General features: G+C 39.4%; 6 protein-coding genes across 7 annotated transcripts; 3 read left to right on the plus strand and 3 right to left on the minus strand.

Annotated features, from left to right (window-relative positions):
- The first annotated feature begins 465 nt into the window (after positions 1 to 465).
- selenop (selenoprotein P) lies at positions 466 to 4,063 on the plus strand. Its single transcript, XM_083913113.1, is given in 7 exon segments — positions 466 to 533; positions 1,161 to 1,394; positions 1,758 to 1,970; positions 2,071 to 2,188; positions 2,344 to 2,795; positions 2,797 to 2,809; positions 2,812 to 4,063. Coding segments are annotated over 6 exon segments (1,128 nt in total). The 5' UTR covers positions 466 to 533; positions 1,161 to 1,191; the 3' UTR covers positions 2,941 to 4,063.
- Positions 4,064 to 7,503: 3,440 nt separating this feature from the next.
- On the minus strand, positions 7,504 to 38,326 carry ghra (growth hormone receptor a). 2 transcript variants are annotated; one of them, XM_083912897.1, is made up of 10 exons: positions 37,997 to 38,326; positions 27,622 to 27,740; positions 17,800 to 17,929; positions 17,468 to 17,637; positions 16,550 to 16,728; positions 15,703 to 15,856; positions 15,416 to 15,506; positions 15,166 to 15,235; positions 13,911 to 14,128; positions 7,504 to 13,824 (listed from the first exon to the last, which is right to left on the minus strand). In XM_083912897.1, exons 2-10 carry the CDS (start codon positions 27,734 to 27,736, stop codon positions 13,056 to 13,058), a joined length of 1,896 nt encoding a protein of 631 aa, XP_083769023.1. In that variant the 5' UTR covers positions 27,737 to 27,740; positions 37,997 to 38,326; the 3' UTR covers positions 7,504 to 13,055. The 2 variants fall into 2 exon arrangements, with proteins under 2 accessions (XP_083769023.1, XP_083769024.1); XM_083912898.1 differs by having other exon boundaries at positions 37,993 to 38,326.
- A 7,864-nt stretch (positions 38,327 to 46,190) lies between these two features.
- Positions 46,191 to 49,938, minus strand: fbxo4 (F-box protein 4). Its single transcript, XM_083912993.1, has 7 exons — positions 49,696 to 49,938; positions 48,593 to 48,864; positions 48,268 to 48,500; positions 47,822 to 47,897; positions 47,551 to 47,726; positions 47,216 to 47,442; positions 46,191 to 47,114 (listed from the first exon to the last, which is right to left on the minus strand). The coding sequence occupies exons 1-7, from the start codon at positions 49,855 to 49,857 to the stop codon at positions 47,022 to 47,024; spliced, it is 1,239 nt and encodes a 412-aa protein (XP_083769119.1). The 5' UTR covers positions 49,858 to 49,938; the 3' UTR covers positions 46,191 to 47,021.
- Positions 49,939 to 50,076: 138 nt separating this feature from the next.
- On the minus strand, positions 50,077 to 54,698 carry rimoc1 (rab7a interacting mon1-ccz1 complex subunit 1). Its single transcript, XM_083912878.1, has 6 exons — positions 54,601 to 54,698; positions 53,456 to 53,565; positions 52,345 to 52,491; positions 51,621 to 51,752; positions 51,254 to 51,368; positions 50,077 to 51,113 (listed from the first exon to the last, which is right to left on the minus strand). Exons 1-6 carry the CDS (start codon positions 54,692 to 54,694, stop codon positions 50,878 to 50,880), a joined length of 834 nt encoding a protein of 277 aa, XP_083769004.1. The 5' UTR covers positions 54,695 to 54,698; the 3' UTR covers positions 50,077 to 50,877.
- A 1,346-nt stretch (positions 54,699 to 56,044) lies between these two features.
- On the plus strand, positions 56,045 to 99,438 carry oxct1a (3-oxoacid CoA transferase 1a). Its single transcript, XM_083911939.1, has 17 exons — positions 56,045 to 56,290; positions 58,326 to 58,434; positions 59,112 to 59,202; positions 64,431 to 64,566; positions 64,658 to 64,807; positions 65,527 to 65,633; positions 66,639 to 66,699; positions 78,886 to 78,993; positions 79,356 to 79,470; positions 80,246 to 80,340; positions 80,987 to 81,035; positions 81,371 to 81,443; positions 82,479 to 82,554; positions 89,955 to 90,044; positions 91,236 to 91,316; positions 98,122 to 98,223; positions 98,336 to 99,438. The coding sequence occupies exons 1-17, from the start codon at positions 56,186 to 56,188 to the stop codon at positions 98,369 to 98,371; spliced, it is 1,584 nt and encodes a 527-aa protein (XP_083768065.1). The 5' UTR covers positions 56,045 to 56,185; the 3' UTR covers positions 98,372 to 99,438.
- Positions 99,439 to 100,582: 1,144 nt separating this feature from the next.
- On the plus strand, positions 100,583 to 115,316 carry plcxd3 (phosphatidylinositol-specific phospholipase C, X domain containing 3; the record flags this gene model as incomplete). The annotated part of the gene is made up of 6 exons (XM_083913010.1): positions 100,583 to 100,702; positions 111,275 to 111,531; positions 111,740 to 111,913; positions 113,312 to 113,487; positions 114,005 to 114,106; positions 115,160 to 115,316. Exons 1-6 carry the CDS (start codon positions 100,600 to 100,602, stop codon positions 115,314 to 115,316), a joined length of 969 nt encoding a protein of 322 aa, XP_083769136.1. The 5' UTR covers positions 100,583 to 100,599.
- Positions 115,317 to 121,239: the final 5,923 nt, after the last annotated feature.

Below are 121,239 nucleotides of genomic sequence, written 5' to 3' on the forward strand. Positions count from 1 at the left end.
CAGAAACAAACTGGAAACTGACTAGAGTCCCACCCTCTGTCCTTTGTCACTTCCCCTCCCTGCGCTGAAAGTGAAAAACAGAATTGCACAACTTCCTTCCTTTTCCTCAGAGATTCATTATACACCTCTACAATCTGCTTAACACAATGTAAATGCAATCAATTCAATTTACAAGACAAATGCATGCACTATCTCCATTGCTGATAACCGTCCATAATTACTGTAAGAGGCAACTCTTTGTCCTCACACTATATTCTCCTAAAGGAATTTGTTAAACTGCCAGTTGCTACAAAAAATGTATACTTGTTTAAATCCTTTCATGAAAGGGATTTCATGCACTGTGACTTTTATATACTTTGAGAAAAATGTAGACATCAGCATACAGCTGGAGCTGAACTTTGTCCTACCTCCAGATAGAAAAACAACAGGCAGAGTATAAAAGGGGGGAGCAGTGGAGGAAAAGACTTGTTTTTGTTCAAGGAGCTGCAGCAGAGCAGAGCTGAGCAGAGAGAAGGACATTTTTTAACCAGACGGTAAGTGACAGAATTCATAACATTTCATCGAGTGGCTTAAAATGCAGCAAATAACCTTAAAGCAAAATGTATTTCTACAATAAAAACATTGATAAATACTAAGAGACAGGACCTAAGTGTATTGTGCAATACCTTTCATAAATGCAAATGTTTTCATTGTGTATGTAGTGTATCAATGCACTTCAACCAGCCACTGAACCATTTTCTATTTTATGTAACATTTCTGCCTGTCCTTTATGTGGAAATACATTGCAGAAATGAAAAAAGTATGCTTTCAACACTCGAGCATGCTTCCTTGTAAACTACATGCTGTTTCTTTGTGTATCCATCTCCAAAGCAATTTCAGTCAAAAGCAACTGGACTTGGTTATTTGTCTAGGAAGACGTTGTGTATCCACAATCTGAAATTTGTAAAGAAACAACATGGACACAGACTATGGAACCTCATGTAAACTGCTTTGCTCATATAACTAGTTGCACAATATCTAGTCAGTTTGGGAGGATCCCTATGAAGATAAAAAACAAAATCACTTTTGTTTGCTGTGTTTGACCAATCACTAAGGTTCTTCCCTCCCCCTTTCTCCTCTTTCACCCCTTCTCCAACTTCTCCCTCCCTTTATGCGTTCAGCAGATTTGGGCAGCGAGGAGGCACCACAGGGATGTGGGCGTGCCTCAGCCTACTCATCACTCTCTGCCTGATCCATGGGGGCGGTGCAGAGAGTGATGGGGGTGGGTCTCGTTGTCAGCTGCCTCCAGCCTGGAAAATAGGGGAGGTGGAGCCAATGAAGGGGGCAATGGGCAAGGTGACTGTGTTGGCTCTTTTCCAGGCCAGCTGATTGTTCTGCTTGGTGCAGGCTTCCAGGTATGTGCACAACAAGTGTTTGACAATGTCCACCTTTACCTCTTGCAATGCACGTCTGTCTTTCAAGAAAACATGTGACATGACATTGCATCACCACAAGAAGCCTAAATTTATGGCAAAAAAATACATTCACACTGCTTAGTTAGTCAGGAAGTGTTAAAGTAATGGTATAAGATTTTGTGTCAGTTAAATATTATGGCTCATTTCTGCAAGGCTGTTGGCATCCAGGTACAGAAGGACCAGACTGGTCCTTCTTATGCAACTATTACAAAGTTCACAGTCGAAATACTATTCATTCAGGTTTATTAACAACTTTTTATTTTGCAAATAGTTTCTTTTTTAAATACTCTGTTTTAAACGCAGAATGGATGGCCTGCGCCAGAAGCTGGAGAGTCAGGGTCTGAAGGATGTGGTCTACCTGGTCATTAACCAGCAGGGGGAGCAAGCACAGCGCCTTCACACCATGCTGGCGCAGAGACTGTCAGAGAACATCACACTCTACAAACAGGACGAGCATCAGCCTGATGTCTGGCAGGCACTAAGTGGGGAGAAAGATGACTTTCTCATTTATGATAGGTTTGTTACATGAAGTGTCATTCGCATTTTTCAAAGGAAACAAGAGCAATTTCTTTCTTTTTTTTTAATTTCCCTTGTTTTTCTATCACTTTGCCATCAGGTGTGGCCGACTCACCCACCACATTTCTCTTCCGTACTCCATCATCGGACAAGGCCATGTTGAGGGTGCGATCAAAGATACCTACTGCAAACGCATATGTGGGAACTGTACACATGAGGTATACCCCACACATAACTGCAAGAATATACATTAATTTAAACAAGCACAAGGCCTCAAGTTATATGTTGGTTACGCATTTAATCAAAGATAAGTTCATACACTGAAATAGCTTGTGACTCGGTTTTCATTTCTCTTCTCCTAATTTTTCCACAGAACATTGAGATACCAGAGGAGTGCACAGGGAAAGCAGATGCACAGCCTGATTCTAACACTGCCCCAGCTGTAGAAGAAGATACTGGCCATGGCCACGGTCATGATCACAGGCATGGTCATGGACATCACCATCACCATAGCCATGGCCAACATGGGGATAATCATGGCGTTCACACCCATGGCCATGATCATAACCACCGTGGAAACCATGATGGCGCTGGCCAGCAAGGTGTTAGACAACAGGGGCATGAGCAAGATGGTGGTGGTGTATCCCAAAGGCAGGATCATTTAGATTTAGGCCAGGTGCAGCAAGTAGTGCACATGCACCAGATACCACAGGAGGCCCATGGGGGCCATGTGAGGCCCTGAGTACAAGGAAAGGCAATGTGAAAGTCAAAGCACAGCTGACAATGGACAGCAGGCTCTGACAATGAAGCCTCTCCCAAGGCCAGCTGATGCTGACACTGACGCAGGCTGTTTGGCGATGCAGGTAGTGAGCAGCCAGTTGGTCTGTGACACTGTGATGAGGCGCTACCCGCCTCCTGACAGTGACACGGACTGATAGGTGATGCAGCCAATAACGTTAGGGAGACCTGACAGTGACGCTCGCCTCCTGCTGCCTGACAGCAGCCTCAGCCAGCCCAATGAGCCTGACCCCAAGGTACAAGCTGAGGATGAGAGCAGCTGTAAGCTGGCTCTGATATCAGTCTCACATTAATACCAGCCAGAAACACCGGGGCCTAGAGTTCTTTTTACCAACAAGTATTACCCTGGGAGAGTGCAGGGCAATCCCTGACAGCATGAATATGAGATAGATGAACATGAGTCCAAGATTTCACTGGTACAAGACCTTTGATTGTGCCCTAAAGAATATATGCCACATTTTACCTGTCCCCTAGTGTCTATCAGTGGGTTGTTCTCACCCTTTCCCAGGAGTGTATGTGGTTGTCATGTTCACAAATTACCTCTTCCATTTTGTTTTCTCCAGCCTTTATGAAACCAGGCGCAGAAACTATGCTCTAGTGGCGTCTGTATGAAGTCAGGCAGGGGAGAGAGGAGGGGGTAAATTAGGAACATGATAAACATTTCAAAGTTCAGTAACAAAGAATATTTGAGAGAACAGAAAAAAATGAAATAGAATCTGAAAATTCTGCAAAAGCACATTAAGGAAAAATGAGAGAAGATACAGTTTTAGTATCAGATTATGTGAATTAATTACCTGAAAGCACTGGCCCATTGCTGGGAAAAATTAAGTCCTAAAAACATTAAAAACAAAACAAGTTTATAGTACTGTGTGTTTGCCTGTAGCGCATGCTTTTGGACATTTTTCTTGAGCCGCTATAATGGCAGTAGCTACCATGAATGGCTTTCTTTTTGTTTTGAACTTAAAGTCTACTAGCTTAAACATGTATCAGGTGTTTCTCTTACACATTTCCAATGTTTTCTTTGCATTTTCTAGATGTGCTATGTAGGTTGCAAACTGCACACATTTATACAAAGCTTGCTTAAAAAATAAAACCAGACTCTATTGTTTTGAACAGGCCAGAGGAAAAATGAGAGTGAAGCAATAAATGACGGTTGGAATACACTCTATACTTAATGATGGTTTCTGTGGGAAGACAACAGTCACCCTGAAAACTTGATACTTGCATAGAGATCTGTATTTTGTTATGGTTGTCAAACATGGAAACAGAGAGTTGAATAAAGAAAGTAGAGTTACTGTGTTTGTGTGTGTGTGTCTGTGTGTGTGTGTGTGTGTGTTAAAGATAAAGCTAAGTTGACTGAGAATGTCTATATTTAAGGCCTACTGGCTTACAAATTTGCTTGGGTCTGAGGGGCAGTGACTCCTGGCAGTATTTGGCAACTGTCCTGCATAAGCCTGAGAAGTTGGAGGCATGTGACTTCAACAAAGCAGAGGTATTATATGTATATCCATTTTTACATTTTATAAGAGTCTCGAGCATGCCCAAAGTTCTAGGCAGATCTTGTCTTTATGTCTCTTTTTACTGTTAAGTACATGAACTGTATGCACTTAAATATTTTGGAGATTTATATAAAGGGTGCCGTTAAACTGTTCTGCCCAATAATTGTCAGCAGATGGCGATGAAGGTCTACACAATAAACCCCTGCACGCTCAACAGCTATCTGGTGATCTTACCAGTGGGGCTTGTCCTCCTTACTGGCCTCATATAGGCTTACAGCAATCTTTGACAACTCCACCTACTTTAAACCCAGTGCCACTTAACTTCCTCCACATAGGGGTATACAGAAAACCCACTCACACGGATCAATATCTACTTTTCGACTCTCACCACCCTTTGGAACACAAGCTTGGCGTTATCAGAACACTGCAGCACAGAGCTGATAACGTACCCACTAGCTCACAGGCTCAAGGGGAAGAACGCAAGCACCTGAGAGGCGCCCTCACAACTTGTGGCTACCCCAGCTGGACCTTTGTTAAAACGGCAGCTGCCTCCAGAAAGAAAACCAAAGTGGTTGAGAAAGAAAAAGATAACAGGAGAAACAACATAGTCATCCCATATGTGGCTGGGGTATCGGAGAAACTCAGGAGGATTTTCAACAAACACTGCATCCCTGTGTACTTCAAACCCGGTAACACACTCAGACAGAGACTAGTACATCCGAAGGACAGAACACCACACCACCACAAAAGCAACCTGGTTTATGCTGTTCAATGCAACGAGGAATGCAAAGATCTTTACATTGGAGAAACAAAACAACCACTGCATAAACGCATGGCCCAACACAGGAGAGCTAACTCCTCAGGCCTGGACTCGGCTGTCCACTTACACCTCAAGGAGAAAGCCCACTCCTTTGATGACAGCAATGTCCAAATCTTGGACAGAGAGGACAGATGGTTTGAAAGAGGAGTAAAAGAAGCCATCTATGTAAAAGTGGAGAAACCATCGCTAAACAGAGGAGGGGGTCTGAGACACCACTTATCTCCAATTTACAATGCCGCCCTTTCATCCCTTCCCAGGAGATTCAACAATCTAACCTCAAAGGACAACTGTTCACACATGGCCCGGGTGACCCCAACGACTGTCGTTCAGACTCAATAGAGCACTAACGACGTCGAAACCAACTGCCCACCACCGACTGTCACTCTAACGACGGGCGTGGGCACTTGGAGCACAAAGGGTTTCAGTGACATCATCGGCCTTGTGAGAGGTTAAATACCTGGATCTCCACACCAGTTAGTTGGACCAGTCCCAGCCTGGTCAGATGCGTACATGAACTGATGAAGCCTCTTGGATGAGAGGTGAAACGTCTTCCTAGACAAACAACCAGTCCAGTTGTTTTTGACTGAAATTGCTTTGAGGATAACGATGACCTGGACGAATGAGAACATTCACAGGCTTAACTTCAAATCGTTATCTAAACCTTTATTCTGATTAACACACTCTCATATTAGGTGTCTTTCTCTCTTTTCCTCTGTACACAAACAAAGGTAACTTCAATTCCAGTTCCAGTTCCAGTTGTTGTAACCATTCTGACTTTGCATGTGCATGAGCAATGTGTGTCACATGCCCAGTGCCAGTCTGAAATGTTTGCACAAGTTGTGGACTAGGGGATGAGAGAGAGCTCTCGTCATTTCAGAAAATTGCTTGAACCTAAGTGGAACTCATTTAAAATGAAAAGTAAAATTTAAAAATAAATGTGATTTTACATATTTTGGTTCCTCAGGTGGTTTGCGACATATATACATACAGATATTGTAGATAGTATGATTAAGATTGATGAAAGACTGTAGAACAATGGAACCCACAATAAGAAAATACCTATTTTCTAATAAAAATTGGTCGGTTGGTTGGTAAGGCCTTATTTGTTTGTGTTTGTTCTTGATGTATGTACTGTTAACAAATATGCTGTCAACAAGAGAAGCATCTTAAGCTATTTTTTCTATGCTAATACTTATGTAATATTGTTAACATACTGCTCAAAACCTATACAATTGTCTTAAAGACTTAAGGTGCAACACCCTCTGCTTAGTGTAATGCATCTGAAGTGCCTGTCTGACTGTGTGTCTGAAAAGGTCAACAAGCAACCGGAGGTAATAAATGAGGCAGAGGTGGACTGCCTGTGTGGGCGTAATTGGGCTGAAGATCCAATACAGGGGAACAGTGACTTATGGGTAATTACCTGCAATGTCCTGAGACGAAGAGCTGTGAGTGGCTGTCTCTCTGATTCAATCAGCACCACACAGAGCAGTGCAATACACAGCCTCTGTCTTAATTGTCCGATATGCTTTCCCCCTGACGCACAGCTGTTTCTGCAGCCATTTCCTCTCCTTTTACTCAAGCAGAGAGAGGGAGAGAGAATCACACTCATTCATACACACAAAGTGCCCTTGTGTCTCACAAAAACAAGTACGCATTCTCAACCCTAAAACCTTCACATGCACACATTTCCTATTTTCCTCTCTTTCAGACACACACACGTCTGTTTGAATATAAAATGATTTTGATAACTCAGTGAAATCTAATCTGTTTAAATGACGTTTGCTTTTCCAACACTAACATTAGATTATTGGTTTAAAGGGATAATTTGGCTTTTTTTAAGTGGGGTTGTATGAGGTGCTTATTGATGGTCAGTGTGTTGCCTATAGTAGATGAGCAGCAGGAGTACCAAAGCAGAAGCTGCTGAGGACGGGGCAGCAGCTGCAGCAAAACATAATCCAATCACCTTAAAAAACGGCCCACCTGAAAAAAATTAAACAAGTGCACATCATATTTAAAATATTTTTACTGCTGTACCCTGCCATCAGAGGGCCATTTCCTTTGGCACAATATTTTCTCAATGTATTCCTATAAGAGCAACTGTGTTCTCCACTGTATAATGTTGCATATTAGCTGTTTGGGTCAGATTGAGGTTGCATTTTAACTGAAATGGTTTTTCTAAGGTGTTTAAATCCATATAGCCTCTGCCCCCGTTCACAGTAGTATAGGCCTTCATTGCTAAGCTTCCATGTCTATGTCCATGACATCTACTTCAGGTAACACATTATTGATACCTAATACGACCCCAAAAGCCAAACTACTGCTTTAATTAATTGCTAAATCCAATTTACAGTGTTTAAAAAAACATGAAACCTTTTATTTATTTATTTATTTATGTTTTATTTTATTTTGAGGACAACATAGGAGAAAAAACATGCACAAAATGATTAAGATGGTGTATATACATTTATTGTGTAACTTGTTGAAAGCATCTTGATCACACACAGGACACCAGAAAGGCTCAACTTGTAAGAGGAAAATATCAAATCATCAAAGATCAACATAGTTCTTGGCCTTGAGTAAAACAGCAGCCAACAGACAACAACAGTGGCTCCAATGTCCAGGGGGGTCTGAATATATGGAGCAGAGTTATATCAATAAATGAAGCAGATGCAAGCTGATGAAATTATGGCTGCATTTTTCACACTTGCGACCGGAATGCAGCTGTTTTTCTTAATATGAAAAGTAGAATAATTCCAGTTTTACGAGCCTGGATGACACATGTCCCAGAATAACAGTGCACACAATACTCTGCCCCATCCATTGTGGTCAGATAAGGTTGTGAGGGCTCTAAGCAGACAAACAATAAATAACACATGGATCGAAATATAGAGTGAAGCCACTAGTCATAAAAAAAGCCGGTCGCTGTACTCAAGTAAAAAAAAATACCCAACAATCATAATATTTCCGGATGAACACTCTATGATGAAGTGTTACAACCAGCACAAGTTCTAGCACTCAAGGTTACTTCCAGGCTTGAAGCCTCTGAACTCCCACACAGTTTTTTCAGTTATTCTGACTGATGAGACTTCTGCTTGGGTTGGGTTGGCGGGGCTTTGATGAGAATTTGATGGGAATTTATGAGGTCTACCATTAAGAATGATAAAGGTGTACTTTGTCCCGCCTTAACAGGTGAAACAAAGCTAACAGGAGACTCAGGAAGATGTCAATCGATCACAGTAGACACACCCACAAAGTCCTGAGAAGAGGTCTAATCAACCGGATTAACTGAAAACTGTTCAGAGGTTTTAACAGGATGACAGAAGCCATCCTTAAACCGTCACAAGAATCTGGTGGACAAAATACGTCATTATAAAAACCTGTAATCCCTTTCAATGCAATTTTCAAAAATGAAATGCTGAAATTACATAGTAGGACAACTGTAAGAGCGTAGAGTTATAGTATAACTTTTTTACTCTGCCTATATTTTGATATGACTTTAAAAAAATACTAGATCTACCTGCTCTATGTTTCCATAAATCTTATAGCAAACATTATATACCCCATTACAGTACATCATTCTATCAATCTGGTAGTGTAAAATATGTCCCATTAACATAAACTCTGTAGGACAAAACTGAAGCTTATCAATATTGAAGGTTCCTCATTGTCTGATTATTGTGCTGAATAAAAAAAAAACCACAATGCTGTCTTATAATAACAACTAAGTAATTCAAATACTTGATTTAGTCCAAAATACAAAATCTGAATACTATCTAAAACATCAGATATATGTGTATAAAGTGTTGCTCTAAAGTGTCTTTAACATTTATAGGCTTGAAATAACAGTTGCAAACTTTTACACTGGGTTAAGAATGAGCTCATTGTGCACTGGCAAAAAAAATAAATGCAAACACAATGCAGTAAACACCTGTAAAGTAAGCTTGAAAACACAACAAAAAAAGCACCTCCCGATTTATCTTCCTTGCTGTAACCTTTTAAAAAAACATTTTCAGTGATTTAACCTTTTTTGTTTTTACAACTTGTCCTCGATTCTCGATTCCAGTTTGCACACTTTCACAATCACTACGGTACAACTGAAACAGAACCGTAGAAAAGACTTTATTTCCATTCCTTCATGTACACAGAGAGCCTTGTGGGGATCTTTCGATGGTTATGAACACTCTGAAAGTTCGATGAGCATGATTAGGTGATTACATCTGGAATTTGGGGTAAAACTTTCTGAAATAAATCTCTCATTTCTACCAGGCAAACGACCATTTTCAGCATCATCCAATTAGCCGGTTTTATCACTAGACACACAATACACAGATACTTGCACTCTCTTGTATGACCTCTTCACACCACAGTAAGGCTGAATGCAGGAAAAATACATGTACCGAGCAGCAATATGTTGTGATTAGTAACATTAATGACATAAAAATATATAAACTTATAATTTTACAGCACTAATATATTAAGACATTTCTGCAACAGCATTGGATTGCAGGTATCATCAGCACTAGGCAGCAACAACAGAACACTGAGCTCTGAGAGACAGACACAAGGACAAAAAGAGAGAAACAGCATATATTGTATCTATCATATTCACAGTTTTTTGTTTTTTTTTAAATGTCCTTTTATGGCTCTTGCTTTGTCCCTCTTCATTTTGGGATTGTCTGATACAAAAGTTCTATTATATCTACTTAGCCTGCTTATCTCAAGTATGACTCCAAAGCATCATAATTCAAGGGCAGGATGTGTTTCCTTTGCACAGTGAAGTATGTTTTGTTGTGATGTCCTCAGCTGGACGCCACTTTTATGTTATATCGTAACAATGCTTCTGATTCATTTATAGACTCGCTGTAATGAAAATGAAATGTGTTCAACCTCTATTATATAGCTTACTGTATACATTATGCTATGCTGCTGTATTTGTCATAGACATATTGTCCAAGTCTTTATGAAATAATGCATAGGTTTAAAACATATGAGAAGCCTAAAACCTTTACAAAAGGTTTCTTCTGCTTCCCTCTCACTCACACAGCCCATTATAAAAAGCTTATATTGTCAATGAGCAAGACACTACAATCTAATGTGACTAAATAATTTCTTGAGCAACATATTCTGCCTATTTAGTTTTGTCCTAAATGAGGCAATTATGAGAAAACTGTGGGGGAGCAAAGTAATGAGCAATCCATGCCGAATGTCTGACAGGCTTTCTGGCAAAAATAATCTGTTGAACTATCAAACCAGAACTTGGAACTCAAAGTCTTTCAGCCGTGCTCAACAATTTCTGGTTTGGAAATTGTGGTTAGTTTATACGAGCATGAACGGAAATGTGCAAATTACGGTTTAATGGCTTCAGACACTTTTCAGCTCATCATTTTTTATAACTGTCAGGGAGGCAGAATTGGCAAATGTTTTTGATGTAGTGTGTGTGAATGCATGCTACTGTGTTTTTGTATTTTAATCGTGAATATAGGCACTTGTGCTTTACACCAACTCACCTATACATAGCAGTAATTGCCTGTACATAGCAATGCATAAATGCACAAATCTTAACTAACATAAGCACGTCCTAGCACAGACATGACAAGCAAGTCATCAGCACAGGTTGTTTACACATGTACTTGACAGATATAAGCATCTCATGTAAGCCAATTACAGCTATTGCATACTTACACAGTCTTTCAACTTGTTCCAGCAGCTATCCCTACAATAACAATGCATCAGGAGAAGAATACTACTCCTAAGTAAAAAGCTTGCTCATTAAAGTTTCAGTTGACGTGATTATGAGCGAGTGTTGGTTGTAAAGGTGAGACATGGCTGCTGTCAAAACATGAAATACAATAACTGCTGTGTGTTTCTGACCCTTTCCATTCTACTCAATAACTACATCAATATGCCCTTGAACAAGACACTTGGTGGTACTCAGTGTGCTAAAACAGCTGTGATTGAATAAATCCTTCCTCTTACTACAAGAATGACTGTTCGGCACTATAAGTGACATGTTCTTAGTGTGCATTTCAGAATAAAACAGAATAAATAATACCATGCTGAGACTTGTATAATCAGCCTGTAATATTCAATGCATTCCAATAATTAGTTTATAATGAAATGTTGTGATTTCCCTTTTTATTCATCATCATTACTTCTAGTTCAGGTAGTGATTTGCTTCATTTTCCCTTTTAATATTGCTCAAGAAAGGAAAGAGATAATATATTTCTGTCGTATGACTCATGTTTATGTGTGCACATTTGTATTACATGTTGTTCTTTTCAGTAGTTGAAAATATTTCATATATTAAATTCTATAGAGCGCTGTAGGAATTAGTTCTAAAACCAGAAAAAAGTCAGTGGGATTTTTGAATGTTTTTTTTTGTTAGACATCTTAAATGAAAACTGTGGTTAACACAGGCTTAAAAGATTTTAGCCTTTTTTATTCTACGACATTAAATCCCCCAACCCCCAAGTGGCTAAATGAGACTACAAAACGCCATCACACTGTACAAGCGTAATCTGTTGAAAGCTAGTGGGTCATGTAGTTCATTTATAGCAGGAGTGTCCAACCCTGCTCCTGAAGAGCTACTGCCCTGCATGTTTTAGGTTTCTCCATGCTCCTACACACCTGATTCTAATGATCTGCTCGTTATCAAGCTAACTTCTGGGTCCGCCCATAAAAATATGTTATTCCTGCAGCACTCTATTGTGACTGTCACAACAAATATTGTGGCATCATATATATACGATTGGCTATGTATGAAAATATGAACAAACACCATTAAACAAAATGAAATCAGGAATGCAAGGTAAAACTGCATAGTAGTGTTTTCAACTGTATTTTAGGGTGGAGTACTAATAAGATGACATGAGGAGATAAAACATTTAACAATACAAAATAAGCCACTATTAAGTGGGAAAACATCTCTGCCAGCAGGAGGTATCAACTTAAGCTTTTTCTTGGTGTTGTGTGGAAAACATGACCAGGATGTGCTCACCTTCTCTCAATCAACCAAACAGTGACATCTCTCTGTAAGACTAAAAGTATAATATGTAGAAAGTATCGCCTACTGTTAGTAAATACAGCATTCAAAGTGGGCCCTTCCTCTCCAGAGAGAGAGAGAGAGAGAGAGAAAGAGAGAGAGAGAGATCGCAGCAATGGTCAGTGAGCTAGAGAGAGCGTGAAGAGAGCGAGCGCCGTCCAGTGAGGACAGAGCAGTAAATCAGAGCAATACAAACTAGTATTTTCTAATGTTTCACGGCAGTTATGTTCAAAGCACAAACACACTCACACACATCTGCTAAAGGTGCTGCACTGTCGGATAATGAGTGAATGCGTGTGTATTGGTAAAACGTAAAAGACACACAGCCTTGTTTGTCAGTTACGCTTAGGGTGAAGGGCAGTACACGAGCAGAGCACACAGTGAGCTCACATGGAGTAGGTGCCTCTTTGCTGACACCCATAAATGTCCCTCAGAAAAAAATAATAGAAAAAGAAAAAATACAGGAAGAGGGCATGGTCTCTGCAGAAACAGACACCACCACACATTTCTAGTGGGTCATAATTAATGATTGAGAGGAATTAGTTTTGGGTTAGTTTATGCATTGATTTTTAGGATGATACTACATATTGTACCCTTAAGACTTCATCAATGCGAATGTTCTTAGCCTAATATATGTGTGTGTCTTTGTGCATGGATGTCAACAAATAGAAGAGCAATTTTAACTTTTGGCTGCCTTTGCATCTAACAATTCATATAGCAGATGTAAAAGAGTCAAGGACACAGCTTGGTAGCTATTCATGTCTTCCTTTCAGCACCCTCTGAAAACAAGCGCCTATATACTCTCATCCACATTGTGTACTGCAAGTCTTTTGGGGTTTCCAGCAGGAATCAGATAGAAACAGGCTTTTGTGACTCCAGGGGACTTACTGGTCAATCAACCTTACACTAAAAATAGCATTGTCATTTCACGGTGAGAGGTTCCCCAGCAGGTCTGGGGTGATGTAACCCACGGGCATAGCAGGTAGAGCCTTGAGTGGGTGCTGTGGCAGGCAGGGAGGAGGAGACTGGTGGAGAGGTGGGTTTAGGAGCAAGCTGTGTTGACTGTCCACCTCTTGTACCACTGTGTAGTCTGCAACAGGGGCAAAGAACGGGGAGTGGGGTGAGTCGGGAAGAATGTAAGGTAACTGATTATCCTCTGCTGTGGCTGCAAGTTTGGTCTCCGCTGGCTGCAGGTGTATGGCTTGATAACCCTCGCTAGACATAGGGGAGGTTGGGGGAGTGGTGATCTGCCGGGCGTTGCTCTCTGTGGTGTAGCCGCTGCCTTCAGGGTCCACTACTAACAGCTGAAACTGCAGCTCCTTATGCTTATTTTCCTCAGCGTCCTTGCCGCCTTTGTGCTCTATTTTCTTCTTTTGTGTTTCCTCCTCTGTGGCTGAGGTGCTCTCCTGGATTCTGAGTTGCTGGCCAGGAGACAGCACCACGCCCCCAGAGGGCATCACATTACTCACTTGGGCATAGAAGTCTGTGTTGACCCAAGTCTGGGGCCCTCCAGTTTGGGTTTGGACGAGGAGCCCCTCACCTCTCTCTGGGGTTTGGGCTCTCTCTGCAACATCACAGGAGTCTTCACCATCCTCGGCTTGGCCTGGCAGCAGGCTGGCCATAAGCATTAGGGTGTCTTGGTCGGGCAGATCTGGGTCATAACAGCTGGCCCGGCCTGAGTCATCATCAGGGAAGCTGGGGGAGAGGGAAACACAGATTCATATTTGCAGAGCCATCTGGCAGCATGAAACCAAAGTCTTTAAAGTACGGCATTGGGGTACCTTGTGTTCACATGGTGGCTGAAGGTTTGGGACAGACCCAAGAGCCTCTGGGTGTCTGAGCCCTGGTTGTCCTCCTTCTCCCCAGTATCTGCATCCTCTGCATCAACCTCGATGAACTCCACCCACGGCTCGTCTTGGTAGAAATCTGGGGCATAAGTGGGTAGGCCAACCATACCCCCACCACTCAGGATAAAATTCAGCTCATCCAGCTTTCCCTTCTGCGAGTGCAGAAATTTGCATGTAAGTGTAAGTCATACCTTGTCCTATTCTCTACACAGCATTGTGACATGTGTTGGTGTTTACATTTTTGAAAGTGTGTGAGCTGCAAACCCCACACATTTAGTGTTTCACCTTTGTTTGAGCATGAATAGCAGCATTATTCCTCTACTTATTTCTATCAGGACTTTTTTCCTGAGGTCCAGGGGTGAGGTTGTTTTGTTAGGAGTAAACAGGCTGCCTGTTAAATGCATCCGACATCATCTGGCAATAATACACCCATAATAGAATGCTGAACCAAGACCCTCTTCATATCCTATTATCCCTGTTTTGCTCCTGTCCTTGTTTACTTAAACAAAACAGGAGTGCTTTGCTTTAAACTATTTTTGCTTTTATTTAATAGTTGACAAAGATGAAAAACATGTCATGATTGGGAGAGGGACAGTACGTGTTGGGATAATTACACAGCCTAACGTGCCTGAGTTTTTAATTAAAGTTATAATGGAAATGTAATAAAAATAACAGTGGTTACACAACCCTTTATATAATCACTTTATGGAATAAACAATGTGCAATTGCATGTGTTGGCTGCTGTGAATTATTGATGTTTGCAATATTTCACCCTGCTGCATTTGTATTTCACTCTTTGTGCATATACAACATACGCAGTATTGGATTAATAAGTTAGAAATGATCACAATATATGAGCTGATATCTGTTTTGTAAAATAAATACATTAGATAAAATTAATAAAAATGTCTATGTACAAATACAATATTTAACAGTTGAAATATAAACATGTCAGTGCTCTATGTTGGATTAACCAAATAATATTGACACTGTTTTGAAATACCACAAACATACAGAATCTTTAGTATATTTAGTACTGCAATTTCTTGTTATCAGCTGACATAGACGCCAATAACAACGCATCTGGGACAAGTTAAGACTGGTTATGCCAATGAATAGGTCAGGGTCTACTATGTGCGTTTCCAAAAATCACAGACACGGCAGAATAACAACATTTACATAAATGTACCTTTAACAGCTCTGAATCAATGCCTTTAATTTTGGGTGCAGGAACCGGTGGCAAAATAATCATCATCAATCTGTGACAACAAAGAGAGGAGGAGGACATGTTGATCTGTACACACTTGTCAGTATTTGTGTGTGTGTGTGTGTGTGTGTGTGTGTGTGTATCACACTTTAAACACCTGCCATGTGTAACTGACTATTATCGTAGAGGTTAATATGTTTTGGACACTATTGGTGAAAAGATTTGTTCCTACCTGTGCTGCTGAGAGACGACAATTAGCATGATGAGTATAAGGATGCCCACTATCCCGAAAACAAGAACTAGTATGAGCGGGAAAGTAGACTCTACAAGACAAAAAGACACAGAACCCATCATCATCATCATCATCATCATCATCATCATCATCATCATCATCATCATCATCATTATTGTCATCATCACAACTTTGATATTCCGGATGTTTCAAGTATGTGCACCCTGACCTGCAATGGGCCATATTTATGTATTGCGTTTAACCAAATGATTGGTTGCTGATCTTACCTTTGGTGGGAATCTCAGCCACTTTAATGATGATGAAGTCACTGAACTCTCCAAACTTAGTGAAGGCCTGCATCCTGCAGTGGATGCGCACTACATACTCTTTTTCTATGTGCAGACCAAAGATTGTCTGCTGGGTGTACGGCTGCATCTCCAGCTGAAATTCAGAAACGCATAGGAGGAGAAAGGAGAAAATTAAAAACAGAGTGAAGAAATTTAAAAAAAAGGAAGAAAAAGTGATTTTGCTGTGATTTTTTAATCAGAAAATAATTCAGCTTTTTGTTTATCCCGACAGAAAGAACTACGACTGAAGCTGACTAAAGCTAAATAGGAATCAAGACGTTTAAAAAAATTAACGGTGACCTCTCCAAAGGTACAATTGTCAAGATATTTCAAATACAGACAGAGGATATACTGTTAATGGAGGACTTTAAAAGTGTTCGAAGGCAGCCTTGTTCAGACTGAATGGCCTGGTGGTAATGAATATGAGCCTGTGCAAGGTCCCATGGCCTCTGACCTACAGATCCTTCCCTTTACTTCCTTCAGAGAGGCCGTGTTTTCCCAGGGGGCCTTGCTCTTGCTTCCACTGCCTTGCCCAACAAAGCTATACCACATTTTAGCAACAAGAGTCCAGGGGAGAGGGGGGGAGGAAACACAACACCGTGCCTGTATGACTTACCTACAATTAACTTTAAAGAGGGTGCATAAGTGTTTGCATTTGTGTCAGTTTGTGGATGTACACAGAGGCCTTTTTGTAAATTTTTTAAGGTTTGTGTATGCAACATTGTGTGCATACAAACAAAGGAGGAATACAAAGAATGTATGTACAAGTCAACTAGTGAAGACTTACTGCTAACCAGTTTGTGGTATTTCTCTCTCTGTACTGGATCTCATACTCAAGGCGCATCCAGCCTGCCCTGACGTCTGCAGAGGGTGGGGGCTCCCAGTTGACCATGACATCATAACTAAGCCCGGATGGACTTATATTCAGCAGGGTCCAGTTTAGAGACACTGGTGGGTCAGGACGTACTGCCAGGAAAAGGGAAAAAAAATGTGTTCAAACAGAATGAAAATATTCAAATTACACTTGATTCTTCTGATAAAAAAATAGTTTTCAGTGATTTAAAACTGATACTTGTGTTAGCCTTACCAGTTATCGGGCTAAAAATGGAAAGATTGTTTTGAGGTTGGAATAAGAGGTAAAGGTCACTAAAATTCTATTAGATTTCAAGATATTCTGTGCAAAGGTTTCACATTTTGGTGTTGCAAAAGAAAGGAAGAAGGAAAACTGCAAATTCAACTAGTAGTGGATGTATTTTGCTGTGGACACACGGTACTGTGTAAATGGACGTCAATAGCATTTTTACTCTGAACCCTGCTGTGGGTTCAGTGGAAGAAATGCCAATGATTAAAACATGCTGATAATCAATATGCACGAGAAGAGATAATAAATAGAGGTTTCTCAAGGGAAGAGAAATCAGCAAACATGACATTGACACGTGATAATACAGTAGCTATCAGCATCTTCTAAAAGTCTGGTTAGATAAAGTCATGACCATCAGATATCAAAACAATTTCTGTGTAAACACAGTACCTGACACATGTGACATTTGCTAGTTCAGTTGATATGCAGTAACAAGTATAGTTTCTTAGAATCTGTCCCTTTACGATTCTCTCTGTAAAAACCTCTGTACAGATACTTCTACATGTGAATTCACTGGACATATTGCCAATACTCTGTATGCATGCACAAATGTTTGTTACTAACCGATATTCTCCACAGTGAAACAGTCATCCTCATTGAAATAGGTGATGTTGTTTTGGCTGCGGAGCTGCATGCAGTAGGGGATCCAAACAGATGTGTGGTTTACATCAAAGAAGCACTCCCTATTTGAATGAACATACTCTGGACACTCTTTCCATTCACTGTTGGGCGAGCTGAAAATGGTAAAAACAATAATGGAAGAAAGAGCAGAGGAAGCAAAAGAAGAAATTAATGTAAAAATGTTAATATGACCACAAACGCAAATAACATAGGGCTTGGCATGAATAACAATGACTTGAACCTGGTAAAGAAGGTACTGGGGCCACTACACTCACTCTTTCTTAAGATAGAAGACTCTGAGTGCACCAGGGGAGGACAAGTTGTGGAAGATGCCTGGACTCCACCAACATCGGAATGTCTCCTGCTCTCTCGATACGCACTCTGTGATGTGGGGTTCAAGGGGAGCTGAACGCATCAGAGACAGAAAAAAAACAGAAGAACTCAGATATAGCAAATCAATCACCTTTATTGATGTCTGTCAACCTTGTGGGGTTTTAAAATTGATCAATCTTCAACACTCAATCAATACTTTTTATCCCTACTCCTTAAATGACATCAGTTGCCTTTTCACATGATAAGCTAGCTGCAATTTAATCTAAACCCCCAGAATCAGAGTGTGAAAACAAAATGCAAAAGAATAACTAAACCTTCACCATCCATGCTTGTAGGACTGACAGATTGTCTGATTATCAATAAAATGTTCAAGTTGAGTACTTCGGGCAAATTTGTCAGAATGCCTTATTTGTTTATTTTAACATATTGGGCATACACCTTACACTGCATTTGCATTGCATATTTTCAGTGATGGAGGTTATGACCTATAGCATTCAGCTGCCATGAGGAACAACACACAACCCTGATGAAAGCCATGTAATGAGCAGCAGGGATACATAATTTCTGCTGGTGGGGGATAAGGCTGACTTGCAGTCTGCATCTTTCAAATGTTATTCTAAAATGAATTCCTTCTCCTTGTAAATCTGTGAGTAGGAAAACAACTTGTTGAAAGTCTGAGTTCTGTTGCATCAAATTTTAATCACTGTGACTTTATAACCATTCCACGATCTATCCACACATATTTCATATCCATTTCTCCTCTGCCCCACCCTTAGGCCCTGACTCAGCCTTTTCCACCTTTCCCTCAGCCAGTTCTTCATCCAGCTGAGAGTCCCAGGGTTTGGTGCAACCATAAATAAGCAACTGAAGGTATCATTGATTTCTACTCTACCCACTCTCCTCCAGGTCTGGCTGCAGCATAAATCACCCACACAACCCAGAACAATGATTCACATAAACATGATTCACAACACAAGGCAAGAAATTAAAGGCAGATTGGAGCAATACCGTGGAAATTCAGCAGGACACTGTCATAGGATAGTTTTCCACTTCCGAAACATTAAACAATAATCACCTCAACGTAGGCTTGCTGAATGCTGCTAAATCTTCTTTTTTAAGAAAGATGGATAACTACAAGCATGTGCATGCACACAACAACCAGTCAGTATGTATCCCAGTTAACCACAAACACTGCAACAAAACACACTAACAAACAAGCCCAACCCCAAGCAGGCAAGACTTATCATTGCAGAATTCTCATTAATTATTCACACAGAATATGCACCATTACTTTCATTACTTTGCTTACTTTCTATTTGGTGCCAGTATAACCTCATAATTCATTGCATTCCTACACCGTTATGCCTGTAGCTCTAATCCCTCCTCCTTTCCCACCTTCTCACACTGTCGTGGTTCCCAGAGCTTTGCTTTTTCAACTGGGCCTCCCTCCCCCATCCAACAAATTCCAGCTGCCACCATCAAAGAGCTTTCTGCACTAGATGCAAAGGAGAGCTTAGAACTACAGCGGGGCAGATTATATAAAAGGTTCAATAACACCTTGGAAATGCACATTTTTGGGTCAAAATATGTTTCAAGGTCAGGTAACATTTCAAGCAATTCATCAGACATTTTTCATATAACATAATTTGATTTATAAAATGATCACTTTGATAATTTCATCATTTGCTACATTAAAATGTTGCTCATGCGTAGCCTTGCGCAGTGGCAGTATCGTAGCCCATGAGGTTTATCAAAGGCGCGATTATTGCTGATTGAAAATGTTGCTCATATAGTATTTATTTACACACTAGTACCCATTTGAATATCATATCACTCTGCTGTTCTAGTGGAAAAGATTCAAAAGCACGTAGACATCTCCATAAAAAAAATGGGCTCTGCTGGCAAGGGTACAGCCATTTTCAAATAAGTTGTTGTATTTTTTAACACAGCTGTGTATGTATGATCCAAATCTGAAGCAAAACCTGGAGAGACTCAAAGTCTCACCTTATTCTCAGTGTCTCTTTCAAACTAATTCTGACATTTTATTCTTCTTCCATTATATAATAAGGCTCAATCTGATACATTGCTTTAAAAAAACAAAGAAACTGCTGTTCAAGTTGTAACTGGTTCACAAGCCACAGGGCGATGTCTTGACAGCTAAATGCTGATAGCCTGCCGTGTCTGGTAATTATGTTGCCTCACTCCCTGTTTTCTACTTATATATAACCCGTTTCAGTGATGGGAAGCTAAATCCTGTTTGTACCTGCTAGCTTCATTAAATGTTCAGCTGTTGGAAGTTGAAAGTTTTTGTTTATGTCTGTGTGTGTCTGTGCGTGTGTGTGTGTGTGTGTGTGTATGTGTGTTTGTGTGTGTGTGTGTGTGTGTGTGTTTGTGTGTGCGTGTGTGTGTGTGTGTGTGTGTGTGTGTGTGTGTGTGTGTGTGTGTGTGTGTGTGTGTGTGTGTGTGTGTGTGTGTGTGTGTGTGTGCACTCATCCTGGCTGTCCATATGTATATGTCGGTCCTTGTGGGCTGTGTGTGCAGCTGAGACTGATAATCGGCTCTTTCCTCTATGTCCTGTCTTCCAGTCCATACAGAGGAGCTAGGAAACCACTTATCTACCTCGATGTCAGCTTTAACCATTAAGGTTTAAAATCCACTAAAAAGCCTAAATAAAGCACTCTTCTCCTGTCTCCTGTGCAGCTGGCAAACAGCACTAAAATGGCATTGAGAAAGATGTGACAAGTCTTGTGTCCTGTGATCAGTTACTGCAATGTGAAATGCTCGACGGTCATGAGGAGTGGGAGGGAAAAAACGCTATGAATTACCACCTTTTCCAGTTAATTTCAAAGATCCAGTAATTAGGTAATAATGCTTCAAAAGACTGCTAAAAGGAGACATTAGGTGTTGGAGAAAAATCCTTACCTCCTAAACCTACCATTGACAACCTTAGTCACATAGAGATGATTAATTATCTGTCCTAACTATCACTCTGTGTGGTGTCCCTCAGGGTTCAATTTTGGGTCCATTACTTTTCTCTTTATATGCTCCTGACACCCCAAATCAATTTAAACTGCTATGCAAAGTAAACTTAAATGCTAATCAAATATTTTGCAATGGAGCTGAGCTGAGCACATTGACAGAAATACTTCTAGACATCAAATGTTGGAATCTGCATGTGTTTATTTGATAATGCATCAAACTATAACAAACTGTAACATGGAGAATGTTTGACTATTGCAACTCATTACATTTTGTAATTCCCCAGACTGGTATTTCTCCTCTACAATAGAATGCTGTTGTTTAAATGCTGTCACATTTGTGGTTGGTCTCCCTAAGTGTAAAGCCCTTTGGCACAAATTTGATTAATTTTCAAAGCATTAAATACATTAATGTGATCATCTTTTCTTTGGCACTGGGTATACAGTTTGAGAGAGGATTTTAGGGAGTGTTTTTCATCTGTTTCTTACTTTTGCTTTCATAATGTCAAAAAAAGAACACAAAAACACACACATCAACACAAGATACACTAGGACTTTCAGTGTAATTTTATTGTAGTATTAGCACATAATTGCTTTGAATTGCCCTATGCTTGCAGAGAACACACACATGGCTGCTGAACAGTAGAACCTGTTGTCCTCGGCCCCTTCACTCACAACTTGTACTCTGCTCTCAACTGACAGCATAAACACAATTACAAGACACTTAAAGCTGAATTGCAGCTGCAAGTCTCAATTTAACCCTAACAGGAAGAGTAAACCTTTTTTCGGGTAGAGCTATCACATAAAGTGAATTTTTTTTACTTATTTTAACACAATCATTTGACCTCACCCAAGAAGCAATAAAGCAACAACTATTCTCTTATTTGTGTTCATATTCATGATTTGCTCTTATTTTGTTCGTTTCTGGGATTCACCAATGGTCTTATTTTCTTTCTTTTCTCTTAGGTAAGACAACATTTTTTGTGGTTTGAGTGGTCAAGAACACTCATACCACTCTTTTTCAACACAAGAAAACACATGTTTAAGCTTATCACACATCACTTGTCACCTTTCCATTATACTGTCCCTTTATCTTATACTTACTGTTTATACAGTACATACTGTTTGCACTTCTGTATGCATATATTTATTCTCATTTTGCATATCCCTGTTTACATCCTGTATAGTTTGTTTATTAATTTGCAAATACTTTCTACATAGATTTTTATATATTACTGTATTTATATTTTTGTGTTTATATTTAGCCCTATAATTGTGTCTCTTATGTCTTAGATTCTCATTTTGATTTTACTTGTGTGATTTCCTATTTAAATATATATTTAATGAGCATTGTTGGAGGAATTCATTTTTCACAGAAAATTAAGAGAGGATTTAAAAGAAATTGAATAGAATGTTGCTGCATGAATCCCACTGTAGAGATGCATTTTTTTTCAAGGTCAATATTTACTTGCTTTATGTCTCGAGAGTAGGCAGTTACAGCTTTTTACAGGTGAAATCTGTAAGAATTGAGATAGTTGTTTCTAGCGGTCGCTTTGGCGGTAAGATGTACTTGTAGACAAGTCTCTGCGACCAAGTCCTTCTGGAAACCGCACAGTGACCATTTATACCAGTAGATTGGCAGCTCTCACCTGCGCAATGTGGCAGGATGCCTTCACATGCTCCACATTTCTAAGAGGTCCGACGAGACAAGAGGAACGACATAAAATGCGTCACTAACTGTGCACTGCATTTGATTTTAGCACCGGAAAGTCACCAGGGACACTCAGATTGTATTTTGCATCAAAACAGCAAATACAAATGCTTTCATTAGTGGGTCGTATGCTCAATCACCATTGTTTTAACTCACTCTTTTATAGATAGTAACTTCACAGTTACTTAGATGAAAATCTTACGGACTACAACTTTAAGTAAACTTATTTGGTACTTCTGATCAGCAGCAAATTCTACACCCATGCTAGATGATTCATCACTTCCTGAAGCACCGTCAGTCAGTGTGTGTTTGTGTGTGTGTGTGTTTCTGTTAACCAGATGAAGAAATTGGCAGCATACGCTGACACAGTGCTACGAGTAAAAGTGTCAGCCTGCACATGCTGAGCCCTACATTACATCCCTGCAGCACACACCATGCACATTCACGGATGCACTTTTCTGCAGCACACACCAGTGGATGTGTTAATTTGTGTGCAACAGACGGCACTGTTTGTCTTCCCCAGGGACAGTTAGAAGATGTGAAAAAGACAGAATGAGCAGGCGAGAAGGAAAAGATTGGAAGAGGAGAGGGATAAGATGAAATGGATAAAACCAGGAATTTCCTTTATAACACAAATTGAATGCATAGATTGCGATACATTTCCTGGAGAAAAGGAAAATCCAAACCTTAAGTTTGAGCGTAAAACAAGGTTTAATGTTGAGTCAGGAAGCCATGTAGCATTCGAGAGAGCAAGAGAGGGCAAGAAGTGGGTCAGAAGAGAAGGGGAGAAAGGTGAGAGGCTGCAACAAGATACAAACATGGGAATGTAAACAGGTTATATAAATAACTGCCAACAAGCATACACAGTTTCTCTCACACACACACAAGCACATGCACACGCACACACACACACACACACACACACGCACTCTGAACTTACACCTTCAAAACAAAAACCCGACAAAGAATATCAAAGTGCCATTGTCTGATTCCTTGAATATGTCCTGCCTTTCCTCCCAGCTGCACAACAGAACCTATGACTTTTTCTTCCCTCTTAAAGTTTGGGACTCACTCTGATCCTCATGATTCCCATCAGTGTTTATAGCTTTGAGGTCTAACAGAAACAATCTGGTGTGTTTGACCATGCAGTGACCCAGTCAGCTTTTTCTTGTCCCAGCGATCAGCCAGAACTAATGATGTTAATCTCCTCTAATGCCATTACAGGCCACAGTATTGGCTCAGTTCTGTCATATTACATCCAAGTGAAAGTAAATATAGATGAGTGGGGGTTTCTGGCTTGCATCATGGACACCTGTATCGCCAGGTACTAGCCTCAGCACTACAACAGGGTGTCAGACATTTTCACACGGGACAAAGCAACATGTTGAATTCAGCCGGTGGCTGTTTGGTCTCACACTGAGGTGGGAGATCCCTGTTTTAGAAATGAATCAAAATGACTCCATAGTGGGAGTGAGAGCTGAAAACCTGAAATTATTTCTAACTTCAATGCTGCTCGACTCGCTTCTATCACTCAGTGCAATCACCCATTAAGGTTTTTTTTCACTTCTTTCTGAAAGGGTTAAGTGTTCGTGGGGTTTAGTTTTCATATTCTAAGAGTTTGATGGTATGCTATTAGAAGTTGAATGTGATCCTAACTGTTTTCCTTTATAATTTCTTTTCCTAATTTCACTAATGTATGAAGAAATTATTAAAGCTTTTATAAAATACAATTTTAGGCTAATAAAAGTTTAGGTTAAGGCTACATTGCACCAGTTCGGCACACATTTTACCCGTATAAAAAAATAACTATGGTTACACTTTTTTAATAGTACTCCTCAGTCTGCTCTACTGCTAATAAACCTTTGTCTTTGAACTCACTTTTGTTAATGTGTTTCCCACATGCAGAATGTTACTTCTGGGTCTGCTTCTTTGCACCTATCCTTCCATTACTGAGCATTTTTACCCACCCTTTGCTGCTCAGAACAAACACACCCACTGCTTGTCTTTAAAGCAGATGTAACTGTAGATTGTGTGTACAAGCCACACAGACCAAACCTCTGCTGCACTTTTATCACTGGTTACCACCTCTGTGACCAAGTACAAAACCTCACTCAACAGGATCAGTCTATGGCCCCAATGAACAAATATTCCAGACACACACAGACCGACGCTCAGGAAAGGTTGCGTTTGTGTGAGGACCGATCGAGACAAACAACTACCACTGTGCTACAACCACTTTGGTTAGCCTTTAAATACATAGGGAGCATCTCCAAACATCTACTCTTGGCTTGTTATGTGACTGGCTGTACAACAGACATAACAATGCTGCCGAAACCCTCAGAATTTCAGGAAGGCTCTATTAGGTCCTGTGTTTAAACAACCCCAGAAACACAATGTTGGGGTTACTCACCAACTCAACAGGATTTAAGATGTGTCTGACAGAAGGAGCGGTGGTAAGAGGTCAAATATAGACCCTTTAAGGTGTAGAAAGCAGGTGTCAAGATTGGATTTAATGCAGTGGTGAGCTTGAGAAAGGCACAGGCTGTGTGTGTTTGCTCATGATATCAGTGGCTACTCTGTGTTTACAGATGTTTCAATGGTTGTTGAGGGAGACGTGCTAGAGACCGTTTTAACGATTGAAGGAGCTGGACCAGTCAAAACCTCACCTGGCTATCAGCAGGTTGTCTGAGAGCTTATCAGAAAGGTAATTTAAACCCACAGAGATAAAAACATTTGCTACAGTCTGTGAACAAATACAAAATCTAAAGGCCCAAGGGCAAAGACCCAGAGCTCGAAAAACTCTGTGTAATGTTACTTATTGACTTTAAGCACAGTGCAGACAGACCCATCTGTTTTACACTAGTGATTTTGATGTATTTTTTTAAATGGTATCTTAAAATATAACCAGGAGCAGCTGTGTAGAAATCATTAGCCTTTTTGTGTGATTATTACCAAAATATTTCTTATATCTTAAACAAACCATGTCTAATATGATGAAACTGCTTTAGTTTCCCATGTCATTACGTCTGTGAGATCTTATCAGGACACTCTGAGGTGTGATTCTCACTGAGCTACACCGATCTAAACAACAAAACCATTTACCTTACAGTGACTAGACTCTCCTCTCCCTAACACAAACTGTTTACCAAATCCAATGTCAAAAAGGAAAAGCAATAAGCAAGAATGTATGATACACGTCCAAAAAAAACAATTACAGTCATTAATTTCCAGTAAGAATGCCAACATGGCCTTTAACCATGGGAGCTTAATCCAGATGGAAATGCGTATAGTATGTTAATGCAGATATACTTTAGGCCATGGTTTAACATGCTTTATATAAGACAAGGTGATTTCAAAACCAAACTATGGAAAACTTTTTTTTTGACTGCCTTAGTGCCAGTACTGGAACCACAATGGTAAAAGCACTAAAACAAGCAGTGCAGAAAGAACAATATGTTCACAGCACATGATGATGATCTTAAACTTCTGTGCCACATCCGTCCGCTTAGTGTCATTCTCTTTCTCCAAAAGTCGACAATAGCTGGCACCTTCATAATTACCCGATCATAGCAAAGCAGACCACCAAAAATATAAAGGAAATACATTGCCTTGATTATCAATAACTTTAAACAACATGCACAAACAATGTGCTTTGTAAAAAGGAACAATCAGTAAAGAAAGGCTCTACAAATGCAAGTGAAATAAATGTGCTGAGTACATGTACAGGTATCCAAGTGGACAGGGCCTCATCAGAGTCCATGTCACACTGCCAGGAGATATCTCAGGTCTCTGTCTAATGTTCTCTGGCTCGCCACTTAATGCCAATGAGCAGATGCACCTAAGAATATACTGGAAAGACGGTGTGCCAAAATAGCATTTTCAAGGATGACTTTTATTGTGACGCCAAATGTCAGCTAGCTTAGTCAAATTTCAAGTCAGTAATTAAAAAAAATAATAATATAAATGAAAAGAATAGAATAGAAAGACCATTGCAACACAATCCAGCTTATCCAAAAATGTAAATATGTTGTTAACAGGACGAGTTTGATTATTTTTTATTGCTAAATTAAACAGCCATTGGTTTTATGGCAATCAAATAATAGATTGATTGTTTTAGCACTATTTTATGTCTAATTTTATCCAATCGATGTCCCAAGGACATGTCGAGCAAACAACCAATGTCTTAACCCTCCGTAGCAAGCAAAAGAATATTTGTTAGTCAGGGTTATAGTCAGGAGAACAAATGCCTAAATGTTTTTCAGTATTTTGAACAAGAGTCAATTCACATATAATTGTATGCTAACCAGAGCCACGTCCACTAACAATAGAGGTTTTTATAGAAAAATACAGACACAGCAGAACCAAACAGCGAGAAGGTTTAAGTTTTTTTTTTTTTTAAAGTTTAGACACAAGGTCATCAGCAGAAATGATCCATTCTTGGAAGATGTATCTTGGCTGTGAGGATTTCTCTAAATCATGTGCTGTTCCAGCATAGGTAGACTTTAAATAAACAAGGAATTTGTTGGCTAAGGTTGCAGGGCTGCAGACTTTCACCTCATTCCAGCTGCAGTGGTTGCAACCATCAACCAAGGCTATTAATCTCTGTAAAACTTGGTGATTGGCCCCCTTTTGCTTTAAAAATTTAAATTTGGCCTGTTTTCTCAGCCACAGCATTCTTTTCATCTAATTATTTCAAATGGTTCAGTGACAGTTGGACTAGCTGGCTGAACATCCTGCGTTGTGCTGTCCCTGGACTTTGACAGAGAAGCTCTGACCATATATTTACCCTAGCTCTATTGATCACCAGCCTGTTTGACAAGCCAAACCAGGAAAGTGAGGCGTTTGCTCAACTCTGAACCTTTCTATGTATCTAAGCAAACACTGCATTCTGCAACTGATGTCTGACATAAGACATGATAACAAGTGTCAACAGCCTGTTGCATGCAAAACCTGAATCACATTTGTTAATGTTTGATGAGCTGCACAGAGAACTTCATAAACTGTCTCACATCAATCTACGTATTTCTTTTGATTATGAGTCCAGACACAAAGCAGTAAAAACACCAGTAACCTACCTGATGACATTGCATCCCGGCCCATGAGAAATGCAGATCCTGGAGTGGACAGCCAATCCAGGGAGGAAATTAGGAGTAGGAGCAGCAGACTGGAGGAGGATAACGAGACAGCCATGATGCTGGAGAGGGAGACAGAGGGGAGAATGAGAGAGGGACAGAGACACTGTGATTATAATTATCAGTTGAACTCCATGATGACATGCCCATGTGAAAAACCCTCCTGCCCTCACTATGCTCTGCCTCACTCGCTCTTTTTCTCCCTTTCTTTCTCTCTGCCCCGTGAGCACAAATTGTGGATGCCATTTATTTTCAGCTGGTGTATGTGAAACCTTACACGGGACAGGGCATAATTAATTACCATGCCAGGTTGTCATTGCAGCATTTGGAAGTTGAATGTATGAAGCATATTTTCTGTGTATTCTATGTGTGTTTTTTTTCTGTTTGTAATAGAAACATTTTGACATTTATTAGAAAACCGTTCACTAAGTTTGGCCCATTTGAAATTATGTATTATATGTTTAGATATGACAGCAGGAAGAATAACTTGAAACATAAACAAAAAAGTCAGTCTTATTTAACCCCTCATGATGCCAACTAAGAGTTAAAGAAATATCAGGGTTATTAATCCTTTTACCAGTGTGTCTGTTACTCTGGACATCAGTCAGTAATACCAGGCCTAATCTTTTAAAACATTACTCTAGTCCATGTTACACAACTCTGGTTCATGAACACTGATTGATAATGATGTATAAAAGTAATTGTAACTCCACATGTTGTAATATTAAATCTGAATTTATTTTAATGACCATCTAGGGGCAGCAACAAGCACTTAACAGCAGACTGATACGTTATCAGCCTTTAAGTTGATATGGGAAAATTGATAGCAGACAGTTTCTAATATGTACATCCAGGAGAACACCTGATAAGACCAATATCTACTCTCCTGTCGGCCATTTGGTGCTGAGCAGGTAGTGTACACAGTAGGAAAAGAGCTGCCGAAACAGATGCCAAAACAGCTGTCTGCTGCGTCCGGAAGAAGATAAGAGCGGTGGAAGTGAACAAAATCCATAAGGTTGCGGGCTGTATAATACATTCATAACAATGAAAGACGCTCCATAGAGCTGAGGGGAAATGCGGCATGAGTCATGTATTTCAATCAAAATACAGTACATGGGAATGAGCTTGACTCCCACCAAAACCTTTAACACAGAAATGTGGTGCCTCTCTCACCGGGGCCGTCTACCTACAACTAAAATAAGACTTCCTGGTCAATAAGTTGGTGTTGGCGGACAAGTTCTACCACTCAAGTCCAACCTCTAAATATAGGCCAAACTTTCTGTCCGCACCCTTGGCTATTTACAGCTTTGTCTCCACAACTTTGCTGGGCAGCCAGCAACCCCAAATGGGGAGGCTATACTTCTCAGGGCAGCACTGCCAGTATTTCCCCAGTTCTAGTGTAGTCTGATGACAGAAAATAAAAAAGAAATAAAGTATAACTACAGTGAGCCATGCATATTGCATTATTCTATATGTTTTTCTATGGTAAAACTGATTATGGAACTGCTATGCCTAGAAACAGCATGCTAATATTTCACAACATTTTATTTTTCATATATACTGTGAGTGAGGAATACTGAGCAACAATGTGGCAAACTCAGGCACATTTTAAAGACTGCCCAGCTATCATAGAGCATTGCAAGACCCAGTGCATGAGCAAAGTTCATATGAGTGTTTGTGTAACAGCACATATCCAACACTGGCACGTATTAACACCATTCATACATTGACACTTGATCAGATTTACTGCAGATTTAAAAAAAAAAAAAAAAAAAAAAGAATGTATGAAGTGCAACTACAGCAAAAACAAACAAACAAACAGTCAACAAAACTTATGCACTAAGAACATAAAGACAAGAATCTCAACATCTTCGCAAAATTCAGGTATGTTACTTGTAGGCCTAGCTTGCGTTAATTATCACAATGTAACAATACAAATTTGTCACAACGTAACAAATTCCCCTCTCAAGATGTTCTTGGTGTGTGTGTGTGTGTGTGTTAGTGTGTGTGTGTGTGTGTGTGTGTGTGTTTGAATTCCAAGCGTCAGAGGACATACAAGGCCAAGTTATACAATGCAAGGATTCATGGCAGGGAGCTGTTTAGCAGCGGGCTTGTCTGGTCTGACAAAAATGCCCCATTTACCATTAATTGTTGCTTTTTTTCTGCTCGTCTTCAGATCCTCCTGGACCCTCTATCTCCCTTCAGTTTTGATGATCTGCCATTCCTCATTGGCTTTTTTTTCAGACGTGTAAACAAAGTACTATAAAAGAGGGCCAAACAGTCCTTCTACTACAAAATAGAAGACAAACACACACACACACACACATGTGAAAAAGCCTGTGAAAGGGCTGGCGAGTGCTTCAATCTTCTCCATCTCGTGCACATTTCTCCCCCTTTCCTCTTCTTCTCTCTGACAATTACAGGCTCTTTAGACTTGCAAGAAGGCGGCCTAAGCCAATCAGAATAGAGGGAGGCTCAGCCCAGACCTCCTGGGGTCCCTTGGTAAACATTTAGGGCCTCTGTGGTCAACCTTCTTCCCACTACCTCTGCCCTAAAACACACGCGCTCACACATGCATTCAAAATGAGCATGCCACGCACAGACACACATCTTGACTTGGCACCCCGCTGCCAACATCATGCCTCTACCATGTTTCCACAAATCTCTACTGGTCATCTGTGTTCGTTCAAAAAGGAGCTGTCGAGAGAGGGAGGAGGAGGTTAGGAGTAGTTGGAGTGATGGTGTGAGGGTGAAGCCAAAAAAGTGAGAGGTTACGGGGTGAGAGGTAACTAGTCCCTTCTATAGCTGCAGAAGAAAGGCGCGCGCACACACACACACACACACACACACACACACACACACACACACACACACACACACACACACACACACACACACACACACACACACACACACACACACACACACACACACACACACACACACACACACACACACACACACACACACACACACACACACATACACACACACACACACACACACACACAGAGCAGTGTTGTAAGCCCAGGTTTAGTTTGAGGTTCCTCCAAAGCAAAGGCAGAAAGCAGAAGGACTGTGGTGTATCTGTCTTCATCACTCTGCAAAGCTAGTGGACACTACTCATTTTATAGTCCGAATTTACTTATTCACTTTTTTTCAGGGAATTAAAAGTTTAAATTTGAAGTGAAGAATGGGGATTGGTCATTCAGAAACGTTCTGTTATCTGGCAGTAGATCTCTTGGAGGCAGGTCATTGCAGGACATGATCCTGGGGGGAAATGTGGAGAGCTGGTAAAGTAAAAAATATAAATAAAACTAACTAATTTATGAAAAAAAAACAATAACCCAACAGGTGTGCTTGGATGATTGTTCTTTATCTCTTAAGGTAACTGCCAGCTTAAAAGGCATTTGTATTAATGATGCCAGTGGCCATTAAGTGAACTGCAATTAGCATCCTGGGTATTGGCCAAAACAGTGCTAGCAAGCAAGCTAATGCTAGATAACATAAGCCAGCTAAAACCACAATATCACAATATATTTTGTATGTTTTGTAGTAGCTGACCAAACAAATAGGTAGAAAGCCAGTTCTAGGTCAGTTTTGTTACCCAAAACTAAACAAACGTCCGTCCATGATTGAATGCCTTGCTGATGTTGACCCTAGTTTTCCCCAATGTTTTTTAGCCGATGCCCAGGAAGCTCGCTTGTACGGGGCGCCGATACTAAAGTGAAACACTGAAATAAACAGCAACATTTTGCCACATTTAGCATCAAGCAATGTTTGCCTCTTTTGACCCGATTGACAGCAATATTTGTGAACTATGTGATATTTATTTTTCTTGTAGAAATATAATGCCAATGCTATGTCTAAATATTAAAACTAAATCTAAATGCTTAATATTAAATGCTAAATCTAAATGTTAAATTTTAATATTAAATGTAAATCTAAAAATGAAATGTTAAATCCTAATATTTAGTAGATTTTAAAAGGAAGGCGTCACTGAATTTTTTGACCACAAGTTGCACTGTGGAGCAAATGTTTTCAAGAGTGGGCCCCTGTCTCACTTTTATCGTGCACGACCACGCACAGTCACGCACAGTCACGCACAGTCACGCACACAGGCAACGAAATACAGTCCTAGGAACAGTCCAGTTCTAGGAAGAAAAGCAATGTGCCAACAATGACAGTGAAGAAGAGGGCTGCTAGCATGTAAACACAAATTCATGGTTTAAAATAAATAATAATTTATGAATTTAACATGTTTTTTGGACCTCAAGGAGGTACGCATATTGGCGAGATACAGTGAATATAAATACAACTTGTTTGTTCTGTTTTATTTTCACATGAAACAACTTAAATTAAACACAGGGCTATTTACCGTGCACATAAGTATTATTGTTTTTTCTAATTTATTCCTACTAGGCTGCAAGTAAGTTTTAATATAGTTGAGATTACCCTTTTATAGTAATTTACAAATATATCACCATGGCTATTGACTTAACATCCTGAAAAAAAGCTAATCATCTGGAGTGTGTTGTTTATCTTTAGGTGGGAAGTTGGCATGGAAACACTGACATCAGACAGTTACATGATTATACATATAACCACATACATCCGTGTACAGACATAAATGCACACAGAAAAATTAGGTCACTCTTAAATGGGATTATAACCCCATGCAATGATGAACCCTTTCCTACACTCACAGCCCTGGATGAGTTGTCAACCTCAATCTGTGAGAGGCACTTGTGTGAAACAGGTGGACATACACATTGTTAAACTAGAAGGGGTGTTTTCCTATGGCATAGGGTTAGAATAATTAATCAACCTTTACTCTTTCCCTTTATATTTCTTTGTCTCTATCAACATTCCAGTATTATTGGACACTCATGGCGGCTGACTGAGGGGAGTCAAGTATATCAGTCCGACGGGAATGAAGTGTTAGGCAGCCAGAGAGTACTGGCAGAGGTGAGTAGTAATGTGTCACTGTAGGTAAAAACAACATGGACAAAAATCCTCAGAAGGAGTTACCATAATTCTAACAAAATACATTGTAATTGGCATTAATTAAAGGCTCAAGCACTGTGGGATTTTGGGCTTTCCATGATGAAAGTATTGTGAGAGAAATGTTGTGAAATGTATGCTCGTCATTCAGCACCATCACGCAAGGTTACACTGATAGACCCATAAACCATCCATTGGCTGAATCAACTCTATTGCAACCAATGTAACTGCTGCTACAAGCCATGTCATCACAAAAAGCATCCAAATGGAATACCACACTAAAAGACCCAGAATACAGTAATCTACATGACATTGTAAGTACCATTTTTTATGATTCATATTTCTTTCTTTTTTTGCAGATGCATTTTAAATGGATGACTCAAGCTGATGATGTGCTTTTGCTTGCATATGGCTGCTTATACTAAGAAACTCCGTTTATTCAAATTTCTCACACTATATTTCTAAAGATGTTTCCAATACATTGGGGCCTCTGGTGTGAGGCTGGGGGAGTAAATGCAGCACCCGATCTTTGCATTTAGTCCAGTAGGGTCTCAGAAATATCATACAGCATAACGAAATGCAAGACTACTTTAGCCTTCCTGTGACTTTAGAGGTTTAAGGGACTCCTCTATAGCTTTTGAATGCATTCATGTGAATGTAATGCTTCCCATTAGTGCATTCCTGACCTTTCGCTCACTCACTATCACCTCTTCCTTATAGCTCCTTTCAGACCTGTTTTTAAAATATCTCCTCTTTGGCTGGCATTAGTGTCCCGGTCAAACTACAGACCCGATGGTCTGCAAGGTGCAGTGTATCAGGGCTTATTAGGATCCATTAGTAGCACAACCAGCCACAGCTTCAGCCTGTCCTGTGAAAGCTATGCAAAGTGTAGCTATGTTGGCCAAATTCCAAAACTTGCAAACAAAAACTATTGATTTCATCAAAAATCTTTTTGATAATACAAAGCTACACTTCACAACAAATGCTCCCTGTATGCGCTTCTCTCTCTGAAGTGCCAATCCAGTATCAACAAGTCATCTCACAAGATTTCAGAACGAGATTTCGGAGCGAGATTTCAGAACGACCTCACTATCTTTTCAGAATGTAGTCAGACACTTATAATGTCAATCTGAGCATGTGAGTGGCAAAAAACAAACTCTTTTATTGACGTCTATTGTCAGTGCACAGGTTTCCCATTCGATTATATTGCAGCCCAGGTCACGCTCAATACTGGACAAATTTCTTTTTTAAAGTTGCCATTAGTCACTTACACAGAAATATATAAGGAAATAGGGTCCAGCTTGAAAAATACCTAAAGCAAGTTAACGGTTAACTGAGGGTCAGTTATCAGTCCAATTTAGCATCCCTACTGTGTACACATGTCCTGAGCCACAGTGAAGGACCCCCTACTCAGCTGTAAGCCAGAACACGTGCTGATTCACTGTCTGAGGTGCAGGTAGCTCTATGTATTTGTATTGTGTTGTGTTTTTGTATTTTTAAAAATTATTATTATGAAAGTAATTGTCATGTCACACATATCACTGAGAGCGAATAGTGTGTTTTGGATGTTATTATCATACTGCCAGCAATGTGTCTTTTGTTCCCTGCCCCTGTCTTTCATTAATTGCAGTCTAAGCGCCTCACTGGAATAATTGGGTTCTTAAAGAGAATTAAAGGAAGATGTCAATCAAATTAGTATAACCTTGTTAATTACTTTGGAACCTGTCACTGACTTATTTGGCAGGCCTATATAATTCAATTCAATTCAATTCAATTCAATTCAATTCAATTCAATTCAATTCAATTTTATTTATAGTGCCAAATCAAAACAAAAGTTATCTCAGGACACTTTATAAACTAGGTAAAGACCATACCCTATGACTTATTTATGATTTACATAGACCCAACAATTCCCTCTGAACAAAATCTATTCAGGGATGGACAAACATTCAGCTTAAAGCAGTCCACTACAATCATGGTGCAAAGCCCATATGAATAAAACATGAGTTTTATGCCACAAGGCATCTTGAATAGCTGGAAAAACCCAGAGGAACAATCGCTTCAGGTAAAATGTGCCGATGTTAGCTAACCATAGGGTAGCCAGCATTTCTCCAACAAGAAAACACGAAAATATAAAAAATATACACAAAATCTAACCAATAAGACATGAGCCTAACCATTGTGCTTCCTTAAATTACCCCACTTTAAACTGCTGCTTTGACTGCTTTCACAAACTGACAAGTCCCATCACTTGAAAATAGCCACATAAAAAAGGCTGACATCTATGAAAAAGTTATGCACTTAGAGGGTAGCCGGAGGCACTTAAAAAAAGGTAATCATTTAGAAAACATATCGGTGCTCTGAGAAAGATGCCTGCTGAACATACCCCATCAAGACACTGATCATTTTGAATTTCCTGTTTTTCCTTTAAAAAGAAGACATTATTGCTGAATTCAGTTTGGAATCACAACTGCTACAAAAAGAGACAGATGCAAATAAAAAACGTCAAAGTGCTGTTTAACTTAACAATATGAAGAATAAAAGTAGACCGAAATGTAAAAAGTTATGTTATTATTCACTTTTTTGCAGCAACAACACAACCGACCCTTCACTTACTGTATAGACCTTCAAGATGACACCTAAATTTATCTCAATGAGCATCTCTAATCCCTCTGTCTCAAGCAGGTAAGATTATGACAACCACTACACATTATTACAAATAATAATACTTCAATATCATCTTTTCATAATAATTTGAGTACACGTACAGAAAGTTGTCCATGGTCCACTTTTGGGTATCACAAGAATCATGCAAATAGATTTTCTGCCCTCAACTTTCCTCCTCACCACTAACCTTTTCCTTTAAATTAAACAAAATTAAAGTAAACATACCACAGACTTCAACATGAGCCTGCTTGTTAGACCAGTCCCTGGTGAAGAAGAGACTACACAGACAAGAGGTGGGGCCTGTAAACTGCAGCACATCCAGCTGCTTTGAAAAGGCTTGCAACTGTTGGATGTATTTAGATAAATGAATTGACCCATGTTGAGACTGTGTATGTGTATATGTGTGTTTGTAAAGAGAGGGTATATGCGCTGACCCAGGATGCATTTTTTACATGTATGCATGTGTGTCTGTGCGTGCTCCTAGGCATTTAGATCTGGCCACTGGATGGCTCTAATGTCTCCTACTCTTATTTCATAAGAGAGAGTGGAAAACTCAGAGTCAGCACACTGGCATGAAGAGAGCCTATGCTGGAAGCACACCAGGACACACATCTGCAAACCCCACTACACTCTGTGTGTGTGTGTGTGTGTGTGTGTGGGGGGGGGGGGGGGGGGGGGGGGGGGGCGTGAATGAGTGGGTGTTTGTGTGCATGCATTGGCAGAGGGGAATGTATAAAATCATGTGTGTGCATCAGAGTAAGATTAAGGGAAGTACAGAGTGCAAACAAGAGACTGAGTCCGGCAGAGACAGAGAAAGTATGTGCTGCACAGATTTGAAAATTGAACTTAGAGGAAAATGTCTGCTTTGCAGCATTCCATGCTGCGTGTGTTCACGTAAGGGCATGCAGCGGTTTGTCTAAGATATTAAAACTAATAGCTGTCAAGTAAACTTTTGCTCCAAAATCTACTTTTTTTTTTCATCTGGTGCTGCTAAAATGACTGGAGGCCATGGTTGGTCATTTCAGAGAAAACTAAAACTATTGAGTAAACTAATATGTATTTTTGGTTGCTTGCAGTTGTAGTCGTATCCTGTTTAAAATAATCAAGAAAAGACTATCAACCCACTTGTTGTTTGGGAGGACTAAGTACGAATGTGCAGCACTTATCTCTTACACTAAATCCTGCTGTTTTTCCCTTAACGTCACACACACACATACACATCCTGACAACCATGCACATCACTGAAGACAACATAGATGTGTGTTATATCTAATGGTTTCCAGAGTGCTGTTGAGCTGTCAAAGGGTATAGAACATAGCAGCAGTACTTAATGTTGTATGTGGCAGCGTAGGGAACACTTAGAGAGATGTCTGTTAAAACTCCTCGCCTCGTCTATTAAATATCTCGTACCTTAGCTACCTGGTGGATGCTGTAAAGGCTGTCATTATGTATATCCCTCACATGCTTTCTCTTTGCGTTAGAGCTACTTATTGAGAAATGGTTACTGCACTAAATACCATTAAATATGACTCAAACAGTTGAATATAATTAAAAGGGTTTGTTATATACATAATATCACACCAGTGGACATAATAAACCAGTGGACATAATAAACATGCAGAATTATATACTATGTTATATGAAGGAATGATCTGAAACCACAACAGAAAACAAAAGAAATCACAACTTAAGAGACTCAACTGTGTAATAATATATATATATATATTTATATATATATATTTATTTATTTGAAGATCCATCCCACTGCAGTGCACATTGCATCTCATTACAGTGTGCTTTCTATAAAGGTGTTCTCAGTCAACCAACCACTGATGAAGAGCAAGCAAAGGAGACGCTGACATGAGAAGCTTTAAATACACACATATAACCTGTCATACTACTGTTACAGCCAATGTTGGATGGCAATCCTTTCATTTAATTAAAGTCATTTATTTTGTTATAGTGTGGCACTAAATGCATAGTCATTTTTAGTATTGTGTTTTTACTGTATACGTATTTAACTAGTAATAAAACATTAGTTGGTTCCAGTTACTTTTCTAAATAAAAGAAAGAAAATAGAAATATGCTGCTTCCGAATTGAAAATCAGCAGTTGCAGTCCTAATGTTATGGATCTGTAGTAATATAATAGGCATATCATGAGCTGAATGGGCCAAACTTATTTCCATCTGTTCACAGATCAACAGGCTACACCAGGCTGTGTCAACAATGAAGCTTCAGAATATTTCAGGGTTCAGTTGCACAATTTAAAAGGCATGGCCACTTTTTCAATGAGAAAGCATTTCTATCTCGTATCTCAAATCAATCCGTTTTTTATTTCTGCCTCAGGATTTGTATGTATTAGTTTTAGACTACATCCGTAAAGAGCAACCATGGCTGTCACTCCATGAGCAATTGCAGCGGAATTTTAAACAACCCTAAAGTTTCTGTCATGTTAACGCAGGCTTGAATCAATCAGCAGACTCGGAAAATGTTTATGGTATGTCAAAATAAATGTTTTTGCAATGAGCAGCCTGTAATGTAAACAAATGCAATGCAATTTCAACAAAGTTTCCTCGAGTAAGCTGCCTAACACATGGAGTTTTGGAGATATGGATGGACGCAAAAACACAAAAAACACGCACTTACTTATGTCGAAGTCTCGAGCGAGCTGAGAAACTGCAGAAGACAGCGTAGATCGACTTTTCAGAACTTGGTCATCTGGTGGCCAGCGTGAGCCCCAACATGCACGAAAAGTCTGCTTCTTCACTTCAGCCTGCTCTGCCCGGTAAAGATCTCGCCGATCGAGATTTCCACATCACCCGATCATTGAATAATCGGGTCTGTGTCGCTTTCGCAGTGAAGATTGTTCTCTTATCTGCTGCTCAGTTCATCATCTACGCCTAATACTACTTTCAGGTTTACACACGCTACGTAGCTCAGGCGATGTGTGTGTTTCAAATGGCGGTGAAGCGCCCTCATCCGCCAACTATCCAATCTACTCCATTATGAACATGGAGAGGACAGCACAGGGAGAGAAAGACTGCCGGGACAAACTTCCAAAATTCCAAAATAAAACCCTCCTGTGGCAACGCTCTCTGGTAAGAGCCAAAGTCTAAGCAAATGATATGTATGTACATGCCGTATATGCATATGTATGTTTAAATATACAGGCTATTTGTTATTAAATAGAAAAAACATCTCGTTAGAAACTAATTTCCATTTTGAACCAGTGAGTGAGATTGTGATGTTCTGGGCATACAGGGACTTTTGCCCTCTTTTTTGCGGACTAAAACGCAGAAAAACACAATGAGCCTATCCTTATAATAAGGGCCTATATTTAACGTGGCAGCGTTTTAAATGCATTTTTTTCTTCAGGGGGTAGCTTGGGGGTTTAAACTTCAGTCTACAGGTTGCATGCTATATCTTTTGAAACTGACATATTCCTACATACTTTGTATGGATGTTTCAAGGTGCACAATGTCAACCAGCTTCTATATGCAAATGACATTCATTGAGAGCAATGTGAGTGGGGACGTAGGCTATTTTCGGTAGGGGGCTGCCCTGGATACGCCCATATACACTAGCCTAGCTGCGTAGATATAGGCTATTCGTAAAAAAAAAACAGCTTTCAATAACAGCAGGATAATCAATATGATCGAGAGTGCCCAGCTCCTGTTGACTTGTTTTGTTAAACATGTTATTGATGATGTGGCACATAAATGCTACTGTAGATGTCCGCCCTGCCTGTCCTCAGAACACCTGTTGTCAGTATTTTCTCTGTGCAAAGCGTTTGTTTTTATCCAATTGCCTCCATTAGGCACCAAGGACACTATATCTTTTTCATACTAACATAATCCTTGTTATGGTACAAAAAAAATAAAAATAAATAGCCTAACAAAGTTTTGTTTCTGGCAATTAAACCCAAAACAACATATCACACCGTGTTGCACATCACAGCCACATGTCTACCAGTAGCCATTATAATTAAAACTGCTGAGCTCCAGAGGATGACGCGCTCAGGCGTTGCCCTGGGTACCCGGTGCTTTGGACGGAGTCACCGGGAAGATTAGTGTGAACGGATGGGTCCAGGTGTGAAATGATCCACAGAATGTCTCCAACAGGCCCATTGTTTTACAATAGAAACTGTAGTGAACTTAACGACCAGTTTTATGTGCAAATGAGCGCGGAGGTTTCTGTGGTTATTTTTCCAACAGTCTGGTGCTTGTTGCACAAAATGTAACCGGCGCATCTGCCACGCGCAGTGTGGATTGTCAGTGTGCAACTCCAATTAGAGACGGAGCAGATACCTTCATTTGGAGTGATTAATAGCCTACCATAATTAAAAAAAATGTGTGTTTGTGACCACATGTCAGCTGGTTTGGTAGCCCAGAACAACAAACAAAACATAGCCTAAATGAAATCTTAGATATATGGGTTTAACTTCACCAAATAAAGTGAGCAAAATATTACTTCCCACGCTGATGATGAGAACTAGGCTACACATTAGGTATTATGAAAGGATGTCTATAGCCTGTGTGGGCTCACGTGCAGGGTCCACTGGAGAAGTGACGCCATTAGAGGCTCGTCCAGAATTTCAGCTGTCACTGGATATACACCCCTGAGCCAAGAACCAGCAATTTGTATGGACGGACCGCCCCGACACGTGAGACAAAAACACACCCAGCTGTTGCTGCTGCTACTAAGCTCTACGTAGGCCCTATGCACATTTGCCTGCGTGGACCTTGTGATAGTTTGTCTTTTCATGATTTGACTTACAATCGATGATCATTACCAAAGACAAACATCTATCAGTGTAAATAACATCCACACCCGTAATAAAGGCAAAGGCTATACAAATGTATCTTTAAATAAAACACTGAAGTGCACACTTACACATTATGAAGTTATATCCTGTCAGCCAACACAGTTCAGCTGACCCTTGTTCTCTAAAATAATAAATAAGTTGCTGTATCCTCGATTACACCCTTTTCATACATCCATGATTGATTACACCCAAGTGGGTGGGAGTGGATAGTAGTACTAAGAAAACAAGATGAACTGGATCTATACTATCTAACAGGATCAGTTGATAATAGAAAGACAGACTGACAAACATACTGACAGAGAGACGGGTGAGCCTGAAGGGGCTGTATGTTCCTCTCCACCAATACTGTCAACAAAATTTGTGATGCGATGGGAAAGAAATGGAATTGGCCTGTCTTTATTGTACACAGCTATCCTTTTATTTTTATATCCCTGTCTCTTTCTCATCTACAAGGTCCACAAGTTATGGCTCAGCTTTTCCAAGTCCTCCAGAATACGGCTGCAGTGAGCATAAAAACACGGAACGAGACACCAAGACTGCACTCATGCAACACAAATACTGTAAATTATAACTTGCAGCACAGAGGGAAAAGCTGTCACTGAAATGTATTTCATGAGATTTGAGAAAATGCTGTGTACCATCTTTAAATACGCACAATTACTTTCTTTAGCTTTATTTTTATTATGTTAAAATAAAAGGTCAATTCAAGCAATATTGTAATTAGCTGACCTCTCAATGTAGGTTTGGGGCTTTTTGTAATATTAATTACCTAACAGAAAAAAACAACACAATTTGTATATCCATTCATTGGTCAGTTGTGCAACAGAGAGCTCTGATTGGAGGGGATTGGGGGCGTCCATTGAATTAGTTCCTTTGTTATGGAATACTCATTCCTGTGATTGTCTGCCCTTAGTGATCATGTGGGTTTTTGCTGTATTGAATGTGACAGCAGAACAATGCATCTGACCCTCAAGCTGATGCCCAAACATCCCTACTCAGCTACGCCCTCTGTGGGATGTTTGGGGAACACTCTGGTTTTAATTGTTACAGCAGCTATCAAGGTGTTTTTTATTAATGTCAAATGTGATCTGTCATTATGGCAGGTGTTTTCATTAGGGCTTGAGACCACTAACTATTTCAATAATCAAATCACGATCTCCGTCTTGCAAAAAGCTGTAAGTAAATGACCTGCACCACATCTTTTTTGACACATTCAGTGGTTTCATTTTAAGTGACCACTGAATCCATACTCATCTATATCCTTTAATCCATGTTAAAGGATAGGGCTGGTGATATGCTATATATTTTGGATGCTTTACAACTTCCCCAGCCTGGCCCTTGGGTTCCTACAGAAGATGTTAATCTTTAAAAATGGTTCATATGTAGTTTCACGTATTAAAAAAAGGTAAGCTAAAGTAACAACAGAGACTATTTTCAGTGGCCATGAGTCAGCTTTTTACAGCGGGAGAACACTGCATGCATGATCACTTAAAAACAACAACCAATAACTGCAGTCTACAATAGGCTACCCATTGTTCAACTGAATAAATGAACATGTCACTCAGTGGAACAATGTGGTATGTGTTTTTAATAGGTTATGGACAACAATGGAGGTTTAGAGTAATAAGGTAAGTCAGAATTTAGGCAATATTTGTTGGTAGGAGCAATTGATTGTTAATGCTGGGATTGGCTGATGGTAAGAAATACATATCACCAAACTTTTTCCAGATTTACAGAGAGGTTTTCATTTTATCTTTAGAACTGAGGTGTTAACTACAAAATAACATTTTTAATAGTTGTTTCAGGAGATTGTTTGGTTTTCAGACTCTGAGCCGCCTATCCGAATGTCGTTGCTTCAGGCAACATAAGTCACAACCATATTCCCATAATGGGTTTTCTGTAAAAGTATGCTTTTCAAAATCCATGTAAGATCTATTCATGTTTGGCTTTCTGTTTTTATTTTCCACATAATGAAAGACTGCCCTTTGTGTCATCCCCTTCAAGTCACCTGTAATGCATTTAGCGGAGCTTCACACAAGGCTATTCACAACTATGTCAGCACCCTGCAGCCTATTGGATTAGGGTAAAAGAGAGAAGATGGTTAAAGGGGGAATACACACACACACACACACACACACACACACACACACACACACACACACACACACACACACACACACCAACAACAACAGCAAATATAAAGAAGGATCACTGTGCCCCTGGTTCCATATATATTTTTTATTACAGAGCTAGACTCAAAGTGAGTCAAATAATTCACTATTAACACCTCTGAACCCTTATCGAGTATTACAAGTCCATAACCTGCCATATATATGGCAGCAGGAGGTAGAAAGGACGGACACAGAGAAGTTGGGAGGAAATTGAAGTGAATTGGTGAGATTGCAGGGGATGAGTAAGATCCACAGAGTATCAGCATGAGAGCCCCACCATGTGCAAAACAACACAATTAAGAGGGACGCTTAGCCTAATCAGTGAATGCATAATGCAAATGATGTTTTTTTTTCAATGCCTACATTAATCTTGGCTGTTATCGTAGAATACAAATGAGGGACTTAATTATAATGAAAGGAGGAGAGAGTGTAAAGAGTTGAATGAGACAACTGTGAAGAAGAGGGATGGGGAAGATGGAGATGATGTGAAAAGCAAAGTTTTGAGAATGACAGTCGAGAGAGTCGATTACTGCATTTACTGTTTAGAGCCATGTTCATTTCTGTCAAGTCAAACGGCACACAAACAAGTCTTATAAGATTTATAGCAGTTACTCTTTCATTTGTATATGTGTATGTTTACACAGTGTTGTATCTAATCTACCTCTCTCACTACTCTGCAATATCTTTGCAATAATGAAGCATTAATGTTGCTTAATCGATACACAAACAGCTTCAGAAAGCACATACATTTTCAGCAACAAAAAAAAAGTCTGTAGTCTATAGAAGATTTACCAGTATATTGTGAAGGTTTTACTTTAAGGGTTTCCACCCCTCCCATTATTTATGTAGGTGCACAGAAATAGTGTTTTTTTAATAATATGTACTAATCAGAAAGCATAGATTTCATTTCTGTGCAAATGTTCACAAAAAGAACCACTTATTTTGAAATTATACTACCTGGTAAATATGGTTCTCCAAATTCAATATTTGACCACTGCTGGCACAAAATGAGAGATACTATACAGTACATATCCAACAGCAAGAAAACTTAAGCTTCATTGAGCAGGGGAAACCTCTGGGAATATATAGGAAACACCTCTCCCCAAACGTTCTTCATATTACATAAGTAAACAGACTGGCTGTGCAATATGGCTGATTATTCTTTCTATTGCCTCAGGCTAAAGAACACTTTCTGAACTGTTTCACATAGGCATACCTCTCTAATACTTGGCACTGTTGTAAAGACCAGAATAAGAGCCTTTAGATCTGTCCTTATCCCCAGTGAATTTGTTCCAGGTTCTTCCACTGGCACAGATGGTCATAGCATATGTGATGTTTTCAATGAACACTTTATCTCAGGTGGTTTAATATTTTTAAATACTGGTTTTCCTCCCACTGGCTCTGATCACAGTGCACCTTGCTGGGTAAACACATTTTCACTTGGTGTTTAATGCTATGTGCTCTATTGACACAAAAAAGTCAACTGGGGTCTATCAGTTAGAGCTTAATTTCTGGTTAAATACTTAATTTATATTTAAAATCTGACTATAATAACAGAAAGCATCACTGACTGCTCATACCTTTGCAAAAAGGGGTTAAGGTTAATGAGCCGAATAATTATGATCAATTTGAAATGATCATGCCTAGCAAAAGTTTTAGAGAAACTGGTAAATGATAAAGTTAGACCATTTTTATGTCAACACTGCATTCTGAAATCTTATCAATCAGGTTTCAGACTGGGTCATAGTCCTGTGACGCCAGCATCGAAAGTGTTGAATGATGTTGCTTGATCTAGATAATAAGCAGCATTGTGTCCCCCTTTTTTACCGATTTAACTAAGGTTTTTAACACTGTTGATCATCATCATCATCAAATTCTTCTGAAATGGACTAAGGTCATGTTATTTATATGCACTGTTCTACCTCAATTCTTAAAGCTGTTGATGCAATAACTCATTCTGCTGTTAGGTTCATAACTGGGGATGGCTTTAGAATTCATGATTGACTGTATGAAAAAGTTGGGTGGCGTTAGCAGTGAGAACAGCACTGTATACTTGGAAAACGACCTGGGTATTTTACATGCCTTCGAAAGTATAGATTTTTTTTTACTACACCAGGTCCCAACACTATTTGGTTCTTGACAAACATCAAGTAAACTCTGAAATTGGGAAAGTGGCTCTTACATTCTATGCTCCACACAATTTGAACAATCTTCAGAAGTGTGTAAAATTAGACAAGCTTATCCCTTTAAATCAATTAAAAACCCTTCTGACTGACATACAGTAGTGTGAATACATGTATTTTCTTTGAATTGTGGCTGTCCCTGATGTTGCCGTCGTTGGTTATGTTGCTGTATAATTTCTTGATGTATACTGTGGCTTTCATGTGCTTGCATTGTTTTATATGTACTGCAATCAGGGCGTCACTGAAAAAGAGAGCTTGCGCTCAATAGCTTTCCCTGTTTGTACACATGCATTGGATTATTAAAGTGTCAATGTCCTTGTGACATCACATCCCAGAGGGATGACAGGAGACAAGAGGCAGCTGGAGGTTTGGTTCATTCACAGCCCCAGAACCTCCCCCCACCAAACCCTGACCATCATTATGTAGGAAAGTGTGTCCACAGTCTGCAGTCTAAATAAACAGACCTTTGAAATATTCTATCCAGGCAAGTTCCAGCAGTGGATCCAACATATCTTGGTTGCAAACTGCAAACTGCATTCACATAAAAGCACTTAATCTTAATTTACTTCTTCATTCATTCAGACATTAACTGCCTTACATATTCATCCACACTGACAGTGCTGACAGTACTTGCTCAGCAAAGGGTCTTTACCTCCATTGGCTCCATCAGGATCACGGAGTAATAAAAAAAGATTAAGCAGTTATTCCCTGCATACCTGCCCTGAAAACAGGTTCCCATGGTTTATATGCATTTTGTAAAGTATTTTAAATGTGGTCCACCTTTAATGTGACATACAAAAAACAAATGGGCATAGAAACATAAAATGTAGTTAAATAACTTTAAAGAGAGGACCTACATCAGAGAACAGAGACGAGTGGAGATGAGATGAAAAGTCAGATTATCTATCCCTCAGAAAACACACACACATACACACAGCTGACTCTTCCACTATTTCCATTAAATTACAACAGGGAAAAAAAAGAATCAATCTCTGCTTCTTCAGTATTCAGCTCAGCTTAATGCACCTAAATTGCACCAATCAAACTTCTATTCTAAATCTGTATGTCTGAATGAATTGTTAAGACCAAATCATCTTTTGATGGAAGGACAGCTAAGTGTGTGTGTGTGTGTGTGGGGGGGGGGGGGGGGGGGGGGGGGGGCTGGGCTATGCATACTTGAACCAAAGACTTGTGGTTACCTAGGGGACTAGAACAAAGGAGCATCAGAGGCAAATTATCTCTTCATGAACACCGCCACCACAGACTGAATATGAAACAGGTTGCAATTTTCAGTGGACATACAAGGCATAAACACATAAAGTGAGTGATGTGATCACGTAAGTGCTTTAATTGCACTGGAAATTTGTTTTTAAAAATTGAATATGTGCAAAAGTATACATAAAACGTGTTAATGGATTATTTTCAGTCAGCATGAATCCAGAATAACAAACCATGAACATGTACATGTCAGGTTGTAACTCCATTTTAATACTGTATAATCTATTGTATAATTTTCATGCTTGGAAGAAAAAGACAAATGCCGATGTTATGTGATGAGACAGCTTTATTTTCAGGATCCAACTAATACCTTCCAATGCTCAAATTTGTGAATATGTGATATTTAGATGAACAAACAAATTGTTGTCATTGTGCCACTAAATTAATACTCAATTGAAAAAATAAAAGCCATTTAATTAAGTTATCACTTTTGTAAGAGACTGAAAGTATGAGTCACCAACCACAAGAAAAATGTGTAGATGTAAACCTTTAAAATAATGGAATCTGTATTTATCTAAAGTCAACAATTCTAAATTGTACAACATAAATTATTTAAAATAAAGTACATACATGAGTGTAAAGCATTAATGAGAAGGCAGGGAATTTTGTCAGGCCATCTGGTTAATTAGCTCACCAACTGTAAACCTGTGTCATGATATGGCACATGAATTAAAATAGCACACTTATTTCATTATAAGGAGCATATATGATAAGTAAATGGTAATAAATTGAGTCAAAGGGAGATTTTACCACTTTACTATTATTATTTATTTAAGCTTGTTTGTCTGAGCATTCCTGAATTAAAAAGCAGTGCTCCTGCATCCACAATAACTATTTTTTTCTGTGACTTGAAGCAAGGTATGAGTTGCCCTGCATAGAGCTTAGTCTTCAACAAACCCAGTGTGAGGGGTTACTGTGGAGCTCCCAGAAATAAATAAAACCTTCTGTCCTGCTATAACTCCTTCATATGGTTCTTTCTGTAAACAAGAGTGGGGTCTCTCACAGAACTCCCAGATCAATAATAGTTAGAAATCAGTTCTGCTGAAGATCCAATTAATTAAATCCTACAGGCAATTGTCCAAATCCAGAGACATTCAGTGCACATGTGGTATAAATTACTTAGGAAATGCTGTAGTAGTGTGTCTTGGTGTCAGGAAGACGCAGCAATGAAATGTGTGTTTTCCAATCATCTGGCAGGAGCAGAAGTTAGATAACTAGATCCCATAGAGTTTGACTCCAGAACATCTCAGCAACCACGAAATGCCATCCAGAAGGCCTGACAGGGATTCTGCTACTGTATCCTGTACCTGAATAAGAGAGAGACACAGCAACACAGGTTTAAAATCTCCTCAAACGGACACTGGATGGCTATAAATGCGGTGTTGTTGATCAAGTATCAGATAATTACCATCCAGGGGTTAGCCAGCTGGGGCAATCTAAGTCTCTGTGCCACATCAACACAGGGAGTTCGACACCTGACCCCGTTTCTGCTGGTAATACTTTGCAGGCTGGTTGTATTGACTGTTTCCAGTTCCTCTCTGGAGACACAGGAGAGCACCAGCAGAGGTCTGGGTACTGAGCTCTCTGCAGAGCCCAGCACAGTCCGAATCTGAGCCACCTCGGACTCCCACTCACCTATTGGAGACATGTTTTTTTTTTTCATGCAAATGTTCTGTGATGATCATTTATATGACAAAATCCGATGTGCATGATGTGATATAGTGGAAGGTCCTCTTATCTCACCTGGGCTCCCAGGCTCTGCATTTGCTACATAGATGAAACCATCCACCACCTGGCACACTTGCATAACCTGAGGAGCAGGGCTGTAGATTGGATGGCCGGAGTCATCTGTTCCCTCAAAGGTAAAAAGTTTATTACTGATGCTCTGCTGCTGCACTCTGGCTCTTTCCCTCTCTGCCCTGCACACACAAACACACAAAATGTGGCTGTATTCAAAATTATGCAATGATAATAATTTCAACTCATATGGTATCTGCAAATACTAAGTGTTTACCTGTTAGTTGAGTACAGAGTCAGGATATTAAATCTGTGTTGGTTGTTGAACATGTAACTGATCCCTGAGCCAATACCTAGAATGAAAAAAAGGTTGGTTATGTTCTTTAGGGCGTCTCGTCCGATAGTAACTAGTGAGATAGCAATTGTGGGCCAATACTGCCACCTAGTGGTGGGAAAATAAACATACAATAAGTGAGATACTCAATGTATTTTTTTAAATAATTTGTGTCCTGTGAGTTTATATGTGACTGAAATGCAATAATGCAAAATGTGTAGTTCCTAACAAGGTGCAATATGACTCCAGTGACAGCTCATTGTGTCTCAAGAAGAAGAAGCTGGAGTTTAAAACTGATTCAGGGTAGTTTTGTCCGTGTTATCAAAGACAAGAAATGACTGGGAGACCTTATTATTCATCATCAGCACTCAACATTAATGCTATGTCACCATTTATCTGACTGTGGCCTGGTCTGTGAGGATTGCCTGACACAGGGAGCACATCTGGGGTATGCATGAGCCTTGTGACTAAAGAGACTTCCAGCTGCTCCATGCCGGGGCCAAACATGGCATAACGTGGTTCAGATGAGGGCACCAGAGACTGAAGAAATGAGGTCACAACCTCATACGCCGGCCGTGAGGGAAGCCATTGTTGTCTGCAGGATGGGCAGCCTTTCAGGTATCTGTTGAGACAAAAACGGTGGTCAAAAATGCTTTCGTCTAACAAATTGTTTACTGACTAACTTGATATAGGACAACAGAAAAAGATACCCACTCTGACATGTAGTCAAATTTCAATTCCTTCCATTTGTCATTCCCTTCTTCTCTATCGTCCAAGCTCTCATCTTCCTTGATTAATGGCGCGTCCAACTCCAATTGGGGCATGCTCACATGATCAATGGAGCGCCAGTATGGCATGTCCCTGAGCAGGAAGTATCTCCACAGTAATGGATCTCTAACCATGGCCCTCCAGTACCGACTGGTGGCTCCCAAGCAGCAGATATCCGCAGGAGACAAAAAGGTCATGATCAGAAACTGCACGTCCACCTTAAGGAGGGAGGATATAATGTAATAGGATGATGATTTCAACAAAACAAAACAGGAGAGTGTTAATAACTAGTTAAGAGATGGAGACAGGGCGGAAACAATGGGCAGTTAGTAACATGAGCTAGCCTTATGTATTATCAATATTATCTTCAGTGTGCAGAGACTTTCCTTTAAGAAGCTCTTATCTTTTCGCTCTCACACAGAAAAATGAGAAAACTGTCTCTGGACGAAAGATAGATTTTGTACTATGTTATGAGTACTTGTGTTGATGTGATGAAACAGTTTGACTTATTTTCTGTCTAAGAAGAATCCATCTATAAAGGTTTGAGAGTAACTTAGTATTTTGTTCTTTTGTCTTATGAAGGAATGAGCCCGATTAAAAACTGTAATAAAACTTTGAAAGAAAACTGCTTTTTTGGGGAATTCACTTTATTATAGAAATGGTTACCACGTTTGTGTCAAATCAGAATATTCAAATGTAACCTGTCAGGCACGTGACCCTAAAGGTAGAAGTAGGAAGTATATCATGACTGGGTCACGCGATACAACTGATGTTGAGAACTGTTTGGAAAAACGTGTTTCTTTTCACCAACTGATTCAATAGCTACTGGCAACATTTAACCTGCTAATTTCAATTTCGTTTATGTGACCCCTTTTTCCTTTGAGTACTTGTACAAATGTTTACTTTAAACCTGATTGCTCTACCTCGGTTTATGATATGAATCGGCTCAGACAATTAAAAAAAATAATTACTTCACAGCAATGTAGCTTTGGACAGTTGAAAAAATGGGGGGAAAAAACAAAAAGATTTCCATGACTGATTCGACTCACCGGCAAGTTGTCCAGAAATCCCGGTTGGGGCTCTCCCATGTCTCCAACAGGCGTTTGGTCGTCTTCCACTGCTTTGACTCTGTTTGGAAAATATGTGTCTCTGAACCGCCTGAGGCTGCGGATCACTACAAACTCGTTGAGCTGCCGGATCTTTCCTGCCATGACTTCAGACTTAAGTGTTAATATGCGAACAACTAATAACACTGAAACACGGACCTAGGGAGAGAACATATTTGACGTCTATCTAGGTCACACTTCCTTGTTGCTGGCAGCAGTGGAGCATTGTGGGTATTGCAGTTTTACAATATACAGCTGAATCTGGGTCTGCAAGTTTTAAGTTTCGATGCAAAGTAAACTCCTTTTTCTTAAAACAACGCGCGTGTTTATTGTCAACGAGGACATAAAAAACAGAAAATGATTTTCATCCAAACAACACAGATTCTCTATTAATAGTTATACTATACAAGATTATTGAAGTGGCAGAAAATGGAACTTGCAATAGATGGGAATACAAGGCGCATTACAAAGCTGGTATGAACAAATGTGAACATACTTCAAATAGCCATGAATACATCATTGTCCAACAGTCCGATCACATTTCTTTGCCTTAGTTTGTATATTTCCATACACACATACATATATAATGTATATGCAATTATAATATATTAAAAGCATAACAAAATGGCAACAAAACAATAAATAAAATGTTACTGTGCAATGTCTCATCTCCAGCTGGATTATCTTCAAACTTGTAACAATTTTTTAAAAAATCAAAGGGAAAAAAAGGTCAATTTTATTAATTACCTTTTCATATTAATGTTATAATAACATTCTCAGAGCAAGAAAAGGTGCCCCAGTCAAACGTCTGGAATCAAGATGACAACTGCTTTTTCAGCAGGACAGGGCAAAAAATTATTCAACAGCCTCTTCTGCAGCCCCTGCCACTTTTACACCACCTAAGCTTATCCTTTCCAACCTCTCTTGCACCTGCTTTGGCCTGGGCCATTTGGCATTGGATGAGGTTGCCTGTAGACACTGATCCAAAGACTCTCGCCTCCCCTCAACCTTCCACAACATTACACCCCACCTGATGGATTCCATTTTTATTTAGGGTTGACACACATTTGAATACTGAACTTAGATCTGTGCCTGAGGGCAACTTCACCACAGGAGCAGCTTAGTTCACTGTAAAATACTAAGGATTTCCTTGGCATTCTCTGTGTTCCAGCCCTGACCCTGCAGAGGGCCCTCACAGGCAAGCACGTATTTGTTGAGGATCTGTGTGCCAATGTCCCGAAACTGCAGGCGATCTTCTTTGCGATCCATAGTGTCAGCGCTGCAGTCCTCGTACTTGATTGCCCAGAAACACATTTCCCCAATGTACATCATCGTCAACAGGTGTGTGTCTGAGAAGATGCCTGGCCAAAAACAAAAGCAGACAGTGAGTATGACCATATGACTGATGGAAGAATTTTCTTCCACTGAACAATTGTAAAAGTGGACGGAAGCAGAACAATTTTTTTTTATTATTTAAAAAGATAATTGATGACACATTTACCTTCAGATAGAAAGCTTGCTGTAGCAGTGTCATGGAGCACCACCCCATCGTTGAGCTTCACAGAGTTTCTCACCTGCAGCATCCGCATTAGGTAGCGCACCCCTTCCTGAATACACTGGTTTCAAATATCAGTCAGATGAGCATTAGGCCTAATTAAAGCAAATGCCAACAAAAAGAACTTTGAGATTAAACTGTTTTCACCAATACAAAAACTTGTCTGGCATAATCAGTCAAGCCCATGTCACTTCAATTTACTGAAACTACTTTGCAGAGGAGGGAGAAAGTTGATTACAAATGTGCAAGTCACAAGCAAGTCTCTTTAAGTTTCAAGCAAATCCCAAGTAACTGTTGCAGCCTTGTGTGGTACCTTAAGGAATGTGTCCTTATTTTTCTTAATCCACTGTTTTCTTTGATGAAGGGTGTGGCAGTACATATACAGCAGTGCTCCACGTCTCCAATAGAGGCATTCTAGTAGCTCTAGACCCAACACAGACTGCACCTATTTTAAATCAAAAGACATGAAATAGTACTATGAGCCAATGACAAAGAAAAAGATGTTTGTGAGTGTTATTTTTATAAACAAAATAGAACAATAAAGTGTATATATACACGTACAAGTTTAATATCAGAATACTTGATAATCAACCAGTTAAAAATATGGCCAAAACAAGTGCATGCGAGTGAGGCGGAGGGAGAAGGAAATTTTGAGCTGATTTTTGTTGGCCTTTCCACAGCTTTATTTGTCAGGACAGCCGCGGAGTGACAGGAAATAGGGGAGAGAGCGAATGTATGACATGAAGAAATGGGCCATAGGTGAAAGTCGAACCTGGGCAACTGTGGCAAAGACTTTTTAACTCTCTGAGCCACTGGGCTACCCATAGAGCTGTGAGCAATTTGAGTGGACGGAGGTGAAATTTGAGCGGAGCCCTGAGTGATATTGAGCAGAGCAGCCTGGAGCAGCTTTGAGTGAGGGAGTGGAGAGATTGAACAGCTGCATGAACGAAGATCAGAAATTCTCATTGCTTCACTTGGTTCACATGCTCTGAACAAAACATGCACACAAAATCATCTAGAGACAAACATATACACACTTCTTGTGCTGGTGCTAGCCTCCCCGCCAAAACTTCTGGCTCGGTCAGGTCTTGCAGCAGCTGCTGGATTTTAAATGGGGAACAGTCCTCAGGGAACTCCTGGTCCACCAGTTTATTCTCTTCATAAAATGTGATGTCTAGGATCACCTAAATGATCAAAAACAAATATATACGCAGGCCTGACATTAAATACAATAGGCAAAGATTAACAAAACTATGTTAAAGTCATCAGAAACAGTGTCCTCCCTCTTCTCACTACATTACTTAATGGAGTTAGTCATTGATAAGGTTGATTAATTCAGGAATGAAACTGATCATACACCTGCTAGGAGGTGGTAGCCACAGCTGTAGCCTCTGCTCCGAAACTCTTATCAAATCCCTTCTCAAAAGCAAACTTGAAATCAAAGTGTCATTACTCTAATCTAATTACAGCTGCAATAGGTGAATTTAAAAAAAACACGCCAGAATTTGCATAGCGTGAGACCAATTCCTGCAGTTCTCTCTCGCTCTCTAAAATGTCCTGTGATTATCCAAAGTCTCCCATCAGCTAGATTTTCTAAAGCCTGAAAACAGAGCCAAGAGGTGCAGTACTATCAGAGCACTTGAATTACAATATGATGATAAGTATGGATTTTTTTTGCCCTACATTACCAAAATAAACCACACGTCCCAGGTTTAACCTCTCTATAGTATGAAGTATTCAGAAGTTACCTGTTGCTTCTTACTACTTACTGGCAACTTGATACTACCTTATTAGGCCGTTTCAGTCAGGGTTAAGGCCACTTCATACCACCTTAATAATCTACACCTAACCAGCCTGACTCCAGTACACACATTTTTAATATTCCTCAATCTAAGCATCGCTCCTGCTTAAATAACTTGTTTCACAGTTTTGGCATACATTTTCACACACTACAAATCATGATATCAGTTTTCAAAAAATTATTTGATGATAATCTTGAGTTCAGAGAAACTCAGATGGACAGATTCACTATTTTATATTTTTCTTAGAAACTAAATGATAAATTGAAAACAGAGTCACATATTGCGACTAATGGCAATTATTAATTGCAGCTCAAGACAACCAATGAAGTGTAATAAAGTGAAATACCTGTGTGTAATCCTGAAGCACCTTGGAAAGGTTGCTACTCTCCCCTCCTTGCCTGTAATAGCTTTTCAACTTGTCTAGTATGGCAGACGCATTCTGTAAATAGTCATCATCTATGGAAGAACGGTATGTTAACATGTTACCAATTACATATGTAAACTCAAAAAAGTGGTCTACAACATTACACATTTCAAAGTACTGTTGAAGGATGGCGATTTACATATTTTCACACATTCATGCAAAACAGTTTCACTGACAGAAAAATATTACATGTTTTAAAGTAACAAAGTTGAAGGCAGGAATATATGATTAGTCTTATGGAATATATGATGATCTTATTATTATACATTTGTTTAGTCCAAAACACCTCTAATTATAAAGCATATACAGTTTGCACTGCCCTAAAGGTGGTTGCTTAAAGCCAGCCTTGGTCTTTGCCTTTAACTGTGTTTCTTTTTCATTTTTTTTGTTGTTATTAATACTTTTAATCATTTCCTTCTTCTCTCTCTTGTCTATTTTATATTCAGCACAGATGTATCGATGGATGTTTATTTTCCTATACGTTTGTATTTGAATATTGTATTTAACAAATAAAGTTTGTTTTAAAACTAGAGGCAATGTGACTTTACGACAACATAGTACATTATACAATCGTGATATGAAATGCGAACTTAACATTTTGAAGCATTATTCAAACGTTAATGACTAAAATGAAAAGTTACAATTCAACATTGTTCACTGATTGGTAACTTTACCTTTACTACTATGGATAGTTGACTATTACGTACTATCGTGTTTCATTTCCAAATAAACGATTGTTAATAATGCATTTTTAGCTAACATTAGCGAACTGACGCTAACGTTAGCCGCTAACTGGAACCATAGACTGTACCCAGATATTCAAAAACAAACATCGGTCAGTACATACACGTTAGAAGTTAACTCTTCACTCGAGTCTTACTTAACTGCATGGCACGTATTATTTGTCAACGTGCAACGTTTTCACCAGACAACAGCTGTTGTTATAGTTGCTATGTTGGATAACGTTAGCTATTAGCTTGCTAGTTGGCCGTACAAGAATGTTAGCCACGCGTATAAGGTGCCAAAAAATGGCCGGAAGACAAACAAAATTAACAACTTGACTGTACCTTGCTTTTCAGCTCTGAGACTGGAACACTTGATGTCTAACTCAAATATCCTTCTCTCCAACTCAAAACCTTGTCGCCTGTAGTCGTCGGCCATGACTAAAAGTATGCGTCACGTGAGCCAGGGATTACTCACGTGCTCATTGAACGTGTTGTCACGTCATGTCTGTCTGTGTGTGTTTCCAGTGCAGTGATTGTTTATCCATAGAAAATAACAAATACCGTTAAATACAACATATACAGTACAATGTCAGAGAGCAGAATAGACACTAAATCACACCACAAAGAGGGGAAATGAATTATACAATAAGAGAAAAATAGAGGATAAAGCAAAGTAACTGGTGCCTTCCAGGAAGTTCATCAAATATATTCTTGTAACAGTTTGTAAATCTGTTGCTTTTTTTTGTCTATCAGGAAAATATATTTGAGATCGATATCGGCTTTGATATTGACTAATTAGTACTATTAATTTATTTTTTATTAAAATCATACACACCGGTTAGGGTTTTAGATCACATTTTAAAATAAAATATCTGGTTGCAGTGCACTTTACATGGAAGTGTTATTTACTTATTTTTGCTGCTAATGTACACTTTGTTATTTGTTTATAAATAATATTAGGTACATTTATATCTGTGTTAACTTATTACCTTTTTGTTACAAGGCTAAATGTTTGTGTAAAGCCTGATACCTCCACTCACATGGCAAAGTATACGGTTAATTAATCCAACAGTGGTATCAGATTGGTTGCTCAGCCCAAGTATCAGTATCTGATTGGATCAGATAAAAAATGGATTGATGCATCTCTACTGACAAGTGCCTTAAATTCCACCAAAGAGAAGAAATATGGGTTGAGAACCTACGAGTATTTGCTTATGAATGAAACATTTCCCCAGTAAAATAAAAAAGTTAACCACATGAATCAGAGACTTATCCTTACTACTGTCAAATTATGAGCAACCATGGAGGGATGGAAAATGAAACAACGCACATGGGGGTAATACAGCGTATTCAAAACCATAATAACAATAACGTTAACATTAAAACATAATGACGTACGCCACTTTATAATGTCGTGGTGGTGAAACCATAGACATAAAGAGACTCTTTATATGTCTATGGGTGAAACGGTAGACTTCAATTTTTTTTTTTGCCTCCCACATAGTGCTAGTCCAGCCCACCGAGCCACCAGCCAATGACGTCGTGGCGCTGACTTTTTGTTGTTGTGAATGCGTGTGTGTGTGTGTGTGTGTGTGTGTGTGTGTGTGTGTGTGTGTGTGTGTGTGTGTGTGTGTGTGTGTGTGTGTGTGTGTGTGTGTGTGTGTGTGTGTGTGTGTGTGTGTGAGAGTGTGTGAGAGAGAGAGAGAGAGAGAGAGAGAGAGAGAGAGAGAGAGAGAGAGAGAGAGAGAGAGAGAGAGAGAGAGAGAGAGAGAGAGAGAGAGAGAGAGAGAGAGAGAGAGCGCGCGCTAACGCTAACAGTGCTAACACTAGCAGCCACATTTACGACCTCTCAGTACACATCACCGTTCACCCACTGGAGCGCTCAGTCTGCTCCTCGGCTCATCCACCGGCGTGTAGCTCCTAAAACATGGCGGCCCTCAAAGCTTTGTGCCGAGCGGAGAATGTAATCTTCAAAAACCTCTCAAGTCCCCGCAGAACCCAATTAAACTTCGCTAATCTCCAGTTGAGCAAGGTTGGTATTAAAACGGCTAACGCTGAATTAAATGGTTGTGGAAATAAGGTGAAACTAGGGCGGTTGCAAATGGCTTTGACAAGATTGAAAGGTCATACTATTGTGGGCAATGTATTCCCCCTTTTTTTCGAAATAATGTGAATTTAGTTAGGTAAATGATCAATCTAAACCTGTATTTTTTGTTTTATTTACGTGAGTTTACTTTTCGATGATATCGTTAACTGATTGCTGGTAATGTTATTCTCAAAACAGGTCGCAACACTATTACACACTGCTGCTAACTTTCAGTAATGCATTTGCATTGAGTCAGTGACATATAACACACAATGTACATTAGGCAAACCCGCAGCTTTATTTGCAACACAGGTGATAGTCCAATATCAAGGATGAGCTTATGTGTTGTGGGGGAAATGCTCATTCACAAGTACTTGCATAATCTACCCCTGCCAACGTGGATTCACACAATGTCAGTACAGTTTTTCAATAATTTTTCTTTATGTTATTATGTCAATGTCCACAGTCTGGACATCGTACATGGTAGTCATGTCTACAAGTAATATGTGTTCAGATATCAGAACTAATGAGGAAATCACATTTAGGAAAAGCTCAAGGCATTATGACCCCTTGGCCCTTGATCACTTTTTTCATAAAAATCAGTATTGCTGATGTTACTGCAATTGATATACAGCAGTAACTTAATCATTTAGACCAGAGGTAAGCCACAAAGTGATTATGACTTGATGACTTTATTTTTGTAAGCTGAACAGTGTACAATATTGCATAACAAGATGTAGCCCTATACAGTATGTTCAGTAAATGAGGAGGCAACTAGGAACAGTATAATGCAAAGTGGTGTAAAGTTTCCTCCAAGTCCGACCAACAGTATTCTAAAAAGTCTGGTATTTAAAAAAAAAAACAGCCAGAAATCACAAATTTGTAGTATCCAATTACTATTAGTAGTAATAATAGATTTACTAGTCTACTAGTATTACAGATTTACAAGTTGCAACATACAGAATCAACACCATAATAGAAAAGTCACTTATTGGCCGGTCCATCATGGTTCCAATCCATTGTAGCCACTGTATGGGAACTTAAAGTGAAATTCTGGTGTAAAATCATCCCAGGATCTTTTTATGCAAATTAGGTCATCAAATAAGCCATTGAGCCAATTTATTTCGCTGTGTGGGGCATTTCAACGCACTGCCACACACCAAAAAGTTACGTGTTTTGCTGGAATAAATCTTCCCTTTGGGTTCCTTTGGTAATTGACTTGAATGGAGCAGCTGGTACTGGGGCCAGTAGGTATGTATTTCAAAGCACTCTTTTAATAGACTCTGTTCACTAACTACGTTGTTGGTGCTGTAATGACCCTCATCATGCTACTGCAGAGAATTGGTATTATTTGGAGCAGTATTAGTGGTTGAAAAAGATGTTTTGATGTGCCCAACTAACCGCCCGAGCTTATCCATGTTAGCCGAGGCAGACTGTTAGCGTCTCTCTGGAAAATCTACGTTAATAGTTCATACACAGATAACATTGTCTCTGGCTTATTTGATGAAAGAATTTGACTAAAAAGACCCTGGGGTGATTTTACACTGGCATTTCACTTTAATGGTGGCAAAACACATAATATGTAAAACGCATAATTATTTTTAAATATTGGTCTCGGCACCACAGGTACGATTTGAGTTGATAAGTGTTGACACAGAGGATTTCAAATGTGAGTCCTCATCTAACTGTTGCATTGGGACCCTTGGCTGTGCACAGCACTGAAGCGGTGCTCCTTTTGTTATAGGATTTGCTCAGCAGTTTTGCTTATCTTTCCCTTTCTCAGCTGAATAAACTGGATCAGCCATTCAAACTGTACAAACATATTCACCACATTTGGCATCTGTGACTTGTATTCCAAGTATTACACTGATATTTTAATTTTTTTTTTCATCAAGACTAACTATAGTTAGTTTCTGTTGCCGATTGGAGCTATTTTGAAAACAATAATTTAAAGTGTGGCTTGTTGTTCTGCTTTCTACAGACCTGCGGCTGTTACTTTTCCACCTCCAGCCAGAGAAGTTCACAGTTCTACTCAGATCCGACAGAGGCAGTCAAAGATATCCCAAGTGGAGCTACTGTTCTTGTGGGAGGTAAAATATACATACACAGATAGATTAAGGGATTGTCGGATGGTTACACACACACACACACACGCACACACACACACACACACACACACACACACACTGAAATCACAGTTCATAAATTACCTTATTTTTTAGTAAGTTTTGGTAGTTGAGAGAAAGTATGAAAAGATATTCAACAGTGTATTTCCAATGACCTTTAACTGCCCAATGAGCCTGAACTTGTCTGGCACGGTGGTTGATTACCATCCACACAAATTCCACAGCTCTTATTTATAGTCAAGTTCGGAGTGACATTGTTAAACATTTTCCGTTGTGTCACGTATCTATTTGAGGGAAAAAACACAAGCAAACAGAAATCAGCCTAACTAGTGTAATATTAGAAACGCCTTATACACACATTATAGAATTATCTTGTGCTTGATCCAAGGTTGATCATGCTATTTGACTAAGGTTTTCCCTTGTGATTATAAGAGCCAGAGAGATCATTTGTTTTAGTTTTCTTTCCAGATCTGTCAATTCTGTCAATTACAGTATATACATCAATTACATATTCGATTTCCCACCCTAATCTACTCGGTGAAGTTTTCACCTTAAATTACTACAGTTAACCCATATCACACTTTTTGAAATTATTCCTTGGTTGCTTCCATTTGTTTTTTGATGCATTACTTTCATTTTAGGGTTTGGATTATGTGGTATCCCAGAGAATCTCATCAACAGTTTACTGAAGACTGGCGTCAATGGTCTCACTGCAGTCAGCAACAATGCAGGGTAAGTGTGTGTGGAAGGCAGGTAGCATGCCTGTATACATGTATGCTTGGCACTCAGACAGGTGCCTGCATGTAAACGTATGATTAAACCATGGAGTGCATTCCATGCTGGTGTTTGATTTTCATATTAATTTAACACCATCACCTTACAAACCAGTTGTAAACTCATATTGTAGAGGTATTAGTGACATTGTTGCTCTATCCTCAAACAAGCAATGTTGAACTGGAGAGATGCCCAGTAGTTATCTTCTGATAAGTTATCAGACTTGCAGTCACAAGGAAAATGTGTTGCAGTGATTGCCTCTCCTTCAATGGTCAGGTGATATGTGTGATGTGAGTTTTTGCTCTCAGTACAATAGACTCCTGACTCCTAGACTTTTTCTTCCGGCAATCAGCTGCTGACTTCAATGCCCTTTACTACATATTCTGTCTTGTTATGGCATACCTGCATATAGATATGCAGTAGCTCAAACTAGAGATGTAGTAATGTTTTCTGCTAAACACTGGGTTCATGGCTCAGTATTTTAGGACAAATCTGAATTGTGATAATCCTATAAAGATTAAAACTATAAAACTTGTATTCCCAGCTAAGACTGAAGAATGCATTTCTTAGTAGAAAGTAGTGCAAAGAAAAAAATCTGTTTTTTAAACTTCTCAGAAGCCATGTTTAAGACTTAAATGTAACATTTACCCATACACTGGTAACTGAGATTTACACTGCAATTATCCTGGACATAATGTAGCACAATGTTGCTGTGTCTCTTGTTAACTTGGAAACAGTCTTGTCAGTTGACATGTTGCCGTCTTTTTCCGTAATTGAATCCTAATGTGCTCCCACACAGTTAACATAGCTTTATGTGAATTGTTTACACAGCAACAATGAAACCTGAGACAGTGGCTAAAACCAGATCATATCTATATCTCATCAGGTTCAAAGCAGGTTCTTCAAAAACATTTCCCTCTGACTACAGACCACAATTAAAATCATAAATTTTTTTAAACGCAACACACACCCAAATCTTTTACGTTTTTACATTGAAAGTACAAAAATATTGAACTTGAGTACATTCAATCTGTAGGTGCAAACTCGTATTGCTTAACTGTTCCGAACCACGTGTATGTTGTTACTTCTTTTGAGGTTAAAAAAAACTTAATACAAAAACATGCCTATGTTGTTTTTTCTTTAAAGTTAGGCAAGTCGTAGGGATCAGCTACTCTATAGTTCCATAAGTAAAATGTAGTCTCAACTTTGGAAAGAACTCAACTAACAAAACTGCAAAATTAAGGTTTAGAAACACATAATTGCTGGCACGCGGTGCTTGTTATTGTAGTTGGGAGATCTTAATGACTTCAAAGTCTCTGGACTGTTTTACCGAGAAACACACTGTCCTAGGAAGTGTGTTTGTATGCTTCCAAAAAGTTACTCTTCTCTAAATGTTGTTCACTGCCATCAGTGTGAATGTCTGTGTGAATGGTTGAATGTGACAAGTAGTGTGAAAGCGCCTTGAGTAGTCAGAAGACTAGAAAGGCGCTATTTAAGTACAAGTCCATTCAAGATCAAACCAACTATGTCGTTCAAGAAAGACGATAAAAACAAAGAGTTTATCATTTTGACATTCAAGGTGATTCACAACGTCAACTGATGTACAAGTAACATTCAAGATTAAAGGGTTTATTGTCCTTACAGCCATGTACACAGTACACAGTGCAATGAGATAGCATTTCTGTAGGACCTCGGTGCTACATACATAAAAAACACAGGACAACAACTACATATATAAATATAATACACTATACATACACATGCAAAAACCTTTCTTACTAAACTGCATGAAAAGTAAATAGAAAAAGTACAAAACGGCAATGCAGAACAGTAGACAACAGTGTGACATAGTGCCAAGTATACAAACCATGTGTACCGAAAGGTGCAATACAGAGTTTATGTGGCAGCAGAGAGGGGTTGGGGGTTGAGATGGGGGATATTTAGATCAGTCCCTGAGCATTGAGGAATCAGAGAAAACACTCCACCTTAATATTCTGATAGTTGTCACACGCCTGTATTGGCTCTTCTGTAGCTTCTGGCCATTTCTGAGCCAGTTCCAAAACAGTGGAACTTCTTATGCATATTACGGTCTACATGTTTATTTAGTGAAGAGTACAGCACATATACTATAGTACTCTTATGTATACATTCCTTGCCTCTGGCTTATTATTAGGAGAGTCGAAAATTTAGAGAAGCATTAATGTTAGCAAGAATATGTTACACATGACTGTTATTGATTTTTCGTATTTTATAAAAAAGTTACAAGTCTTTTGTTCTGTATATCCCCTGATTTCTTTGAATCGTGTTTACATTTCCTTTGCCTTTATGGAAGCTGGCTGGAAGGGGAAAAACGTAGTTATTTATGTAACATTTAATCTTAAATTAAGAAAAGACTCCTAAGGCAGAAAACTTCCCTTCCTCTGCTTGCTTCTTCTTGAATTCGTGACTCACTCACTCACTCACTCACTCACTCACTCACTCACTCACTCACTCACTCACTCACTCACTCACTCACTCACTCACTCACTCACTCACTCACTCACTCACTCATCCCCATTGCGCTGGCTGGTACATAGGGCAGCAGTCCCAAAGTCCCTCCTCTTCCTTCTATCTTTGACCAGTTTCTGTATGGTCCCCCGGCTCGGTTGGTGGTCTCATAAAAAAAAGAATAATACATCCATGATATAAGCAAGATCATTCTTTACTGCTATGAACATGTGTTTGATATTTGGCCCACTGGGGAGGTTAAATTCTGAATAAGAGAGATAGGATGGCTAATCCTGATTCCACTCATCATTGGAGTTTAAAAAGGTTGTTTGTACAATAGACATTGTTGACCTATTAAGGCTGAATAATTAATTCCAATTTTATTGCAATGTCAATATGGACAAGTGCAATATCCAAATTGCAGGGCGGTGCAGTATTTGTTAAAGACAAAATATGTGTCAGAATATCATTCTGAAATAAGTATTGTGGTGCTGCAGAGATGTCACGGTCTACAATTTGCGTTCTACAGACTTGAGAAAAAAATCTGTTTGTTACAGATCCTTGAAAAAAAATCACACCATGGTCATTTTAATATATTTTTTAGTGAAAATGAGACTTTGAGTGCAGAATAATATTGACCTTGGTAGCAGTGAGAGAGGGTAATATGGTTTGGAAATTGCTGCCAAGTCGCAGTGTCATTTACCTAAGTCCTAGTTGAGAGGGTTAAACATTTGCCTTCATTTGGATAGTAATATCCTTTAATGTGGTTTGTGTTTCTTTGACCCTATACAGTAATCATTAACAATGCCCTCGGGTGCTGAGGAAGTTCTGCTCTGAAATGTGTGGCATTATGGTAAACTTAGTAGAATACTCACTGACAATGAGCTTTTTATGCACTGTAATACTATATGAGAGGGATTCATCTGTACACAAGAGGATATTGTTGAGCTGTGACAGAACTGCCCCCCCCCTGCACCTCATTCATTCTTTAATCAGCTGCTTCAGTAATGTTACACAAATAGCACAGTTTCCATATAAAATTGTGTTCAGTGTTGGAAGCTACTCTGATCAGAGAGCATTCAGCTTAGAAAAGCTTTCAATTTGTGCCCCTTGAGTCCATCCACTTGAAGTTTACTAGGTTTATGTCCCCAAACACACAGACATGCACACCAGTTGTATACACAAGATCACAAAATGTTAGCTTTAGTCAAACTCGCCAAACCACTTCCTGTGATGTGTTGTAACATAAGATGGGGTGCAGGGTGCTTTTCACAGTCATCTGTTTTTGGTATTCTGAGCCCACATGGCCTAGATCTCTGGCCAGCTGATCTGAGATTAGAGTGAAGGACAAAGCAGTAGTTCCCAATTCTCAGCTTCCTGGGATATAGACAAGAAGGAGAACCAACTCTTTGTGAAGCTCATCTTTTGTGTTGGCTCTGATAAGCAAGTGTAGAGACAGCGATGGAGGGAAACTATTTTTGGGGAAAGATGCTATTATATTAAAATACAGTTAACATTCATTACAATATCATTATGTTGGATACTGGAATATGATTCGATTGCAGTGTTCCCAGAGGCATATTGCCTGATCAGACAGATGTGTGATATGATTTTACTTTTATCTTACAGTATATCACAAGATAATAAATACCCTGTTTAAAACTGCTTTTATAAAGTTTTATGAAGATTGCCTTCATAGGTTAATGACTGACCAGCCACATTAAGTGAGTTCCCTCATATACCGTTTTCATGAGTATTTCAACGAGACCCTAGTAACACAATAACTTTCTTTGGTCACAGAACGTTAGAAAGAAGTATTCACAGCACTATGTTTAAGAAATAGATTTTTTTACGTATCCAATCACAATTATTTATGCAGGTTTGATGGTCTAAATATGTGCAATCCTTTAGTACCACAGGGAACAGGTGTATCCAGAAATGAGACCATACTAAAAAATAAAATGATTCTGTGCAGTTTTCCCAGACATCACCAAAGAGATGTCTCAGCCTTGCATCTGTGTGTGTTCTCATGGTCTTTCTTTATGTCTGTGCATACGCTGCAGGCAGGCTGTGCTTTGCCAGTAACCAAATGAGCCATATCACTTGGTTTGGTCCAGATACCTTGAATAACCTCTGAGGATTTATGGTAATATGAGCTATGTTACAAACTGTAGAGAGACATTCCCAGTCAAAGAGTAGGGACAAATGATACTTAAGCAGTGGGGGGAACTGCACTGAATGACAGTGGATGTAGTTAGGATTTTAAGCACACATGGACAGAAGAAATTCTTCAGTGGGAAAGTGACAATATTTCTCTACAAAATACTTAAATTAATTACATGTATGAAACCCAAAATAATTGATTGCATACCTATTTCCCTTTACGACTATAGTAGAGGCCCCTTTAGCAGCATTGAGTCTATATGAGCTTTGCACATATGAACATCACAGTATTTTACATTACATTATAGTTCTTTGCAAAACTGCTCAAGCTTTGTCAAGTTGCATGGAGATGAGTGAAGAGAAGGGACTTACACATAGTTTCAGATGTTGAACTACTGAATTAAACTTGTGAAATTTGTGTAGAAACAATGCTGACTGTCTTTCTTTTTTTAATTTTCACTAAAATAGTTTAACAATTAAATAGCCTAATTTTACCCATTTAAAGGTTCGTAATACTATGTGTTTGTTTTCTTCAGAGTGGATAACTTTGGCCTGGGCCTGCTGCTGAAGACCAAGCAGATCAAGAGGATGATCTCCTCGTACGTTGGGGAGAATGCAGAGTTCGAGCGACAGTATCTGACAGGGGAGTTGGAAGTGGAACTGACGCCACAGGTTGGTCTGAAAACATAAACAAAGACATGCAGTGGACATAACATTTATATGTTGTACTCATCTTTTAATCTGAAACTCTTTCTCCCCACAGGGAACTCTTGCAGAGAGGATCAGGGCTGGAGGTGCAGGGGTTCCAGCCTTCTTTACAGCCACTGGCTACGGTACACTGATCCAAGAGGGAGGCTCTCCTATTAAGTACAACAAAGATGGAAGCATTGCCATAGCCAGTGAGAAGAGAGAGGTAAGAGTATGCCATCAAGTCCATCATTTAGTTGATGCAAATTGTAATTTTACTTGAGATGACTGCAGAAGTTTTTCCAGACCCATGGCTATTTCCCCTTAGAGTTTGTTTGGTGGGTTTAGAGTTGCTGTCAAACTTGGGTGCGGTGCATAAAAATTGTCTTGAATCCACCATTTCGTAATTGCCCTACAATGATCTGTTCTTCCAAAAACCTCGGAAAGACAATTTTCACTCCATACAGTGGAAGATGCATAAATGCATGGGTTGAACAAGTCATGCTCAGGCTATACATTATAGAAACACACTGGACTGGTCACTGAAATGAGTGCACATTTGTAATGTAAATGTATGAATTTAGAGCTCAGCGCAAAACTCATGCCCGGGGAAGCCTGCATTGTTGAAAACCATTAAAAAAAAAAAGTTGTAACATATTTGTATAGTTTGGTTCTAGTGTTGTAGCAGGTCCAAAGATACTGTTTTCAAATAATGAGGGAAAAGTTCATGTTAACAAAAAAAATGCTTTTCACAGGTGGCATTATATGTTGCCATGAATGTTTGCCGTGCTATTGATTTTGTTGTGTGAAAAACAGTAATGACTAATCTAATCCTGGACTGCAGTAACTGGGCCAAGGCTGAAAATGCTAAAAAACAGGTTGCCATGTTCATCCTCGTCTACATCCAGTGCCCCTCACTCCTTGAATTGTGTTGTCATAATATAGGTGAGGGAGTTCAATGGCAGGCATTACATCATGGAAAAGGCAATCACTGGAGACTTTGCACTGGTCAAGGCATGGAAAGCCGACAAAGCTGGAAACATTATTTTCAGGTATGGAATGCAAGCAGTGTGAATCATATTGCACTAAAGTGGAAAATCTACTGTCACACATCAGTAGCACAGACAGGGCTCCAGACTGAGACCAAATGGTCGCATTTTGCGTCCAAAATTTGTGAGTGTGCGACTGAATTTTACGTCAAGTCACACATGCGCAACCAGATGTCTCGCTATATCAATATGTAAGAGGCTAAACAGCAACAGAGGGACAGATAAGACAGGAACAATATGTAAGCAGTGTAAGAAGATAGTGCTGTCAGCACCATTGCACAAACACGTAACTCGTGAGCTCCCGCAGCTTCATTAACATCAAGCTACAAGTTATAATCACAGTGTTGGGACCTGACGGACCCAAAGCCTCTGTATATGACGAGCTGGGAAAGACTGTCTCTGCCGTCTGTCGGCAGTAACCTTGCTTTTGATAAGGTCTTTGAGGGGTGTACTAAATTGACTGATTGTAATCAGTACATTTTCCGTCTGCATCAGATACATGGTTCTATTTATGTTCTCAGTTTGTGGTCATATCATAGTAATAACGTCAGCTTATATAAAACAGTCCACTCATGTCAGGATAAGGTTGGGATCATCACTGATCATTACTAATTTAGTTGCAGTTTCACAATACATGGATGCTGCTCAAAGTCAGGAAAATCAAAATAATACATTTCTAACTAGACCCCTTGATGGATATCCGCAATAGCTCTTACACAATCTAAATTAAGTATCGACCATCCTAGTGTCAGTATAGTCATTTGCACAAACCTTGCTTATACCAATGATAGAATTTATTAGATTAGTAGTAATGTCTTTCTCCACAAGAGAGCAGTGTCTTCCAGTAAACTAACATGGTAAACTGAATATTATATATTAGATTTGTCTGAGTCTACTTGTTTATCTACCTACCAACTTGTTTGATATTGTTTGTATTATTATTATTATTATTGTTATTATTATTATTATTCATTTTGATATCACCTCTTTCTTGCTCTTCTCTGTCAGGAAAACAGCCAGGAACTTCAACCAACCTATGTGCAAGGCAGCCACAACCACCATAGTTGAGGTATGCTTTTCCGACACAACACAATGATTTGCTCGTACTTGCACATGATGGACACATCTCTATGCATTATGTAGACTATGAATCGTTATGACTACATATATACTACATATATCATGATATAAACATTAATTCCAGAGCCTCCTGGAAGTGATCTGGAATGAGCATGTCAACGTGTGAATTTGTCTTTCAACTTACTAAAATTGCCCTACCACATACATGAACAAACAACCCCGCTGGATGGAAAAAAACATTTTAATAATGTATTACTGTAGCCCATGAAGGAAAGAGCCATTTTACATTTGAACTCAACCACACAAAGCCAGGCCTCTCCTGTACACCCCGTTACAGTAGAGCAAAAGAACACCGTCATCACAAAAGCAGAAGTGATAGCCAGACATCTCACAGGCTTAAGGCCAGGTATTTTATGCACAAAGATCACCTTGAATTGGGAATAGTGTGTATTCCTCTGAATATAACTCTGATACCTAAGATATTAATAATATATTTCAGATTTTAAAGCTCTTAACGTCAATCTTTATGGCCAAAAATAAAATGAGAATGGCCATCTATCTCTTGGATGTCTGTGCCATAGATGGTGTCATTGTATCTGTCTAGATACCCACCTGTCTAGCATTCTGTTGTCTAGAAATGTGATCGCTCATCTCTTCCCTCTGTGTGTATACACAGTGGCCCTCATTTATCCATCTTGCGTGAAAACGGGTGCAGATCTGAGCGCAGAATTGGTTGTAGGACAGGACACACGTGTGATTTATGAAACATTCGTATCTGACCAATCTCAGCGTACGAATGAGTGGGCCTTGATAAATGCGGCGGCTGAATTCGATCGTCATTAACATGTCACACCCTTAAATATTTCGGTTCGGAGGCCTCGCCCACTGAGGTCAAACATGCAGAGGAGAAACGCTGGTACGAAAGTAACTTTTCCGACACACAGATCGGCATCCTGACATCTGAGATGGAGCAAAATAAAGATGTGCTTTTTGGCAGTCTTAAGAGTGGAATAAAAGGGGCCCAAAAAACGCTGTATGGAAAGAATAACGGAGGCAGTCAACCCGAAGCAGCGCTCCACTGTGACCCGTGTGCATGTGTGCGCACTGTTGAACCTGCGCTCCTGCTCTGTAGCAGGGTTTGCCAGCGGGGTTATTAGGTATTCTGTTAGAGGATACCTTTGTCACCTAGAAGAACCATACCAAAATGTTAATCATCTGATATCTTGTTTGATTTAATGCAATTTATCGAGGGTAGCCACTTACCGAGGAGATGACTTTGGCTCTGCAGTGCGCTTTCCTGCAGCTGCGCGCCAACACATTCATTCATTCATCTTCAACCGCTTGTCCCTGTCGGGGTCGCGGGGGGCTGGAGCCGAGCTGTTTTGAAATATAAAAGAATCGTGTGTGTCCCCCCCTGGCCACCTGGCCACCACGTTTAAAAGGGATAGCTTGGCATCACAAATCACCTGTACATTTATCGAGTGGTAGTTTTTTCGATTGATGAATGCGTAATCATTTATGGATGGTACCTTCAGATGCACATGAGTACAATCAATTGCTCCAACCACAATTTTTATTTTTTTTATTCGTTTTAAGAATCCGTTTTTGTCTGTTCTTAATATGTGACTGCTTATGCTTAATGACAGCTGAGGTTTGTTAATTATTTTCAGCCAGATTTTGCTGTGCTGCACCGCAAATACACAGGCTCAAATGTGCATACACGATCTCAGACCTGACGTGAGATTTGATCGTAGCTCTCGCTCACGTCCAAATTGATAAATGCCGAAGTTTGCTTGGAAATGGTCGTACGCACGTTTTTCTGCCGTACGTTCGTTTGATAAATGAGGGCCATTATGTGTGTGTATGTGTCTCCCTCTCCACCCCTCCAGCCCACAAACAGCCTCACACTTCCCATATAGATGATGTTTGATAAAAAGAGCAGCAGCAAGAAAAACTGCGTGTGTGAAAACCATAGAACACAGGCCGTTTATGAAAATAAATTTGTAGCGAAAGGTCTCTCGTAAATCCAACAAAGCACTTTTTCAATTTTTTCATGGTTGCTGGACCTGATATTTAGTCTTCAGTTGATTTAACATGTCTGGGATCAAATGAGGAGAGTAATTTGTCCCACAGTAGAGCCGTTGTGGAGGCTTGATAGTCAATTAATCACTAAATTTTAGTTTACAGTGGCAAATTGCACAGGTATTTAATGAGTATTAAGACAGTATTGAGAAACTATTTTTCATTATGCCCAACCCAGTGCAAGGGAGGTGATTGTGCCCATGATGCCAAGGATGGATATCAACAAATCAGTGCTATGATAAAACAGAAATTGGGATAACAAGACTAGTCCCTCTGATTTCAGCAATGCTACCAAGAAATGTGCCTGTGTGACGTCTGCTGAAGCTGTGATGTAGTTGGTAGTGACATGAATAATAATGCAGATTTGCTTAGAGAGCTGCTGTATGAGATGCAAGCATAATTGGTCGGATTTAATATTGAACTGTCTGCTTCAACCTTTGTGCACCCAGAATCATCTGCTCAGAGTATTTTTGCTCAGTGGAGAGGATGACACATTTTTTAATGAGTTTAGAGACCCTGGCTGCATTTGGACTGAGCAACAGAAGTATTTTTTTTATTCCCAGGTGCATTTCTAAGATTGGTTTTGTGGCATTTATACTTGCATACAGTGGAGAGTGTCCGGAATTATATGGAACAGAGAGAGAGAGAGAGAGAGAGGGAATGGCATGACAAGTTGAAAGAAAGATTAAGATCCCACAATTTCACAAGCTTCCTGAATGCACCTGACATACTTTAGTCAACGAGGACGGAAAAAAAGTTATCAATAAACTCAACTTCTGCAAACTCATGTATTCAACAATAATTGCTTGGCTTATCTTTTCAACCAAGGAGACAGTATATACAGCCTTTTAATGGAGCATATACATAGGAGTGTCACCTAAAGAAATGTTATTACAAATTGCTAACAGCCAAAAGAATGAATGTCTCAATCAATTAACTTCACCCGAAACACATTCCAGACCCTGACACAGATCATCTTATTTTAGGAAAGGAAAGCTCCACATTTGCATCTGAACTCAAATTAATCCATTTGAAGTATAATTGTATTTTCCTTACCAGCACTAAAACCAGACTCTGTCAAACAACTGTGTCAGTTTCAGCCTAGTCTTTGAAGATTTTGTATTTCACTCCTTTTTGATGTCATTTTCTGATAAGAAATAGTTCTTTCAGACACTTGTCATCCAAGGATCAACTAAATGCTTCTACCCAGTGGGGCATTATTTGTGAATTGTGCTGCAGTCTGACAAATATGAGACAGGATGTTAAACTGCACATTTGAAAACCGTTTTCCTTACATTAGTATGGTTATTAAGTTGCTTTTACTTGCATTATTACAAATATAACAGCAGAAACTGAAAATGAGGTCTCTTCCTCATTTGATCCTGACATACTTCAAATCACTAGTATTAAATAATAGCATCTATCCTTATGTAAAATAAATATCACATTTAAAATTAAATAGTATTTTAAACATGTATTTGGAATCTAATGATAGCTGTCTGAACACTTTATATATATCAGGTTTATTATCAGGTGATTAGTGAGATTGCATCCACCATTTATTTTATGGTGCCTTTTTTATGGCAGGGCAAGTAACATATGAACATTATCGATGGCATGCCTAGTTATTTGGTGACAATAAAATGATAGACCTGTATTGCAATACCCATTAAGAACCTTTTATCTCTGATACTGAAGCAATTACCACGTCTCTGAAAATAAATTTATCGTTAGGATTCAGTGCATGCTCAATCATAAATCAGGCAATAAGGTGTCAATATTGACCCTGCTGTTTTGGTACACTGGTTAAGGTTGGGTAAGGAACAGACAGGATCAGGTGTTTTTGAACCTATTCATTCAGCTTGCAGCTCAGCTTGGTGGCTCAGGCCAATGTGCAGCAAGCTCTTTGATGATCATGTTGCACAGTAAGCTGCTACCAGATTTATATCTCTTTTGCCTGTACACAATAGCCTATACACAGAAAAGTAGGCTCAAGCTGTTGAGGGGCAAAGCAATTCCTTGGTATCAAAAGGCAAAAAATGTCAAGAGATTGTGGGCGTGAGATTGACAGAACTAGGGGAAATGGGGTAGAATAAAGATTATGCATATCTATCTTTCTGTCATAGAGCAGCAACTTTCAAAGAAAAAAAAACTGACAGTGAGAGAGTGTCACGACGTCCTGTATTTAGTCCTTCAAATGAAAAGCCCTCCAGCCATCTAGTCCAGCCGCTAGTCACATAGATTTCCGCTTAATTTTGACAAGACACGGCTCCAAATGTTTGTTTTTTTCCTGCGACCAATAGACTAGTTCAATTTTGGTCAGCAAATGTTTTTTGGTCGACCAATGCTTTGTTGACTATTTGGGGGCAGCCCTGGAAAACAGTTATAAAAAAAGGCCAGGACAACCAGGTTGATTTATTAGATTCCACTCAAATTAGTTGAATTTCTGTCTTCAACATATTTTATCAGTTGTGAAATGAATTCTAATACAATCAAAAAAAATCTCATTATCAGTATATTTGGTCATAGAATATCAACATAGTGAAGTGGGTCAAAGTGGGTTCCACGATGAGCTTCCCCTTCACATGTGGCAAGTGGTGGTGCACATTAGCCTCTTGAGTATAATTTTATTAAGCCAACACACTCTTCTCAAATGGTTCTTTGAATTACCTGTGCTTGACCTTTTAACTTGCAGATTGAGATGAGTCTCTAGTCTACATGTTTGATACATTTTTGCCTGATTTCCTGGCATGCTTTTGTATGTAGCTACTGATGCCAGGTCAAACTAGTAGGTTTAGCTAATAGCATTAGCCTACCTCCACTCTGTCTGCAGCAAGTGTCTCCACTCTTGAAACAGCATTTTTCTTTAGGATAATGTGCTTTGGTAGGATGTCTTCTCCCACTTACACAGAAATACATGGGGAAATAGGGTCCAGGTTAAAAAATACTGAAATACCCCCTTAAAGCCCTAAGGGGCTAACAGATATGTAGATATGTAACTTGGTGACTCCTTCTATACAAAATTAATGGCAAATTGTGGAAGAAGAACTCTATTATACACAACATCATGATACGTCCTTCTTATTAACTTTGACCACACCCACCACTACGTCAGTGACAACTGGCACGCCTTTGTAGTCCCTGTCCAAAATCCTGATGTGTGTATCTACTTTTTTTTTCCTTTACTGAATCTAAACTACAGTTGGCAGGAAGGGTGTCAGAAAACGAGATAAAACAAAAGCACTTTGAAACTTACCAGATCATCACCAGCTCCTGCCATGGTTACTAGGCAACCAAATCAATTGTTGAATGTTCCACGGTATCCAGCTGGTCCAGTTAGTCCCTTGTTGCAGTGAAAGGCCCCCATTGAATTGTGGGATACAGTACACCAGAGACTGAATCAAAGCAGTGGTTTTCTGCTGTTGTTCGACCATCAGTCACAATAACTGACTCAACTCTGTATTCCGTTACTGTGGCAATGTAATATGGTGTGGGTGTTGGTGTGCACGAACAACCAGCCAGTCATGCATGAATAGGATGAATGTATTTGTCAGTATGTTTTGTTCTTTTAACCAAGCTAGAGGTCTAATTGGATATATATGACCTCCATACCCCCAGGGGTTCAGCCTTAGCTTCCCACTGTACAATGTGTTGAAACAAAACAGCAACATAAAACCTACACATTTGCAAAAAAAAAATAATACAAGCAATCTCTATTTCAGTCAGGGATTGGGAACCATGTTTTGTTCTTTAATTAAACTGTTTGGCCTTGGAATGACAGTTGTTATCAGTAGGGTATGTTTCGTTCAGTCTATATTCCTGCTGGAATTTTAATTACTTATCACAGCCCACATTTTTCATGCTATTGTATGGCACTTACTGTGCCTTGTTGAGTGTTCTGGCCCTTGACTAATTCCATTTCTTAAGCTACTGTTGGGAAATAAGTATGAATCCCCTAATTTTCCCCATCATTTCCTGCCTAAAGAGGTACATAAATTAGCTGTTGGATCCATAAGATGTGAAATGAATGTCATCAATTCTTTCTGCATTTTGCACAAGTTGTGGGGATGGGTATTGTCGGTATAGACACGTTGTCTGACCTGTTTCTAGCCCTTCTGTGTGCTCTGTAGCTTTAATTAAATATGATATACTGTAAATGTGCCAGAAAATGATTCCAATTGATATATCTGTTGATATAAAATGTGTAATGTGCAATATAGTAATGACACTTGTTTTGAACCAGCATCTCTGCAAAGGCATTGCACACTCTACTAGTTCTAATGTTTGACATAATATAGTATGTGACACCAGCAAAGTTAACATTGTCCTCTATATAGTGACTTTTCTTTTTACTTTAAGCTGAAACCTCTCCAGAGCAAATGGTGGTAATTACAGGGCTGGCTAGGTTACAACTACTGCAAATTGCTGTAATTGCAATGGACAGATGGGTCTAATACCCTTTGACATCATTTTTTCAGTGTGTGTGTCTGTCTATGTGCTGGTTTGTATGCATGTAAAGAAAATGTGTTGCATTGTAATTGTACTTAAGCAGAGGCTACACATCAATATAGGAATTTGAGACCTTGGTAGTGATGGATTTAATTAATTTATGTTAGCCTTGAAAGAACTTCACATGACCAATAGGTGAGCGCATGACTGAGCTTGTACCTATAGTGTTTTTTATATAGAAATGCGTCACATTTGCAGACAAGCAGAGTCTGCATTTTTTCGTCCAGTCTATGTGAAACCGAGGTGTAATATTCCTCCTATGGGGACCTACAACATATGCGTTGGAAGAAGTTAGCCCCATGATCTGATAATTCACGACTTTCTTTGCCAACTTCTTTGCATGGTCAACATCTCACTGATTGCACAGGCTTTCAGTTACTCATCACGACGATCGATATTTTGCTGTCTCTCGTTTCTGTAATCAGCGGTTTCCTACTCTTAAAACTCCAAGCTGTGGATTGCACAACAGTTCACGTCATTGACACCCCTGCCCAAGTCAAGCATGTGCAGCCAGGCAACATCAACTTTATTTACATGGAGATTGAGCTGCCAATATAGGGTCCTAGCCGTCACATTAGGGTGCTAAATCAGGCCAGCAATATACCTGAATTCACCGAAAGTAGTGATGTCCTGTGGGGCAGATGTGCTGAACTCATTCAAAGCAAGAGCCTCTACATTTCCTATTCATTTTTTGATCCTATAGCCCTAAGAAAACATTGTTTAAATCTTCTCCTTAACACAATGGTTACTGTTCTCTAATTTTTCTCACTGCTTTTTTTCCACAAAATAAACCTTTTTGTTGAAGTGCATAGTTATTTAAAAAAACATGCTAGTATAGCCATAGCTGATATTCTGTCAAATTCTGAACAAAAAAACCCCAGTATTTCAGAATAAATCAAGTAATAAATATTTGTTCCCTAATTTTGATCTCCAGTGTATATATTACATATAATATTCTATAGTCATGTGTCAATTCTCTGAAAAAGGTTAGGTTGTCTGTTTTTGTTTTTTCCATTTCTGTGGCACCGGTGCATACATTTCTGAACTTGAAAAACATAAAATTCATATTGGCAACTGATTTAAAGTGGTTGACTGAATGTAGTCTGAGGTCAGCTCCTGCATCAATTCAAACATTTGAAGAAGATCTCATGTTGCACTGAACAGAGAAGCTGATTAATAATTTATAACCAGTGTATCTTACATCTTACCCTTTAAGGGATGTTGCTGGCAGTAGTTGCTCATCTGCACAGCCAAATAAATGTTGCTGAAGCATTGCTCCAATTAATATTTCTTCTTTCTGAACGCAAGAGGAAGCACTGAGCATTTTGGTGATGGGATTGTAAGGTTCATCATCACCTTAACTTCCCGGCATTGCTAACATACTGACTTTAGGGCCAAGGTTAAGTAATCAACTGCAGGTCACTGTAGGAGTTGTTGAACAGAAGAAAAGGGGCAAGAATATAGATAAAAAGAGATGATGGTAGCCAGTAGAGGGTGAAGAGAGATTTTCCGAACATATGCACAAACTGGATAATTGAGGTGGAAAATATGCATGTACGCTCTGACTTTAAATTCAAATTTCCCTGATGACTGCCTATCATCAGAATCTGAAGCACATTGCACAGAGGCGTATATGTTCTTTGAAATGTAAACATTAGCATTTGGGCCGGGGGTGGATTTCCCAAAAATATTTTTAGTTCCTGTAATTTTGTCAGGGTTTGCATTGGCTGGCTGGCTCCCATTTTCTGGATACGATGAAGGCTGTCACAGGCGAGGCAAGTTTCCACTGTGAGGAAACAGATTGCTCATATTGTCAGTATTCTGGGTTAGAGGATAGAGCCGGTGCTGAGCCCCGAAAGTGGCAGCAGAGCATGGCCAAGTGCCCACATATACAAACACATGTACGCACACTGGGAGGAAGATGGAGAGGCTATAAATACACAGGGTAATGAGAGTGTGGTGTCGCTGTTATCCTCATGCTCTGTCGCCCGTAGCAATACCATCTCTTTCTTCTGACTGTCACGTCTCAGTACGCGCACAAAGACGCACAAGCAAAACACAACCACAGTGGATTATAAACTCAGGTATTAGCTACTGAAGTTTCTACAGTCTGAAATATCTCATCTAATTTAAATTTGAAAATACTCAGAAATTATACTGATTTATGTAAAGGTCCTGATATGTTTTAACTACATCTGAAGTTTTTCCCACTACAGCCTAACAGTTATTATTTCAGTCCTCCCAATACTTCCATCAAAAATAAAAAAAAAATAGCCAAATAACCACTTGCCAGATAGACATGATATTTGATAAAAGCATTCATCGTCCATGGCAGGTGATTCATTTTGGTGATGCCCAGACTGCCATAACTCTGTCCTCACCAGCAGGCCAAATATCCACTTGCACACACATTGGACAAGCGTATAATGTGTCTAATTAAGAAAAGGTCCGTTCTCCGGAGAGCAATAAATTGCTCTGTAAATTTTATGTCAGCGTGTGCACTGGATGTCGAAATTGTTTGTGCACAAGATTCTGAATGACCTAATTTTTATTGAATGTGCTGTGGGGTTCAGTAATCATCAGAGGGAAAAAAAAAACATGTTTTTTTGGTTAATCATTTTGTTTGAACTGACAGAATTCAGTGCATATACTCTGAAGACACAAACACAGGATCCTGTATGTTTATTTGGTGTTTAGCACGTAGGCTAGGCCAGATGTCAATATGAGTGCGATCAGCTCAAATGATTACCTTTCCTCAGCTCAGTGAGTGTGTTTTGTTCTGAATGGTTGAACGTCTGAAAGTATGCTGGTGTTTTTCATTTACTGATCATTAGTTTAAGCTCTATGTACTTAAAGAATATGTGCAAGGTGTAAATGTAGCCCTGTTTGTTTTTATTTTGGTTGGGGAAATATAAGTGATAAAACACTGTATTCAACACCTTTGTTGCTAGGAATCCGGTAGCATTCTGATTTTGAGATTAACACGATTTGACAAAGCAAGCGTCCTAAAAATGCACAAACCCTTGAAAAAGGCTTGCTGTGTCCCCAGAGGGCACTTTGATTCCCTCTACCCTCATGCCAGCTCACTTCATGCCTTGCTCTGTTCTCATTGATGTGAAAATCGTTTTACAGATACAGGAATATTAATGTGTGTGTGTCTGTGCGTGTGCCTTTTTGCTTGCTTCACACGCTTGCTCATTTCTCTGTGTGTCTGTGTGTTATTCCTGTGTGTGTTTTTTTGGAGGGGGATTTCATTTTAATGCTTTATCAATCCCTGTCAGTTGAACCTCCCTGTCTGAACTGCATATGAGAACCGGTACAGGCTCTCATCACCGAGATAAAAGGACCGGGAGGCTTTTTTATGTACACAGCACATTTAAATTGTATGAGCTTGTTATTGTGCTGTGACTTAGCTTTGGAAGGCTAATTCTAAAATCGAGCTGAATATAAGGTTTATTTGCATGTGTTTGATAGAGACCAATGGATAGATACAGAAACCCACCAGTGAAGTGGGATTTCTACACTATTGGACACTTTTTGATCGGGAAGACAAAATCGGGGTTTGATGCTGTTAATAAAATTAATTCATCTAAAGTTCATGCCACAATATTATTTGTAGTGATTCCCTTAGTCTTCCCTGTTTTATTATTGTACTGTTTCATAATGTGATGAGCTCAGTCTTGCTTGATGAAGCTGTCTATGGGAATCATCATTCTCACAAAAGACAGAGCCCCCAGAGAAAGACGTGGGTGGATGTGTGGGACTGCTGTATCATTTCTCTTGCGCTACCAATCTCATCTTGCATGGCCTCATTTTCGCTGTGGCGCATCAGATTTACCATAAACCCGACCAAGGGAACCAGCAAAAGAGACTAAAAATCTCTCTACAGCCCTGAGTGGCCCTAGCTCACCATAGACCAAAGCCTTCGTATCCATGACAACGCTAAGAAGGGATCCACTCTTAGCCATTGACTCCTCTCAGTCAACGCTGAGTGCTGAGGGAGGAAGTGGAGATAAGAAGAGATTCAATTCAATTTTCTCTGAACGGCTTCTTGCCCCTAACGTAAATAGAATCAGTGGGTTACACTCTGAGCTACACAGGAGTGAATGAGAACGTACAAATTACGTTTTTATGGTTAAGTCCCCTTTTGGCCCCCGGCGATGTATGATAACTTAATTTAATTTCTTGTCATTTCAAGTGTTTCCTACCTTGAAGAATTTCCAGAAAGAAAGAAATTGCACCTCTTCTCTCTTGGAGTCCCTTCTATTAGATAAAGGAAAATCAGTCCTCATAAACAATGCTCGCTATTCCTTTCAATCTTTGTTTGATTCTAACGTTGACTTAAAATCTCAGGGGCCGCTCTGTTAATAATCCAGTCTACAAATATGTGCTCGACATTTTAGTGATAGGAGTTAGAGCTGGCTAAAATGGGCAGTAAGATTGAGTGGAGCCCACACATGCTGTCCCTGAACACCTGTATAAGTGTAGGCTCAGTTTATAGGAGTGCCTAATGTTACCTAAGGAGGAGTGAGCAGGTGCGTTCGTTCTATCCCAGTCATGTTGACCTAACTCTGCTCAAATCAATAGCCATTTCCATCTGTGTCTTGTTAGTCAGACAGAAATAACCCTATATGTACTCTCTTTCTACATAAAGGTGGTGCACTTCTGTCTCAGAGTTAGGAATGTATTGTTTGGTAATAACAGATAGCAAACATATAACTTATAATGTGCTACTATATTTAATGTAATGCCAGTGTTATGAGGGTATATTTAGACAATGTAAGTTTCCAATGTTATAGCACCTCCACTGAAATCCAAAGAATAAGCTAAGCTGAAATGTAAACCTTGTAACAGAGTCTTGAGATCAGAGCTTTCGGAATAGACCCTTAAAATAAAGATATGTATCTAAACATTGTTTTCCACATGGGGGAATAAACTGTGTATGTTGCTTTTGACCTCTGTGTTTGGTCTGACCAAAATCCCCCCAACACCAAACCAATCTCCTCCAAGAACCCCTACTCTCGATTTCCTTTGATCCTAGGATCAAGGTATGTCCCCTGGGCTTGGTGTGTCAGATGATCCTCTTCTGTTTTTAGTAAGCCAAGCTGGCTTTGGGTACACTTACCTCTCCCAGCAGACTCAGTAGAGTTGCTATAAGAATGAATACAACACCTTTTCTCCTCTCTTCCCTGGGCAAGACAAGACAGAAGCAGGATTTTTAAACTAGTGAGCTTATTTGGAGAGCAAATATCTGCTTGTGCATCACCTTCACTGTTAATTGAGAAGACACAAGTCTGCTGTAAAATAACAATTGTGTATTCTTGTTGGTGTTTGTTTGGTTGTTTTTTTTTGCTTTTAGAATACAGTGTAATGTCATTTCTTGAGATGAGCCTACAAAGGAGCAAAAACTCTTCTGGTCTTTATCAGTTCATCTGTTAAATTTCACAGCTGGTCAGGCAGAGGTTATTTTCTGGTAGCGCAGTTCCATCAGCGCATGGTTTTCTTATCCGAATTTTAATCTCAATGGTCATGAGACATTTTACAAGTGAAAGTGGAGCTCATCACTCTCTGTCTGTCTGCGTAGGTGGAGGAGGTGGTGGATGTCGGGACTTTTGCTGAAGAGGACATCCATATACCCAGCATCTACGTCCATAGGGTTGTCCAGGGAGCTGGCTATGAGAAAAGGATTGAGGTACAAAAAGCCCTATACATACATACATACAGACATACCTACATTTCATACATACATACAGTACATATAGACACACACACACACACAAACATGTTCATTTTCTGTATAGTTGCTGGATTATGTAATTACATGAGATTCACTTTATTGAAAATCATGTTCCAGTCAACATATGGTTCAATTAATAAAGAAATATGAATGATTAACCCTGTAAAGTGTAGAGCCCATTGTAGCAGGGTTTTACATTTCTATCACTGTTCAGGAACACACTCTAGCTCTTTTCCATATGTGTCCTTGTACTTGGCCAGAAATATCCTCTCCACATGCTGTCTCCCTGTTGCTCATATATCTCTGCATGGTTCCAGAAACGCACAGTGAAAAAAAGGCAGGACGAGAAGCCCAAACCAAAGAAGGACTCAGATATTGTCCGGGAAAGGATCATTCGGCGGGCTGCTCTGGAGTTTGAGGATGGGATGTATGGTATCCTTTTTTAAAAGACTACAAGCAGTGAACAAATTACGGAATCAAATAACTCTGTGCTCTATGTTTCTCCTATAATTACCGCGAATCAAATCAACGCACAATGAATTATTGTTGCCTCTGCACCAGTTAATTGTACCGGCAAAATATGCACATATCTTTTGGTTTTTCAGCATTTCACATTTACATGTTATTATGATAACATTTGTCCGTCATCATGAAAGCAGCCTTAGTTAATTAAAGGCTGACCTGTGATTAACCAATCAATGATTATCTGACTTGTTGCTATTGCTTAGAAATCTTACAGCTTTATAGTTCTATGGGTTTGAGCATTGTCCCCATATCACAACAGCAATACTGTGTGTATAAGTTCAAAAGATTTGTTGAGTACAACAAAATGTCCAAGTAGGATGTGCAGTGTATATTTGTTTCTGTTAAAGCAGCTTTCAACATAATACTGTAGATATTTCTCGTCATCTTAATACCTGAATTCCATTGCATAATTACTAGTGTTGGGAGTAAAGCATTACAAAGTACTGAGTACTCAGTTTACTTCTTTGTTGTGACAAGTAACTTAATGTGTTAGTTTTGCATTTTAAGCAATCAGTTATTTGGTTACATTTTCAAATAAGTAATCTGTTACTTTTAAACTATTATAGTGCCCAGCAGAACAGCAGTAATCTTATGATGTAACTAGTTACTTTAAAAAGCAATTTTACCCAACACTGATGATTACAAATGTTATAATTACCATCTTTAACAAAGATTCAATCAGCCAATCTTGGTATTGGTATCCCCATGCTGGCCAGCAACTTTATGAAACCCGACATCACTGTACACCTCCAAAGTGAAAATGGAATTTTGGGACTGGTAAGACTCCTATATAGAGCTTCCTCGTCATTCCTCAGTGCTTAGATGGTCGTATTAAGCAGCAGTCTTTAAACTCAATTGTGCTCTGAGCATATAGCAACATGAACAGCCACTCATTTGATCAGTATCATTACTTGTTTGGGCCCTTAGTTGAAATATGCTGGGTTTGTTATATAACAGATTGTTGCAGTGTGACACTTTTTTTTTGCTCCCAATCATTATTTGCTTGCTGAGCTTTCAACAAAGGCTACTGCTGCTGGTATGGCTTATTTCTAATCTTGTGTTGACAGGAGAATGTAGGCACCTATGCTAATGCCTTTTTTGTCAAAGTTTTAACTTTGAATTATGAGTTCCAGTTTTTAAGGAATACTCTTTTTCTCACTGCTCTTTTGATGACTTGAATATTCAGACTCCTATCACTTAACATACCATATTTATAACCCACTTTGGATTGTGTACTTTTTCTCTCCTTGCTCCCTTTGTTGAGCACAGAGAAAATCAATATCTCATCAAATCACCAAAATGTGATTTTGTCTGTCTCTCCCTCAAAAGATAATGGCCAGTGAGGCCGAGTGGCATGTGAATGTATATGTGACTGCCCACCTGTGCACACAGTTCTTGTTTATCCTTATTTCTCTCTTTATAGGGCCCATACCCCACTGAGGATGATGTGGATGCAGATCTGATCAATGCTGGTGAGCATTATCGTAATTAATACTTCCCAATGATAAATGTCTATAATGTGTTTAAAAAAAAAAGATCTGGAAACTAAATTATGGGTGGATTAAGAGAAATTTTCAGCTAAAATGAGACCATATTTTTTTCTGAGTTATACTGCTAATACAATGGATTCTCAGTAAAGATCATTGAACGTTTTATTCAGATGCACTTTTAAAGTGATAACATATTGTTGACATCTGACACTTTTTCATCTATTAATAAACACATATAAGTGTGTTGTTAAACTTGTTATGCTAAATAAATCCCAATATTTTGTTTTGCCAAAAAAATCAACTCTCTGTTTCTGCAGGGAAAGAGACTGTCACTGTGCTCCCAGGGGCTGCCTATTTCTCCAGTGATGAGTCATTTGCCATGATCCGAGGGTAAGGTTATAACACATACGCTTTGAAAACTTATTTGCTGACTCAAAGTTAGATACCCCTGACAGTTGTGGATTTACATATAAACAGCGTATTAATACTTAAAAATAATTTCTGTAATGCCATTTCTATGAATTTTATTATTCAGTTTATGCAAAAAAAACTAAACAACGAACACGAACGCGTGCGTGCGTGCGTGCGTGCGTGCGTGCGTGCGTGCGTGCGTGCGTGCGTGCTTGCGTGCGTGCGGGAAGTCAACAGTCGCTGAGAAAGAATAACACAACATATGGTGGATTGTGAGCAAATGTTTCCTCACATACCACTCAAATTAACTCCAGTACGAGAAGTAGCTTAAGACTTGTACGCCTTTATCAAAAACCTTAAACACGTAGTCTTAGTATGTAATTGCCAGCAATCTCACACCTGAGGAATTAACTGTCAGCAGCAGTGCCATAGATTTTGGTTTATATCTATGCACCTGCAAGTCTAACAATGCTCCTACCTGTTCTAGTGACTTTGTTGGATACCTCACTTTGGAAATGCTCTCCTATTAGAGAAATTAAATGACTAACTTGCCCACAGAATCAGACTTAAATTTCTTCTGCTAACATAGTACATGCATGTATATCAGGCATTTAATATGGCAGCTGCACCAGATAAGACCTGAACAGCAAGCAGAATCTAAACAGCAAAATACAAATAATATATATAACAAAGTGGTAGTAGGAAAATACAGGAGTTTAAAAAAGGATGAAAATAAAACGTGTTGCCAGTTTGTTTGTTTTTTTACTTTACAAGTTCTGCTATCAAGGAAACGGCAGAGATAGGAAGATGACTATTATTGTGAAGACATTTGTTTATGGTGAGAATATATCCTATAATCATGTATTTGTACTTGTATTGTGTGTCTTGTCTCAAACAAACTGGGATAAATGTAGCAATACTACATGCATTTTTTGATTGAGGGGACTTCCGTTCATAAGTTGAATTGAATCTCGAGTTGACAGCCGTCGTCTTCTTTTGTGTCATTCTCTTCAGGGGTCATATCAACCTGACAATGCTGGGAGCCATGCAGGTGTCAAAACATGGTGACCTAGCCAACTGGATGATCCCAGTAAGTTTGGTTTTGATGACACACATCCATTAGCTTTTCCCATGCTTTCTGCTCTATTTGTTGGCAGCAACACACCAACCTCAGCTTAATGGAGCTTATAATAGTCTTTCTTTTTTGAGTTTGTGTAGTAACATAAAGCGTGTGTTGTTCTGCTGGTTTGTATGATATTTCACTGAGTTAACATGTGTCCTTGGATCTACATAGTTTTACATTTTTCGACTTAGTCTTCATCTAGACTGCTGACTGTCACAGGTAAGACACTCATAATGTTCTAGTAGTGGTCATATAATAAGGGGGTAAGAAAATATAGATAGAATTTAATTCTCAGACACACTTTTTGATTTTTGAATTAACCCTCTTTGACCCACAGGACCACTGGCAATCAATAATAATAATAAAGAATAATTTATTTTGCTTAGGCAGACCAGGTGCCGTTCATCTGCATGTGCTGCCCACACTGCATTGACTTTTTTACGAGTTGGACACTGATCAATCCACTCCTCCATAGTTGGGTCACTCAGGAGATTGAGTTTAACCTTTTTTTTTTCTCAGATGTAGAGTGATGCTTATTGTGCAAAGGAATTAGATGACATAGCAGTTATATGTGCTAATTATATCACAGCTATGAAGCAGTCAGACTATAAAACAGGAAGCTGATATCAAGCAATCTGTTTTTTTTTACACTGACTTAATTGGAATTGTTTGTTTATTTTATGGATGGTGGCCCTTAGTATTTGTCATGAAAGGAGATGTCTTTGTTGAGACAGATTCACAGAGCCGCAGCCTTGGTTGTTGTTATTCAAGAGCAAAGGGATATGCTTGTCAGGGGAACAGGGGTTAGGGGTCACTTTTGAGCCCTACAGTATAATGGGTGGCAGACATTATTGCTAGATGTTTCATCAGGTCAATGGTCTTAACACCACAGTGGCCACAGTCCTCCTCAATGATTACTAAGGTCAAGAACCCATTAAAAGACTGTTCACAATGTAAGAGGGCTCAACCAGAAAACCCCTCTGGTACACAGCTCTGTGCTGCTTCACTGAAGTGTACTTGCAAGGTTGCTTTAGCCAGTGCTCATTTTATAGATGTATCTCCTCTAAGCAGCCGTTGAAGATGTTTACACGTTACATTCTATTTTTCCTGTTTTTATAGGTCATAGCAAATACACATTTTTTGTAATACACAATTTATTTTTCTCTTATTACATTTACTGTAAGTATTAATATGTGAATGCACCGTCAGGATTGCTACTTCATGTTGTTGTACAATGTTGTGAAATTACGGAGTTCTATTTCTATTCTATTTTCCAGAGACCTTGAGAGTAAGATATGAATAATTAAACATGATACTATAATTATTATAATAATAATAATAATAATAATAATAATAATAATACTATAATTTTGCAGCATAATTTAATTTCTCCTTACCTCTCCAGTTGTACTTGTTTGTCCAGGGAAATTGCAAATTAACCTGTGCTTGATTAAAAATGTCACAGATATCAAAGGCCTGCAGTGGAGCTGTTTTTCAGAAGCAGAGTGTTTATCTTGTTTGGCCATTTTAGTGTTGGACAGTTTGAACAGCAAAATTATACAGCAACATAGACACAAATACCTCTGTGCTCACCCACACATTCAATCTTCATTATCCCCTCTTTTGAAAGGATTGATTTAGAGAATTACAATTCCCACCTTAATGAAAATGATGCAATATCTAAAGAAGGGTACATAGCGTGAAATTGGAAATGTTTTACGTAGGAGTCTGGGTTGCAGTGCTCTCAGCGTGATTATGTTGATTTTGTATGCTTTAAATATGCAAAATCTAGATGAACATTTTTCAGTTGAGGGTTTGAAATGCTTTTACATATCCACTCAGCCTGAAACATCTGGAAAAAACAATAGATGGAGAGAAAGGGGTAATATAATAAAGGATGGGCTGGAAAGAGTGGAGTTTTATCAATGTGTCCTAAATGTAGGGGTTTTGCAGAAACTGATGTTTTGTGTCATAAGTACCTCCTCACAGATTTGGCTGCACACTGTTTTGAAAATGAGAACAGGATTTGACTTTTATTGATTTTGGCGGCCTGAGCAGTTTTCAATTGCACGGTCAAATCTGAAAAAAAAAACATACAGATGTTGCAAATGCAGAGACACTGAACATATTAAAGTTGACCAAGGAAATAAAAGTATATCTGGTAACTTCAAATACAGCAAAGTGTTTCTCTAAAAGCAGAATTTAGTTTAATAGTTGTTGACTTTTAACAGAGAAAACAAGCGCTACATCAGAAATACAGTGTATTCCAAAACCCTAGAGGCTCAGTATAACTGCATCTTAAGTGCTACAGTAGTTCGAGCTACTGACTATTAAAATGGAGCTAGTTAAGAACATAGTACAATTTTTTCTTAGAACTTCACTTACATTCCTGTTGTATCATTAACAGATTTTCCTGAACATGGTCCTATTAATATGTTTTAATAGGTATTTGTAGTAGCACATAGATCTCTTTGTGTACATTTTTAATTGTTGTGTGTTTATGTGACTGGTGGAGATTACACTGTATTCAACAGTTATACACTGTATATTGCCAAGTTACTTTGAACCCAGTGTCCATTGTCTTCCTGTCAGTCCGGGCTCTCCCTCTGATTCTTGTCATTAGTTGTCTGGGTAACGAAACTCGCGGTGCTTTGTCGCTATGTTATTAAATAGAGAGCCATTTGTATCAGACAGCAGAGATTTGTCAGATAATTTGTGGGGGAGAGAAAGGATGCCAGTCAGTAAGTGGGAACTCTTGGATTGTGAAGGGGGTCATTTTCTGTGTTTTTTCTGCCACTGACTGTGAAGTGAACACTTACTCAACAAATGAGGAAATAATATTCTGTTGTCACGGCAACACACAAAATGCAAGTGAACCCCTCTTATGATGATCTTCTCATGCATTAGTGCAACAGCAGCATATTTTGGAACATTGATCCCCTATATAATGTTACATTAAAAAATAATTAATAGCCATGACCATTCCAACTGTATGCCAGAGAAACAATATGCTTTTGAATCAATCATTTTGACTGAAAACTGTATAAGAAGCCTATATCATGTTCCTTCTAAGGGTAGGGGATGTAGACACTTCTGTGTGCAGAGGTTGCTTTGAAAAAAAATGTCAAGACATTGAGATGCTACACCTGTTGCCCAATTTTCCTGGACAGATAGACCAGGAAATGTATGTATGTACAAGAAATCGCAGTATGATAGCATTTTACTGCAGTTTCATTGCCATTCAATGCCTGCTCTACCTATGTGTCATTGATGGACTGACTTTGTCATTGTCTCCACTCTCAAATGTTATGATTGGTGTCATGTCCGCATAGCTTTAACTTGAGAAGTCTTGTGTTCATCTGGGTTCTTCACCACAGATACTGCCTCTGACAGTCCCACATATTATCTCTCACTTTTAAAGCCATTATATGAATGGATGATCTCTAACGCTCTTTAATTAGCATATGTGTAGGCTACTGTATATCTGCCTCTGGCAAGGATTCATTTCAAAGAGGTTGTTCAATAATCCAGTGAAAAGGTAAAATGGATGTTTTGAGAAAAAAAAAAACAGAACATCAGTGAGAAGAGGTGCAAGGAGATTTTTCATTACTGGTGCTAATGTGAATCGGTGAAATAAGGACCACAGCATTAACATTGTAGTGCCTTTTAAATTCTCGTATTTACTGATAATTTTTTCTACATTTTAATGGAATTGGGTCTTCTGTAATGTATTATGCAACAATACAACAGCTGTCTCTAAACAGCATGTCTGACTATGTCCCTGATTGTATTTCAGCAGTTAAACAAAAGTTATTGCCGCTTAGAAGGGCACCAGATATCTTCATCTTTTTTGTGTTTTAGCTAATTAATGTGTCTGAATACACTATTTCAGGTGTCCTAGTGCCCCCATGGTGCATGGTGAGTGGTGAGGAAATTAAAAACCTTTAGGGCTTCAGTCAGACCATCAAGGTTAATATCATCACAACTGTGTTAATTAAATGGCTAAATTATCCAAGCAACTTAGACGGAGGATATTGTTTTGAAAAATCTGTTCATTCTATTCAAGTGCCTTTCTGCGTGTTATGCCGGTAGAAAACCTGATGCTATGGCAACCTCTATATTCAGCAGTGTCCATAAAATTATCAATATGGCAAAAGTAGCCTAAAATGGGATGCCTCCAATATGAAGAGGCAAGTAATCAAGAAAGAACCAATTATTGCCACATTCACAGGTAAACAGCTAAAGCCTATAGCAGCCAAGCCTAGTGAGAGAAAACAAACCTAACAGACAGCCAGACAAATGTTAAGTCATCAGATTGAATAAAATCACTTTAGTGAGCCGTATGGAATAAGTTATAAGCTTATCCCAGCGTACCAATTAATAGATTTGTTCTTCATCACACACTCACATATTATAAGAGACTTGCTGCATGGAACAGCTCGAATCAAAGTGGCCTCAGTGATCACATGCAAAGCTGGACATCAGAGGCAAGCAAATGCCAATTATCTCAGCAATAGAGGTCATAGACAATACTCTGTGAGCAACCAAGCCCACACCTGTCTATTTCTACAGCATGTTATTCATTATAATCTTTCTATATTACAAGGTCATAAGCATTAGTGAGGTATTTGACCATGTGCACACACACAAGCCAAAATGTTGTTCCTGTATGCTTGGCTGCTGTCACTGCTATGCAACACAGGCACTGTGGCTGCATGATTTTATTTCAAAGCTAGCATTCCTACAAAAAATGAATGGTCGATAACAATTCGAGTCACTTGATGCCTGCATTTTCAGTTTTCAGAAACAAACAAATCATTTTTTTTTTATAGTAAAGCGTCCTTTCCATTGCCCCAACAGCAAAACAAGAATATTTTGTCATTTCCCTCAAATTTTCATGATGACTCTTGTTTGATCATAACCAGACATGTATTTCAACACGGATGTTTAATTTGCAAAGCAGTTTTGCTTTTTGATTAACTACAGCCTAGTTTCTGGGTGGAGTATATTAGCAGCTGTAAATCCAGACTTACTAGTATCAGGTCAGACAGTTTCATCCCCCTAGGGCCTCTGCACACACTACTTACACCTTTGCATTAACACAGATCATATGAAAAAGGTCACTGAGAGTATCGTTGTCAGAGTCAGTATGTGTTGATTGAAAACAATGCCAGATAAAAAAAGGTGAAGATATTGTGTTTGAAGGTTAGAAGTCAAAATGGACATCAGATTTAGGCAATTTTATATAAGGATGTTATGTGGAGCAGTTTCGGCATTCTACAAGATAATGCAGTCAAGTATCTAACATAAACTGCAGTCTTTTGCATATCCTCAGTCTATGCTCTTCCCTACTTCCTCTACCCCACCTCCCCTCTCCCAACCCTCCTTCCACTCTCTTGTTGATATCTTCTCCACCCAGCTGGCCTCCCTGGGGGCAGATACTATCCCCACCACACTTGGCATATATATCCTCTGGTTATTGAGCAGAGAATGATTGATGCGCAAATGGGATTTTAATTCAGTTACTCAGCCGTCACCCTGTGGCCATATCTGCATGTCAGCCTACCTTATTTGGAAACATTCTTTATTTGGGACAATGAGACACTAGAAGACAATTTTCACCCAGCTGGCAGTTCTGTTGCTGTGATGATTGTTCAAATAATGGGGGGTTGTTTTATGTAGTGCCCACTGTGATTTTAGTTGTTGTTGAAGAAAACATTTATTTTATATTTAATTTGATTCCACTGAATTCTAACTAACATTTAGTGCACAAGGCATTCAGACATTGTTTGAAGCCCCTTGTTTAACCATATTATCTAAGAAACTAATTTCAAAGATAATGAAAGTGAACACTGGCTATTGCATTGAACGGATGCCTTCTGAAGTTTGCTCCTGTGCAGATGCTTTGCTGCTTGCTCACATGCAATTGTCATTCTTTTTTCTCACTTAAGAAGAGACAATGGTCCCTGGACATTTTTGGATTGTGATCTATAACATAAATGGTAGGCTATGATATGTTTCAACGCTTTTTACTCTGTCTTTAGTACAATGTTGTCGCTGTCTGCTAGCAACAAAAGCCTTTAGCGGTTACTAACTTAATAATAATAATAATGCATTTTATTTATATAGTACACTTTAAAATATAAGGAAACCTCAGGGACTACTCAGAATTAGTACAGTTACATTTGGTAAAGATGCAGCTTTGAATGTCTTGTACAGCATAAAGATTACTTTTATAATTACATATTAATAAAATGAAATGCATCTTACTACTGAATACTTGAGTCATTTTGCTACTGCATCTTAGTGCAACCATTCATACCATAGACCATTAAATACACACTCAGAATGTTGCTGCTTGAACTGTACCAAGAACCATGATTTTGAGCACATTAATCACTCAATTATAAAATTCACATTTCCTCACTCACCCCCACTGGGAAGCATGCAGATGGCTGTGGTTTGATTTTCTCAGGTTTTGAGATATCTGTCCTTGACATTTCTGTCGGTGTCACAATACGAAAGTGGTGAATGTAATTTAGTTTGTGGTCCTCGCAGCATAGAAAAATGACATTTAAAAAATTCAACAGCAACCTATCTTTACAGAAACAGCCTCATTGCCACTGTGGACAATCCACAGAGCACACTACAAATAGTTTTTATAGGAGTTACTTTCTACCTAACAACTCTCTATCCCTATGTTCTCAGTGCATGCGTCTCTTGATATAAGCTAACATTTTAAGGTAAGGGCTATCTTCATAGATCAGATTGCAAAATAAGTAACGGAAAAGCATGGTTCAAAGGCAGTTTGAATACTAAAAATCTGTTCAAAAGTCAAGAAAACTGTGATTTCAACATATGGATCCAGGGGAAAATACATAGAGGAAAAAACATTGCTGAGAACATAAATGGATAATGGATTGAAATGTCTCCTTAATGTGTGAAGATATTGAGCTGGGGAGCATAGAACCCGGGGACCATAGCTTCACTCCCCTTTCTACTGGAATCATTTCAAAAGTTGTTTTTTGATATATTGATATGTTCACTTTCCTTCTCGCTTCTAAAAAACTGGAATTCTTTACAACCTGTGTGTTCCATTTTGCGTTTAACCGATTGTCTCTTCAACTAGCTGTGTCACTGCCTCCCCTTATTAATGAAGCTGAAAAGTAAAATGTTATAGTATCCCATAGAAATAATGATTTAAAAAAAGGACCCAGGTTGGAAAACTATACCATTCTCTTTTCAGATTGTTGGGGATACATGGTGTATTTATTTACTTTTTAAGATTGGATTGTCTTATATTGTGAAGTCTTCCTTTTTCTTTTTTTTTGTCCTAAACCTCAATTCATGGTGTCTTCCATTCATAGGGTAAGATGGTGAAGGGAATGGGAGGAGCCATGGATTTGGTGGCTAGTGCTGGAACCAAGGTGGTAGTCACAATGGAGCACTCAGCTAAGGTTTGTATACATGTAAAAAGTGTTGTGCGTGCAAGCTTTTATTATGCTTGTCCTGAATAACATTACCTTTTAAATTTACCACAAAAGAATAATTTCCTTTCTCAGGGATCCAGATGAATTAAATTGGCAATTTTCTTTTCCCATGTTGGTACCCTCACCAGCATAGGCTGTATCTGCTTCCTACGATAATGACTGTGAGTGTTATGCCTGATTAAGGATAATTCTGTTAATGGATTGCTTAATGCCGCTTTACCCAAGAACGACAGCTCATCCTGATGAGGTTCCACACACGAACCATCTTCTGTTCGTTTGTCTTCAGCTTATTGAAACACAATTCTAGAATTGGACTCTGTGTCTTGGGGACAGCTGATTAGTTAGACTGGTTCTTTAGCTAGGGATGAGTAACCCCACAGGGATTCTGACCGTAGCAGTCGGCAATCCAACTGAATTGATTTACTTCTGTAAAGTTTAGACCAATATGATGCAAGGGCAATGACATTGTACATTCACAAAAGCATGTTTTTTTAGCTAATGGAAGCCTGTCTGGCGCCCAGCTATATTCCAGATGGTGCAGCAGGTGAGCATAAATTTACTGCCCTGGAGTCTGCTTTCATTCATGATGGGGAAGGGGGAATGTGTGATTTATGCTGAAGGTTTCTCAGGCAACGTCAGAGACATTTGGATGCGTGCATTTTCTTCAAGATGACTGGCAGGGAAACTGAGACATACTATGTAAGAGTGAACATAACCAGTTGCAAGGAGTTATTGAAATTGAAGCTGCATCCCTAAACAGTATTAAGTCACTTTTTAAAATAAATATGTTATGTCACTATCGCCAAATTAAGTAACACAATAGTAATTATGCATCAAGTCCAGTTATATTAGGAACTGGGTGTCTGTGGCGACATGTCTGTGAACAAAATCACAAGTGGCTCACAGGTAGTGACCCATTTTATATCACTCAGCAGTGGTTGGTCCTCCAGAGAGGATGTGAAGCTTACACAACAGACTCGCTCTTCAACTCACTTAAGTGTGAAGCACCGACACTGTTCGGGTCTCCTGGAAGTTCGATCAAAAAACACAACTGCAATTAACCCTTATCGCCATAGGTGCTGTTCAAAAGATTGAAACGGAGATCTTCAAGATTGTAACTTAAGTTTTTGTTTTGACCACCTGCCCTTTGTCTTTCAGGGAGGAAAACACAAGATATTGGACAAATGTAGCCTGCCCTTAACAGGGAAGCAATGTGTGGATCGGATCATCACAGAAAAGGTACTTGTGCATGCTTGCTTGCGTGCGTGCGTGCGTGCGTGCGTGCATGTGTGTTTTTCTCATCATTCAAAATTTGGATAGAATTTGAGGGTTTTTGTGCAAGTAGTTTTTAGACATTTTTGGGGCTATAATATGTATATGAGTAGATACTTCTGACTTTGAAGTTAATTATTTGTTAACCAGTAATGTTCATGTAAAATATAATTACACAGGCAAAGACATCTAACTGTTGCCTACTTAAGTCTTAAAGACTTGATCTAACAACCACAGATACTGAGCCTTTACCCTGTGGCCAAAATTGTAGGCTTATTCCCTCTATGATTAATAAAGGCTTTTTTGCCTCTTTAATATTAATTCAAAAATATTGGTTCATTTATTTTTAATTGAGGGATGGCTTTTCACCTTACAAAGCATTACAATTCCCCATCTTGCTGTCAGGAGTGAATGACTGAAACCAAAAATGATTAAGTTAGCAGTGGGTTTGCATTCCTATTTTATCACAGCCGGAACACAAGTCACATATTGTATCTGTATTTCTCAATTATGTCTCCCTCACACACATTCGAAAACAATCTCACTGCATGTGATAGATTGGTAAGGTGCAACATAGTGACATGGGTAGATAGAAATTACATTTATTCAATTAAGACTAATTCAATCAGTTGATTTCAGTAAGGAGGCTTCATATTGATGTTGTTATGGTTTGTTAATTGTCACGCTTAAGGTTGGGTTTCCCTTTATTAATTATATTCCTCGTCAATCTGCAGCTGTATGTATTGGACTCTCTTTTGGATACTTTTTTTGTGGGGCAGGGTCCTCCAGGTAATCTAGATGCTCCACAGTGGCCAGTGGATATTGTTGGGTAGTCTTGCATGGGAGTTGGGGACAGACTGACGGGTGTGGGTGGTGGTTTCTATTTTAAAAATAATTTTGACCACGGGCTGAAATCTTACTGCTCAATCGCTCTTGGAAAACTTATGGAGCTTAGCCTGAAGGCAAATCTCCATCTTCTTCATTTGTCCGTGTCAAGCTCTGTTTCTGCTGCTTGTGAATTTCATCATCTCCCCACAGTTTGATTTCTGCGTGGTGTGACAGAAGACGTTGAAAACATTTACAGCAATATGTTGGCATACTCGGTTGCACATATGGTGATGGGGGTCTAGCTACAGAGGAGCATGTTTTGTTATTACATTATTCGCTTCCCTCTAACTTGGGGGGCAGTTAGAAAGAAAAAGATTCGATTGAGAGATTCCAGCTGGTAGAGCTGAGTGCTGATGCGTTTTTGTGTCTGACTGCCTTTGGATCTCTCTCACTGAAACCTGACCTGTCAGGGGCACTCAGACAGTGTGTCCACGGCTTTGTTTTTTCACCCTGTCTGTTATTTTCTGCTCAACTGGCTTTTCTTGTGATTGCACAATATTTCTCAGCAAGCAGATATCTATCAATATTTATAAAGGTTAAAGCTCTTTCTAGCGCCCTGCTAGAAACTCCTCCCCCTCCTCCTCGCCACTTTCCTCATTTCATTTCCTGCTGTTTTCTCTTCCTCTATAACCATTAGTACTTTCTTCTCTCATTACATCCCCAGCTTTTTACTTTTCTTAATAATGACTTAAGTTCTTACATTCTATAATTTGTGACCTCTTCTCTCATTTCCTTTCATCTCTATCAACACATACTCTCCGCTTATTCTCTTTAACTCCACATCCGTCATCCTCTCTACTACACTCTCTATCCCTTTGATAACATGTCTGTTGCACTGTGAATAAATTGCACAGAAAAACAATCTCCATTTGGCCATCTATCCACACCAAACAGGCATTGTCCATCCTTAAATGTTTCCATTTCACAGATGCCCTTCTTTGGAAAATGACAGTCTTTCTTTGTAGTTTGGAAAATGAACTGAGCTTTTAAATAATGCTGACATATGATTGTCCCCCCCCCCCCAATCAACATAATTAATTAAGTGCGCACAACCACGCGCTATAGGTCTGCCGCCTGTTAATGACACCGGCAAATTATTTCTAAATCTGTGTCCGAAAAAAATCAGCAAGGAGACTGTCGGAACATGTTCAGGTAGCTAGGCAAGGCTAACGTTACTTACACTTGGATGAGTGATAGTTTTTCTTGCAAAGTTTGTATATGACCTTCTCAGGGGTTATCCTTGTTCTTTTCGAAGTTATACCATATTTTAGACGTCTAGACGCTATTAATTCTTAACTGTCTAACGCAATGTACAGCCAAGGGATCTGTCATCTTAAAAAAAGTGAGTATGACAACTTGTATCTCATCTCATCTCATCTCATCTTCATCCGCTTATCCGGGGTCGGGTCGCGGGGGCAGCAGCTTTAGCAGGGGACCCCAAACTTCCCTTTCCCGGGCCACATTAACCAGCTCTAACTGGGGGATCCCGAGGTGTTCCCAGGCCAGTGTGGAGATATAATCTCTCCACCTAGTCCTGGGTCTTCCCCGAGGCCTCCTCCCAGCTGGACGTGCCTGGAACACCTCCCTAGGGAGGCGCCCAGGGGGCATCCTTACTAGATGCCCGAACCACCTCAACTGGCTCCTTTCAACGCAAAGGAGCAGCGGCTCTACTCCAAGTTCCTCACGGATGGCTGAACCTCTCACCCTATCTCTAAGGGAGACTCCAGCCACCCTCCTGAGAAAACTCATTTCGGCTGCTTGTAGCCGCGACCTCGTTCTTTCGGTCATGACCCAACTTTCATGACCATAGGTGAGGGTAGGAACGAAGATTGACCGGTAGATCGAGAGCTTTACCTTCCAGCTCAGCTCTCGGTGCGGTAGAGCGATTGCAATACCGCCCTTGCTGCTCCGATTCTCCGGCCAAACTCGCGCTCCATCGTCCCCTCACTCGTGAACATGATCCCGAGGTACTTGAACTCCTTCACTTGGGGTAAGGACTCATTCCCTACCTGGAGTAACTTCCTGTATCTGGCCCTTCAAATTAAAAGCCCTCCAGCCTTTTAGGCCCAATTCTAGCCACCAGTCACATAGATTTTCACTTAATTTTGACAAGACACTGCTCCTAATGTTGTTGCTGTTTTTTTTTTTTTTGCAACCAATCGTCCAATGAAATTTTGGTGTGTGTGTGTGTGTGTGTGTGTGTGTGTGTGTGTGTGTGTGTGTGTGTGTGTGTGTGTGTGTGTGTGTGTGTGTGTGTGTGTGTGTGTGTGTGTGTGTGTGTGTGTGTGTGTGTGTGTGTGTGTGTGTGTGTGTGTGTGTGTGTGTGTGTGTGTGTGTGTGTGTGTGTGTGTGTGTGTGTGTGTGTGTGTGTGTGTGTGTGTGTGTGTGTGTGTGTGTGTGTGTGTGTGTGTGTGTGTGTGTGTGTGTGTGTGTGTGTGTGTGTGCGCGCGTGTGTGCGCGCGTGTGTGCGCGTGTCCATTTCTTCAGACTGGACGAAGTTTAAGCCCATACTGTTGCTCAATTGGTGTGACTTTGAGACAATATGAGAACCTTCTAGATGTGTATGTTATGTATTATTAAAGGTTTATAAATAAAAAATGTGCACTATGATATACCCGCAGGGAGTCTTCCGAGGAAATGAGGATATTGCAAGGGCATTACTTTCATATACAAGTGTTGACAATCTGACAGGATGTGGTGGTAAAATAAAAATGTATTTAAGAGGTGGACACGAAATCAATTAAGGCTTAATGTCTGAAGTTAAATGAAACCTTTTTATTCAGCAACTTGTAGTCAGATGAATGACAACAGCATAATATTTGAGCTTTTTATCTTTATTGGCCAACACCGTGTATGAAATTACTTGTGGGATTTGAGAAAAATTATTCTTTTGAACACTAGAGGAAACTCCCAGTAGAAAAAATGATTGGTTGAAATGATCAACCTGGAGGCAAACAGCGCGTTTAATAAGCTGGATAATGGTTAATCTTATGTATTATTTTTACTGTTTGCTACATGATCAAAGCAGAAACTGGGGCCTTCCAAACCAGCCAAAAATATATTATTTTCCCTCCACATAAACACATGCACAGATGCTGACATACAGAAATGATTCTCAGAAACACAGCATCCTCCTTGGCTCGTGGTGGCCAGGAGGGGATGGTTATTCAAATATCCTAAATAGCTATAGTTGCTATGATTTGAGACCCAGGGTGACGGGAAACCTGTTGCTTCAGGCAGTATCCTGCTGCTGCTTTTCTATATATACATATATAGAAATATATTTCTATGTATACACTATGTGGCCTTTTATTTTCTCTTAACCACAGTTCCCTGTTTGCCCGCTTGCAGCATTGTCATTGAAATGATGATGATGATTGTGCTTGAGTTGCTGCCATGACAGTGATCTACATACTAAGTATCCCAGTATTTTCTCCTCTCAACAGTTATTTAGGGAATTATCTCCTTTTTTTAAAGTAAAGAATAATTGTCCATTCATTCACAGATTAAGCAAAACAACTTCTAAATTATTCAATCATCATAATGGCCCAGAAAAATGTTACCTGTGGCTTTTTCCGTAATGACAGCAAGGCCAATGACAGCAATTACTACTCCAGAAACCAACTTTTATTAATGTCCTGTGAGTTTTTGTATGAACATAGCTCACAATATGTTCCTTTTTAATTGTTATAATGCAATGACAGTCCCCAAAGCAATTTCAGTCAAAAGCAACTGGACTTGGTTATTTGTCTAGGAAGACGTTTCACTTCTCATCCAAGAGGCTTCCTTCATGTACACAACTGACAACAGTTGCGTACATGAACTGACCAAGTCCAGTTGCTTTTGACTGAAATTGCTTTGGGGATAACGATGACCTGGACAAATGAGAACATTCACAAGCTTAATGCAATGACAGAATACTGGATGAGATTTTGAAGTTTATTTGTTGGAGGGTAAAATGTCAATGCTTACTCCCATCTTTTTTGTTATATTCACATTTAAAAGTGGGCTGAATGACAGGGGCTTATTATTGTTACATGACATTCAGCCCACTTTGTGCCAGACAACACATGGGGTAGACTAAAAGCCTCTTAATGACTAACTTGCATCAATCTGGTAAATGGGGCTGGTGGCTCTGAATACTGCGAAGAAAGGTGACTCAACAGGTTCACAACAAAAAGGCTGCTTTTCAAATGAAGGCATACTTTGTTTTTTTAGTGGTATAGTGTGGATATCAGAAACTAGGTCAGTCAGTGGTTTATTGCTTTAACAATTACTAACCTAGACCACTTTGTGCCAAGGTCTTTTTTCAAAGCAGAATACATCAAACTATGAGCTCATATTGACATTACATACAGTAGCACCTGTCATATCTGCACACTCATGCTGCACTAACTCTGGCACCCTACACACTAATCTTTAATTTCCCTTTATCACTTGCGACATGTGTCACAATTAGAGTTGCATGTCAGTGCCTGTGTTATCCACAGACCCTTGCTCCGTGTGACATTCCATCTGTCTTGCTATAATGGAGTGAGATATCTGCCTCCTGCCCTGTCACAGTGTGTGTGTGGTTCTAATGAGCTGAGAGTCCTGACAGGCTTTGCCTGGATGTGTCTGGCTTGGCCCGTAAGTCCCTGGTGAGAGAAGCAACATGAATCCACTCAGCTGGTGTGCCTGGCCTGTCGTCAGGAAGTATTTTTTGCATTAATAGGCATAATGATATGACTCCAGATATAGCTTTAAGCGATTATATATAAGCTGCACTGTATGTACACCTACCTAACTTCATGTCAGACCTGTGTTGAGAAGCATAAGTTATTACTTCAAATAGAATCAGATGATATAATAAGTTAACAGATCCATGACAATCTTGAGCGCTGCAGTTATCAAACTTATTGATAGAGAAAGGGAATAACTTGCAGTAGATACCTGAGATAATTACTAATTTTGCTTTTTGCCCTCTCCTCTGTTGTAGAGACAGAGACATGGGGTATGTTTATGCTGAACCCCGATCTCCCAATCTCTTCCTATCCCAGTCTTCAAGCAACCAGTGATAATGTTGGAAAAGTACCAGCATAAAGTTACAGTGTTGAGGATCACTATTCACTAAATACATGAATTGAAGCAAGAGGAGAAGCCAGCTCAAAACATGTAGAAGAGAAGACACTTTGTGCAGAACAAACTGTATCACTCTGATGTTATACACATACTGTAAATACCATGTTTGGCTTCTAAAAGAAAGCTTAACAAACACGTATGTTGCCTGAAGGTACAAGCAGTAGTGTCAGTCTGATTGTCTCTTTTGTTGCTACTTTTTTTGAAAATGAACTTTTTTTAGTTTTTCTTTTCTTTGGATACTTTTCAAGCATTTGTGGCAAATTGTTGGTTATTTGGTTGCAGAGCAACTGCAGCACCACTGCAGATCTCAGAGCCATAGTGGGTCTTGTGAATCCAACAGATCTGTTAATGACATATAGCTTGAATTGTTCTGCATTAATGATAAACTTTTACACTTAAACGCCATTACTCTTAATTTAATTGATTTTTCAACTGCTGAAAGTAGTGCCACAATTAAGATGTAATTGCTCTCTTCTTTGTAGTGGCTCAGAGAGTTGAGGACCACTCTCTGAGGCCTTTCACCAATAATTGCAGCTATTTTGTCATCTATAGACACTGAAGTACCCCCCTCCACCCAAATGATATACATTTTGTAGGGTTGTCATCTATTTAAGGTCACTTGTTAATTGAGGTCTTGAATCCTTGAAATACTAATTCATACCATTTTGTCCATCTCTCTCTCTCTCTCTCCCTCTCTCTCTCTCTCTCTCTCTCTCTCTCTCTCTCTCTCGCGCGCGCTCTCTGTCCTGTTTGTGCTTGGCAGGCTGTGTTTGATGTGGATAACACAAAAGGCCTGACTCTGATAGAAGTGTGGGAGGGTCTCACTCCTGAGGATATCAAAGCGTGCACTGGCACCGATTTTGAGGTATGTAACTCTAACAGTTTGGTTACTAGCACTATATTTTATTTTCTAACTTCAAGTATCATAACCATGAGACATCCCTCTCTTTTTTTGTGATCTGTCTGGTGTCTTCTAGGTGTCTCCCAACCTGAAGTCTATGCAGCAAATCTAGAAGAGTTTGCAATGGATGAAAGTGTTTTTGGTTTGTGTGGTGCTCATTTCATTTTTCTGTTGTAAACTGCTGGTGATGTAGCAGCCTTAATCACCAGCAGTAAATAAGCTAATGAAACACAAATGTGTGGTTCACTTCCCTGGTAACCAGTATGCAAATATGTGAATGTAAGGAGAAGGCAGCCACATGTAATGTTCTTTTTATGTATCTGGTCCGACAAACAGTCGGGGGACATTACATTGTTGCCTATCACACCTTTAAGTTATAAATTTTTACTAATGTATATGCCACTATTACCAAATATCCATCCAAAATGACATTCAAAACTGGGAATAGCCTTCACATGTTTTCTAATAAAAATGCAACTTTATGAGTACCGACTATGAACAAAAATACTACAATAACTTTAATTATATTTAGTGTAGATCAACAATTTTATTTAACAGGATATAGTGAGATGTAGTGTGATGAATGTTGAAATCATGTGCTGTTGGTCAGGTGATTCTTTATTCAGCACAGAAGGGAATGTGTTTGTACTGTAGTTTAAACATGCTACACAGAGTAACAAAAATGTCCTTACCTTTACTGTAAGTAATCTTTGTTTTTTGCCATTTGGAAAAGGGTCAGACTGACTTTGTAATAATAACCTCTGTCACAATGTCAAACTGTTTGATGAACTGTCTTTTTCTCTCAGCTTCATATAGAGTGGGTGGGTATACCATACATTTCATCCAGGAAATATGAAACCTAACATTTTTTTACACAGGCACTTGATGTCCCCTTGCCTTTGTATATAAAATAAAAAACAACTTTGTGTGCTGAGTGGAACAAGTGGAAGTTTAGATGTGTTCAAATTATTCATCAAATCACAATGATTGGAAGCAAATGACCACGTTTGAGAGTGATAGCCTCTGACACTGTACAGGTTTCTGTATATGGATGGTGTGTTCGCATTGACATTTTTCCACTTGAGTAGAGAGGCCCTGCCATTACCTGAGGGCCATTACATAACTGGAGAATTCAGCCAGTGGGCTTTTGGGTTCAAGATCAACTGGATTGGATCATCAAGCAGAAAAATAAAAGAAAGTGACAGGAGCTTTTGCCACAGGCTGTTGATGTTAATCCTTCATGAGTCAAACTAGATTAGTACCCTATACGCCTATTTTTAGAAACCAATTTATCATACTGGTACTGAAGTGCAATTTAAAAAAAAAAAAGAAATATGGGAAGCCTTTACACAAAGAAATAGGTTCCAACATGAGCGGTGCAATACATTGTTTTTGAATCATTAATAATAAAAAACTTCTTTGTGATGTTCAGCATAACACTGATGCATGGCTTGATAAATGTGCAGTTTGTAGATTATCTGTCTTTATACTATTGTGACCTAGTTTGTTAAATTATTAATGTTAAGGTAGCCAGCCATCTGATTATCACCTCAGTGAATATGTCAGTTATTCATTGTCATTGCTATATTGATTGCGGTGTTAATGAACCACTGTCACATGGCACTCTCTCATCCAAGTACATGACCTCAAACATGCTTCTAGGTCAATTGGGAATTAAATTTCTACCTGAGTATTTACGGTTATTTCCAGCAAGTTTCCTTTCCTTTTTTTTTAATCGAGAAATAAGATAATGCACATCTTTCATTCTGAGGATACCTCCGAATCCTTAAGACAAGGAGGCTAGTAAGATCATATTTTTATTCTTTTTGTTAATTACCCATTTAGTCTTTGAAATTCGCAAAATGGTCTTTCCTACCACAGCTTCATATTATGACATTAGCTTTGTAGACCTTTTGATAAACATACCATACGCAGCAACTGGTGGGTGTTTTGACCAGATTCTGTAAACCTTAATCGAAAGAAAGAGTGGATTTCGTTTTGAAAACCAGGCTATTGCAAGTTAGAATAATTAATGGTAGTCTACTGTTTTTGTCAGAATGGGTGACTGAAACATGCACGTTTCAGTGTTGTCGCGTTGGAAAACTGTTGTGCCATATTTGGATCGATCCAACAAACCGCATTTTCATATTTGTGCAATCCGCCGATGTATAGAGCCGGCTTAGGTGTGTGTGTGAGAGAGAGAGAGAGAGAGAGAGAGAGAGAGAGAGAGAGAGAGCGGCAGGCAGCGTATGTGTGGTGAGAAAGGGAAAGAGAGAGCGCGCACTCCAGGTTGGCGCATGCACCGGTCCGGGAGAACGGATCGTTGTGCACGGTGACAGCATGGCTTCGTCTCACGGGAGAAGCGACATGCGGTTTGCAGACTGGATGGCAAGTTTACCGCAGAGCATGCACTCTATTCCGCTCACCAACCTGGCTATTCCCGGTAGGTGTTTCCTTAATGTTGCTCCAGTTTAATCAGATGAGGAGTAGGCTACGTCCATCTCTTTATATCCGCGCGCGCGTTGCATGTTCCAATCATAGTAGATGATACATATGCTAAATAAGATGAGTTTTAACATTTACAATGCTTTATTGCTTTATATACTTTGATGTTTTACTTTGTATCCTGTGCAACTCCTACAACCTAACATATGGCTTGAGTTACCTCATTACATCAATGGGCAAGACCTGTTGCGCAACGTGATGCAAGTGCCATGTATATTGAACAGTGAAGCTTCCTCATGTGAAGGTCCGCTGTCTAAAGGTTATACATAATACCCATACGATTTATGGCTGGTCAAACTTATAATCCAAACGATGATAGGACCTGAGGTATAATACATATTAAAAAAAGACTAATATTCCCTCTAAAGATTTAGAATAGACGGAACAATGCTGCTCAGTTTTGTATAGTACTTTCGGCGTTTGTATTGGGGTGGTGGCCACAGATGAGAAGAGAGAGGGAGTGGGATGGGTTCAGTCTGTGCACTCAGATCGTCACATTGCTTCCCATGGAAAATGAGCTGTTGAACCTTTAGCCAATCCGCGTGCAGGTCTCCGTAAACTCCATTCAAATTGGAAACGCTGGTTGTAAAGCTCACCACTGATCTGAGTGATGGAATGGCTTATTAGCAGCCAGTTAATTCCCTATCTGCTGCCTGTGATTATCAGCCCTCCACACAAAGCGCTTTCATTCTTCATTTTATTGCATGTCTAATTCATGCTCACCCTCTCCTTTTCCCTCTCTCCATCTCTCTCCATCTCTCTCCATCTCTCGCTTGCTGTTGAAGTATAGGTAGCCTATCTGCTGTGTTAAGGGATGACACGTGCCAATGATGGCTTTCAGATGCTGACAGCTTAGACCTTAGTGTCCAGTGAGGCATGGCAAACTACCAGCACTGACGCATGCAATCCACCATCAAATATGGGGCTGATGGACAGAAGCAGCATGACATGTATAACATCATGGTTGTAATTTCGCTGAATCATGTGACGTGGTTTCACCGCAGTTCATCCATGCTAAGCCAGCATGAGAACATGTGTTGTCCCATTTAATTACTGTAGATATCATAACATCTTATTGGCTCTGTAGCCTGCAGCTCAGCTATCCTCCATCTATCCATCTATCCTCCATTTGAATAGAGATCCTGTAAACTTCCTCAGATGCTTTACACTCATTTTAGTTTGTGTGCACACATTTGGCATGAGGTTCATCAAGGAAAAAAATTGTAATTTTACGAGTTTATGAAGCAACCAGAGACGGATCTATGCACAGGCTGGCCTAGGGGCATCCTAGGGGCCCCAGGTGTGCAGGGGCCCTGCATTGGCCAATTTATTTTAAATTTAATACAATAGGGGAAAAAAACTTGCCTCCTATTCGGGCCCTTGGAAATTAAGTCACTGATTGGATAGATATGGGAAACATTTACCCTGAATTGCCCCCCGGGGACTAATAAAGTTTTTTGAATTGAATTGAATTGAATCAGCTGCCATCATGCGGCTGGGTCACTCACTGTTACTAGAAAGTATAGCAGCAAAATGTCAGAAAGGAAATGTGATAGCAGAGCATGAAAAAGAAAAGCACAACAACTGAAAGAACAATGGGACCAAGATCTACTACGAAGCATGATTAAAAATGTGGGGGGCCCAAACAAACAGTAGCCCAGGGGCCAATGGCCACCTTTGTCAGCCACTGTTAGCAACAACCATGTGTTCTCATTGGAGTGCATGTCTGATTTCTTTCAAAAGTGTTTCACATCACATCCCCTCGTCTCATCTTAGAATGCAGCAGTACAAGCCTTTGTTCAAGCAGGACTAAAACTGGGACAGAGAGAAACAAATGAGACAAGGGTTTTATTTTCAAAGTCTCACCATCCCTCTTAGTTAAAGGAATCTTGTTTTCATCATGTTCAATTTCTGACATCCAATCCTCAGCATCCACATACCGTTGCCTTTAATTCAGTGATGCTATTTATTTTTCTGAAGAAAAAAAATGCCTCAATGACAGCCTCAATGATCCAAGCCAAAGTCTTTTGTCAATTTGGAGTACTCATGTGGGGGTGATGTGATGCCATGGTGCTCTGCTGTTGCCAAAAGGCTAAACAGTCCCCACTGTGTCTGTGTTACCAGCATTGTACAGCTGCATGTATATAAAGTCTTCTGTATGACTGGCAAATAATTATTTTAAGGTTTCATATTTACATAGAAGACCTAATTAGTATCTGATTTATATGATGTTTTCATGGCATCTATTGGATATGAGCTTTAACACAACCAAATGATCTGTGTAGAATAGGAAAAATACTGTATGTGGTTATACCGATGTGTGCTGCTTCTGCTGCTGATGTTACCTTTTGACTGAGATCTACTTGTCCAGTTTCTATGTGAAATAATAATGGGCTTTCACTTTTGCTACAAACTGCCTTTGTCAGGAATATTAAATGGTTAATGAGTTTAGTTTTATTGTTGTTGTAACCAGTTGAGGCAGATTCAACAGAGACATTTTAATTCACAAAGGTATAGGGGTTAATAGCCCAAAGGATATTCACTCAATCAATCATGTTGACTGAGGGAGTGGTACTAATGGTGGAGTGCCAGCGAAACTAAGCAATGGTATAGGCTACCTATACCTCCTTACAGTTTGTACGTAACTGTATGTGTATGTATGGGATGTATTAATGTGCCCCTCGTCTTGAGGAGTTCACTGTTGCATGTTTGATTAGTTGTAGATGGGACACGGCTGACTGACTGACTCCCACACAAATAGTTACAGTCATCAATAGTTGAAGAGATACAGTAAACACATGTCTCCATGTCTCTAAATTAGAGGAGCTTATTATTCCTCAATAGGTTTTAGGTGGAAAATCCAGCTACTTACGTAGCAGTTGGAATTTGAAGGGTCTTCAGGTCTTAAAGAGCTGCTTATTCTCAGTGTAACCAGGATAAGACATCTTACCGTTTCTTCAAATTGATCTTACTGTGAACATATTTTGTTGAAATAAAATGGGCTCTAATACTTAACACAAACACAAAAACAAAAAGTCATCATCGTAAAGAATTACTTAGATGCTTATTCTAATCCAGGTCGGAGTCAGTGTGGGCATTGTGTTTAGATAAACAATGTTTGGTCTGTGTCCATGGCTGAAGTCCCTGCAAAACGGAGCAGTGGATTTATGCCAAATTAGAAATGCATCATTCAGCAGATTTCGGCAGAGCGTGATGACCAAAGACTGTATAAGAAATGCATGTAGCATAACTATCGGGGCCTGTTCTCTCAACTTAATCCAACCGTACTAGCCTACGGGAGTCCCCATGTTGTCAGACTCTTACTCCGCCTCATTTCCTCTTACCAAAAAAGAGCATTGATGTGACTTTGGGGGTTGGGACATATGTGAGTGAGGACCAGCGGCTAACTGTCACTCAAGAGGCTGCACCCTTAATTATTCATAAACTTTAACCACCAATAAAATAGAAACTAGCCTGGTACAAAAACATGTACCCCCCTCAGTGCTGTCATGAAGATGTGACCTAATATACAGACTATGTTTTTTTTTGTACCAGGCCTTAAATAGGTTTAATTTTGCCGTGAAAACGAAAATTGGTGATGATGCGAAATGTTGCCACATGCATGTAAGCCACTGCAGTTTCAGTGTAGCTTTCAGCCGCTGCTCACACAGGCTGGGTCGCCGGGGCTTGAGTGTCAGATTTCCACATGTTTTGGGGCGGCAGTAGCTCTGTCCACAGGGACTTGGCTTGGGCAGGTCAAGTGCCGTACGGACCAAAAGCGGAGCATGGACTGGTAGCTGGAGAGGTGCCATTTCACCTCCTGGACATTGTTGAGTTGCCCTTGAGCAAGGAACCAAACCCCCAACTGCTGAGTGCGTTTCCATTCGGTAGCCCACTCCCTCTTTTGCTGACATCTCTCCATTTAATGAATATATATCTGGATTGTGCATGTGTGAATTTTGGGCTTATGTGTTTGAAATGATAACGGAGTGAAAAAATGGAGTTTTCCCTCTCAGCACTAATAAAGGAATGCTTTCATTTTTTTTTTCATTTTGGCAGCTATATAAACTTAGTTATGGGTTATTCAGTCTGTTGGTAGTGCATCCCAACACACAGCTTTCTTTTTTGCCAGCAGACAGAATTGACTAGGAGGCACCTTCACATAATTAGTGGAGAGCGATTAAATGTTTTCCCCAATGGGTGTGGTTGGGACTCAATTATGCTCTCTCTACGATTGTCTCGGGGAGCTTCACCTGAATTAAAATTGCGTGATTTTCAGAATCCAAAGAGACCAACAAATCATGTGCCTCTGAGGAGAACTGATTCAGTGAAGTTGTAAAATCTGACTTAAATTTGTCCAGGAAAAAGAGGAGGGGCGCGAAAAGACTGCTTTAATATAACAACAGATAAAAACAGCTTCTAAACAAAATGTTTTAGAGTTGGTCTTAAAAGATGAACAGAAACACTGGGACAAGAACCCGTGATTTGTCGTTGTTATTATTACAGAGTTATAGTTCTTAATTATGCTGCGACTTGTGACAGTGCAGCAACCAAGTGCATTGTGGTTGTATCATTTATTGTATGACAGTGGTACATAGTATTTTCATGAGCATAATCCTGCCGGCCCTCTGCTGGTCAGAACTGCCTTACCTGGTGACATGACTCAGCTCTCTGTGTGGTTTGTCCCACAGGCCACTTTGAACTCACACCATGCTGATCAGTTAAGATGACCTGCACAATTTCTACCATATGGCTAATTGGAAAAAGGGTGAGGAGAGGAGCATGAGAGGAAAGAAAGAGGGAGTGGTAGCAGATTAAAGATGGAGGTCATTAAAGGGGAAGAAGGAGGGAAAGAGGCAGGGAGAACTTTCATTTTCCTTTCCCTAAGCTGATCATTGGGAGACATAGTGGGCTGTTTTTCCTGTGGCTATGGTTAGAGCTGCTGGGGGATTGCTTCAGACTGCCAGGCTGCACATTTGTCTGACTGAGGTGGTCAGCAATGGTGTGCTGCATGAGATATTGTAAATCTGTTTCTCTGTGGTTCTCTCACCACAAAACAAGTTTTACTGGAGGGAAGAGAATGGCTATCAGAGTTTCCTTACCATTGCAATTAAACTGGATTTTCAGTATTTTCAGTATGAGTTTAAACATATGAATTGGAGTATGCTGATTTGCATAAGCAATAATCTGTGTCCTACAGGTGTGCAAAAAATGTCAATCTAGAATTCTACAGGTCTCTGTTATTTATATTTATTAAGCTCTTTTTATTTTTTAACAAGCTTTCTTTACAGTCTTTTAAAACATTTTGGCCACTATGGGGCTGAAAAACTAAAAAACAGGCTGACAGACATACAGCCCTGACATATTATTGCCATTCCAAATGTGTTGTATGTTTACTTCTCTCATTTGTACAGTGATTTGTTTCAATGTTAATCTTGAACAATGTTAAATAATATTGATATTTAATAAGAAATCTTGAAGGAAATCACACGTTTGAAACAGTTAATATAATCTCTAATTAAAGCTGATGTAAATGACTGTTATGTGTATGTAACTTGTATGAATGCAAACTAAAAAAAAGCCACTGAAGTTGATTTGAAATTTCCAATAAGATGCTGAAGTCGCTGAGGTTGTTTCATTTATGTGCTGTCCCGTTTGACAGTGGCATTATTCCTACACTTCCTAAATCTTAAAAAAGCAATCACAAGCTACCTCTCAGCTACAAGGGCATGGACATTTTCAAAGATGTAAACATAAACATCCCAAAACCATCCTAGTTTATTTCGTGTGGAATGTATGTGAATGGCATCAGCTGACAGGAAGTTAACAAGGACCAATGCTGTTGCATAGCTACATTTGTTTTATTGGTTTCCTGGAGGCCTTTGATGGGATTAATAGGGATCATCTTCATATAGGTTAGTAAATTCTGTTGTTTATGGAAAGTTTTACTATGATAGCTATTATGAGCTACTAGAGCACCTGTTGCCTTTGTTCCTGGTTTGAATACACAACTGGATGGTTTTCCCAGTCTCTTTTATTAATGTCCTGTGTCTGACTATGCTTCTGGTGTTTGGGGTTTTTGTGAACATACAAGTCGTAACACTGAGCATTGTAGAGCTATTCGATGTTTGCTGGTTTTGGCCATTAGTGGATGTTATGGGTACCTCCGCGTTGAAAAAAACCCCAACCAAATAGAATAGACTTGTGAAGATGTCTGATCAGATGCTGCATGGTGACTTTTTTTTTTATTTTTTACTAATCACAATGTAGATCCATATATACACAGTATAAATCAATATATACAGTGTCAGAAAAAAATACTTTATTAAAAAAAAAGACAGTGGGTTGTATCTACCAAAAATTAATTAACTTGCTATCAGGGAAAAATATATATTTTATTTGACTTCATTTTAGGGCTGCTAATTATTTTCCCAATGAATTATTTAAACTATAAAATGTCAGAAAATAGTTAAAATCACACATTCTCAAAGTCCAAGGTGGTATCTTTAAATGTGTTGTTTTCAGTCTGACGCCAAAATATAATAGTTTAATATGATATAAAACAGAATTTTCTTACATTTTTGCATGAAAAATGACTTTAACCATTAATCAATAGAAATAGATTATTTTTCTGTTGATCGACGAATCAATTAGTTGAATAATCATTGCAACTCTACTTCATTCAAAGCAGTCAAACATCTACAGTACTACTGCTATTATAGGCCTACTAATACAGAAAACTACTGGATGGAATTAATGACTTTGCTTCACATAAATCCCTGCATAGAATGAAAGATTCACATGAGAGAGCTCAAGGGAGCCATACTTAACCTCTCCAATGGCTGACTGTAGCAGATTAAGGTACCAGTGGTAAGAAATGAATTGCATAGGCCTCCCTTCACCCTTTCCCCCTTAGGCCAGAGGGAAAGGGTGAACGCAATTGTATTAGGTTAAGATGGCCTTGCGGGCAATAAAAACAAATCCATTGCAGAATAGGCATCTTTAGTCTTGCCGTCTCCCTCAGGGCAGAGGAAAAGGCCGGCCAAGGACGTGAGCTGTAAATCTGTCTATCAGTCCCTCGACTAGATCATTCTGCTGCCACTTAAGCCACTCAGCGGTATCAGATGCCAGGAAAAACACTGGCAGTGCAGCAAGAGGCTAAAGGGCAGGAGATCTGCCAGCTCAAAAGCCATTGAAAAACAGGATGTAAAATTCTAAACAAACAAAGGAGAAATTGGTTTAGAGAGAAAGACAAAGAGAGAGATAATATTTGTCCTAGAGAAATGAATGAAATTAAGCTATTTTTTGGAATGGATATGCCCCTGTGACTCACAGCCCACCTTAAATCTCTCTTAAGCTCAGTTTTAGTTTGACAAAATTGTGTTTGACCAGCTGCACATTCATGACTTCAGACAATTACTTTAAAATCGTCAATCTGCCTTTACTGTTCTGTGAGTTGTAAAAACTGATGGCAAAGTCTGATGGAATATTGATACTTCTAACAAACCCTCGCAAATTTTCAATTGCATTAGATTTGAGTAAATCTTTTATCAAAATATCTAAGAAACGGGCAGAAATTAGTAGGTATGGGTTCTCCACAGGCTGCCTTTGCCTCACCACTGGCAGTTAAATGAGTTTCCCAGCAGGGGGACATTTATCTTGATTTTTTAAAGTCAAATGTACGGTATGTGCTTTGTGGGCACTGCCACTCTGAACAAGATGGAAGAGAGTACTGTAGCAATGTAGCACACAAAGCGAGACTTGGAGCGAATTTATCAGTTTGAGTTTGATTACTAGAGGCCTAGAAGAAGTAACACTTGAATTACTTCAATATAGAAATATCCATGCAGGGAAAGTGTAGAGCGAGTATGGCATATCTATCTTGCACATAATTTTTATTTTGTATCATTTAGCCCATCTCCACTCCATTACTTTCCATTTTCCTGTCATTTTCTCGTCCCCTCGCTCCATTCTAAAATAGAGTCCATGGTGAGCAGTAATGATTTGTTATGAAAAGGGGCTGTCCTCCCTGAATGGACTGCTCTCATACAGTCATAATGACTCAGTTAACACAGTTCAATTCTCTCAGGTAACAGTCATCGCCCACCACTGTCGTCGTCGTCGTCGTCGACATCAGAATAGCTGCGTTATCATTATCTCAACTTGCTTCAGGCTTCATCTTTTCCTCTGATGCGCTCTGGCTCATTGTCTCTCTTTCAACGTCCTTCACATCTTCTTCCACCCAGTGATGTGATTATGTCGCTGATGTGAGGGAAGAGTTTCCCAAGTTCACAAACAAAGCTGACATCCATTGTTATTCAAGGATTCTTGTTTTTTTCAGTGCAATTCTGTGATTGCCCATTCATACATCTTCACTTCTATCAGCGCTAAAGACCTTCTGTACTGCAAAGATAAAAATGTTGTCTCCCTGTTTCAGCAAAAAAATACACTCAGTACCTTATATTAAATTCCTTCAAAGTCTTCATATGTTATGTAAGTCTGGTTTAGATGTAAACTGTAATTCTAGTTTTTCTCTGCAGTGTGGCATAATGCACAAGCTTTTTGTCATACATATCCAAGACAATGCTATTTGTTTACCATGGATGTTCAGCTTTCATTAAGAGCTGCTAAGATATAGCTAGTTGAATGATCCTAGGGGAGTTGAATTTAATATGTATGAGCTGCTGCTTTCCTTAACATATCATGACAGTAAATATCACTGGAATGTCCTTATGAATTGTGCAGCTAGGTCCTTAGCTATTTTTGGTTATTATTTGTGATGATCGAATAATTGTTTAATTAGTGTTATTTATAGTGCCAAATCATAACAAAAGTTTTCTCAAGACACTTTACATATAGAGTAGGTCGAGACCACCACACTCTTATTTAACTTATAACTTATTCATAATTTACAGAGACCCAACAATTCCTCCGTGAGTAGCAGCAAGTTGCACTATCTATAATAATAATAATAATAATAATAATAATAATATCTATATGCAGTATTTATCCAGCAATCTTTTAGTCACAGTGGCAACGGAAACCTTCATTTGCTGAAGCGAATAGCTAAACACTACCTAGTTTCAGCTTTTTAAATGTGAGGAAATGTTTCATTGTTTTTATTTTTGGAGGGGGATTGTTGGTTGGACCAAAAAAGCAACCCGAAGACATCACCTTGACATTTATGAATAAATGAAGAAAATAATTGGTAGATGAATGGATAATGAAAATAACTGTGTGACAATAGTAATTTTTTGTTGCTCAGCCTTCAAAGCCAAAGAGAAATCTTTCTCTACAACAACAGCATTACCAGTTGTTGTGACTGCTTAAGGTCATACTCTGTTATGTGGTGACCCTGGTGGTACAATTCAGCCTGTGGAGATGCTGTTTGGCGCCCTGCCCCGGAATTCAGCTGTCTACCCTGCTTATGGTCATTCTCTGGCCCAACTGCAAAGACCTGGCACTGGAGTAACTAAAGGTCAATTCAGGCTGTGTCAGTCTTTCACAATCTGCTGAGTGTCTTTTTTTGGTTTATTTTTCTTGATACAGATTCTAGAAAAATATTTAAATTAGCCACATAGTAAAACTAGAATGAGAATTCAATTAAAGGGTTATTTTAACGCAAGGATAATAAAAACACATCACTTTCTCAAAAAGTAGTATCAATTATTCATTATTAACCTTTTGATGTTTTAGTACGATGATGATGAACACCACAGTTGGCGTGCTAAAAATGTGATGCTAGGTCAGCCTGTTCAGATCTTGCATATCTCAGTGCAACCAGTAGTTCAGTGACCTTGTCTGGTAGAGGTCTATTCAATTCGGCTTTGTGTCCTTTATCTAGTCAGAAGAGGATGAAGGGTGAAATGTGATGAGTCAGAGCCAGAAGCTTTTCTTTTGCAGTCTCTGAGTCTGGTCTATTTAAAATGCCCTAAACACTTTCTGAAAACACTGATGATGAGATGTCTAGGATATTATTTCCACTCTGGAAAAAGTTAGAAATGAAATGTCGTTAAAAAGCTACCATCAGGAGTCACCAAGGTGGTCATGCTTTCATTAAGGTCCATGAAACATGAGTATAGTCGAATATAACAATTGTGTTATATCGATAAGATCAAACAGAATGAAGGATCCTATTAAATACGAGAAAATACAATATAATACTTGCAAGTCACAGTGTGGAGGACCTGTGAAAAGTAGAAATGAGCCTTAGAAAACCTCCAAGGGTCTAACATTGCAAAGTGAATCATTGAGGACTAGACTTTACCAGATTTTAAAGGCGTTATTACAGAGAGCGGAGGACCAGAACAACATCAAGTAACTCTATCTGCTGAGGAAGACCAAGAGATGTGGTTGGAAGAACACTATAATTCATAGTCAGTGTTGTTGCCATGGCACCAGGCTGTTTCCCAGCACATGACCCCACTCTTCCAGCTGTGTCCTTCCACCAAAATAAAAAACCTGTATCAGTCAATACCTGCATGCATTCTCATGTTTGTATCTTCTCCAGGTTCCCATGATTCCTTCAGTTTCTACATTGATGAGGCATCTCCAGTGGGACCCGAGCAGCCGGAGACGGTGCAGAACTTTGTTTCTGTTTTTGGCACGGTGGCCAAGAAGCTAATGAGGAAGTGGTTAGCTACACAGACTATGAACTTCACCAGCCAACTGGAGGCTGGGATCCGCTTCTTTGACCTGCGCATCTCCACAAAGCCCCGCGACCCTGACAACGAGCTGTTCTTCGCCCACGGGCTCTTCAGTGCCACGGTCAGCATGGAGTTTTGGTGTTTTTTGATATGGAAAATATTGTTGCAATGCTTGTGGTTGCTAAGTGATTTTTCTTTTTTTACACAGCTGTGTATGTGGCTGCATATTTATGTGAGAGTGCAGACTGCAAGCTTAATCACACAAGGTCCTTCAAAGATTATACAAAACAATCATTTGTGTGCCGATATTTCATTATGTTGTTTTTTAGGTCAGAGAAGGTCTAGAGCAGATCACCAGTTTCCTGTCAGCTCATGCTAGAGAGGTTGTGTTCCTGGACTTCAACCACTTCTACGGTGTGCAGAACCTGCACCATGAAAGACTGGTGGCCATGTTAAAAGAGGTGTTTGGAGACAAACTCTGCCCAGTCGTCTTTGCTCAGGAGGTACTGTCAAATTCACATACACTCAACACTTCACAGTGAGTTAAGTTTTATAGGAAGTAAGTGACCTAGAAACTGGCCTCAAACATTTATTTCAGATTTTTTTTTCATCGTCAATAACTCTTGATTAAGAAAGAAAACATATAAGGTACACTTTTTTGTGTGTGTTCAAAAGTCTTTTGAAAACGATTGTTTTGATCTCTTGAGATGCATAATAATGGTTATTACTTTCTTTATCATTCAAAATGCCATTTTGCATAGAAGTCTAGTAGAAACGTCCTCCCACGCTCCACTTAGTCTCTCCACTGCCTGTTGTCTGTTTTTTTTCACCACCCTGACCACCACCCAGGGTGAATGTGAAACGCCTGGAATAAGGAATGCCAATCAATACCGGAGCTCATAGTTTCCTGTCAGGAGAGGGAGAATGAAGTCTAGGAAGAGAAAAAGGTCATTGGTGACTAGTGGATTTTGGGAGAAATCTTCTCAGGTATCTACAGTAGAGTTTAGAGCATTCAAATGGCTGGTGTTCTTCCCTCCACAGATATTATATTACCTTCTGGCTTAACTTTCCCCCATTCCTTTCTCAATGAGTACATCTGCTCTACTATTCACTTGTCACCCCTCTCTCTAGTAGCTCTCCTGTTCTACACCCCTCTTCAGCTGGAAGCTCATTATCACAAAATAAATCACCTCATGAGTCGGTCTCAGAAATAAAAGACATTAGGTTTATTGGTCATGGGGTTGCAATAGAAATGCTTATTTGTCAACTATAACCACCTGCCTGGACACCATCCAGCTTATTACCAAGCTGTTTCCTTTAATCAGCTGACAGGGGATATTGTTTTTTTGTTGTTGTTGCTAGCCAAATTGATTTAACTGCAATCGTCCACTGAAAACATTTCAGCAAAGGTGTAACCGTACTAACACATGCTGCTTATGTTCACTTGTGTACACTTATGTACACTTTTTTGATTGAAACAGAAAAACTACACAAAATTAGTAGCAGGTAGTCTTTGAGTCTTTCGAATTCTGAGGATTGTATTTTATCTCTTGAATGTGTACTCTTCAAGTTTTATCTAGATCTTTTCCCGATAAGCAGTACACTATGATTGAGTAGACATAAAACACTTGTTGTCTTTAGAAATAACAGACCTAACAATTTCTATGGTCAATAGAACTGAGTATTAAACAAAGCAATGCATCACATCGCAGGCAGTTATATCCACTTGCTTCCTTTCAAATAAACATAACTCTAACCAAAGCAACTCAGCTATCTGTTTAAAATGTGTTCTGCCACTAAGCACAGAAGGGGCACCATCATGGTTTTTATTCTTTTATAACCTCCCACCATTTCTCCTCTGATAACCTCCTGCTCCCCTGAACACATGCCTCCATCCCCAGGTGTCTCTGCAGTATCTGTGGGAGAAGGAGTACCAGGTGCTTGTCTTCTACCACCACCCCATGGCCCTGGAGGTGCCCTTCCTGTGGCCAGGGCAGATGATGCCCTCTCCCTGGGCCAACACCACCGACACAGAGAAGCTGGTTCAGTTTCTCCAGGCGTCTGTCACTGACCGCAGGTCTACCTTTATTCTACTCCTTAATGCATGAAGTTGAATGGGATGAAATCTCTGTACTTTGTAATTTCACCTATGAAAGTGAGCCAACCATGATGGGTCATTCTTGCATGATTTTGATTTATTTATTTCAGAATTCAGGAAGTACAATTTAATGTACTTTAGTGACTGCAAAATAGGCAACTAAAAGAGTGGGAACTGGGAACTGAAATCAACTATTCCAATATTTGGGCTACAGTATGGGCTAACTTGTAAACAAGACTAGGTCTGTGGTACAGTATATGGTTGGACAGTGTACAGTAGAATATGGTAGAACTATTATAAAACTCATTCATTCATGCATTTAAAAGGAACTGTTGACAGTAATAGGGTAAAAAATGTCCTAAGGTCCTAAGGTCACTTAAAGTTATTAAATCTAAAGTTAAGCAACATTTAGCTATGGGGGTGGGAAAAGGTGCTTTACACAAATGGATAAATGCAAGAAAAATACTAAGAAAAATCTTTGCTGTGTCTCCTGCAGGAGGAAGGGGACCTTCTTTGTCTCCCAGGTGGTTCTGACACCGAAGACCAGCACAGTGATGAAAGGTGTGGCTAGCGGACTGAGAGAGACAATCACAGAAAGGTGTGTGACAGAGAGACAGAAAGATGGTGCGATGGTTAGCACTGTCGCCTCACAGCAAGAGGGTTCCTGGTTTGGCCCTTCTGTGTGGAGTTTGCATGTTCTCCCCGTATCTGCGATGGTTCTCTCCAAGTTCCTCCCACAGTCCAAAGACGTGCACGTGTTAGGTTAATTGATGACTCTAAATTGCCCGTAAGTGTGAATGTGAGTGTAGATGGTTGTCTGTCTCTGTTAGTCTCTATGTGCCCTGCGATGAACTGGCAGCTGGGATCGGCTCCAACCCCCCGCGACCCCGAAATGGACAAGCGGTTGAAGATGACTGAATGAATGAATGTTCAGTATAACAATAAGATCGAATAAGATGCAGGGTTAGCACCATACAGTATATTATTTGACAGAGACACAGGCACTGTGGGACCAAACTTATAGCAACAGCTCAGGCACCAGAGGTCACAGAAACGACATGAGCAGCTATCACAAACCCAAGATGACGCATCTCATCCTTCTCCTCCCTCTTTCCATTTCTGCCCTTCTCAGTTCTGGTTCAGGATTTTCTTTTCCTGACTCCTTTTTAATGTCCCCAGTTTGATAAAAGCCTCAGCAGGAAAACCATCTCTTGTCCTTGGCATGAATTTTTCATTTGATAACTCCCCTATAAGCCATTCTCATCGGGTTTGTTTGCTTTGATCCTTCAAAATTCCATCGATTCATTTTTCCACTGACTGTTAGCGTATAGGAATCGCCAGAACAAGAAAAGAGTGTGTGGAGGAGACAACTTTGACAAGCAGAAAGCTGGGTGAGGCATTCGCAGGAGTACCGCCCTCCCTCTGCTGCACAGCTTGTGACATGTCCAGCAAGTGTCATACTCACAGCTGGTGTCTGGTTTGCAGACATCCCATACTGCGCCACAGAGATCTTTTATTACAGCGTGACCCTCTATTGTTTAACCAGCAAACCATGAATCATACCTTCTTCCACCCCTCTTTTGATCTTTTGTGACTGTATGTCTCCCTCTTCCTCTTTCCCCTAACTAGTGCATTTTTGTGCATCATCCAGGGCCTTACCGGGTATGATGCAGTGGATCAGATCGCAGAGACCCGGGGAGAGCGGCATCAACATTATCACAGCTGACTTTGTGGAGCTTGGAGAATTCATCAGCGCTGTCATCACACTCAACTATCATCTGGACGACGATGAAGATGACGCTACCTGAGAGCCCGCGAGGGACGCCAGGGAGTGCAGTCACCACCACAACCACTGGGGGCTTGGTCTGTGCTCTCACTCTTTTCCCTTTGGCATTTATTTCAGGAGGGGACCTACACTGCTCCCTTTACTTTATTTAGGGCTATAGTGAATTGAGAGCTCAAAGGGGTGAGGGTGTTGAGGTAAGAGCAGTTTAGAGAAACAACACTGGTGTTTGGTTGGAGCACGAAGAGAATGAGGTTTTGTTTTGTTTCCTATTTTGGGGATCAAAATAGTTTTTTCCAGTGAGATTTCCTTTTCTTTACTTCATGTGCTTTAAAAAACTGCTCTTTCCATTGATCAAATGTACGGTTTTCATGCTTACCACATCAGGGGTAGATTCCTCACAGCACATCAACTTTCTGCTAAATGTATTGGTACATCATTTTTGGTATTCTAGTGACAGTTTTTTGTTTTTAAGTTAAGTTTTTTTAAAATGTGTATGTAACTTAAATCACTCAAATTGTAGGATGGTGTAAGTAGCTTGCTGTTATTCATCCAAATTTGTCCAAGAGATGTTAATAAATTCAATCATTTTTTACAGTATACTTCCTTGGTCAGATCGCAGTGTGCGTTTCTGAAAAACATCCTGCCCATAATGTGTTTAAGAAGTGTTGTGTTGACGCAATACATGGACGAGAAATTAAGCATTTTTCCATATGTATCCTCAGCAGTCAAACTCTGAAGGAACTTTCTCACAGTAATAGTCTCCTCTGAAGTTAACTTGACTTGAGTCATTGATCAGACACCTTTATCTTTAAGACAACTAGAAATGCAATCAGTTCTAAATATAATTTCTAATGGTTAGGAACTCAATGTGAAAAATGTTTTGGATTTTGTTGTGGGTGCTGAGTCGTGATAGCCAAGTATAAATCTGGGTACAAGAGTGTATTCACTGTCTGTGTGTGCGCCTATACTTACTGCTGTAGTGCAGTATGAGTCATCATGAGATGCATCACAGCGTTGTGTCTTTCATAATAACAGGTGATAAGTTGCTTAACACTCACTCAGAGACTCAATTTATTTCAAGCCAAAAAAAGCTAAACATCATAATTTGGAGTCAAGAGTTGTTGATGGAACAGCAGTGCTTTGACACATGAAAAAATAGTACAATAAATATTTAGGTTAATATCTAGCTAACGCTTTGGTGTCTACCTTATTAGGTGTTTCATGTTTCTGAATGTTACAAAATCCCCAGATTTTTGCTAAATCGGTTTGTACTTTTTCATTTTCCATTTTCATTTAATGGGTTTCACTCTGTACCCTACATTATTTCATGTTATTTGAAATGGAAAGATTTTTATTGAAAGGTTTTCTTATGCGTTATGCATGAAAACAATCACATACGAGTCAAACATACTCACACCTTATGATCAGTGGGGCATTTTCTGCTGAGAATGTATTATGTAAGGACATTGTTGTTTTGTTTAGTAATGGACTCTTTGGATTTGTGAATGTATGTGTCTTGTGAGTAACTTTCCCATTTCTAAAAAAAAAAAGTCTCATGTGATTGAGTGAGTGAGTATCACCTAGAAGTCCTTGTTGTATTGTATTCTTCAATGTAGAGCTGAGTTGAAGTTTTACAGTTCAAGCAGTACTCTTTCACTTCAGTGTGGTTTCATGATAAAATGTTTTATATCGTGGAAAGTTTGTACATAGTTGCAAATTGTATACTGCCAATAAATTGTAAATTATTTAAAATCATTAATAATCATTTCTTAACTTATACCTTAACTGAGCTATCATACTGTTCCTTCTTTTTCTTTTCAGTTTTGCGCATGAACCAAACCTTTTGTTGTTTACTTACAGGGTCCTTTAGGTTTGTGAATTTCCTCAGTTATTCTGCATATTGTTCTGAAGAGCATGGGTGCATCTCAGCTGTAAATGTAACTATCCTTTAGGACATACCTCCAAATTAATGTTTTTTAAATGTTGCACTGAAACTACTCCATACGGATAAAGAGAACTTGAGAAGGCTTGCTAATGTGTTGTAAGGACATTTGTGTCTTCCCCGGTCCTGTCGTCATTGCCTTAATGTTCTGGTGTGAAAAGAGCCTTTTGCTGTTGTAAAACTCAAACATTTTTGTTTAAAGGTGATTCTGTTTTATGTGGAAATGGCAAAACAAATCAAATAAAGCTTCTATCCCTAATGAGTGGCGAAGTGAATTATCATTTCATTACCAGTTTCTGGCTTGTTGAGTGGTGATTGGTTGGTTGGTTGGTTTGTTGGCTGGTTGATTGCTTTAGGAGGGCGGGGGGGGGGGGGGGGGGGGGGTCAATATTAGAGCCATTATAATGCAATTGTGATATCATTTAAGCACCAAATGACAGAACAGCACTCTACTTTAGATTTACTAAAGTACATTTGCCGCTTTTAGGCTAACATACCAGTATTTCATCCCCTATCTGTGCAGAGGAGCTTCCTAAAATCAACCAGTTTCCAGGGTGATGAGGAAGGAGGTGGGTGGGCAGCAGCACCCAGGGTGACCTTGCCTAGACCGTGTTTTGTAATACAGCATCTGCCATTCTGCAGCCAGGTGTTGTTTGCAAAGAGTGGCTTTCTGTGAGTGTGCTTTGTGGTCTTTATTTGTTAAACAAAAAATCTATAAAAAATAGTATTTTGTTGAATCATTGTGACCATGTAGCTGTAATAAATCACAGAATTGAGTGACCAACTTCTCATATTAATGCTGTTATACACTAATTAACAGGGTAAATTGATATCATGTCACATACATGCACACATACTTCTATACAGAAATACAACAGCAGTGTTATGGTGGTATATGCAGCCTAGTTAACTGAATAGGTATTAATTTCTTTAACTGCTTTGATCGCACACTACAGTAGTTAAAGGAAGTTAATGCCAGAACTTATGTCTTCTTCTTGTTTTGCACAGGACGTAAAGAATGAAAGAATGTTCAATATCATGTGGGTTGTATTTGATTTCTGTGGCATATTAATGTGCGCTGTTCCATTTCCTAATGGACTGCAGGTCATTATTAATGCTTTCCCAGACAAGAAACTGGAGGAATGAGAAAATGCAAATGCACCGTGTTATGTGCCTATGTGTGTGTGCATGTTTGTGTCTGTCGTCTTTCTCTGTGTGTCACACACACACACACACACACACACACACACACACAAACACACACACACACAAACACACACACACACAGATGAGGAGGAGGTAGAGGTGTGGGAGGTAGAGATGGATGATGGCATTCAGACGAGTTAAAGATGGGCAGTAACGAGATGTGCAGTTTCAGAAAAGTTTGGAGTGTGAGGAGGAGGAAGAGTCATTTCACCAGCCATTCCTGTGTCTAGTTATGGAGGGTACATGGCACAGGGTGGCAATTTGTCTGCCAATAGGTGCTACACAATAACCTACAATATTGCAATGCAAAGAAACTCTTAGTCATGATAACAGCAAATGGACAAAGGAAGGCAGAATGCAACACTCTAGCAAGGGAACAGAGAGTAGAGCTGATGTTGTGATCTTCATTCTGTCTGAAAGGGCCATTGGTCAGAACTGACCACTGGGAGTTTAAGACCTTGTTTATCACAGATCATCGACACTTTGGGATAAAATCATATCACAAAGTATTATATGTTTATTAAAATCGACATACCTGTTAATGGCACCAAAGTACATCACAGTAATTTGCTAAAGATAATTAATTTTGACCTACAGCATGTCAGTGATTTTCAACATGTTTGGGCTTGTGACCCTTTATGTGACTCTTGTCCCATGCTTTATTTTCACATTGCTGCTGACCATTGAAAATGTACTTTGGGACAATACACGTTTGCTAGAGTGCCCAATACATAGCAACCTGTAATGGAATACTTATTTCTTTAGTTATCACTAAGACAAGAGTTATGTGTACTTCCAAGTAAAGTGCTTCATTTATAGTGCAAAACTTTTCGTAAGATATAATCCGAACCCGTTGATGAAAATAAGCTGATTTCAGAATAAAACACGGAGATTTGAGATAAGTCAGAAACAAATAAAACAAAACTATATTCTAGACTGGAGAACAGTAAGCCCATAAGTTCCTTATTCATTGAATAAGTCTTTCTGTTGGAGCCTCACAGCCTGTTGTGCTCTGGCAAAAACAAACTTCCAGGACAGCTGGTGGTCAGAGATGCCCTCTGAACATCATGAGACCCACTGAAGCAGCACTAATGGAGGGCACAGTCTGGTGGCCCATTGTCTGAGCCAACTGTTGTTCTAGCCTGAGGTGCTGGGATATGGCTTGCTGCTGTACAGTAGTCGAGTCATTAAGCATTGGGTGGTCATTTTACAAATTCAGGAAATCACTTTTTGTCATTATCTTTGTCAGCGTATGCATGACTTGTGTTTTTATTGTCTCGAACCTTAGATGACAGTGCTAACTTTTCAGTTATTTGTACCTATTATAATGTAGTTATCTACATCTTCTTGTTGCATGAAATGAAATATATACACAACACCATAAAATAATTTACTACTATACTACATTATGAGACACAAGGCCCACTTTTACACTTGCCCTTGGATGACAGCCAAGAAGAAAATGCCTTGCAATTTCAGCATTGCTCTAAAATTGCTGTACCTGGAAAATTGCTCTCAAATAAGGTGCTTAGCTTGAGGGAACTTTTTTTTGTGATTGTGATGCAGGGCGGATATTGTGAGCATGAAGCTTTGTATTTTTCCATGCTTTCTATTTATAGCCTCTGCTATTTGTCCAGAACCAGAACATGTATTCTCATCTCCAAAATGGCATTGCCACGCTCCTAAAAGTAACTTAAATAACCTTTTCTGTATTCATTTGACATCCTAATTTGGTGGGCAGGATAAAATTGTCTCTTGCTTATTTCTATCAATGATAGGCAGCAGGAGTCAATGCTCACTCACAGTACCTCACCTGCCCTACGGCTGCTGAACAATATTTGATCTGATCACTCAAACTCAGCGGTATTCCCTCTTGCACTGCCAGTATGTGATGGATATGCTTAGTAAGGTCTCCTCTCTGGCTGTGTCCACTTTCTCATTAAATAACACTAGTTTGGCTGCAAGAGATGTCTCCCTGCAGACATACATCTGACAGTCATGGATGTCATCATCCAGTCTTTCTCGCTTGCATCAGGACAAATCATTTAGATCAACATTGTAATTGATCAAGGAGTCAGTAAGGAATCAACCTTTAGAAATGTACTAATAGATCGTTAACTATAAACAGTTTTTAGCAAAAATATCCTCTACTTACTTGGTATGCTCTCTTGAATCACATTTCAGCCATGAAGAGAACGCAGTTCTCAAATCTCTATTGCCCTCCAGTGTTTGCTAGACCAAATCACATCTCCATGCTCATAGTTATGCATGTCTGTTTTCATTTTCTGTCAAAGATTTTGTTTATACTGTACATGCTTTCACCTGCAGCAATTATGTTTCTGAACGAGTTTAAAATGACATTAATTGAAATCTGTATCTGGCAAAGTGGTGTTCAGTTACTTACTTACTAATGTCATTGTTTTCACATGTGACGCAAGTTCAGGGAAATAAATGCTACAGTTGAAAATGTGGACCATTTGAGCTTGAGTTTTCAGTTGGACAGTTTATTCTTGACCAAGGTCCACTTACTTGCTTGTTCTGGGGCTTTTGGCCATACCACACAATCTTTGTCTACGGTGGCCCAAGACGGCAAAACACAACAACATCTGAACAATCTATCTATTTTGTCCTTGTGTTCTATCAACAGGTGAAGGTTTCTCACTTGTCATGAAACTGTAGATGTTCAAGCGTTGCATTATTCTTTCCACGTTTGCTCAAAAGTTGGGCTTGACAGTTCACCGACCTTTGAAACAGCCTCAACTTTTAAGTTAACACAGACTAGAGGTGTTCAATGGGT

The sequence above is a fragment of the Echiichthys vipera genome (genome assembly GCF_963691815.1).
Source record: "Echiichthys vipera genome assembly, chromosome: 4".
NCBI lineage: Eukaryota > Metazoa > Chordata > Actinopteri > Perciformes > Trachinidae > Echiichthys > Echiichthys vipera.

What these genes read in the sequence shown, in the direction of transcription:
- oxct1a (XM_083911939.1), top strand. Translation starts at nt 56,186, where the DNA reads ATGGCGGCCCTCAAAGCTTTGTGCCGAGCGGAGAATGTAATCTTCAAA. An exon ending in CCACAACCACCATAGTTGAG is followed by an intron (nt 66,700 to 78,885) that starts GTATGCTTTTCC and finishes CTGTCTGCGTAG; the next exon opens with GTGGAGGAGGTGGTGGATGT. An exon ending in TCATTTGCCATGATCCGAGG is followed by an intron (nt 81,444 to 82,478) that starts GTAAGGTTATAA and finishes CATTCTCTTCAG; the next exon opens with GGGTCATATCAACCTGACAA.
- rimoc1 (XM_083912878.1), bottom strand. Translation starts at nt 54,694, where the DNA reads ATGGCCGACGACTACAGGCGACAAGGTTTTGAGTTGGAGAGAAGGATA. An exon ending in GGCTAGCACCAGCACAAGAA is followed by an intron (nt 51,753 to 52,344) that starts GTGTGTATATGT and finishes GATTTAAAATAG; the next exon opens with GTGCAGTCTGTGTTGGGTCT. An exon ending in ATAAGGACACATTCCTTAAG is followed by an intron (nt 51,369 to 51,620) that starts GTACCACACAAG and finishes ATTTGAAACCAG; the next exon opens with TGTATTCAGGAAGGGGTGCG.
- fbxo4 (XM_083912993.1), bottom strand. Translation starts at nt 49,857, where the DNA reads ATGGCAGGAAAGATCCGGCAGCTCAACGAGTTTGTAGTGATCCGCAGC. An exon ending in GATTTCTGGACAACTTGCCG is followed by an intron (nt 48,865 to 49,695) that starts GTGAGTCGAATC and finishes TCCCTCCTTAAG; the next exon opens with GTGGACGTGCAGTTTCTGAT. An exon ending in AAATTTGACTACATGTCAGA is followed by an intron (nt 48,501 to 48,592) that starts GTGGGTATCTTT and finishes TTGTCTCAACAG; the next exon opens with ATACCTGAAAGGCTGCCCAT.
- ghra (XM_083912897.1), bottom strand. Translation starts at nt 27,736, where the DNA reads ATGGCTGTCTCGTTATCCTCCTCCAGTCTGCTGCTCCTACTCCTAATT. An exon ending in GTCGTCTCTCAGCAGCACAG is followed by an intron (nt 15,236 to 15,415) that starts GTAGGAACAAAT and finishes TTGTTGTCACAG; the next exon opens with ATTGATGATGATTATTTTGC. An exon ending in TTGATTCAGAGCTGTTAAAG is followed by an intron (nt 14,129 to 15,165) that starts GTACATTTATGT and finishes CTGCACTCGCAG; the next exon opens with AAGGGAAAGCTGGATGAGCT.